This window comes from Fringilla coelebs (genome assembly GCF_963513975.1).
Source record: "Fringilla coelebs genome assembly, chromosome: 3".
In the NCBI taxonomy this organism is placed as follows: Eukaryota; Metazoa; Chordata; class Aves; order Passeriformes; family Fringillidae; genus Fringilla; species Fringilla coelebs.
Window position 1 is genome coordinate 105090912 of NC_140030.1, and position 142240 is coordinate 105233151.

The 142240-nt window shown below is 45.7% G+C and overlaps 5 protein-coding genes across 5 annotated transcripts in view; all 5 read left to right on the forward strand.

Moving 5' to 3' along the window:
• Positions 1-632: 632 nt before the first annotated feature.
• Positions 633-81451, forward strand: TTBK1 (tau tubulin kinase 1; the record flags this gene model as incomplete). Its single annotated transcript, XM_084201931.1, has 14 exons — positions 633-740; positions 7685-7832; positions 20374-20447; positions 23267-23407; positions 24675-24779; positions 38402-38467; positions 39920-40012; positions 40705-40830; positions 46760-46914; positions 47624-47843; positions 51476-51651; positions 52249-52807; positions 78672-80275; positions 81025-81451. The coding sequence occupies 14 exons, from the start codon at positions 633-635 to the stop codon at positions 81449-81451; spliced, it is 4002 nt and encodes a 1333-aa protein (XP_084058057.1).
• Positions 81452-94485: 13034 nt separating this feature from the next.
• SLC22A7 (solute carrier family 22 member 7) lies at positions 94486-108721 on the forward strand (the record flags this gene model as incomplete). Its single annotated transcript, XM_084201750.1, has 10 exons — positions 94486-94863; positions 96905-97008; positions 100899-101053; positions 102420-102588; positions 104971-105088; positions 105928-106037; positions 106133-106347; positions 106822-106930; positions 108256-108462; positions 108658-108721. 10 exons carry the CDS (start codon positions 94486-94488, stop codon positions 108719-108721), a joined length of 1629 nt encoding a protein of 542 aa, XP_084057876.1.
• A 2040-nt stretch (positions 108722-110761) lies between these two features.
• TTL (tubulin tyrosine ligase) lies at positions 110762-126531 on the forward strand. The gene is made up of 7 exons (XM_084201573.1): positions 110762-111104; positions 114691-114769; positions 116465-116697; positions 119737-119872; positions 119970-120239; positions 121119-121262; positions 123496-126531. The coding sequence occupies exons 1-7, from the start codon at positions 110948-110950 to the stop codon at positions 123611-123613; spliced, it is 1137 nt and encodes a 378-aa protein (XP_084057699.1). The 5' UTR covers positions 110762-110947; the 3' UTR covers positions 123614-126531.
• A 491-nt stretch (positions 126532-127022) lies between these two features.
• On the forward strand, positions 127023-141042 carry POLR1B (RNA polymerase I subunit B; the record flags this gene model as incomplete). Its single annotated transcript, XM_084202141.1, has 15 exons — positions 127023-127166; positions 127244-127411; positions 129201-129347; positions 130195-130327; positions 131330-131466; positions 131930-132153; positions 132860-133031; positions 133913-134084; positions 134887-135168; positions 135727-135860; positions 136293-136463; positions 137052-137208; positions 138014-138210; positions 138609-138862; positions 139681-141042. The coding sequence occupies 15 exons, from the start codon at positions 127023-127025 to the stop codon at positions 140558-140560; spliced, it is 3372 nt and encodes a 1123-aa protein (XP_084058267.1). The 3' UTR covers positions 140561-141042.
• An 896-nt stretch (positions 141043-141938) lies between these two features.
• PTCRA (pre T cell antigen receptor alpha) overlaps positions 141939-142240 on the forward strand; it is a gene marked incomplete at both ends in the record, with an annotated part of 976 nt that continues 674 nt past the window's right edge. The window contains one exon of the mRNA XM_084202665.1: positions 141939-142203. Within this exon, the coding sequence (XP_084058791.1) occupies positions 141939-142203 (265 nt within the window). The remainder of the gene's footprint in view (positions 142204-142240) is intronic.

The following is a 142240-nucleotide window of genomic DNA, read 5'->3' on the forward strand; positions in this document are numbered from 1 at the left end:
GATCATCTTTAGCACTGTGTGTAGGGTATGAGGAGGACTAACTCATGCCTGGCTGAAGCCTTTTCTAACGTTCCCCATCTGCTCTGCTTGGCTGTTGATTACAGTGATGTGTCTGTAACCCTGGCCCTGTACAGTCCTTTACCCTCTTCAGCCTTTTTAGGCTTATTGAATGCAATACCTGGCAAACCTTTCTGATTTGCCTTGGATGTCATCCAATGCAAGCCATAAAAGCTGCTGAGGTAGCAGCTGCTCTGCTAAAGCAAGACTTCTTCACCTGGTAACAATGAGAACCTTTGCAACATTTTGGTGTTGGATTCTCATTGCATTGTCAAGCCCAAGAGCCCTGGGCTGCTGCAGGGTGTAGCTGCTGGTTGTCACCCTTTAGTTTGTGCTGCTGTCTTGGAGCAGGGTCGTGTCTATCAGATTATGCTCAGGTGTTTGCAGGCTGAGTTTGCCTTCTTTCCTAAGAGGTGCTTCTGATTTAGTCACAAGCAAGACCTGTGAGAATGCAGCACGTACTTGTACTGTGACCTGTAATAATTTTGTCATTCATTCCCCCTGCCCCTTTTTTTTCCCTCCAGATAAATGGCTCATTTAAACTGGGAGCTACTGAAATACTCTCTGGCTGGCAAATGCAGTGCCTAGCAGCAGTCATCAAGGACGAACCAAACATGAGTGGTGGAGGGGAACAGGTCGACATTCTCCCGACCAACTACGTGGTCAAAGATCGCTGGAAAGTGGTGAGTAGCTCTGGCTTTGATGGCCCAAAAAAACCTCCTCCTCCTCCTGCAGTGGCACAGCAACTTCCCTACTTAATCCTGGCCTCTGGCAAGCAACACTGGAGTGGTAGGGTTTGACATGTCAGCAAGATACTGCGGGGAGAAGGGTTTTTGAGTGGTATTTTCAAATCTGCTAAGGATTTTTATGTAGGATTGAAGTGTTGCAGCAGACTGAATAGTGTTCTAGTAGAAACTTAGATTTCGAATTACTGTGGCTAAGAATACTACAGACATGACTATAAATAAACTGCATTACAATAAAATAATGTAAAACCAAATGTTTTGGGTTGGAATGTCAGCTGCTTCAAGAGTCAGAAAGTCCATGATTAACTAGCTGGTTATTTTAGCTGGTTGTTAGCTGGTGTAAATTTATTGGGATACTTCTTCAAATTACATCATCATATGGTAAGAGTTTTAGTTCTTATCTCACCTGTTGTCCAAGCTGGATAGGCTTTGCTTTTAAAATCCCATGTATACCATTTAAAATCCCATGTATACCATTTAAAATCCCATGTATACCATTGTCTCAATTTTTGACTGGGATTACTAGCACTCTGAATCATTAAACTCCCAGCAGAAGCCTCACTAGTTTGAACTACAAGTGATTTGCAGTAATAGCACTGAGAGGCTTTTTATGTTGTCTGGCTGTGGTACAGTGACCCTGTGAGTTTTGCAGTGGAGGGTGGAGTGCAAAGGACTAAAGAAGCTTGGGACTCTGAATTCACTTCAGTTTCAGGCTGTGGATAGGTTATTTTTCAATAGCTCACTTCAGACAAAATAATACCCTTTCACTGGAAGCAGCCCTGTTCTTGTTGCTCCCCATTGCTTCTCTTCACTTTGTTCCAGCATTCTCCTCAGCCTTCACTTTTCTGTCTGGCCATTTGCTGAGCAGCCTATTTATATTTAAGCAATTCAAACTGTTCTTCATTCTCCTGGCTTCTTGAGAGCAGATGGAGAAGCTCAGTTTTCTCTGTGATTAGACACTAAAATGGAGACAACCCCTTTGCCCCTCCCAAAGCTTTCTGTCACAGCTGAAGGAAAGCTTTGCTGTGCTCCTGCAGCTCTGGACTGGAGCACATGTACTTGTTTGGGAGGGATGATCCATGGGCAGGTTAAATGACATATGGGACTTGAAACGTGCCCTGTGCTTACCAGTGTCTCAGAAAATAATGATTGCAGCTTTTATCTGTCTCTCCCTGCACAAACAGAAATTTCCCCAGAGCCTAAATTTGGTCAGATGGGTGCATGTTCTTTGCCAAGCTGAATTTCAGCACTCTCCTGATGCCTTTGCTTCAGGTGCATGATTGCTAATATTCATTCCTCCTTAACATGAGGAAGAACTCCTTTACATTGAGGGTGGCAGAGGATTGGAACAGGCTGCTCAGGGAGACTGTGGAGTCTGCATCTCTGGAGACATTCCAAACCCACCTGGATGGGCTCTTTTGTCACCAGCTCTAGGTGATCCTGTCGAGGCAGAGGGGTTGGACTGGGTGATCTCCAGAGGTCTCTTCCAGCCCCAACAGTTCTGTGATTCTGGGATTCTCTGTTCTCCTTTACCTTGGCTAACTTTAGCTTGTACCATTCCCTATTCATCAAACCTGGAGTTTCTCCTTCATAGAGAGTGCTAAAACTTCTGTAAATGATGGGAATATTTTTGTAACAGTCTAAACAAAGTAACTTCGTTCTTGGCAACAGCAGAACTCTTACAAGCACCAAAAATTCCAAATAAAGTCTAAAATAAGCTCAGTGATGCTTACAGGGAACATTTCAAACCAATTTTTAAGTTGGTAGAGGCACTAAGTGTTGGATTCAGTGCTTCATTGTTGCATGAATCTGTGACTGGGGCCCACGAGAAGCTCTGCCCACTAACTCTGCCTTGGAAAAGATAGAAATGTGCAGCTGTATTGTTAACAACAACTACCTCTAATTAGAGGAATAACCTTTTATGTTTTATAATGTCTCACAGTAGCCTTAAATACTGCAATGAGGTCATTGCCCCACTTGAAGGCTCTGAGAAATGACATGACTTGCTAAAGGCTGTAAATAGCAATGAGAAATCCTTTTCCCAGCTCTGAGTAGAGCTGGGAATTTGACCATGTGCTAGCTAACTTGTGCATTGTGAACCTTCATTGAACAGTCATTTCCCTCATCCCCAAAAAAAAGTGTGAAGTGCAGACCCTTTCCTTTTAGGCAGCCCTTCTGTGCCTTTCCCTTTCCTTAAGCTGGTGTGGGACCAGTCAGAACCCAGAGCTGTGGGGGGCTTGAAGAATCTGGAAAAACTCTGAAAATACTTCTGGTGGCCCAAGGAAATGGAGAGCACAGGATCAAGTAATCAAGGAAAAAGGGACTGTACCTTAAAGTGAGCATACCATGTAATATCAGTAGTAGCATTTTTTCCTTTTGTCACAGATCTTTCTGAATCTAGCCCAGAATGTGCCAGCTGTATGGTCCAATATTTGCTGTGGGTGATGGATCCTGCTCAAGCAGGTGTGTGGCATATTTATGTGGTGCTGGGGTGCAACTGCCAGAAGGTCTTTTGTGTAATTTGTCCTCCCAGTGTCTCTGACTGTCTCTGGCTGGGCATCTGCTTGAACCTTGTAGCTCTTAGTGCTGGCATACTTCCATTATTGAGCCGATTTCTAATTTTAGATTGGTGTAATGTATTCCTTGAATTCCTTTCCTTCTTTCCTCCTTTCTGCTGGCTGACAAAGCTTTGACAAATGAAGATGCTAGTTCTCTGCAGTTAGCCTGTTGGTCGTTCATTTTCCTGTCACTTGAAGTCAGTAAAGTTTGGCTGTCTGACAGCAGTAACATTTTTGTTCTTATTTATGAAAAAAGACATGGACAGGGTGTGCTTATGGTTTTTATCAAAACTTGTAGATTTAGAAGTATTCTTTATAGTCATCATTCTTTACTTGCAGATACTTTTGATGCTTTGATGAAATTTAGGCAGTACTGGAAGCACATGACTTTTGCTGAGTCCCCAGAGGGTCTTGATCCACATGTGCTCTGAATGATGTGAACAGTTTTGTTCAGGGGAGGGAACAAAGTGAAATGTACTTGCTTTGAACTAGGTATGGATGTTAAAGCTGAATTTTGATGTATCTCTTTATTTCACATAAATGCCTTTTACTGGGGATTCACAACTGACACTTATTAGCAAGGTAGAGTTGGCAGCTCCTGCACTGAGCTTTGAACACAAGTGATGACTCCTGTACATGTGTGTGTTCTTTTCCTAGGTGCAATCCATGTTTTGTTTTCTTTCAGGTTTCTGAGCTTCTTGATCTGAAGCTCTCCAGTTTATTTTGGAAACCTTGCCAAAAACCTCACAAAACTTTAGCAGATTCTTTACCTTGTCTTGTTTGGAAAGGTAATTTATTATTCCAAGAGGGAACCTGGGACAAGGAAGGTTCTTTGTCAGACTTTGGGCCTGTTTTGGTCTCGCTCTGAATTGCTTTAAGTGGGCTTTGACAGGTCTCCAGATGATTTAGAATGTGGCTGGCTGAGTTCTTGATTGGCTTCTCAGTCTATACCTGTCATACATGAGTTCATTTCCCTTGAGATCAAATCCAGTCCTCTTAAGCAAGTGGAGTGGACTCTGGAGAGTTTGGTGAGCAAGGGTCAGCTCTTCCTCAGCTCTTCAGTCAGATGAGGCCTTTTCTGGATCAAGTAGCCCATTGATTTGGGCTGCAGGAGTTGCAGGCTTGGCTGTACAAGTGCTCCTAGGAGACAGCCACAGTGGTCACTGTTTGACCTTGTCAAACCTTTGAAGCCTGTGGATGACAGCCCTGACCCTGGCTGAGTTCACTAAAGGTCGCTGGCTTTCCATTTGCTCCTTTGCCCTGGATTTAGAGTGCACATTTCTTTACATTGCCACCAATCCTGACACCAAACCATTCCTGCCTTGCTCCTAGAATGTTACCCTGGGAAGGTCTAGGCTTTATATAATATCCTTGGAAGGCAGACTTTGTTGAGAGCAGTGGTGTCGTATGTGCTTCTGGAATAAAAGATGAAATGTGTATTCAAGCTTATTTTTGGCTGGGGTTGTGTGTTGCCTTGGTTTCTTGAACTGTGTCTGAAAGTACTGATTTTTGCTCAGTGAGAAGGCTGCGTGTTGCTGTTGTTGTTTGGGGTTTTTTTTTAGTAGGCTTTGGAAGATTGTGCTGCAAGAGTCTTTTTCAGGATGAATCAAAAATATTTCAGAATATTTAAAGGAGACTTCAAAGGGAGCCATCTATGTCCTGTGTAACTCCTGATTGTCTGTGTCCAAGTCCAAATACCTACCTGTTTGATCAGATGAAGTATTCACTTGATTCCACAGCCTGGAATCTGAAACAGCTGAGCACCCAGCTCCCACAGGGGCTGGTGCAGTTAGGTGGGATGAATCCTGCTGGTGTTGGCAGCCTGTATCCCAGTCATAACAGTAAGTGGGCTGTAGCAGGACCAGAAAAGAATATCTCCAAGGCAGTGAGGCTTAACATGGGTGGTGACTCATGATGACCACTTAGGTGATTCTAGTTAGATGCTTCATTCTCTTCCTTTACTTTGTGTTTGCAGTTTCATCACTGGTTTGTTTTTTTTTTTTTTTGGCTGGTATGTGCCCATCTCTCCTTTGTGTCCAACAGAAGGCTGTCCCAAGTTCACCTTAGAAAGTGAACTCCCATGGAGCACCCAGACAATGAGGCAATGGATGTGACATAATCTCCTGACCTCAGCCAAGACCTTGACTTACAACAGCTTGCTCTGGAGCAAAGCAAAGGAAATGGCTGCTGATGGCCTCTCCATGTTGCTGAAAAATCAAGAAGTATGGCAGTGCTAGTGGTGATGTTGAATAGATGGTACCATCTGGTGTGCTGGGAAAAGTATGCCAGAGAATAATTCCCATAAGAATGCAAGCAAGGATGCAAGGAAACAAAGGCAGCTCTGACAGCCTTCCATTGGCTGGAATGTGTGTATGAAATCAGTTTTCTGATTCAGCAGAAGCTTTGATCTTGATCTCGTGTGATCTCCCATTTGTTTCTCTCTAGACCTTTATGTGTCCTCCAGTTTGGTTGCTTTGCCAGGTGTGTAGTCTCAATATTGTCCCTCCAGTTCCCAATTTACCTTTTTGCCTTCTGTAGCTTTTACTGTCCCTTTCCCTTTCTCATTAATATATCAGACAACACAAGATCTTGTGTACTGAATCCTGAGATCTTAGCTGACGTGTTGTTGCTATGCTGAGTGTAGCATTGTTTTGAAAGAAAGATTTTTAATAGCCAGCTCACTTAGTGTGAATTTCCAAGTGGAAGTAGGGCTGCACTGTAATAATTTATGAATAATCTGTGGTGACCTAGTTATTGGCTGTTTACTGCATAAATGTGCCTGTTTAGCCCCATGGAAGGTCATGAGGAAAAATGACAAGAAGTTGCTCTGGACAGCAGCTTTCAAAGGGTTATCAAGTAATAGCTTCAGAGACAAGGCTGGGCTGCCTGTCAAGCTGTTAATATGGAAAACACTTCCTTCTTCATGTGAAACTGTTCTTCTTGACCTGGGAGCCAGAAAAGCAAATTATTTTCTTCACCTTTGGAGGAAAGAAGCCTGCTCTTGGTAGGCAGGGCCTTTGTTCAACAAACTGAACAGATGCACAGGACAGGCCTTTGGTGGTACAGAAGACACTAAAATATCATCTAAACCTGATTAAACATTGTGTAAGATCCATGTTTGACTATCTGTCTGACTAAAACTTATTTTCCTCTCTTGAGTGTTACTGCTGCTGTTGGGAAGAAGTGGCACTCAGGACTGGCAGAGCAGTTGTTCACAGAGGGAACACAAAATGCTGAAGGGCAGGGCTGCAGCTTGGCTCAATGAACAAGTGCTAAGCAGATCAAGGGAGCCCTGATCCATCTCTGCTGTAAACCTGAATTTCCTCCTGGGCAGAACAGTGGGCTTTAAATATATCTAAGAGAAACAAATATAAATTTTTTTTCCTGGCATAGACATTGACTCTTGCAACACATGAGGAATCTTTATTTTACATGATTATATATAACTATGTGCACATATGCTGTCAAGTCTCAGCAGAAGGAGGATCAAGGAATCACCTTCCAGGAAAGGCAGAGAATCCTGACTTGCTCTCTGAATGGGAGGCTACTCTAGAACAGGCAGACAATCTGTCTCTAGAAGGTGAATATCAAATATGCTGAAACTTAGACATCTTTAGCTTTGAGTTCATGTCAACTGAAGTAATGGATTCCTATTGTGGAACCAGTCTTTAATTTTGCTCAGAGACACAAAAAGCATAATTTGGTTGGGTTTCAAACTAAAGAGAAAAAGAGACTGAGAAAGAATGTAGTTGTACTGGTGGCTTGTACACAACTGTTTTGAGGTAATGCTGTTGGCAGTTCTTTCAAATGTGACACTGAAGTAACTTCACTACCAGAGCAGATAAAGCATCTTGTAAAAGATTCCAGTGGATGTTTTGTTCTGCTTTTAAATTCTTTGAATGAGATGTAAACTTCATTTAACTTATTTCTTGAAAGATTAGTTCCAACTACCATGGTTATGTTTTACTGAAGAGATGTATTTGTTGGGGGGGAATGACAGCGGTTCTGCTATCTCCTTGAAGGGTCTTTCCTTGAGTTTTGGCAAGAACATCATGGAGGCAATAGGCATTATCATTTGCTTTTAAAAAAGTATCACCTGTCATTGCTTGCTAGGCTTGTTCTTTGTTGTTAGAGCAAAGAATTTATACATAGCACTGTCAAGTAGCTGGACTTTTGCCAAGCTGTGCAGTGAAGGGATTCAGGCACAGCACAGATTGGGAGCTGAGCTTGTTCTCCCTACGCAGTGGAGGAGCTGGCTCTGTGAGAGGCAGCCTGCTGATCCCTCTTGTGTACATTGTACCAAACCCCTTTGTACTTTTGCAGCTGAAGAAGATCGGTGGAGGTGGCTTTGGGGAGATCTATGAGGCAATGGATTTGCTGACCCGTGAGAATGTGGCCTTGAAGGTGGAATCTGCTCAGCAGCCCAAGCAAGTTCTCAAGATGGAAGTGGCTGTCCTGAAAAAGCTGCAAGGTAAGGCAAAAAGCCCTTTGGAAGTACTACAAGTCACTGTGCATGTTAGCAATTAGAATCCAAAGCTGCAAATGGTTTTTATAGGTTTCTCTTCAGCTTCCATCTATATGTGATGTCATGTTAAGTCATCCAGCTCAGAAAGTTGGTACAGTTGTCTGCAACTCAAGTGAGATCCAACAGCAGGGACTATTTTGTCTGCCAGGATGTAAGGACAATGAGGAGACTTTGAACTGTTGGTCCACTGGTCTGTGCAATCTAGTGGTACTGGTTAGAAAATAAGGAATAGAGGGAGCAGCGTCTGACTAACAAATGAGGTTGCCTCCCAGGGGACATGGAACACTGAAGCCTGACAGAGTCTCCGAGTAAAATGGTTGACTAGTAGAGAAATGCAAAAAGTGGACAACAGGAGGTATAGGGAGGCTGACTATTGGCTAATTTTCCATGTACCTCACTGTCCTGAAGGCAAAGCGAGAAGTGATGTGCCTATTCTTAATGAGGTTGGAAAAGATCTGTCTTGATGCCGTTGTTCCTAGCTGAAGGAGGGGGGTTTCTACTAAAAAGATTGGTATGGAGGGATGTAAACAAGGAATTTCTAAATCTGCCTTTGAGGAACTGAGAACTGCTGTTGGCTGAAGGGCATTGTGCATGGATTTCCTTTTTAAGGCAAAGCCAGTTATTGCCAGGTACAGTTTATGTTTTATAGTATAATATACATTTTTAGGGATTTTCCTTTCTGCAGGTTTCCCACTTGGGCTGAAGAAACACCTGCTGAAGCAGGGTGTAGGATCCTTATCACCAGGGCTCATGCTTCAGAGATAATGTTGTGGCCCTATGAGTCTACACCTTTGCCTTTGTACAAAATCTCCAGAGATTGAATTGAATTCAAGGGTGAGACTGTTGCAGGCCTTGTGAAATGAGTTACTCAATGTTTGTGACAGATTGCCTCTAGGTAAAAGCCAGTGAATTATTTTTGAAGGTCAAATAGTTTTCCACATTTCAGCTCTCCCAAGAGGAGGACTGATAAGGCCTCTTTTGAGTACTCTGCATTGTAAAAGATGCAGCTGAGCTGTGTAAAGGAGAAATCAGCCCAGGTCATTGTGAGAACTCTTGTTGATCTCTGAAAGGCCTGGATACACAAGCTCCCAGAGAACAGCAGAGTGGGTGTCTGAGGTCTGGACACACTGCCATGAGGGCAAGTAAGGCTGTGATTGACATATTTTTGTTTGGTTGTACAATACACTTGAAACTGCTCTGAAATGAGTGAGGGTAGGACTGTGTGGAACGATGAAGAGTACCTCAAGGCAGTGCTGTCACACTGGTCAGTGCCAATAGGTGCTGCATCCAGGGCAGGGAATGCTTGAAAAGCATGACCTGAAATCACTAAAGCAGGGCTAGCATCAGAAAATGTGCAAGGTGTTGACTAATACTTGTGTTTATTTCTGGAAGATTGTTGAGAATACCAAATGCTTGAAAAAACACCCACATTTGTGTACAGGATGGTGCTGGTAACTGGGGAGAGGGAGTGGTGGTGTATGGAACTAGGAAAAGCCCCTTGGCAAAGCAGTGAGTAAATATTCAGGGAAGGGACAGAAAAGACAGAAGCAGCAGAATTGGCTGTGCATCAGCTATCCTGCACGTAAGAATGACACATCACTTCAGCCATGTTTTTACAAATCAAGCTGTTCTGTGAGGAATTTAGCTTTTTTTGGTTGAAGGTTAATCCCCAAATGCTTTGCTGAAATAAATGATAAAGTTAAAATAAGAAATTGGGTTGAGAGCATGGGGAATCACGTATTGTGTATGTTTTCACTGTGAGTGTTGCGAAGAGGTGAGAAACATTTCAGAAAGGGAGATACTGCCTTTTCCCAACATGTGGTGGGTAGAGTAAGTTTTTGGTATTACCATAGGTGATACAGTCAATTCATGGATTTCCAGATGAAAAGCAAGGGAACAATATTGTCTAAAATTCCTCTGTACTTTTCTGGTCGAATTGAAAATTGCAGTCCCTCTTCAATAGTGCAGCTTTATTGTTTTCTATTTAGGTGTGACACCAACCTTAAAGGACTGATGAGTGAGCTGCTGCTCTTTGCAGAGCTTGTGATCAGAACCTTGCAAGTTGCTGGAGTTCAGCAGAGTTTGGGATAGAGAAGGTTGGCCATTGGCCCATCCTGCAGGCCTGGTTTGGGTACAACCTGACCTTGGAGTGCAGTAGCTCCTGGTTGGTGTGGACTGCAGGCTGTTGCCAGCAGTTAGGCTTTCTGGGACAGTTTGTGGAATAGCCACGTAGGGAACACAGCTCCAGGTCCCTCACAATGTCCTTCCTGCACTAGCAATCCACACAGAGCAGCTGGGGAGCCACTCAGGGAATGACTCTTCTAAATGACTCTTCTAGAGAGTCTCTGAACTTTCAGATAAACACCATGGGTAGTTTTCTGCTCTGAGGGTGGTCATGTGCTGGAGCAGGTTACCCAGAGAGATGGGTGGAGATACTGAAAACCCAGCTGGCTGTGACCATGGACAACCTGTCAAGCTGTCTCTGCCTGAACAGGGGCATGGGCTGGATGATCTCAACAGGTCCCTTCCAACACAAATGGCTCTGAGATACCTGAGCTTGGCTGTGTGAGATCACTGCCATGGCAGTATCTCTCATCTGCTCTGTAGAGTCATTTTTTCTGCTCATACTTGATTTGAATTTTCTGGATGTATAGTGAGTTTTCTGCATCTGTTTAGATATTAATGTTTCCCAAAGGCAAAATTCTTTCTAACTTGCATTGCTACTTGCAAGGATCATAAGTTGTCTTCTGACCAAACTTCCAAATCTGTTCACTGTTTTGGGTCTGTGAAACACCAGCAATGGTGCCCTTTAATGCTTTGGGTGAAACACAATTGAGAAGTCAGCTTATGGAGTTTCTTGCTCCAGCAGGTGAGGAGCTGAAGCTCTTACTTGTCCTGTTGTTGCACCTTACCCAAGAAGTTTTTCACAACATTTGGGTCTTTTTCTTCCCTCCAGTCAAAATAAAAACCTGGTCCCACAAAGTTGCTGTAGAATATTTCCTTGTCCAGGCTGGACTTGCAGGGCTCAGGACATTCTGTCTGGTGCTACTCTATCTGGCCACTTCCAATCAGAGCACCCCAAGATAGCTTTTTATTTTAATCCTTGTGAAGCAGTGTTTGCTTTACATTGTCTTGTTGCTCCTAGAGAAGCTAGTAGAGAATTACACTACTAGGGTTGAAAATCTTACTAATAACAAATTCAGGAACTGTTTCAGGGACAGTTAGGGCACATCTGCACAGTGAATTTGTGCATGAATACAGCTTCTCTGTCAGAATACTATTTTTGTGCCAAGCCCTCATTTTATTACCTTAACCACTACTGTAAAACTATCTTTAAGTGAGGTCTGTGTCTGATTGTACCATTTGCACACAATTTTAACATACTGGGAGTTTCTACTTTGCAGTCAAGCATTTTGAAACCAAGCCTAAGCTGCAGTGACAAAACACTTCCTGCAGATTGTCTCCAGCAGAGGAAGTTGCTGGTGCAGTTAAACCTGCCAGTGTTTTGCTGTGTAGACAAGCCTTTGGATCACATACATTAAAAAGTAAATGGAAATAAGATCTGTATGGCTGAGTGAAGGAGTAACATGCATATCCAGAGAGCAAGAACAGCTTTGGCTGGGTTTTCTGTGCTTCAGCCTCTTAAGCAATGTCTGCATTAGTGAGCAGTGCAGTACCTGCAGCTCAGTGGGTAGCAGCAGTTGCTCATGCCTATACACCTCCAGCAGACATGGCTTGGGGATTTTGCACTCTACACTTCATGGATTTGGGGGATTTTGCTTTGGGTTGGTTCTAATCTGCCCTCCTGTCAGAGGGTGCATTTGTTGTTTAGGGTTTGGAGGCTACTGGGTATGTTCCTGAAATAGAACTTCATGTTCTGTTTGCTCAGAGAAAACCTTACATGACCCAAAGCCACTCTGGAACACTGGCACGTGGTGGCTGGGATGATTTAAGGTAGTATGGGGGCTTTCTTTAAAACCTCTTTGCTTTTGTAAACCAGAACTCTGAGGCTCCTGGTTTTTTGAATCATGAGGAGAAAAAATATGATGGTTTCCTATCATTGAACATATGGAAGGGAAAGTACTGTCACATCTGGATGAGCAGATGTTTTTCCATCTCTTCAATGTTTTTCTAACTCTCTGAAATATAAATGGACAGCAATCTGCCTGCTCCCTCTGTGATTTTTTTCCCAAGGCTGGATTTACTGTGGAGCAATATTCAGGTGACAAAGGAGCATCAGTACTACCCAGACTCAGGCTATCTATGAGATCTTTGAGGTTAATCAAAATGCCACATCTCTGTGAGAACAGCTCTGGCACAGCTTGAGCTTGGGCTGTCCCTGTCAGTCTGCCTTTCTAACAGCTACCTTAATTGCAGGAATTGTAAACCAGTATCCCTGATTAAATCCAGTGGGCTGCTGCAGAGAGGTTTGGAAAGTATCTTAGGTGCCAAACCAGGAATTGTGTTCTCTCTAGATGCTCAGCTGGGACTGTGTGAGGCTCAGAAGCAGATACTTTGAATTCAAAGGTGTTCTCCCTGTCCTTACCCACTTCTTGGTAGGTGTCTCTGGGAGCACCCCAGGGACCTGTGAGACCAGAGCACTGCACAAGGATCTGTCACAAGGAGTGCAGTTTGTGTGCCTTCTGCTCCATAGGCTCTCTAAATATGGATGTGGCCACAACATTCCGTGTCCTCTGCTGGGATTCTCTTTGGAGCAGCCTAGCAGGTTGTAATTTTAAATGGCCAGATTATTTTTGTGCTGAGCAATGTTTTCTGCTCATCTGCAGCGGCAATGTTGCCCTGGTGTGAGGTTACAGGGCCCTGAGCATTTGCTTTTGATCTCTTTTGGCTGCCAGATACTGCTAAGCTCTCTTCAGTGTGTTGTTTTCTTTGTAAATGCCTTCTTTTCAAAGTAACCAGTTTCATTGTGTAGGACTCTGATTAATATTACTCTGCAGTGCAGAGATCTTCTGCATATTGAGTAGTTGTGCAAGATGCAGCCTGGTCACAGGCAGTGTAGTTTTTGAGTACCTGAATTTGTTACAGCAGATCCTGTACTGCTTGTTCCCTCTTTATTGCTGGGGTTGGACAGATAAGAGTTTCCTAAAAAAATTATGGAAGAAGAGGAACCTTGCTTTTCTTACTTGCTAGTCCTAGGGGGTTTTGTCCTTATTACATGTGAATTACATTACTCTTATTACATGTGAGTTTTTTGTGTTAAAGTGGTGCCTTAATGCTCTGTGATTCAGTTTCTTTTACTTTTCTAGACACAGTTTACATGTTTCTACAGTATGTGGATGTAAGCAAGCTCTCTGCAAAGACTAGAAAGCAGAGTGAATTGCCCTTGTCAGGCTTTTAGGCCATCACAGGGTGGCAGATTCACAGCCTTGCTGTAACTTGAGCCTCTCTACCCATCACTGCATTTTTTCCATGTGGAAGTGTTTGAATGAACTAGCATTTGTTACACATGATTTTTGTGCTAACTATGGTGCCATTGGGTGGGGGAAGGTCATGGCAGGGCTGAAAAAGGATTTAAACCACATTTTTTGAGATTGTGTTGAATTTTTGTTCCAGTAGTATTGTGTGTGTCTTGACCTGTGTGGGATCTATTATCAGTACTCCTCTTCAAGTTGTTCGTTTTGGGAAACAACTAGAGGAAATTATGCCAGGCAAGGTCAGGCAGTTTTACCTTTAACTGATTAGGAGACAACGATCAATCTTTTGGGTTTTGGGTTTGTGTCCATTAGTTCATTGATTTATTACAGGAGCACTAGCAAGCTTAACCCAGTTGGTTAAATCCTAGCTGATTGCTGTTGAGTAATGTAGTTATTTAAACTTTACTTCCAGCAGAGAATTTGTCTTCTTTCATGTTCAAAACTCCTTTGTCCAGCTGAGTTGACAAGTCCCTGAAGTCTGGCTGGTTTGTCTGGCCAGAGATGAAACTTGGTAACTGCAGAGGAAAGAAGTCTGTGTGAGCCAGGTCTGCCAACTAAAGGCAGCATTTCCAAGTAAAATTAGAAGATGATGAAAATAACTCTCATTTCATTTGCTAGTCCTGATGAATCCTCTGTTTCTTTACAATATTTGTACAGAAGTAAATACAATATCCCCCCAATACAAAACCTGTGATGAGCTGATAAACCTGACACTGGCAGGCAAATAAAGAAGAGGATAGCTGTAAAATGTACACTATAATATAGAGCATTGAGAAACACCTGCAGCTTTCCAAATACCAGTGAGAACAATTGTACAACTACATGTCCATAGCTGTGCATGCCTATCGTAGAGACCCCAGCAGTGCCATGAGCTTAAACAAGTTATGTTATGGTTAGTGACCGTGACACCTGGGCTTTTCCCAGTGTGTGACACAGATCCAGAAGAAAATTCAGGCTCTCAGGAAGGACCTCTGGAGGTCTCTAGTACAACCCCATGCTCCAGGCAGAGAAGAAATAGATCTGGTTGCTCTGGGCTTTTGTCAGTGAAGTTTTGAATAATCTCCAGAGATGGAGATCCCACAGCTTCTTTGGGCCCCTGTCCCAGGGTTTCACCATCCTCATGGAGGAGTAAAGAAATAACATCAAATAGGAACTTCCCATATTGCAGCTCGTGCCCAGTGCCTCTCTGTGTGCCTCTGTCATGGGTTAACCCTGGCTGGCACTAAGTGCCACACAGCTGCTCCTCCCTGCCCCCATGGGATGGGGAGGAGGGCAAAAATATAAAACCCACGGGCTGAGGTGAGAACAGTTTATTGAGTGAAATAAGAACAATAACAGTAGTAATGAAAAGAGAGATAAGAAAATGAAAGGGGGGAATAAAACCCAAGAAGTACAAGTGATGTGTACCACCCTCTGAGCAATGCCCACCACATTCCCAAGCAGTGGTCTGTGGCTCCTGCTGAATCCCAGGATGGCATCCCATGGTAAGCAGTATTCCTTTGGCCCGTTCAGGTCAGCTGTTCAGCTGTGCTCCTGCAAGGCCCCAAAAAACTCTCTCAGTGAAGCTTTAAACAGGGCTTATGGTTGTTCATTTAGACACACAGGAGAAACACTGACAAGATCTTCTCAAGAGGTCCAAACAACAAAACGGCTTTACTGGTAGCTTTAGAAAATCAGAGAACTTTGGCAAAAGGCTAGGAGCAGCATTCAATCAACACAAAACACTTCTCAAAGCATTGACTTAGCCCTCTCAGCTTCACAAACTCAAAGCTCATTTGATTTTAAGTCACTCAAAAAGAGGAGATTAGAAGAAGAAGAAAGAGAAGGACAGAAATATACAGAGAAGGACACATACAGCAACCAACTCCTGGGTTCCACCAATGTTCAGCTGATGGAAACTCCAAGAGGAGTTAAGGTCAAGATGTGCTCACCACGTATTTGGCCTTAAACACCCTTGGCCTTCCTGGGCTCTTCCCCCAGGTGGGACTTCTGGTCCCTGGGCCACTCAGGAGCTGGGTTAGGGGCTCCAGGGATGGGGTGTGGGGCATTTTCTCCAGTATGACAATTGGCAGCTCTCTCAGGCTGGGATGCTGGCTCTAGGAGTGCACTGCCAGGGCAACCTGCCCTGCCCCACACACATGCACCCTAAAATAACTTGACACATCAACATTTTCAGTCTCTCACTGCTCCCTCCTGGCTTCTTGTGCAGCTCCTGACTGGCAGAGCAGGGGAGCACTGAAAAGTCCTTGACTTAGGGTAGGGACTACTAAGCAACAGCCTAAATTAAACACTCATGTGTTATCAACACTATTCTCATCCTAAATACAACACACAGCTCTGTAACAGCTACTAGGAGGAAAATGAACTCCAGCCCACACAAAACCAGGACAAGCTCTGAGGAAAGTCAGGCTCCATCTTGGCATTCTCATGTGAGGTGGCTTGGACCAGCAGATAGTTTCCCTTCTCTTGCCTTCCTAAAGGCTGAACAAACTCAGTTCTCTGGCACTTTTTGTTAATGTTACATTTTCCTTTCCTTGCCACCATCCTGGCGACAATGCTGAAGTTGTGATGTTGTACCTGTTTTGGTCTTGTGCAGGAGAAAATGCAAGAAGTGCTAAGGTAACACAATTGCTATGAGATTTATGATAATTCATGCAGCAGAAGTTACTTCAGTGTTTTGGGTGAGCTGATAGGAATGAGACAGCTACTCTATGGAGATGAATCACAGAATTTTAGCATAAAATTAAAAGATTAAATTTTTTAACTTCTTTGGGGAGAAGAGTGGTTACTGGTTTTCTGGTGAAAACACAGGAAATATGGAGTCTCTTACAAAAAGCCAACTTCAAGTTGCAACAATAATGTCACATATTTCCTTCTTAGTATTTATTTGATTCGTTTCATTGCTGCATTGAAAATACATTAGGGATATTTAAGAACTTAAATGAGTAGAAGATTGGAAAGAATATTGGTGTCCACCAGTTTGAAATTGATCCTTGTGAAAAAATAGACTCAAAAAAGGATCATAATTTAGGTTCTTTTGGGGCTGTGTAATGAAAGCTTTTCATGTAATGAAAGTTTTAAAGTATTCAAATGGGGACTTTAATCATATCTCTACGAGGTGATGAATATCTCTCCAAGGCTTGAAGGGGTTCTTATACATGAGAACATAATTATTGACTGTAATTTTTAAGTTTCTTCAGAAAAAGGATGGTGAAGACCATTTCAGTGACTGAAATATTTCTTACCCCATATTATATGGGACATTATTATATTCATTGTAGTTAAAAGACTGCAGTAGAAAGAATATTTTTCTATGGCTGAACATTAAAATTTCGCCTTAACTAAATGCTTGTGAACAAAATAAAACACTCTGAAACTTTTCTCAAGTCAGTGCTTATGAACCTTGGGCCGATGTATTCCTCCAGTGTTAGTTAATTCACTGGCCAAGACTCTTTATAATCTATTGCCCTGTTTTTTGCTTTGTTTTAGTAATAAACAAATGCAGACACAGAGCATCTTTTCTATGGTATAACTTGTGACTCTCTGGAATATCTGGGTGGCTGTTGAGCAGAGCAGTCTAGCAAAGGAGCAAGTGTCATCTGACAGTCAGTGCAGTAAAATGATTGTGAGGCTTCCCATACCAAGCATACCTTGGAAAAAAAACCAAACATTTATCCCACTCCCTTCTTTCTTTTCTGGGTTCAAATATGCTTTGCTGCTCTCTGCTATGATCTCCATGCTTGAGGAGGGCATGTGTGAGAAGAGAGGCTATTTCCTGCTGCCTTAAAGGGAATTCATGGATGGAATGACAGTTCCAGCATCCTGTCTGCACAGGAGGTTATTAACATGATTGTTCTTGTGCGCTTCATCATTCTGATCAGCCTCAGGACTGAGCTGCGGGAATCCCAAAATCACACCTGACTGTCAGCCTCCATCTGCTACTTCAGCATGGCATGAGCTGCTCCAGGAGAGCAAACAGTTGTCATCTGGTGCCTCCTTTAGATGGCAAATGAGTGAAAGGCTCTGGAACCCAGAGGGCTTGGTGCTGCAGGCATTCATCCCACCTGTAGGACTGGCTGGCTGGACATGCAGCACTTCTACATGTGGCCTGCCTTTCCTACCCTCTGTTATATTCTTTTTGTTTCATGCAGAAATGGGCACAGTTTTCCTTCACCTCCTTTCTTCTGTTTTCCTGCTGTTTTTGTGTTGCAAAGCAGTGCATGGCAGAGCTGTTCCGGGAAGAGCCTAAATTCCCAAGCCCAACTGGTCGGGTTTGAGCCTGGTTTAGACTGGAAAGGAGGATTCAGTATAAAATCATGTCAGTTTGGGGATGCAGGTAATCAAGAACTGTCAGTCCATCATTTTCAAAAATTATAGTAAGCAGAAACACGTTGTCATCCTAAACAAGCAAAAAATTTTCAAAAATAATAAAAACTAAAATGCTTTTGCTTTCTGTAAAATTTTGTGATCCAGAAAATAATGGTGTTATGGAGGAACCTGATTTTAAAAAATTTTTTAGAAATTAGCAAGGATGTGTCTTAAGTCATACCCCTGGACACTACCCCTCTGGTTTCACTGAAATTAGTGATTTAGGGGGGCAGGTTCTCCCTGTCAGAGGGTTGCTGTTTAATGCCCATCTGTAGTTTTGCAGCAACAAAAAGCATGTGGTGTCCATGCTTTGCAATTATTTAAAAAAATAAAAGCAAGTGAAAAAAAACCATGAGTAATTTACCCTTTTCACCACACAATAGCTCTCATTGTCACTAGAAACAGTCACTGTGTTTTGGCTTTTGCCTCAATATCCATCTCCTGGTGCTCTGAAAGGCAAACAAAGCAAAGTGGGACTCAGTGTGTGTGTGTGTAAATCTCTGAATCATGGCTGGGATGAGTGTGGGCTTGCTCCTGTCCATCCTCTCTGCCACCTGTGTGGGTGGCCAGTGTGCTGAAGCACAGAGTGTCACGAGATCCTGAAGAAACAGAACTGATTCTTTCTGAGGTTATCCAGATGTGTTGACTTTGTAGGGACAACTCTGGCTCCAAGGGTCCCTTCACAGTGGCAGGAGGCACTGCCACCCCTACTGGGACAGATGGCACAAAGGTGGGTGGGACAGCTGAGGCTTCCTGGTCATTCCTTCATGGTAATACCCACACCAGGGTGTGTTCTGTATCCACACAGGCTCTCGAGGGGTTTCCTCAGAAAACCAAAAACCTGTCAGAATCAACACTGAATTTGCAATGAGCTTGTCCACAGCAGGAAACCAGTGGCACTCAGTATCTGTAGCTACCCTCAGGCTGAGGACCTGGGATGTGAGAAACAGGGTCAAGGAAGAGCATGTGCCCAGTGGGATGGCCAGGTGACATGGGGAAAACACAGACATGCTGCTTGCCACTGCAGGGAGAAGATTCATGCAGCCAAAGCTCCGCTGGAGTTGAAGGTGGCCAGAACTGCAGGAGCCAATGAAAAGGAGTTTTTTCAAATATCTTAATGGAAATAGGCAGTGTAAAAATAACATCAGCCCCTTGCAGGATGGGGATGCTCACGAGACAGGGACAAGGTAGAGGTGTTTAACACATTCTTTGCCTCTGTCTTCAGCATGGCTGATGGACCAAGGGGGTCCTTGTGGGTCTCTTCCAACGCAGAAGATTGTGTGATATACTGAAGAGAGTACTTTCCTAATCTCTGAATATCTTTTCCTGAAATATGGTGGTTTGTGACATTCCTTGATGGTTTCAGCATGATCTTGCACATTCAGTCCTGAGACTGGATAATACCCATGCCAGAGTCATGAAGGATCTGCAGATACATACATTCTTGTTCATCTGACCAGATATAGGATACTAGGACTTGTGTGTGTTTGTTTGTCTTAAATCTGTTCTTCCAAAGGTATTAAGGAGCAGTCAGGGTGTCTATTCCTCCTGTTCTGGCTGCCAGCAGCTCTGTTGGCTCCTTATGGTAGGAGAGAGAATGTGGTTGTTCTGGTGGGATGCTGCTGGGCTCTAAAGGGCAAAGCTCTTGATGCTCTTACTGAGGGTCCTGGCATGGAGCTCCATATTCCACAGCTGTGTGCACTGCTCTGGTCAAAGCTCTGGTTCTCCAGTGAAAAAGCTGCTCCTTTGTCTCCTGCTGCCCTCCACGTCCCTATTCTGTCATGTCTTGCTGTCCCCAGTGGTTTCTGATGCCCCAGGCCTGTGGTGCACGTGGTGACAGCAGCAGCAGGGCCCTGAGTGTGCTACAGGCAGTGCAGTTACTCATTACTATGTGTTCATGTTCTTCCCTTTTTTCTTTAAAACTGGGAATTATCAAACAATAAGCTTTGGTTTAAAAACTAATTCAAATCACCATTGCTTAAGTGCTACAAAGAAACTTAGGGCAAAGTTATGCAATGATACTCCTGCCCTTCCTTGCTTAGAAACCCCACCAGGAGCCAAGAGTTCACCATTGTGGTGTGCATCAGCCTTTACTCTGCTATCAGCAGTCTGCTATTAGGGGAATTCATGCCTCATCCTTCCCCTTCCAAGAATCCTGGGAGCAAACCATCCCAAATCCATCACAGGTCAGGATCTGAAACCACAGCCTCCGCTCCCCACCAAGGATCAGCTGAGTATTGTGGGTGGCTGGGTTAGTTTGATTTTGCCTGAATAGGTGTAGTTTGTACTAACATCATGCCAGAACCTGATGCTGAATGGCCCTGACTTTTTTTCCTTCTGTTGTTATGAAATTGCTTTTATGTTTCAATTGAGTATTTCCATAAACATCTTTGTTTTCCAGGTGTCTCTGACTATAAAATCAGGGTTTGTTCATGTTGAGGCAGCATTAGATTAGCTGTTTCAGGGTAAGCAGTGCTAGTAGGTGAATGTGGTGGTGGTGTGTACGAGTCAGCTTGTACTGAGTAAAGTTGGTGTAATGAGCTGAGCTCAGCTTTTTATGCATAATTCCTTACCTGATACCATTTTATGGGTACCAGCCCTGAATCAGAAACCATTTCTCCAAACATCATGATCACAGGGTTGTTATCTTGTGTTCTATTCTGTTCATTTCTGTTTCTTTTCAGGGAAGGATCATGTTTGCAGATTTATTGGCTGTGGAAGAAATGAAAAGTTTAATTATGTGGTCATGCAGCTTCAGGTGAGTTCTGTCCTTCGCCTCTCCTGTCTGTCCAATAGAGGTGGCATCACTGGGAAGGATTTACACTGAGAGAATAAGGCCAAGCACTGGGGCAAAGACTTGGTTGTGCACAGAAAGAGGGTGGAATGGAAGACAGTGAGAAGGGTTGGTGTTGCCCTTGGTATCCCTTGGGATGGCTCCAGTCGCCAAGATGCGCTGAAATATTTCATGGCACTGCTTTTCTGTTTAAGATGGCTTTCTGTCAGTTTTCTGGGAAATGCACTCAATTCAGAATGCTCACAGGAGCAGCCCACAGCATTGTGCAGCAGCGGCAGCTCTTTGAGATACCTCCTGCTGAGCTGTGATGCAGCATTCCAAATATGCCTTGTGTCAGAGCTCAGAGTGAGCCACGGTGTCACAGCAGCAGCGCAGTTTCTCTGTGAAAGGCCGTGATCTCTGGCTCCCCCGTCTCTCCCAAGCTCAGCAGTAACTCAGCTTCTGCTGTGGGAGTGTTTACTCCTGTTTGAACACTGCTGATATCAAGTCAATAAGGGCAAATACTTAGGGAGCTACCACATGGTGACTGCACTGCTGGGCAGTAGGTGAAGTAAAGCAGGCACCAGCAGATCCCAGTACTTCTTTAAAATAAACTTCTGATTCTTTTGTAGTTTGGCTTTGCAAGACAGTTGTATAAAACCAGTAAACTCCTGGTGCTTGGGTTTGCCTTGTATGCACCATTGGCATTCCAGCCGCTGTTATGGATAGAAAAAATCCTTTAGCTTTCTAAACAACCCTGGCTACTGCTGCTGCTGCAGTGTGAGCATGAATATGATTCATGAGAGGGCTAGCCTGGAGCTCATGGAAGAACAAGGCTTCTACTCTCCCAATCCTGTCCTTACCAAGCCTGATAAAAGAGACTTCATCTTGGAAAGAAATTTCTCTGCATGGGTTCTCTTGCTCTCTAGTTTGTTCTTGACTATGTAACTGAGCTCGTAGAGTAGGCAGAGCTAAAAATAATTTCATTATTTGCAGATGAAGATGTTGATACATAAGGCATTAGCTAGTTCTACACCGTCACTATTCAGGCTAAAATTCTCCTTCAACTTCAAGACCTGCTGAGACATGGTTTATCACGTGTCCCTCTGACTGTTGTGTACTGCAATTCTCTCTTTCTCTTCAGTCACCAGGACTGAGCTTCCACTCTCAAGCTTTGCAACTCATTGCATCTGCACTGTTCCGTAACCAGCCTGACAGTGTTTATTTGGAAAATAAGGCTCATTTTATGTCTTTTCCTGGTAGCAATAGCAGCTGGGGCAACTTATAGCACATTTCAGCCTGCAGGCCTGATAAAAATGAGCCTTGCTTTCCATCTTACTATTGGATAAGAGAGCTGGTGTTCAAGGAGCAGCTTTACAGTGGAAAGCAAGATCTGCTGTCAGTTCAGTAACTTGGATGTTTCAGAACAGCACTGACAAAGCTGTGCTGCCTCTAGTAAAGTGTCACAGAAATTCAAGGAGATAAGCACTAGAGAGGTGGTTTAGTTTGATTTTGTTCATGATAAGGAGCAAACCTGGGTGAACTGCTATGGCTTGGCTGTATCTATGAACTGGCCTGTGTCAGGTGTGATTCTTCAAGGGTCCAGAAGTGAAACATGGCTCAAAACAATTTGAGAGACTTGTCATATGCTACACCTTAATGTCTGACACCTTTATGTCTGTACATAACTTCAGAACTGGAAATAAGTGGATGAAGAGATGGCATTTGGAGAGCAATCTCTGTTTTCTTCTCAACTGTTTGGAATTTTTTATACATTTGCTGTTGGGAATTTTGTTTGAATTCATGTGGACCTGTATCATAAGCATATGTCTTCTCTAGATGTTACATGTCTTCTGTATGTGTCTTTACAGAAGCAGAATCAAGAGATGCTAGAGCAGAGTAATGAACAGCATGTCCCTATAGCTTTTGTTCCTTGTGAATGTTCTCTGAAACAGCAGGCTCTTGTTCCTAATGCTTTTAATGAGTTGGTAAATGCATTAGTTCTGCGGGTTACAGAGCACTCTGCCATGGAATAGAATCATTTTAGTAGCTTCTCTTTACAAAGCTAAACAGGTATAGACAAAACTCAGATGACAGACATCAAATAGCACTGTGATTTTTTCTTGCATTTACTCTGTCCTTTTTTTTCTTTTTCTTTCCTAAATTGTCTTGATTTTCATGCATAGCTGGTAGCCCTTTTGTTTTTCCTCTGAAATTTAATTGACTGGAGATAAATTAGCAATTTGTTTTGATAACTATTAAGTCAGTGGAAAAATCCTCCTCTCCTGATTTTGGGTATGATTTTCTTGATAGACAACTTTCATCATTGTGGTGTTGCCACAACAATGCTGGCTTGAGCTGGAACCAGACAATGTGTGCTAGGAAGTTTCTGATGAAACTGCAGCATCATGACCTGCTGATCGAATTTGTCCTGCTTTAATCTTTAGAAGGCTCAGAAAGCAGTCAGAGGTTGTGCTAAAATCAGCTTCTGTATGGTCTGGGTTTAACAGTAAGGAGACGCTGGTCTCTCCAGTCTGAGGCACTGCTGTCCATGCCATGCCTAATGTACAAATAGTGATCAGCTGACTTCCCAAGATAACAATATGGTATCTTCTTATCAGCAAATGCATCACTTAAAAACTAAAATGAACTACTGGAAGATCTTGCACAAGAAATAAAGCAGACATGACGTGAGCTCCTCTCTGAGTAGCATGTCTGCTTTTTTGGGGTTGCATGTTAGAACTCACAGCTGTGAAAGGCTCTGCTTTCCTGTGGTGGTTTAAGTGTTCTATTGACTCTTCCAGGGCCGAAATCTTGCAGATCTCAGAAGGAGTCAGCCTCGAGGGACTTTCACACTGAGCACAACGCTGCGATTGGGCAAACAGATTCTGGAATCAATAGAAGCCATTCACTCTGTGGGATTCCTGCATCGGGACATCAAGCCTGTATGTTGTTTTGGAAATTTCCCTTTGGTTTTATGTCTGTCTGTTCTGCTTGAGTCAATAAAGACTGTGAGTATGGGCAGGTCTCAGCAGATACATTTAGGCCTCCTTGCACACTCCCACTGTCTGACATGTTTGGTACTTCCTTTAGGTACAGAATAGTAATATTGTATTGTCTTTTAGAGCAAACCAGCTTTTATTGGCAGAGGCTGCTCCATGGTGGGTTGGTAGCTGTCAGTCATACTTGTACCAGTCAAGATCCCATGATGATGCAGTCTAGTTCTGAATGGTCCTTTGGAGCCCAGCCAATTATCACTGTAAAAGTTGTTCAGAAAGGAAGTCTTGTTCTGTGACGCATCACTTGAATAAATGTTAATTCATGTATTTGACTTACCTAAATCATGCTCTTAATCCTGTACGAGTGATTGCCAAAAGAACTGGAGCACAGTTTCCAGTTCAGAAACACAATCACATTGTTGGTCATCTGCCTAGGCAAAGCACAGTAATTCCAAGTCTCATTGTAGAAGCCAGTCTTCTTGCTACAGCTCTTCACTACTTGACCTGAACACTTGTTGCTGTGCCATACCTGTGACCAACTTCTTTCTAGCAAACTCATCTGCTCCTTTTAAAATCAGCTGCTTTTGGCTGACTGGATTCAGCTGAAAACCAGTCCCTGATGTGGTTGGCTACAAATTCTTGAGCAGCCACCCCTTATGGTAAAGGATGGAACTTTAGGATTGAGGTTAAAAATAGGAGCTGCTCTATTTGCTTGTTATTGGTTTATTTACTAAGAAACAAGCCTGGTGGTTTCTATATGTCTCAATGTTCAGATAGATCTTGGCAGTGCAATGCAGTAAATGGAGATCCTGGGAGTCAGGGTAGAGTAATTCATGCTAGCAGCTGAACCATGAGCAGAAGCATTTGCCTACAAGAACTCCAGCCTGTTATGCAAATCATGGAGTTCTCACTGCAGAACTAGTGGTGTTAAATGTAGCTCTTTCTCAGAAGAGCAGGAATTTAGCTAACCTAATGTGAATTTAGCTAACCTTTATGCAATTTTGAGACTCCTCAGTCTCTCATCTGCAAAGCGAACTTCTTATCAAGGCAGCGATTCTCTAATCATGATGCTTAAGGTGCATCTTAAAATTAATCTCTTTGACTTGTTTCCACCAGAGGCATGTAGATCTACATGATGAAATTTTGCTAACAAATGGCCCCTCTTACCCAAGCTGCTGGTATCACTTTGTCTTTTCTTTCCTTCTTTGTCCAGTCCAACTTTGCCATGGGCCGATTACCTTCAACATACAGGAAGTGCTACATGTTAGACTTTGGTCTGGCCCGCCAGTACACCAACACTACTGGGGAAGTTCGACCAGTAAGTACATTTCAGGCAGCATTTTTTCCATTTCTGCAACTGATTAGGAATGGAAAGGTTTTGTGGTTCTGTTTGTTTTGTTGTTGTTGTTGTTGTTGTGCGTGGTCATTATATTGCACTGCATTTTCTGCAAGGTGAGAAGCAGCAAGTGGCTTCAGCTGAGTTGGTGATCTAAGAAGGGATGATAGATTTTGTCTTAAAAGATGTGTGGCTTTTTGGGTTTTTTTTTGCTTTTATTTCCTTTAGGATGATCATGTTTTCCACAGGCTTGCAATACTTACTGAGTACGATATGGACTAAAAAAGAGGGTGAGCCCAGTGCTGGCCATGTAACTTCTGTGGCCCCAAGGGACTGGTCTAGTTCAGTTCTCTGAGGTCTGGGGAAACAGCTTGGTGTATTCTTAAAGCTTTTGAAGAAAAAGTGTGCTAGAAGTTAAAACCTGACCTGATCTCTGGGGCTGAGCTTACTGTGAGCTGCAGTCTCTAATGCTGTTCTCACCCTTCCTGGCTTTGGTTTAATGTCTACTGCCCCTGTCCAGATTTCCTAGCAGGGATATTTCAGTGTGCCTGCCTGGGGGGAGGTAAGGGCAGGGGGCATGACTTGTGCTGTGTAATATGGGTTTTATCTTCAGTTCTTCTACCAGCATGGTGTTATCTGGGGTCATTCATAAGGATGTGTAAAGCTTCAGATATTCTAGGATCTGTCAGAGAATTCCTAGATTTATTTCAGAACACAGTGCAAGGAGAGAGTGCTCATACAATATCTCTGTTTATCATCCTAGGCTTGCAGCTTTGGATCTGCACACTTTTTCCACCTGCAAGATATTAGTTGTTCTGGAAAGTGTTGAGAGACTCAGTAGTGCAGGGTGTGGTTGGGGAGTGGGAAGGAAGCAAAGGCCAGTGAGCAGATTTTGTGTTTTTAGCAGATGAATATAGCTGGGGAGTTTTTCTCTTCTTTTTTTTTTTTTTCTTTTTCTCTGTAGTTGGGAGCAGCTCCAAAGGTTGTGCCTGCCTCTTATTCTTAGAAAGACACACATTACATACTACTGGACTTTGTGTCAATAGTTTTTAGTTTGGGGATAACCCTGCTCCATATTGCCCTTCACAAAATATAGTCCCATTCCTTTCCTCTTTCTGCAGTCAGAATTCAAGTCCATTACAGCTTGAAAGTGACATTTGATTTTCTAGAAAATTCCTTCATTTCTTAATGAAATAATTCTTTATGTCTGTATTTCAAGTCCCATTATTTGGACACTATTCTTTCTTTACAATTAAAGAAATTAATTTTTCCAAATGTCTCTTCTTTTGAATCCTCTGTTTTGTTCCTTTCTTGCCATCATTTAAAATTATTTCATTTTTAGTTTGCTCTGAGGCCCTGTTTTGGGGGCCTCAGTGCTTTTGGGTGCCATTTCTTGGGCACCCAAGTAATGCACTGAGGATTAGGAAGGAGATGGAGGGGAAGGGTGGTATGAAGGGAAGAGAAATGAGACATTTTGTGGTGTTTTTGCATTTGGGTTTTTTTAATAAGAACTATATCACTTGTTTCACTGAAGAGATTATTTCAACCCAGTAAGGTAAATTATTTTTTCTCCATTCTCTTTCCATTCATTTATCCATGGAGAATACATTTTTCAGATTTATCTGAAAAATCCTGAGCCTAGTATTTCTGTGGTTTGGTTCTGAGATACAATACACAAGATAGGTGAGGGAAGGGGCTCATTCCCTTTTTTTGGAACTGTGTCTGGATTTTGCTTTCAGTCATATTCATTTTTTAACAGAAATTTTCTGCTCACGTAGGTTTTCTGCAATTTCCTACAGTTTCAGAGGCATTGTCATACTTTATGAAAAATACCATAAAAGTATCAGCTGTTTTCATGTCCTGAAATTCAGAGCCCAAATCTTATTATCACCTTTTCAGAAAAACTCTGAATGACTTTCTAGTAATGCAGATAATGAGCCAGGTCTTTAGGATGCTGTGGATTTGTTGGGTTTTGGGTTTTATTTTTAACTTACCTCTTGCCTCTTACTTTCTAGAGACTGATTAAAACTTTGAAGTGGGATCATTTCAAGGGCTGTCCCAGCAGCTTCTACATAGGGAGCTGTGACTCTCCTGAGCCTTTGATGAGTGTTATGGATTTGATCTTTGTGTCCCTACAGAGGATGGATACTTGACACTTCAGCTTGAAAGATCAGCATTTGTGAAGTTATGGCCCACTTGACGTAACTAAATCCAGATTTATTCTGAATATGAATTTATCCTGTGCTTCTAGGAAAACAAAACTGATCTCCCTTGTGTGGGATGCTAATATTAGCACAAATGCTAGTCCTTGGAGAAGAGCTGTTGTGGCACAGATTTGCTTTCACAGGAATGGTCTCACCCCTCTATTGCTTGCCCGTTGCCACATGTTACAAAGTCTGCTGAGCAACATTCTGTAGGAACTTACACTGCTCTATAAAAGAGAAGATGTTTGAGACCAGAAGGTGTGTAAGGAAGCATCAGCAACCTTCCTTTCCTCTGCTGACAATCAGGGAAGCTCTGATTCCTCGACAGTCTCATTATTTGATATTTCTTTGTGGGCTGTAGAAGTCAGGCTCTGACAGTTGCTCCTTTGTGTAGGCAGAGCAGATGTGCCTTGGTCAGGTACCATGTGGTGTCCGTGGTGTGCTGGGTGCTGCTCAGGGCCTGGCTGAAGGCTCTTACTTTGGCTACCAGCAGCATTTCTGGCATTTGCAGCACAGCCAATATCCTGGCTAGCAAGGGGGACTCTGGCTATTAGGAAAAACAGAACAGACTGCTAGTGGACATAAAGAAATTAATATTTTCAATGTGTTTTGTTTTCAAACACTTGCAAGGACAAGTTTCTGAACACGGAACAGGCAGGCAGCTTGCCAGGACTGCTAGAGGAGTTGCTGATTTCTTACTGCTCCTCCCTGTCTATCTAAGCCACACTCTCTCCTGCTTTAAAAGGTGACAAATTCTGGTTAGGATCTGTCATCTGTATTTGGCAAGGTATGTTTGACCTGAAAATTTTAATGTCTCAAGGGTGTACTGTCAGTGATCAATTTGCAAAGTATTCCTGGTTCATTAAGCTTAGTAACATCTTTCGGTGCTCAAGACTTATGCTTTCTGACAAAAGCCAGAGAAAAAATTACTTAGACACAGTAAGGCTTTCCTCAGTTTTCTAAAGAATGTTTCATCTGTTTTTAAGTCAGTAGCAGGTGGTTATAACTAATTATGCTACCAGTACTGATCATTTACCCATCCATAGTGATTGTCCCATCCCCTGCTCCAAGGAAAGCTTCATACATTCAAGCCATTCCTGTGAAAATGCACCTCCTTGCCTTCCCAGTCCTTTTTTCCATTCATTGCAGCACTGAAGCCATGCAAGCAGTCCCACCAAGTCTCCATAATCCCGGTGAGATCATGGATTTGCAATGGCACATGGAGCACTAACTGCTCCTGTTTGTCACACACGTGTAGGAGGTTTTGGACAGGCACTTGAGGTGGGCCCTCTGTTCTGCTGCTTCCCCAAGAGAGACCTGGAAGGTTCTATCAGCCTCTCCTGGGGCACCTCCTCACAGCCTCTGTTCTTCTATTTCCCTTCAGATTACAGTAGCCCTGTCCTGCTGTACCTCCTCACTGATTAGGCACCTGCTTTAAGCCCTCCTCACTGATAAGCAGGATGAGACGCCAAGTCTTTGCAAAGATGCTCTTGCCGCTGTGTCAAACGTTCCCTTCTTCGACCAACAGTTCTTTTTCCTCAAAGAGGGATCTTTGGTCATAGAAGCCAAAGCCACATCTTTGACAGCTTGGTGTTGACTTGCACAATGCATCTGCTGCTGCCTAAGCTTCTCCCTGGCAGGATTTAGGAGAGCACCCAGACCCCCATGCCTCGAGGTCTGTAGTCACTCTTAGAATATTCAAGATGACTGCTTGAAAACCAGGCACTTTTGGTGTTCCCATGAATGAGCTGCAAGTGTTACTAGTCAGATGGCCACACAAACTTGGCAGTCTGTCCTTATTATCCCATATCCAGCTTCCCAAAAAGCCACAAAGCTACTGAGATACCAAGTAAGGTCAGTAGATGGGAACTTTTATTTCCTGCAGGAAGGAATCCTCAGTGACCATCGCTCACCTTTGCCTCCCTGTACAGACATTTGATTGAGGCTCAGGTAGCTCCCTGGCAAGGTTTTGTTCCTCCTCACCAGTTCCCAGGATATTTAATCTCTTCTGTACCTGCAGATCTCCATGTGGGGCAGCAGCCTCTCTTCTGCTGCCACCTTTACCTTGCCTTGGAATATCCATCTGTTACTCCTTTGGGCATTACAGCTAGCTGGCCCTTTTTTCCTTGCATTGCTGGGTTCTTGATTTTCCCTTCCAAAGGCTCTGTGAAGATTCTGCTGATCTTCATGTGGGGAACCAGGCCCTGTAGCCCATCACCACCATTACTGCAGACCCAGTGAGGCCCACAGTGTCTTGAGCAAAGTTCCTGGGCTCCCTCATACCCTTGCTTTAAGTGCTGTCACAGCTGCTACAGTTCTGTTAGTTATCAGCTTACTGTGCTGCTTATAAACGCCATAAAGAGAGGGGAAAATGAAATCAAAATTTTCACGCTTTTCATCCCAAAGTTTTTGTTAAACATTAAGAACCAGCCTCACAGTTAAACTTTGATATAAAGGAAATCGTGTTCTGAATTTGGCTGATTTCAAAACTCCTTGTTTATTGCCTCTTTAGAGGACAGCTATAGTTGACACCACTCAAATGAGAGAGAAATGTGTTTTCCAGTGCAATTTCTTGTAGTGTGGACCTTTTGAGAGGCTGGTGGTTTTGAAAACTCAGCTGTACTGTATGGACTAGCTTGCCCTTGCCTATATGCACAAATGCTGCAGAGAAAACTGTTGGTGATGTGCTACTTTCCCTTAGAAAAGCTGTGTAGACTTTTCCTAATTAGAAAGGTAGCCATCCCAGCTAGTTACATTTCTGCTGATTTTGTTCTTTGGGAGAGTGTCAAATTTTCATTCTGGTGTGTGGGGCCTGAACCATCATTATGCCTTTTAAAAATTAGTATTGCACATGCCAGATGGAACAGAATGCATCTGCCCAGTTCCCTGTGACCTTACCTGTAGGATATCCAGAAACATCTCCTTTAGGACTGGAGGCAGGCTTCCTGAAATGAATAGAGCCAGTGATGCAATTGTTATGGTCCATATGGAATAGGCTGATGGAAACTACACCACCTTTTTAGTGCCTTTGTACAAATCTAGATGAGGCACCAGTTGCTGATGCATAGGATACCACCTGTCCAGCTTCAAAGAAGGTGTTGCAGATCTAAGCTGTGTTCAGAAGACAGTAATGACAAATTGCATGAAGTGGGATCGAAAAGATAGTGATTGTAACATGCACAAGAAGATGAACGAAAGGAATTTTATTAAAGTCTGTAAAATACTAGTTAGTAAGTGCTTGCAGTTGCTGAGGATACTCTTCTGAGAAATGAGTCCAGTTTTTTCTTCCTGATTTTCTGTACTCCCTTCCCTTATTCCCTCCCACCCAAAAAGTCTATTTTGTGGAGAATCCCAAGACCTTTCATAACAAATTTGCTATTACAGGATGCAGTGATCTCTTTTAAGGATTTAACTGTTATTTCCCCTAGATGCAGCCTTCTGCTGTGGTTCAGATAGAGACAGGAGCAGTTTTATTCATCGTGTCATCCTGGTTGTACAACCCACCTTTGCCATGCAGCAGTATCAGTAGTCAATGCTAAGACAACAGAACTGAGCAGCTGGGGAATGAACTGAGAAAATTTTGGGTTCTTTAAATATGTAGAATTCTCTTCTTTAGAATGTGCACTAGTCCGATTTTTCATCTTGCATTAATTTTTATAGCAGAGAGCTGGACTAGCAGAATCTGATGTGGAGGCTGAGAAGAAAATGTGAACTTGAAGGGGGAAATGAACATAAACATTGTTATGCAGATGATGAACAACATATGCTTATGTAATGGAGGTGTTCTGAGTCATGAAGGTCTTCTCTGCTAATGTAGGTCAGGTTTTGGACAAGAACTCCTTGATCCCTGCTTGGCTCTGCCTGTTTTGTCACGTGCAGTACAGAAAGCATTGTGCCTTTGCTCTGTCTGTGGTACCCTGACTTCAGAAACACATCCCTGTGTCTCCACAAATATTAATTGCAAGCGTTCAAGGGTTTAGCAGCTTGATCTTAATTATTTATTTGAAAATAAAGGCTATGTTTTTCCTGAAGCCCTCTCTCCCATTGCAGGATATGACAGGGGACTGTTCTGCTCAGCAAGCATTTTATTTTAGCTTAGTCAGCTGCAGCCCATTGATTAGATCTCCAACTCCTTGTGGCTCAGACTGCACTGCAGTAGTTTGCAGTGCCTTGCTGGAGAGACTGCACATGCACGAGGGCGGCTCTGGGAGTCAGTGGGCACAGGGATGATGGTGTAGGCAGGACAGTGCACAGCCTGTGCAGAAGAGCGTGAGGAAGGCTGAAGAAATGTGTCAGCTAATTGAGAAAAAGGTATTTATTTTCCAAATGTCTGGGCATAGTGTTAAAAATAAACTTTGCTGCAGTGAGCAAGGTATTAGAAGAGGAGATGATGGCATGTTTTTCTACTAAGTAGTTTTCTCCCCACTGGAAAATGAGCTATAAAATAACACAGAGGACAGGAACTTCTACATCCTAATACCCCAAATATTCAGACAGAGAAGCCCAGTAGCTTTATACTTGCTTTGTACTTGAAATACATGTAAATCTGTAGTATTACGTAAGAAATGAACGTTTTGGAGTAGAATAACAGATTTGTGGAGCTGTATTACTATTTAGATTGGGTGGGAACATAATTTTTGTCTCAAATTTTGTATTGTAAAAAGGTAATTACAGGAAAGGCTGAAAACACAGCACAGTCACATTTTTTCAGAGATGAGGAAAAAGAAAAAGAATGGACCTAGGTCTTAAAAACACTGCACATTTAATATATAATAGAAAGGCAATTTCACTGGGAACAGGTTAGTTATAAAACAAATTGTCACAAAAATTATGTTATGGTTCTCATTGTTACTTTAATTGCTGGAGTAGCAAATTTGGGTTTGAGAAGTGAGATTATGTTCTGATTTAAAATGCCACAGTTACAGAAATCCAATGCTGTTGAAACTACATGTATGGAGAGCAGACTAGGTGATGGATTTGAAACTCTCTTAGCAAGCAGGGAATCTGGTATCTTGGTACATGTGGCTGTTTCTCTGCTTTCCTCACTGTAAAGCCCAGGGTCAGCCAGGGTGACCTCAGATCACCTACATCAGGTTGTTGTTGGTTTTATTTTACACAGCAGCTGCTAAAGGGGTGAGGGAAAAGGAAGGACTACTCAGGCTCAAATTTTATGTATACCTGCAGGGGACTGAGATCCCATTTTCCATCTCTGAGTGCTTTTACTACCAAGCTGCAGGGGGGTATACATTACATCTGAATGTGTCATTTCCTTCTGGCTGGTGCTATTCCACTTGAAGCTCTGATTTTTCTTCCCACTGGAAAATGGAGGGAGGAATATAAAACTCTTACTGTGGCCGGTGATGAGGGAGCAGAGGCTTTGCTCCCCAGGTGAGTGAATGTTGGATTTGAGTTGGATTGCAGGTCAGATCTCCCCTCAGTCAGGTAAGTGCATTTGCTGCCAGGCCATACACTTCCTCCCTCTTGGTAATAATTATTCATGTATTCCATGCAAAAGGTGTCATTTCCAACCTGTGTGTTTTTAAACTTGCATCTCAAAGCACCCTGTGGCTTAGGGATGAGAGTGTACTCTGGAAGGAGGGATATGGGGTTTACATGAGGGGAGGTTTGAACTTCAGTGTGCTGCATCTCAGTGATTGCCACAGCTGCCTTTTTGTCTTCTTCCTTTTGATAGAAAAGAATCATCATCTCCATCTGGTTCCAGGAAAGCGTTTTGAGCTCTAAACCCCAAAGGAGATGTGACTCCAAAACATTTCCATTTCAGTAGTTCCCTTGGTCTGTTTCAGTGGATGAAAAACTTATCTTTCTCCCTTAGCACTCTGTTCTTTCTATGGGGATATTCTCTGCTGCTTTTTGCCTTATGGAACCATGCATGTAAGAAATAAGTGCAGCTGTGGGGCCAAAGCTCTCTTGTTAAAAATCACGATAACTGAATAATACGATTACAACTGAAATAAGCTTTTGACTACAAAAATACTCATTCTTTGTTTTTACTGTGAGAAAGGCATTCTCATTTTCAGCACAAGTTCAAGTGCTGTAATCATGTGGTGCATGCTACTTGAAAAGACAAAATACCTCGGTCTTTAATGATGTTAAATTCATTGGAAGTTTTGAACTCTCCCAAAGTAAAGTGGCAATGATGGCATGTTAACTCAGCTGCTTTGTGTCTTTTGATTTGGAAAGAATAGCAGGAGACTTAAATAGCTTTCTCAAAACTAAATTTCATGCAAAATTTATGGAATTCTTAGGATTTGCACGTTTTTAGGAAGGAGGAATAGTGAGACTCAAATAAGAAACTCCATTGTGTCAATTGCTTTTGATTACTAGATTTCTATTGGAATAAGTATCTCTCAGTCAAGGTCTTTCCTCAGGTCACTGAATTGAGTTTTAAGGTTATATAATATATTATAATATTAATTTTTGCCTCTGATGAGGATGTCCCTCAGCTTTCTCTGCTGTGCCATTCACAGATACAATGACTGCTCATGTGATCTAACAGCAGCACTGACTTTCATCCTGCTCTCTCCCAAACCACCATTCTGCATCCCCCCACGGACAGTGGAGCATGGCAGCAGTCACCAGGGAAAGGGAACATGCCTGAAATTGGCAGCTGTGAAACCTGTAAAGTTGGCAAGCCACTGTTTGTGTGGAGATTGATTGTGAGAAAGCAAGGTAGTGGTTGCAGAAAAAAAAAACAAATATCTTGGGTGAAAAGCCGTAACAATTCAAACAGGAAAGGGGCCATTGCTGCTGATTTTTAGAAACTTGTGTGCTAATGTTAGAACTTGCTCTGGATGAAAAGGGCAGGAGATGAGGGAGCAAATCCCCTTGTGGGCTGTTAGATCAGTTTGGCTAGGGGAGGAAGGGAGGAGCACACATCAGATAATTGTAGGAAGGAAAAGCACAGTAGAAGCACTCAAGTGGCCTGTGGTAAGGCTGTCTGCATGGCTGCTCTCAGCTTGGTTTTTCCAGTTATTAGGTGTGATATGCAGGCAGGGGAAGGTGTTCCCTAGAGGGCCCCCTCTCACCACTTACAGAGAACTCACAAATCACACAGACTCACAAAAGGCTTGGTGTGTTTGGTGTCTGAATGAAACTCAGCACAGGACAGGCCAACAGCCCTGGGAAGGGTGATGGGAGATGGCAACAGCTAAACAATACACAGGTTTCTGTTGGGATACAATATCGAATGTTTTTTAATTCATTTCTGTTTAATTTTTTTCTCATTTTGTTGGTTTTTTTTATCATGTTTTTCTTTGGGTTTCTCTCTGTTTTACAGTTCTTTTGGGCTCTTCTTTTGAGGCTGTGTTTGATGCGTTGGCTTCCCATCCGCTGCTCGTAACCATCTCTGCTATGAGTTGTGAGTGAGCCATCACCATGCTTCTGGGTTTTCATTTTGGTTTGTGCTTTTGTTATATATGGAAGTCCAAATTACACCTGGTTTTCTTTTTTCCCTCATGATCTGTTTGTTTTTCAGCAGGATTGTGACACCTACCTAAATGTGATGCAAAGGCCCAGAACACTTGGGATTCTCTCTGAGGGGCTGGCAGATATTTGGGTGGTGCCAGGCTGATTTTGTCCATTCTGTGGTTTCAGAGACAAGGGGAGGGGAGTTTTCTCATCTTACTTTTCTGTCTCCAGCTTCTTCTAGTCATTTCTGACTCCCTGTGGACATAAAATATAATGCAGTCATTAATGATTCTACAAAATGCTGCTGTTTAAATTAAGAAGTCAAAATGCATATAAGAGGTGTGGATTTTCTCCCCACCAGAAGAGGTGGAGAGTCATCTCCTTCATGAACCTGCCTAAAGAAGCAGAAGGTTCCTAGAGGTCACAGGAATGCTTCCTTTTAGTTCAGTTAAAGCTTTCTTTCACTTTTCCTTCTTACCACAACCTTTCAACACAAGTCATTTCTATCCAAGATATATCTCCAAATGCTTTCCATGATCTGTGGCATCTCCTCTCCCATTACCACTTTCTCTTCAAACTGTGCTAACTTTTTTTTTTTTCACGTTCTTACTGCTGAAAGTCCTTTTCCTGATTCCAGGAGAAATGGGTTAATACCCTAGATGACAGCAGACCTGCCAGGGGCAGAGGTTGTGCATCTCATGAGGTGTCTGCACAGGCTCCCAGAAAGCTGGGGAGGAACCAGTGGTCATGGTCATGAGAGCACCACAGTCACAAGAAACAGCAGGAGGAAAGTATTGGCATCCAAATACAAGTGTTTAGGAAGGCAGCTGGAAACTGGGACATTCAAAATATCCAGTTTCCTCTTGCCAGTGAGGCAAAAGGAATAATTTTAATCCCAATGAATGAGCATGGTGTGAGGAGCAGGGATTCATATTAATGAGAAAATATGAGCACTCCTCAAATAAAAGGGGAGTGTGCAGGAAAGACAGACTTCATGTGAATCATGAGGGGGACACTGTTGGCACTTGAAATGCAAATGATCCTGAGTGTTTAACCTGGAGAATGATGGGTGTATAAGAGCACAGTTTGGAAAGTGCATCAGCTTCATACAGGATTTTGTTACCTACTTCTGTCTCTGTCTGTGAAGTGGTCTGCATTGCTAATGCAGTGAAAGGAATACAGAGTATAGGCTTTTCTCTGTGGTGGTGATCTAACACATTGTCCCAAGATGAAACTCATTTTAAACCAAGTTTCTTACACAATGCAGCACTGTGTAGTAAAGTCCTTCAGCTTTGTGGTACACACAATCTCAGTGAAAGAAGAGATATGCTTTATAACATTTTTTATAGTAACACTGATGTGTAAAAAAAGAATCACCTATGGTTTAAATTTGTATTTCAACTTGCTAGCTTATTATATATTCATCATTTTGGTGATTCAAATCACTTGGATTATATGTGACTCCATAGTCTGAAGCTCTTAAGTGTTGCAGTTTCAATTCTATCTCAACTGTGGGCTGGTCTGGACAAAAAGGATGCTGTATCCAGGCTCTTTCCCACTGCTGACCAGTGCAGTGGTGGGATGAAGTTTATTAACTGGAAGAAATGAAGTGTGTAAAGAAATCATCTGGGAAATTAATGTTTATGAATTCAGAAGAAAAGTCAATGATAGTTGAGTCTGCAGCATGTGCTACAACAAATGCTCAGGGAAGAGTTGTTTGTTTGAATGGAAAACAAGGTGTCTCTACAGCCTGGGAAATACTTGATTGCAGTGACAATTCCTTGTGACTGGCAGGACAGGCAGATAGGGTTAAAAGAGGTGCAACCTTTATGAGCAAAAGGCACTGTTACACTGTTAGCATCCGCCTGTTTTGTTCAAAGGACTCTAAAGGTCCTGCCAAAGCAACTGCAAAGTTTTGCTCAGTTGCAGTACTCTCCCTTCCCTGAGGTCCCACCTGAGAGAGGAGTGGAGGAAAAACCCTCTGGGTTCAGGTGTGGGACTGCTGGGGAGCAGCAGGTCTTGTTGGCTGTGGTTAAAGACCTGCCCCAAAAGCTGGGCTTGGCTTTGCTTCTGAGAGAGGAGAGCTTTGCTGCCAGTGCTCGCCAACTGCCTGGCGTTGGTTTCAGAGCAGATCTAAATAAAGGCTGCACAGATAGCCCTTCTGCCAGAAATAGTAAGTATTGATCTACAACAATTTTTAGAGACATTGCTGACATACTGAAGCCAGCACACATGGTACTTGGTTCAGTACTTGCGTGGACTGCAAAAATGGAATAATTTTTGTTCTGAAAACATTACAGGTTTCATGTCAGAATTGCTCACAATTCTAACAGCCTTATGGCTCCTGAAAAGTATCCCTACACACTATCTTCCATTCATAATGGAAAAGAGGAATAGCTTCTTTCTTTTGAATTTGTAGAACAAATTTATGGTGATAGCTATATTCCAGTGGCCAGTATTCTGCTTTTCAGGAACTCACATCAGTGAATCCTGTGGAATTCTGAAAAATATTTTGCAGGCATGTGTCAGTGGGAATCCTGATTTGCATAGTTCTGAGAGCAATGAGGTACATGATCACAAATACAATATCTCTGCTATTACCTGCTGCTAAATAAGTAACTTATATCTCAAGCTGGTGTACTGCAAGATTAAATGCTGGATTTAGTGCATGGGATATGCATATGGGGTCTCTTTGGGAAGTATTTGATTAGCATAAAAGTTGGCAGATAGACTTACAGTTTTTGGTTTTTTTTTGCTTAGAGTCATTATAACTTAAGAGCTGCATTGTACACTGTACAGGTGTGGGTATGTTACATGGTGTTGCTGAACTTGTTAAAAAAATATTTGAAGTTTTATTCTTTCTGAGAATATTGAAATTCAGAGCAACTTCCTGGACCCCAAAGGAAGCAACTAAATTTACATATTTAAAGTGACAGAAGGGTGCCCTGGAATAAAAGTGCAGAGTTTTAGGCCTAGTTCTGGAAGTACAGGCACAGCTGAAAGAACAAACCTGAATCCACTGACCTCTGTGGGACAAGTTACTCAATTAATTTGTTATTAATATGCTCAATTTGGAGTAGGAACTTCATTTTGAATATGTTTAGTTCTTTGCCCAGGCTTAGCCTTATGATGGAAGTAGCCTGAACCTGGTTTACCACAAGAATTTTGAAAGCACTGCTGTTAAGTCTCTTTAACTCTGGTGCTTCTAGTTCAACTAAGAGAATTTGGTGGATGTCATTATTTAAATGCAAGTTTTTTCAGAATGACATCTGCATTGAGTGAACTCACATGGTCTAATGTTCTTGTGGAGGCAGCAGTAGAAAGAGTTGGAACAGTTGCTCAGCCCCCAAAGCAGAGAAAGCCTCCAGATGGGACAAATAAGTCACAGGAGGACTGCCTTTCCACACCCACTGTATCAAGCCTTTAATTCCCAAGGACATGAAAAAGAAAATCAGGGAAAGAGAAAATAAAAATAGGATATACTGGGGAGAATCTGGAAAAAAGCAAGAACTCTGAAAGTCAGAGGTTCATAATTTGTTGAAGTCGTACAGAAGATGCTTACAGCAGTGGTCATCTCTCAGAGTAGGTGATCCCCATTTCCATGCTGACCTTCAGGCTCTGCTTAGCTCATGTTACTCACGACTCAGTTTTGCACTTCTTTACTTGCTTTTCCCTTGACCTGGACTTTAAAAAGGAAAACCTGACCCTGGTTAATGTTCTTCTCTCTATGCCTGGACTGTTACTGTTCTGACATAGCACTGTAACCACCTTGCCTTCTCTGCAGAGCGAGCTTTCCTCCATATGCAGAATGGGAGAAGGCGCTCTGTGTAGAGCACAAGAGGGCATTAAGAGCCTCCTACTCCTTGGGTGCACACAGAGTAGCAATTTAGACAAGAAGTCCTCAGCAGCTGGCTGCACAGGGGATTCAGTCATCCACTCTGTCTCTGAGATATTTCTCTTGCCTCCCTCCAGCCCCGCAACGTTGCTGGTTTCCGAGGAACCGTCCGCTATGCCTCTGTGAATGCACACAAAAACAGGGTGAGTGTTTTGGAGCTGTGAGGAGTTACCAGTTAGGTAATTCCCCCTCAGAAACCTCTTTTCAGGAGCAAAGGAGCAAGAGGTGAGAAGTTCTGGCTTGTTATCTGTGGAAGTTAGTACATCAGGGGATTTCCATTAGGTAGTCAACAGCCTTAACTGTAAAATCAAAATTATGCTTCACTTATTGGGTCCTCTATAGTTGGCAGACTTTAAATTTTTAATTATTGCATCACCAGAGACTTTTTGAGGGTAAAAGTAAACCACACTGAAGGGGGAATCTGGTTAAGTTCCAGGCTGCTTGCTGCTAGTTTCTAGCAGAACTTGGCCAGGAATTGCCAGCTCCCCAAATCCATTCTGTAATTTTTAATATTAACATTATACCATCAGGAGAAGACCCACCTGGTGAAAGCTAGGGGTTTTTTTCCTGAAAAGAACCATTATTTAGATAGTGTCTGGCCTGTTTCATTATAAATGCTTCTAGAAGGCTCATCTAACATTCTTCTCAAAGCACTCCTATTTCAGTAGTGCTCCTTTGCAGACAATAAACAGTAAGTTTGGACAATACTCTCAGGCACAGGGTGTGATTCTTGGGGTGTCCTGCACAGGGCCAGGATTTGGGCTGGATGGTCCTGATGGGTCACTTCCAACTCAGCACCTTCTGTGATTCTAAGTTCTGCATTTCTGCTGCTAAGTGCCTGCCAGATGGAAACCGTCAGCCCTCCTGCATTACCTCCAGGTTTCTGGCCTTACTTGGAATGAGACTGTAGGATTTTCCGTGACATACAAAGAAATGCCAGGTTTTTTTAGGGAAGGAGCAAGTTGTTGTCTATAAAAGGTGATGTGGGGAGGGCAGCTGAATGCCATCGTGAATTCTTTCTGTTTCTTGAGAGGCACAGAGAAACCTGAGGTATAATTTTTGCAAGAGCTGAGTAGGCCCAGCTGTAGCTGGCATCAGCTGAATGTATATTTAGACCAAAAAATTGCTGTATAATGCAGGCTATTTTGAGAAATCATATTCTAGACATTGGAAATTGAGCACCAAAAATGAGTTCATGTGCTTTGAACAATTTCAGCCTTTATCCCCGTGTTTCCATTTCCCATTCACTATCCCAAAAGGAGAGCTGTATGTAGAAATGTTATAAATTGTTGTTGTACATGATGGTGAGTCTTTTACAAAAACCCTTGAGCAGATTCCAATTATATTTATGCTTAAAAATAATAATAAAAAATGAGTTGTATATACAGTTTGGGGTTTTCTTAATCTAAGTTATTCAATGTCCCATTAGTAAATATGTATCTTTAGCCTTCAATTTGGCTTTTTTAATCATTGACTGGGAAGTATGACTTCTCTTCCTGCCCTTTAAAGTGAGGTAGCTCATCTGGAAAGTACACTTGGACCCCTCAGCCATGAGGAACTTTGCTCCTCAGTCTTTTCTTTTCTCTTTTCTCCAGGAGATGGGCAGACACGATGATCTGTGGTCCCTCTTTTACATGTTGGTGGAGTTTGCTGTTGGTCAGCTTCCGTGGAGAAAGATCAAAGATAAGGTAGGAAAACTGATGTCTGTGCTTAGGAGAGGGTGCTACATTTTAATTATTATGACTCTTTATTATTCCTGCTGCAGCTCAGTGCAGCTTTTTTTCTGGAGTCAAGCCAGAATCTCCTTTTCATCAGGTCTTGCTGCAAGATGTTAACCTGCTTTTGTGTGTTCTGATACACAGGGTGGGCTTCTCCTACTTGGAGTAATCAGACATTTTTTTTATGCATATTGTTAATCATATTTGATCACATGGATTTTACTTTTTCCTTGCAAAGTAAACAACACAAGTGCAAAGACTGAGCTGTCCTTTTGACAAATAAAAAGAGCCCTTAGAAAGACAGGAGGGTAACGCCTTGCTGTGCCAAACAAGCCAAATGGGATTTGAAATTAGAAGGTTAAACAGAATAAAGCTAAGTGTTCATGTTGTCTTGGAAATGCTTTGTGCTAAAGAATAAAATCCCTGGAAAGAAGTAGGTCACCTGTGCAGCACGCTCCTGACTCAAGATTCCCCTTTGACCTCTGCCTGCAGTGCTCAACCTCCTTGAACAGCAAACAGGAGGAGTGTGTAGATACTGTGCTGGGTGTAGGAAGAGTCTGTGTTCCAGGAATGCTGAGTCTTTATAAATGTGAAGCCATGGAAGAGATTCTTGGCTCTGACATTTTTTTTTTGTTGTTTGTTTGTGTTGGTTTTTTTTCCAGGAGCAGGTTGGCATGATAAAAGAAAAGTATGAACACCGAATGCTGCTAAAACACATGCCTTCAGAGTTCCACCTTTTCCTGGATCACATTGCAAGCCTAGACTACTTCACCAAGCCAGACTATCAGGTGGGAGCCTGCCTTTGTTACCCAGTGTGATACACAGCACTCTAGATTGGCATTTAGATTTTTTAAGATGTCCATGAATGTGTTTATATGTCTGAGTATTGGTGAGGGATAGAGATGGGGAAGACTGACTGGTGATCAGAATCCAAATTTATTGTGAACTACTTATGCTTATATACTGTTCTAGGAAGGCTAGTAATTTTTTACTACAATGATTGGGTTAATCATCACAGAACACACTTATACTTTTTGCAGCATCTCTTGCTTGTAGAAGTTGATTCAATCTTCTTTCCTGTCTGCCAGTCTTGATTCAATCTTCAAAGCTCTCTTTGTTCTTGACAAGGCATCCTGATTATCTGATCTCTTGTGTTAATCAGGGCTAAAGTATTCTCTGTCTTGTGTGCCCAATAGCTGAGGAAAACCTTTCCTAGAACCAGGAAAAGGAGGCTGGACTGTACAGTTCTTCAAAACCTCAAAAGTTCCTTCATCTCCTTCCACCACCATGTCCAAAATAATCCTGAACTCCACACCAGATAGTTCCTCCCAAACAACACAGTACTTTTGGCTTTCATTAAGCCACAAACATTTTGAGGCACTCCAAATGTGGCAGAATTTTGGCACAGCATGCCGAGGTCTAAGAGCCTACACTGAGCTCAATGGTGTACACAAACCCCTTTGATTTCTTGCAGACTTACATGAGCCTTGGCCATTATTATCTCTTTCTTTAATATTCATCTAAGTAGGGTTTTTCCTCCCATTCAGTGTTTGCTGTCAGCCTATATGTGAGTAACTCAGACTAACACAACAGAACTGAAGTAACTTGATTGTGTTATTTTTTTTTTTTATCACAGTGGTTTTCTTTGTACATTAAAGACAGTGATGGAAACAACATTTTATAAGCAGATCTGTGCAGTCCTATCTGAGTGCCTGGTCCTGTTGATAGTGCATCAAATGAGTGGGAAAGTGGTAGGAGGGTGTTCCAACAAACTCTCTCCAGCAGTGCCTTTGTGGTTTAGCCATGTACATGTTGTAACATAGCAACCACACATTTTTTAAAAATTAAAAGGAAAAGGCAAATACTTTTGGATAGTGCAGTGGAAAAATAACATTTGCCACGAAGAGGGAGAGTTACAGAGGGATGGAAGTGGACTGATGAGATGCAGAGGAAGCTGGATTTGTTTGTCCTGGAGTAGAGAAGTCAAAGAGGGGATGTGATTGCTGTCTTTCACTGTCTCAAGAACAGCTGGGGGGGAATAGAGGCAGCAAGGGAAATTGTGACTAAATCCAGCAGGGGGGTGGAAAATTCAGAGTGTGGGTTCATATATAAAAAACAGGTACTTAGAAAAGCTGTGGAATTTCCAACCTTGGGGATTTCCAAAGATTGGCTGAATGGCAAATATGATCTGCCTTTTAATTTGCTCTGCTTTGAGCAGATGACTGGATTAGAGATTTCCAAAGCTGCTTTTGACCCTAGATGCTCCTATATTGTATTCCAGCTTAAAATAATTGTGTCCTCATGGTACCAAAAAGCCATCCTTGAGTCTGAAATGGAAGGAGATGTTTCCGAGAGAATTCAGGCAGTACTAATCACAAACAGCTCTTTCACAGTAGGGCATTTAACTGAAGCTGTGAATTGCCTTTTTGCCTTCAGTTTCTTGCAGGTGCAGTTTGGGCTAGATCCTCCAAAAGGGAACTCCCCACAAAAGTCTGGCATCTGAAGCTTGCCACTTCTAGCTTGACTTGGAGACCAGTTCCAGACAGCAAATTGTCAGCTTCAGAGATTTCTTTATGTTGATTTATCTGGATGAATTACTCTGAATTATTAAAAACTATACCAAAGGCCATTTGAATTTGTCACCAGTATCAGACCCACAGAGAAATAAAGGCAATTGGGAAAGCGTGTTCACAAATATACAAAGTCATGGCTTATTTAAAACTCTGAATTGAATTGGAAGTTTTAGATTCTCCTAAGGACATGCCATGCTGAGTGGCAATTTTTATTATAGCAGTGAGCCCCTGAGATGATGTCTCCAAGAGACACGTATCAGGCTGTAACAGGACACTAAGTATGACCAGAGATCACTACTCTCTGATGGATAGATAACACAATTTTGCCTAAGCAGGGGAGAGGAAATTGATGGTAGAATAAAATAGACTTGAGCTGTCAGGTGGTGGATCTTACACTCTGTGTTTTTGTACTTCTTGGGCTCATGTCCTCAGATGTCAGGTCTGTCCCTTTAATGGATTGCTGTCAGCGTTGGTTCATGGTTAGGATCAAACTTTCAGCACTTTCACAGCAGGAGGATGTGGGTGTTAGAGCAGCATTTTGGGGTTTTCTGACTCATTTGACAGCAAGAGGTATGCCTCTTCCCTGGAAAAGTGCAGATAGGGTGTAGTAGAAAATATTTTGTACTACACTTGCATACAGTCCAGCTGGTAGAAGAGTAGTTTCAGGTGTGGCTGGGGAGGTGGCTGGCTTCTGTCCCCAAAGATCTTTTTGCAATGAGTATCAGAAAAGTAATAGTGACCTTTTCTCCTGGATGATTATAGGAATTTAAAGTGCAAAGGCAAGTACCTTTGCCTGGGAATCCATCCTATTCCCTCAGCTAGGGCATTGTGAATTGCATTTCAGTCAAGGAAAAATGATCACATCAGCTATTGTCTGAGAGAATGGCTGTCCTGTACACATCCTGAGCAGGTGTGGGAAGGTGAGTTTCATATATGGACATCTTCCTTTAGATTCAGTCAATACCAGATATTGTCAGAGCAATTGGGAGAGACTCCCTGTGAACAACCAGTGCTGGTTTGAGTTCTCTCATGCTGACCCAGTGTGGTGGTTTAGCTCCAGCTGGCAGCTGTGTACCAGGCAGCTGCTCACTCACTGTGCCCCCTGCACAGTGGGATGGGGAGGAGAATCAGAAAAAAGGAAAAAAAAAAAAAGAAAAAAAAAAAGAAAAAAAACCACAGGTCCAGACAAGGACCATGCAATAGTTGAAACGAGTAGAATTTAATAATCATAATTGTAATTAAGAAAAAAGAAGATGATAAAAATAAAAGAAAATCAAGTGATGCAAAATACAATTGCCTGATGCCCAACCAGTCCCCAGGCAGCAATTGGTCCCTTCCAGCCAACTTCCCCAATTTATACACTGGGCATGACACTCTGGTATGGAATATCCCTTTGGGTCAGCTGTCCCAGCTGTGGTCCCTCACAGCTTCTTGTGCAGCTGTCCACCAGCAGAGCATGGGACACTGAAAAGTCCTTGAGTGAGGGTAGGCACAGCTCAGCAACAGCCGAAACATCAGTGTGTTATCAGCACAGGTCTCGTCCTAGATGCAAAACACAGCACTGCACCAGCTATTGGGAATAAAAGGAACTCTATTCCAGTTGAAAACAGGACAGCAAGTTACTAGGTGTCTACCATCATAGTCCCAGTGTTTTCCCCCTAGAAATTCTTGTAGGACTTATAAACACAAATCACTTATCAAAAGGGACCTCTGCCACTAAAGAGGTGTGCCTGATATTTATTCTTAAATACTGTGTTGTAGATTGCAGTGCAGATTAGAAACTTGATCAAGAGCAATTTGCTATGCCCAAAGTTTCTGCTGAAAGATTCCATCTTCCTAGATAAACCCCAAAGAAGTCAAGGCTTGAGCGCCTGGACAATCCATAACTGGTTGGGTACATTTTATATGTGATATTTCAGAATTGATTGTGATTCCTTTCCTGAGCCTTGGCCAGGGGAAGCCATTTGACAAGATGTATGATGACAGCTTAGTGGGTAATTTATGCCCCATTGGCTGCTTCTCTCTCATTCTCTGGGCCATCAGCCCAAAACATGGCATGCTACTACATAATGTGCAATTAAGCTTTATGTCCTCATGGACAGTAGCATCTTTAATAGAGAAACTTACTGGACTTCTTCTTTATCCCACTAGTGGTTTTGATACTCAGAGTTGGAATTGCACATTGTCTTGTCCAGCAGAAGGAAGCTCAACATGGGAGGCTTGCAGTGACTATGGAAACTCTTCTGATTCTTAATATTCTGTCTGCAGGCAGAGGATCCCTGGACAGGATCCAGTGACTTTTTGCATGGCTTTCCAGGAGCAGTGGCTGTTGCTGGGACTGTTCTGTGCAGTTTTCCACTCCATTTCTCTCCTTGTGAAGCTTTGACCTTTCATCAGAAGTATAAAGGTTTCAGCGAAAGCTGAGAAGGCTCAGTAAGTCCATTAAATAGCTTTAGAATGATGGCAGCTGAAGATACCTGTATCCTTCAGCCATGGAAGAAGATCCTACAGGGAGTACAGTAAAGGGCTGTAAAATCCCTAATAGCCTGCAAAGTCAAGTGCAAGAGTTACAGAATAAGTTATAGCAGAAAGTAACAAAAGTTGTTTCAGCTGAGTGAGTCCTTGAAGGGATGCTAAGAATAAGGCAGCTGAACATCTAATTTTATCATGTGGTTTCTTACTTCAGACTGCTTCAGTGTCAAAGGAATGGAAGGTGGCAGAAGCAGTACCAATTTTTAAATAGCTTCACAAGATACCACTCCCTGATACTGACATGTCCATCACAAAGAATCAAAAGCTGTGATAAGACTGGCATTAGTGGACAGATGGGTGAGGGTGATCTGATGAACAGAAGCCAGTATGGCTTTTATAGAGGCATCTGTCTACAAATGTGTGGAGCTCTTGCAGGGCATCTTTGAGTTTGTGAGGATATTAATTTCTAAAAGATACTTGAGAGTAATCATTTCCAAAGTAGCAGTCAGAAAACAAATACAATGCTATGGATTTCCTGTGCCTCAATCTGACTGACAGCCAGCTCTGGAAATTCTGTTAATCAAATGTAGTGTTACCACAGGAGTGTGCACCTGATTCCAGGGTTCTGGGTCACAGAAAGGAGGAAAAAGTAGGCTCATCTGAAAGCTGCAAATAGGCATTTTTCTGCAGTTTGGTGAAAGGTAGTGGGAAATGGCAGGCTTTCCTGTCCTTCTGATCATGCTGATAAACAGAACTGGATCATAGTTGCAAATAGGATGTTTGCCTATGCTAAATTTTATTCATAACTTAGTGTTGATTCTACACCATAAGCTGAGTGTTTTTGCCATCACATTGTCTCTCCCTGTAGAAGGAAACTGACAGGCTGAATCCTGTCAGTTCTGCATTATTTAGCTAAATAATTTTATTAGAAATGTAGGACCCCACAGCTATGTTAGCCTACAGCATCCAGTTTCCTTTTGACAGCAGAACATCAGATTTCTCTGCTAATGCATTGGTGCATGGAGAACTATTGACAGTAGTTTCATTCTCTCCTAGAGGATACCAGTTCTTAGAAAAGGAACAAGCATAGAGCACATCAGCCATGAGCATTTGTACCTGCCATCTTATAAAGAAAATGTTATCACCCTTTTTAGAGTTTTGTTTTCTTAGGCAGCCAAGTGTGTCAGGCCACATCATGCACATTAAACATAAGGTAGGGCTCCTGACTAAGCCATATTTCAGCCAGACACTGCAATGAGTCTGCATCCTAGGGCTGCCTTTTCCTCTTCTGTTTATGTCTTCTGGCAGCCCTTGAACTCTGCATATCAAATGTACTGTTCTGCATAATGTACTGTCTAATCTAGAGGAAAGCTGAATTGAAGTTCTGGATTTAGAGTTGGAGTAACAAGCTAACTGCAAGATTTCATTGAATCGGTGTCAAGATGTTGCATGCATTTCTTTTGTAGGTTTGAAGAAATTTTGCTTATGAAGCCAAAACCAACCTGAGAAACAACTGTTGCAATTTCATACATTTTCCTTTCATTTTTTAGTACTTTTCATGGGCAAACTGGAGATCATAAGATGCACTTGGTCCTCGTGCACATACTTCAGCTTTTTGGTGAGAGCCACTCTCACCTACTTACCAGAAATTGTTCTTGTAAATCTATTCCAGCTAATCATGTCGGTTTTCGAGAACAGCATGAAGGAAAGGGGCATCACTGAAAATGAAGCCTTTGACTGGGAGAAGGCTGGTACAGATATCTTGTTGTCCACTAGCACCTCAACTCCACCGCAGCAGAACACCAGGCAAACAGCAGCCATGTTTGGGTGAGTGTTGTAGTTGTACCAGTCAGACAGTGGATAACAAGCTCGGTTCTTTTTTTAAAGATTTCAAGGCCATGATGATTCTGGGAAGTTGGAACAGCACGGGAGGCACCACTTGATCTGACTTTTTTAATGTTAATTTATGTCTGTGGTGGTGGACAGTGAGCTGAGCACTGCTGAGTGCATGCACTGCTCACACCTCCAACACAGCTCTTCAGCCTTTTTACAGTGTGTTTCATGTGCTGCTGCAAAGGGACACAGAGACTGATGCTCAGATGAGTCCAAACAGAAAAGGTTTGATAAGGCCTGGTTCACTGGTCTGTCTTGGGGCTTTTGGGGGGCTGATGTTAGGGGTAACAGTAATCTCTAGTTATGTTATGGAAGGTAAAAACTGTAGGGCCTAGTAAGCCTCATTTGCTCATGCAGAAGGAGAGGTTTCTTCACAGATCAATATGGTGTGAGGGGCACTTGTGAAGAAGTTTTCAGCCTGTGTATCAAGGGTCCCAAGATGCTTTCACTGATCTGCCTGCTGTCTCTGTAATTTTCATTACACGGAATCCTCCTGTTCTGATTCAGGATGTCACATCTGGCACTGCCTGTTTTTCAACTAAGTAATACCCTAAAATCTGCTGAGGAATTCCCGTGGGCTGGTGTAATAAGCTGCCTTCTTTATATACTGATAATTTTACCTTCCTTTTTGTCTCTTTTGCAGGGTGGTCAATGTCACTCCGGTACCCGGGGACCTGCTCCGTGAGAACACCGAGGATGTCCTGCAGGGTGAACATCTGAGTGATCAAGAGAATGCTCCTCCCATCCTGTCAGGTCGGCCAGTGGAAGGCCTTGGGCAGGCTCCAAACACGGCTTTCAATGAGGGTGAAGTTTGGGAAGAGACAGATGTGAATCGCAACAAACTCAGGATCAGCATCAGCAAAGTAAAGAACATTTCCTGGTCTCCTCTGAGTGTTGGATGTAGGGAATGGGTTCAGAGACTGCTAGAAGCCACTCAGATCCACTGATGTAGCATGCTATGTAGTAAGCCCAAAAAGCATTGAAGAATTCTCCTGTGGCAAGGGGAAATTACAAGGAATTTCTTCACAGAGTAAAAGCCATTGGGATTAATTTAGATCTTTATGCAAGTGACATTTTGGGGGCCAGTAATGCTCAAGTGAATCTTTTTTACCATCATATCATTATCTAGGATTTTGGTATGTCAAGGAAGGAAATTCTAGTCCTTGCATAGCTGATACAATATCAGAAATGTCCCAGGCATGGAAATTAAACCCCAAAAATTTATTGTGTCCCAAGCTCTTGTGACATGAAACAACTCAATGCACACATACTGCTGTTCTTAAGGTGAAAAAAGGGAAGTTTATTTTCTGACTCTAACATTTATAGATTTTGAAAAGTGACAGTGGATTGGAGGGTGAAAGTGCTACTTTTCTAATAACACTGGACAAACCAACAGTCTATCAAATTTCTCTTCTTCTATAAAAGAATGCAAAACAATACATTATTTACAGAAAGTGTGTGAAAAAGTTTGTTACAAGAATGTAAACATTGGAAGGCTTAGAAAATCTTAAAAAAACAGGGTGACACTCTTGGGTAAATAAATATAATCAGATATGTCTTCATAAACTGTATTTTTCTGTACCTTGAATCATCACTCATTTTTCTCTTCCTTTTTTTAACTTTTCTTTGTAAGGGTAGGAAAATCTATAGGGACCATCTAACAATGGTTTCCCCCCTATGAAACCATTCCTTAATATTCTTATATTTCTGCATTCCAAGATCATATTAAGCTTTTTTACCTTACATAAAATGTATACTTCAATTGATTTTACTCAAAATCTCTAAGGTGTTTCTCAGTCCTTTCTTGTAAATGTTATCTCATTTCTTGAAGGCACCCCCAGTGAAGGCTGATTCCATGATAAATGTTAAGTATAAGAATCTGTTTATTAATAGTTAGTTTATTAATAATCTTAATTTACATATTGCAAGTAAATTAGCATTAGTGGCAGGTCATCAGATACATACAGAATCTGTTGGCAGAGAAACATTCATCAGACTTAAAATGTTGTCAGGGCCTATCAGATCCACATCACAAACCCGTCTTTAATGGACATTTGTAGACTTGCATGTTAAGTCTGTGAGTGTTCTGGGGCTGACCAGAATTCATTTCAGTCTCTACTAGTACAAAGTTAGTCTTTATTTCAGCAAGATAGGTATGTCCATTATCCTTAGTCTTCTTAGAAAACATTATGCATGGATAAGAAATAATCTAATTTACTTAAAATTTTCCAGTGCAAATAATTCAGATCAATGTGTTATCTGTGTGAAACATTAGCAGGGGCGTTCCTCAACACTGAGGAATTATGAATGAAGTTCAAATCACTTCATCTCTCACTGGTAACTCTGCATTCCCAGAAGTTTTCATTTGAAGGTAGATGAAATAAGAAAAGCCTGATAGAGAGGGATGGTTCTGTTCACACAACATATATTTAAAAAAAAAAAAAAAGAATATTACAGAAAAACCCTAGCAACTTATGTGTGTTTTTCTTTGCATTTCTACACCAGGTGCTTTGATGCTCTTCAGTCAGACTTTTCACAGGGGAGCCCTTTCTGTGTGCCAGTTGTGTGTCATGTCTTAGGTGCCTCATTCACAAGCAGCTAAAGGCAGGAGAGGTTTCTAGAAGCTCCACAGCACAGGCAGGTGACTCTTGTGCCAGGCACTGTGCTGTTTGTTGTCAGGCTGCTGCCACAGGAGCTTAGGGAGTTTCTCAGCATGGCAGTGAGCACTTCAGCTCTGACAGGTTCTGTAGCTACACAGCAGCCTGTGCAGCAAAGCCCAGGGCAGCAAGCTCTCCAGAGCTGAAGTCCTTTCTTTGAGGGGTGTTATCTCTAGTTTGACTATTGCCTGTCCTTTTGCTTTGCTAGACTTACTATCATTAGTCTGACTGTTCTCTGAGAGAGGATTGGTTTTTATTTAAGTAACAGTCACTACATGGAGAAAAGAAGGATACTTCCAATTTGATACCTAAGGGCACAGCTCTACCTCTGCTTGCAATCTGAGGCATCAGAACCACAAGGGCACTGGCATGTTTAAACACCCTTCTGCTATTCACAGCATCACATCCTTCATCTTCCAGTCTTGTAGCACTAGAATTAACTGGCTTTCCCTGTCTTGCTCTTTGTATTTAGGAGATGAGTGGAGCTTGCCATGTTTTTTCTCCCTGATAGCTGTCTAAGGTGATCCTTACTTCTCTCTGTAGACAATTCAGATCTCTTTCTGTCCCATTTCTCCCATTTCTGTGTTAAGGACAGAACTACTGTCACTGTTCTCCCACACCATCCCCCAGTTCTCCACTCTTGAATCTTACCAAGTTGATGCTACCCAACAGTTACATCAGCACTTTGCTCCCTTCACAAACACATTTAATCTTTCTTTGTTGCTAACCTTCTCCTGGCCATGACTGGATTACAGATTAAATCATTATCATCTATTCTGCTTTTCCTCTAATGCTTGAAAGTTCTCCTCCACTCTCCTTAGCTGCAAAAGCTCTTTAGTTATGCATTCCAACTCCAGCATGGGTGGTTTAGGTCTGCTGATTCATGGGCACTGACTGACTTGCCATGTGCACATTGCATGACAAGGCAGCAGTCTGGATCAGCAGCATTTTGCTGAGATGCTGCTTGTGTTCAGGCCCTCTGGCATTAATGGAGGACAAGGGAAAGTAGGGCAGGGAAGGGTAAGCATTCTCCATACAGATCCCCACACACAGGCCCTGTGTAGCAGCTGATGCTGCATGGCTGGCAACACAGCAGTGTTGAATGCAAATCCTGTGCCGCTGCTGTGCTTTTGCCCCTCTCTTCCAAGGAAAATCAGCGCTGTGGAAGGCAGAGGGCAGCTGTGTTGGTCACCTACTTTAGCTCCTTTTTCTGCTGCTAAATTTAAAAAATCAAATTTAATAAGGCAATATGAAAGAGGAAATATGGAAATATGGAATGTCCATGAGTGTGTTCAGCTCCCTGCATGACCTTGGCTCTGTAGAAAGCTCTTAGAGATGTTGTGGTTGAATGGATATCGTAGAAGACTTTGTTTAAAGGACCGAGATTAAAACAAACAAACAAACAAAAAACCCAAACCAACCTAGTAATTAGGAGATGCCTTAGTCGGACCAGATGTAAAAGTTTGTACATTGCAATGTAATGCATGGCCCCTGCTGAAATGAATGTTGACAAACAAGGTTCTTAGACATCTTGGGTAAGCAGTTAGGGTTTGTGTATGTAGTAGGTTAACCCATGAAAACTCCTTTGGATCAACACTCAGGGTAATTGAAATACATAGGCCACCTTGTAAAGATGTTTAAGTATTTGAATTGATTTTAAATCCATACCTTATTTTAACACCAGCTGATTGCCAGGGCAGAGGGACCCTGCCTCCCTTCAGACATTGCTCATGTAGATTGTGAAAGTGTATGCTGGGAGAAAGCCCAGAGCAACAGTCAAGGATGGACATCAATGTCTTTGGCCAGATCTTGAAGTTCTTTGTGTTTACCCCCCCCAGACTCAGTGCATGGTGGAAGAGGAGCAGAGAAACGGGGTGTGCCCCAGTTCCCCTGTCCGAGTGCCTCCGGAGTCCCCGACCGCACAAGTGCGCTCCCTCCGCTACCGCCGCGTCAACAGCCCCGAGTCAGAGCGGCTCTCCACAGCTGATGGAAAAGCAGATCCACATGAAAGAAGGTTTGTTCACCCTCTGTAGCCTCCTACTGCTTTTAGCAGAGTCTTGAGGATTGACTGTTGAGACCAGCCTAATCATTAGATCAGCAGCCAATGCTTGCAGCTTTATCTACGTTGACTTTCAGTTCACCTCCTTCTCTACTTCCCCTTTCTTCTTTGTCAAAAATTTTCATGTCTCACACATGGAAGGCTTTCCCCGGAAGAGTCTGCAAGGCTTCTGGATGATCCTTGTTGAAAAAAAGCTGGGCAGCAGATGCTCTGGCTTTGTGCAAAGCAAGCAGCAGATGCAGGCCAAATGAGAAACATTGATCAGAACATGGTTTGAGGGTTTTTTTCACAAGCCAGTAGAACATAAAAGGGGGAAAGGTGTTGTTGGGAGGAAATGGTTATCATCCTGTCTACAGGGGAAAGAGATGCTGAATTGGCTCTCATACTGAAGCACTTCTTCACACCATTTCTAAAGAAATATTTTTGTTTAAGCCTGTCTTTCTGAAGTGTACCAAGAACTGAGTGAGAAGAGCCCATACAGACATTCTCTTACGGTCCTGTCGTTGCCCACAAACCCCATGTGTTTTGAGTGGCTTCTTGTTGTGTCCCTAGGTCTCGAATGGACATCCCTGGCTCTCCCTCGCGGCTCGTGTGCTCCTCGCAGCCGGCCCAGATGCTGTCCATCGATACGGGCCAGGCTGACCGCCAGGCCAGCGGCAGGATGGACGTGTCCGCCTCCGTGGAGCACGAGGCCCTCAGCAACGCCTTCCGCTCGGTGCCGCTGGCGGAGGAGGAGGACTTTGACAGCAAGGAGTGGGTTATCATCGACAAGGAGACAGAGCTGAAGGACTTCCACCCCGGTGCTGAGCCAAGCACCTCTGGAACCACGGACGAGGAGCCCGAGGAACTGAGACCTATCGAAGATGGGGAAGAGAGAAGGCGCCTGGGGGCAGATGCTGCAGTGAGGCCGAAGACTCATGATGGGCGAAGTCGGGGTATGCTGCCTGTGACTGAGGAGGACAGTTCCCATAGACATGAAGGACCTTCTCAAACAGTGTCTGACAGTAGACACGAACAGCAGACAGGAAGTCCAGCCCACTCCCCCTTACATTCAGCACCAGCCCTCCGACAAAGGAGACGAGAATCTGAACCCACTGGTCCTCAGAGACAGGTAAGATCCCTGGGTCTGTACCTTGTTGCCTATCATAGTATCATCTTAGGAAACCTCAACTGTGCTGGAGAAGTCTTTGATTCCAAGCATGGATGCTCTTGTAAAACTCTTCTGACAGTGCTGGCAAATGTTGTGAACACCTTAGAAGTGCTCCCAAAAGCCAGTGATGTCCTTCTGAGGACACACTGTTATGAAGATCTTTCAGCCATTTTGGTACAGGGACAAGAGGAGAGTGCAGCTGTGATTTTGGGTGTCTCTTGTCACTCCTCTTATGCTCTCCCACAGAGTTTTGTTAGTAACTCTCCGTGGAGTTTTGTTAGTAACTGCTTAGCTGTATGGACTGCTTAGTGTTGCTAGCAAATCTCCACATAGTTTCTCAGCAACAATAGGAGTGTATTGCAAGAGAATGACCTCTAATCTAATCACACATCAGCACTGCACAGCCCCATAGCAATGCAAATCCTAAAATAACTCCCTAAAATTAATCTTTCTTCTAAATACCTAGCAAAAAGCTCAGAGTAGCCAGCACATACATCTCATCAACCTTACTTCAGTGAGAGGCATTGCTGTTACCATGCATTTACTCACAGAAGTGTTCTTTACCTAGTGTGTTTTTTCCATGTAGTTGTAGAGGGCTTTTTTTCCTTTCAGTTTTGCTTTTTTCCTGTGGTCTTCTGATGCTATAAAGTAGTTCAGTTTTTAGTAGGAGGTGATTTATTAGATTAGCTGGAAAAATATGATACACTAGGCACAGAGTTCCTGTCATACCTAATCTTCTTGTTTAAGAACATGGCTGTCCCAGAGTGTTCAGTGCAAGAGGCAATCAGATTGTTCCCCTAAGAGCTTTTTGTATTTATATGTTGATGAAGAGCTCTCATGCACGTGGGATCCATAAGCAAAGCAAAGAGCAGGCAAGTTTTGAGTCATGTACACAGGGATACCCTCCCATGACAGTGCAGTCTGCCTGTTCCTGTCTGGAAGATGATAATTTCGTTTTTGCTTCCCTCTTGAGCTTATTCTCCAAGGAAGTGTTCACTGGACTGGAGCATGTTAAAAGAACATCCTTCTATTCAGGTCTTGCCCAGAATCTTCTCTTCTCTAGATCCCCAAGAGATGCAAGAAGAAAACCATGAATGAGACCAGAATCTATGTAAAAGGAATCAAAGCAAATCTTTGCAAATCACCAGGCAAGGTGTTCCCTGTTAAGGTGTATTTACAGGATGGATAGAAATGCTGTCAGTAAGCACAAGGGCTGTCCTGCTGAGCGTGGAACAGAAGCAGCACATGCTTCTCATAGAGACTGCATTCCAGTTGAAGGATTCCTAGGTAGAGGTGTTTGCTGTAGAAAGCCAATATGCTGAATGCCCCAGGTATCTAGAAATTACATAAGGCAAGCTTGGCAGAGTTGGAAGGGTCTGTGTCTGAATTTGCTGTGGTCTGTACACTTCGGGGGTTGGTCAGTGCAAGATCTGCAAGATGCAATGAACATGGTAAGAACCAGCTGGTAAGAACCAGCTGTAAACAACAGCAGGGGCACTTCATTAAAATGTTTAGTGTGGCTAAAGAAGCCTGGAGAGGCCTTCTTGGCCACAGCACATACACCCCTATGTGGAATGACTGGGGGAGTCGGATATGATGCAACACAAAGACTTCTTATCACTGCACAGAGATATTTAAAAAGCAGGCAAAAAAGGTAAAATAATGGGATTGGGGGTGATTACTGCTAAGATATTAGGCAGCCTTTGTTCTCCAGCAAACTGCCTTTTTTTTTTTTTGTTGTTCCTATGTTCTGAAATACCCTCTATTAACTCCGTGGCCTAGCTTTGTACACACAGACCAACACTGGACTTCTTTAGCTGACTGGGATTTAGTGATTCTTCCTTTGATGTCTGAACCCTTCAGTTACCACTGCAGCTGTGCAGTGATACTCATATTTTTCCACTTGCTGTCACAAACCAGCTATTAACTCTCCAAGGGACTTGGTGCCTAAAGGGAAGTAGAAACCTGTTTTCCTTAGGTGCAGCAAATATGGAGGGATGGATGGCTGGGACACCAATAAGAAGTTGACCAAGGACTTAACTAGTGAAAATACTGAAGGCCTCATTAGCAATGACAGATGTTTCCTGTAGCTCATGCTTGTGCTTCTCTGGGTTTGATTAAAACTGTGATTAAGTTTTTGTGTGTGTATGTGTGTGTGTGTGTGTGTAGGTGAGTAAATCTTCCTTATCTTTAAATATGAACTGAGCCTGTAAGATAGGTAAACATTTCACTAAATGCTGAACTACCATGACTGAAGTCATAGGGTTTGTTGTACCCATTTGTGACCTCATCCTGGTGTCCCAAAAGCTGGTGATCATCCCTTGGTGTCAGTAGCATACTCAGTGAAAGCAAATGGGGAATCCCTGCTCTGATGCTTCCTTCTGTTTCTCCATCCTCTGGCTCCAGTCTGTGAGCCATCACTTGTAACTGGCAGAGAGACAGTGATTTCTGGATTGTCATAGAATCACAGCATGCCTGAGGTTGGAAGGGACCTCTAGAGGTCCCCTCTAGTTCTACCCTCTGCTCCAAGATGGATCATCTAGAGCAGGTTACTAAGGACAGTGTCCAGTCAAAGTATCTCTGAGGATGGAGACTTCACAACCTCTTTGGGCAACCTGTTCCAGTGTACAATCACTGATATGGTAAAAAACTTTTTAAAATGTTTACATGGAATTTCCTGTATTTCAATTTCTGTTCCTTTCTTCTTTTACTTTCACTGGACATCACTAAGAAGAGTCTGGATCCATCTTCCCATCAGGTATTTATAAATGTTGTTAAGGATTCCCCTGAGCCTTCTCTTCTCCAGTCTCAACAGTCCCAGCTCTCTCAGCCTCTCCTCAAATGAAAGGTCTTCCAGTCCCCTCATCATTTTTGTGACCCTTCTCTGGACTATCTCCAGCATGTCCACATGTCTCTTGTGCTGGGCAGCTCAGAACTGGAGCACAGCACTGCAGGTGTGACTCACCAGAGCTGAGCAGAGGGCAAGGACCATTTCCTTCAGCCTGCTGGCTGCACTCCTGGCACATCCTGAGGGGCTGTTGGCCCTTTTTGCCACAAAGGCTTGTGTTCAGCTTAGAGTCCACCAGGACCTCCAGGTACTTTTGTGTCAAACTGCTTCCAAAACAGGTGGCCCACAGTGTGTTCTGTTCCTCCCCACTTGCCTTTGTTGAACTTAGTGAAACTCCTTTTTCCCATTTCACCAGCCTATCCAGGCACCTCTGAATGTGAGCAAAGCTTCTGGTGTGTCAGCTGCTCCTCCCAGTATTATGTCATCTGTGAATCTGCAGAAGGAACACTCTGTCCCATCATCCAGGTCACTGATTCAGTTGTTAAACAGCAGTGGCTGCACTATCAGCCCCTGGCTGCACCATTAATGACTGGACATTTTTTCTCCAAACCCAGTATTTTATGACCAGGACCCCGCAGATTTCAGTCTAATTCACTATCTACTTATCTAGCCCGTCTTTCATTGTTTTGTCTAAGAAGATTTTATGGGAGACAGCATCAGAAACCTTACTAAAGTCAAGACCAACAACCTCCCAGCCAGTCCTCTCAGCAGAGAAAGCTCTCGGGCACATCAGACATGATTTCCCCTTCATTTATCCACGTTGACTGCACCTTCTTCATATATTTGGAAATGCCTTCTTCCAGGAGGATTTGCTGCATGTCGTTTCCAGGCTGGCCAACCTTTAGTTCCCTGAGTTATCCTCATTTAGAACTCAGATGTTTCTTCAAATATGTCAGTCTTTTGGAAGGCAGATACTGTAGCTCAGATGTGAGAGATGGTGCTGTCCTGGTTAAAACTCTGTGGGTGTAGGAGGGAGCACAGAATGATCAGATGCTGCTGTGAGGAAAGTCAAGTACAGAGGAAGCTCTGAATAGCCTGGGGGAGTTTTTGACCCAAATATTCTCACATATTAGGAATCTCCCAGTTTCAGATGACAAGAAAATGGCTGCAGCGGAGCACAGATCTCATGGGAAGACCTGGTATAAAGGGAGAACAGAAACTGTGTCCTGTTCAAGCCCTTCTCTCTGTGCATCACTCAGTACATCTGTTTAACAGAGCTCTAAGGGTTTACTTTAATGTATGCATTTCAGGGACGACCTAATAAGACTCAGGGGTTTTTTTAGGCACTAGTGTGCAGATAAAGCTGTAGAAATAGATAAAGAATGACTGGAAGAAAAGATTGAAGCTACACTTCTGTTTACCTATTAATCCTGACACAGGGTTGCTGTTACTGCTGGAAATAATTTAAACCCATACCTCACAATATAATTTTAAAATCTGTCAAGTTCTTAAGTGTGCTGAATAAATTCAGTGATATTTGACAGGGACGGCAACTTACTGCTGCCTTCTGCAGTGAAAAGAATTACAAGTGTTCATACATGTGTGAATTTTAGAAACTATTTCTGACTGTGCTCAGGTCTGTGCTCATAGGTATTTCTTGGCTCTCAGTCTCCCCTGCTGCCAGTGGAGTTGGCATTGTACAAAATGTTTGGGGATTCACCTGCCTGAGACATGCCTGTCCAAATGGTGTCACATCTAAAAAAACCACATGAGAAGTGAAAAATTAAAGTGGGAGATGATATTTACTTTGCTTTACCTATCCTTGAATATATTCTACAGGGTTCAGAGAGCATTTTGCTTAGGCTGATTCTTACATCCTGGAGTCCATCTGAAAAGGTCCCAATGTGAAGAGGCACTAGTATATTTTTCCTTACCAACTCAGCTGTTAGTTAAAATCATTCTTTAAAATCATCTTGATGCTATCTTTGGCCTCTTTTCTCACACAGCCAGGAGAGTGCCACAAGTGGACTTGCTTAAAATTGTCCATGTCTCGAGGGTGTGAGGTCAGCAGGGGAAAAGGAGCTGTGTGTCTTGGTTTCCTTTGCCTTCTACAGCATCCTCTGTGGGCTGCTCTGAGGGACCATTTCTCAGTGGGCATTGGCAGAGGGGAAAACTCATTGCTCCTCCCCCAGTGTAATTCCCACTGCTCTGTGTTTGATGCCTGTTGTAGATGATGTGATTCTTTGACAGTCAGCTCCTCTGTCTTCCCTCCACAGGAGAAAAGAAGCTTGTCAGCTGATGGAGAAGGATGAGTGTAGGGTTGGCCTCTTTAGATTCAGGGTCGCTGTCCATCCATGTGTTAGGAATAAAGGATCAGCAAAAGGGTGGTAGTGGAAGTAATACTCACATATGTTCTTTATATATAAATATATATCTATCAGGTAATAGCAATCAAAACCTTAAGCTGAGTAGACATTCCTAATTACATTTTGTATCTGTAAAATATATTGAGTTCTATTCACATCACATTCTCCTGGGACCTCCCATACAAAGTGTCCAACTGACCCTGTCCAAACAATAGGGCTGATGGAAGGTGGTCCAGCCTGATTGCTGCAAAGGGATAAAGGGGGGCAGCACCCTCAGCATTGATTGAGTAATTTCAGCATTAGAGCATCAGTGAGAAAAGGTGGCATGTCTGTAAGCTCAGCTTCATCCTGGAGGCAGCAATACCAAAATGCACTTGCTGTTGGGGTGTTGTAATTGCTTCTTCATGGCCTGGGCAAGTTCCTTGCTCCTGTGCTGTAGAGGAGGTCTCTCTGGGTAGCTGGAGTGATCCTTTGAGATCTGAGAAGTCTTTACCATTTTGAAATTATATATATACCTTGGAAGGTATACAATATGCTGAACCCAAACATGGAACAAAAATTAGGAATAAAAATTCCAGTAATGCTTAGTTGTGCAACTTGCAAATAGCACACCCAGGGCTGAATTTCTACACTGTCTATGCAAAGAGAAGATGGTTGTCTTTTTGAGAAATTAGAGCTGCTGTCTAGATTTTATTTGTCTCTCTCAAGTACTCTGTATGACAGCATTACATTATTATTATCTGAGACTCAGATCTATGCAGTGACATGCAGTACATTTAGGACTGTGAATAATTGCTTTTCACATTTAATGCCAACCACGAACTGAGTAGCTCTCAGGCACTTCTGAAGATAAGATATCTGCCTCAAAGCACTGCAAAGATATTGAAGGTGACAGGAAAGAGATGACACTGGATGACATTGAGCTCTTTTTCTAGTGCAAGGGCAACATCTCCAGTAAGGTAAGGAGAGTAGGTTTGTCTTAAAGCAAATCTAATATTGCCTTTCCACATTTCACCTGCAGAGACTTCCTGAAAAGAAATGCAGCACAAGGAAGTGAATGCATTTCCATTTTCCCTTCCTTCCCTTGAAGGAAAAAAAGTGATTCCAGGAAAAAAAGTCTGGTTCTGGAGATTGAGACTGCTGACCCTTGTGAAAGTCCTAGTTTCATTGAAGAGGTAGGAAGGGAATGCAGGCTTAGCACTTGCAGGGTGAAGGATCCGAAGTCATTCCCTAATGCCTCTCTCTTCCATGCAGAGCAGAAAGGGAAGGTAGGGACTGCAATCTCATCCTGACACAAACTGTCCTCAGTGGGTGTACTTCCTCCCTCTCCTGGCAATCCCAGGATCACAGAAGCAGAAAAGGAACCTAAGAGTGCATCTTCTCCTCATGTCCTCCTATGGTCCTGTGTTTTGAATTTCTCACTGAAAGGAGAATTACACTCTGCCTGCCTGTCCAGCTGCTGTCTATCCACTGCTTACCAAAACTGGAAGCATTAACACTCCCCCTGCAGGTACTCAGTAGAAAAACGTATCAGGAGGCCAGCAATGTAAGTGTGAGAAGAGAAAAGTCTACTAACAGCCCCCAAACCTGCTTTTTCAAATCCCTGGGGTGAGTTTTAATAAGAGTCATTGAAAGAGCCCCTGAGCATCCCTCACTTTCAAATACACTTAATCATTTTAGCACTGTTTCACCTTTTATCATCCATGTGGTTTCCAAATGTGTTCTGAGTTTGCCTCTTACCCACATGCAAGATGTATGAATAGCCTAGTGGCATGCCAAGATGAGCGCTGCCAGTGGAACAGAGAGGTGGCCTGAAGAGCCAGAGGAGGGGACAGAGTAGCAGAGCCTGGCACTGCTGGTGTCACTCTGGTCCACCTGTGGCTGGGGAGAGCGTGGCAGGCTTCCACGGTGCCCGTAGCATCCCTGGGAACTGATAGCCATAGGGAGCAGTAAGTAAGGCCCTGTGTAGAGCAAAAGCATTTTTCATCCGCCGGCGAAGATGTCCGCAGCATGCGCATCACAAACCAGGGGCGAGTCAAGTCTTTGCCTGACACCTTTTCCTCCACTCTTCTTGGTCTTTTTCAGTTGGAGGAGGACAGGCCTTCTCAGCACTCCCTCCCGAGGTACAGCCCCCTGAGAAGACTGGCGTCCTCCGTTTTCTCCTCCTCAACCCTGGAGACAGAACACTACCCTCACGTTGGTGGCACTTTCATACAGCGCAGCCGTTCGGCGGAGAGCAGCCCCGTGCGCATGCCCCACCGCAGGCACATGCCCCTCACGGCAGGAAACCACAGACTCATGCCTTCCGTCCTCCGCATTTCCAGGTCCCAGCTCCAGCAGGTGTGGGCCCGCTTCACACACAAAACATAGCCCGTTCAGGGAAGCGGCGGCCTCCATAATGCAATAATAGATCCCACCCACCCACAATGTGTCACCACTTAATGCAATATTGAACCCCAGACAACACTGGCCTAAGGTACTGTAACTTCCAAAGCCCCTGCAACCAGACCCCACAGAGACTGAGAACATCTGCCTTTCCCAACCTGCCGGCAGCCCGCGCCAGGGGCGGCGGCGAGGCCGAAGATGAGAACGCAGATGGCGAAGGTGTGGCGCGTGGCGGGTGCCAGGGCTCCTCTGGAAAACCCGCTCGGGCTAGGAAGCGCAGGGCTGCCTCGCTGAACACGCGCGATCGATCGAGCGGCAAACGCTGTCCAGTTGTGACTGGGATGGAGAGACTGTGGAGGTACCAGCCAGCGTTACCTTCCTCAGCAAAGGGGTTCCAGCGTCTCTGCTGGCGTCTTACACTGGGCCGAATCCGTAGGCGGTTTTACTCCAGCTAGATACAGGCAGACTCCCACTCAAAGCTCACCTGAGGCAGGACCTCAGGTTTGTCCCTCTTGTGGAGTTACAATCATGTATCTCTTTGTTGCTTTGGCTTTGGAAATCCCCTCGCTTTTGTTGCAGTTTGGTTTCCGTACGGTGACCACGCATTTCTGTCTCTCTGGCTGTGCCTCTGTTACATGACAGTGGGACTGTTTGTCTGCTCTCCACTCCTAAGCTGCTCCAAATTTTCCTACCTGCCCCCAAGAGGCACTGGCTGTCAAGTTGGATAGCAAAGATTTTCTTACTGATCCAGCTGTAAATTATGCTGGTTTTAAATTCCAGAAATTTTAGGCAACCGCAGCTTTTCAATGGCAGAGCAGTCCTGCTTCTTGGCCTTGCTTGGAAATGCCTGTGATAACAGATCTCATTTGAGAAATAAAGTGGCCTCAGCTCCTGGTATACTGAGCCCATGAAGCCCTTTGCTAAAACTGTGAATCTCAAAAGAAAAGGGAGATCAAAGTTAATTCAAATTGTCATAAGTACCCTTATTTCCTGCGTTTGCACAAATATATTGCCCTCCTCAGCAGTGTAAAACACCAGACTGTATGAAGACTTTCTGTAGTCAAGCGAATGTGGTAACTGTCTTCTATTGCCATGAGCCTTTGGTCTCATCTTCTGGGAGAACAGGCAGTATGGACATTAAGGTGAAGGAAGAAGGGGTCATTGCTGGTGCTCAGGGCTTTAGGGAAGTGCGAGTCCAAAGTAAAATACTGGGCAGTAAATATACAAGCATAGGATACAGGCAGGAAAACGTGCAGAAAGCTCAGGCAGATGTGAAAATGGGTTGGAGTAAGTGTGGGTGTTGGAAGGAAGTTGTGGCATGGAGGTATCACTGCATAGGTAGGGTGTTTCCAGTGGGCTTTGAAGGAACAATTCCTCCCAAGCAGTGCTTTCTCTAGGTATATCTGCCCTACCTGAAGCTCCCTTAATATTAGATTCACCTTCCCGTGAGCAAGAGCAGATAGTGCAGCCCCAGGCAGGGTGGGTGGTGCTTTCTGAAGTTCCTAGCACCTGGCCCCGTGTGTCTGCATGGACGTGGTCTGACAGGCTGACATGGTGACAGAGCATCCTGGGGGGTGCAGGGATGGAGATGGTGGGGGGGCAATACTCTCTCCTTGAGAAGATTCGGCACAGGTATGAGCAGCCTCTTCCCACAGTCAGTCATTCTTGAATCAGTGGCATCAGTTTCTTTTGATTTGCCCCAAGAACACGTGTGAACAGGACAGTTTGCTGATCAGACAAATTTTTTATCTGCAATTTTTTCATGAGCTTTATTTTTGAAAAAGGTACTGGCATTGCCAAAAATACTTGGGTTGAATTAACCACTAGCCTAATGACATTTGGCAGTTCCCTTGTTGAGGGCAGATACCAGAAAGAGCAAGGATTTGCTCTTCTCAAAGTGACATGAGAAGGGATGATTTCCTTAAGTAGACTCTGCTCTGATGTTATTTTTTTTTTCCATCTTCACTAGAGACTTTGATGGAAGAACAGATTCCAGAAAAAATAGAATTTGTGAAAGCGCTAGACTTAAATCAGTAACTCTCAATATTTGTTCATAGCGCCCAAAACACTGATGTTTGCTTTTCAAGGTTAATTTTAGGAATTAAAATTACTCTTGTTCTATTTTTAAAGAAAAATCCAACAATTTTTAGTTTTGCCAGTCAAAAAAGGGAACAAACTGGATAACTGGGTATTTATAAACTCTAAGTCTTTTGTTCAGACAAAAACAATGACTAGCCAATAAGTGGCTCCACACATAAATTTCAAAGGTCAGTAATCTTCCAATGCTGCTCATCATAATGCTACTTATATAAACTTGATACTGCTTTTCTAAGTTCAAAAATCTGGTTTATAAAGTGATTGATTTATACAGACTTCAGTAAGACTTTCTTCCAGTTAAAATTATTAATAAATTGAAAGCCAACTAAGCAAACAAAATATATTTATATGTTGCTATCTCTTACAAGAGGGGCTGTTTCTCATTAGGACTCCTGACCTCCTACCCTTAACTCAGCACTATACCATGCCTTTAGTGACTGTCAAGAAGAACAAAGAAATCACTGAGGAGAAGGTTTGCAGTGACAGAAGGTGGGTGGTTTGATAAAACACTACTGACAGATCAGCTCTGCAGAAAGATCTGAATTGCTTGATAAATTGCTTGTGTTCAAAGTGATGATTGCATCCACACAGGGACAAGGTCATGTTTGGAGTATGAAAGATGTAAGTCACATGTACAGAATGAGAGAAACTGTGCCCTGGGAGGTGCTGTCTCCCAAAATGAGGTGGCAGTTAGGTGAAGTAATTAGCTGCATCTAAGTCCTCACTATGCTGCTGCAGGAAAAAAAAAAAAGAAGAAGAAATAAATTCTTCTTTGATGTATCAGCAGGAAAATAGAAGATATGAACAGAGGGAGATCTTTTGTGGTGGTGAGATCACTACCAGACATATCCAAGTCTAGTATGGAAATTTTTGTAGAAGATTTTCAAAACCTGAAAGAGAAGGTGATACAAGAATGCTTCTGTAAAACCTGCCTTGTAGAATAAGCTGGAAGAAATGCAGTCTGTCATTAAATACAAAACTAAAAAGTGACATGATTACTGTGAGGTGTCTCTGCCTGAATAGAGCAAGAGGGGTTTTAACCTGCCAGGCAAAGATGTGAGTCTAAGTGCTGGAAGATAAAATAGCAAAGGTAAACCTAGAAGCAAGATGCTCATTTTAAAGACACTGAAATACATTATTTAAAGACACTGAATTCTTTGCTGTTCAGTCTCTGTAATTGGTTTCTAAATACTGGTTTCTAAACCAATCCTGTTAAACCATCAAATTTGGGCTCTATACCAGAATAATTGGACATGTTGCTGTCACCTGGGCTTTATGGGAAGTCTTATTTCATGATCAATATGTCTTTTACAATTTAATTCTGAACAAATTAATTGGTGCTAATGGCTGGAATCCTGATGTTAAAGTATTATGCAAAAAGAATTAAAAATAGTCAATTTAAAGAGGTTTTTTAACATCTTCATCTAATGCTGTATTAATTACTATGGAATCTACATATTGTTGAGGAGCAGTTGGCAAATTAAAGAAATGTGAAAAGAGGTCTTTTTTATATATATGGAAATGTAATAAATTAATATTGAAACTTAGTTGCAGTGCAATTCTAAAAAAAACTTATGTAGATTACATTTATATTGCATTTATTTATTGTGTTTGCTTTATAATGACTGCAATTATAAATGTAAATATATCCAAAATCAGTTGGCAAAAAGCCCAACTGATGGAAGGCTGTTGACATGAAAACTGATCATGGGGCAGTGGGCTGAAAAGTTAGTTGCCCCAGTTATTTGTCTTTTTCTGTTTGGCAGGGGTTTTTAGGTTCTTCAGATGGAATAAGCCAGCAGGAATCAACACTAGTGAAATAAAATTCCCTTTCAGCATGAGACTCTTAGGCAAATTGGGTTCATCAGAAGGGTCCAAGAACAGGATTTGCATCCTGAGGGAGATACTCTTCTTTTACTTCCTATTGTACATAGCACTTGTTCTCCTCAGAGTCCAAATTGGAAATGAGCATTTGCCACTCCCTCACAGAGATCATTGGCATCAGGACAGGAAGCTGTTGCTGGGATCTCATGATCTACTTCAGTGAGCAAATGCTCATCACTTGTATATACATATAAAAGCCATCTTTTTATATCTTGGCCTCTTGGCTCCTTTCACTTTCTTTCTATGCAGAACGGGAGATGTTTCCAATTTATTGCTCTCTCCTCAGCCTCCTTCCCTCAGGAAGGAGCTAATGAGGTATGATTTCTGTGAAAATGTTACTGTAAATGCTTGGGTTAAGTTAGCTTGGGTAAATGTGGTTATGCCAGCACGCATTCACTTTCAGGGGAGACTGTTCTGGTGGGAGGGGGTTGACTGAAAATAAGTTGCACTGGCACAGGTGCAGTTCTGCAGGTGCCAGCTTTCATTAGGAGTATCCTCTTGGTACCCCCATGATGATGAAGTCCCTGGTGTGAGCCTGACCTTGTCTACCATTCCCATTATTTTTTACTACTGTTGGGGGGCAGGCATGTGAAAGAGTTACAGTGCATCACCTCTTTGCCTCTTTCACTATTTAAAGTCTCTTTGGTTGCAGTGATGACAGAAAGTAAGAGAGAAATGCCCTGTAAAACAGCCATATGGGTGATATAACCCCATCCTTACACTACCTCTTCATGGTGAAGTCACTCCTGTCCTACCACTCCTTCTCTTTGTTGTGTGTCTGAACCTGGGCATTGTGGTGGTCAAGGCTGCTGCAGAGCTGTTGCTATGAAAGGGACAAGCTTGTTCAGAAGTTGTGCTTGTTGGGCTGAATGGCAGCTGACACTCCTCACCCAGGATGGAGAAGCTGTCCTTGGACAGTGGCCTCCAGGCTGGCTTGAGATGAGGCAGCAGATGTTCTCCTCTGGGATCTTGTCATTGCTCTGTAAGCAGAGACTTTGCTCAGCAGCTGCCCCCCAGCCTCTGTTCAAATCTGAGTCTGGATGCAAGAGCAGCAGCAGTTGGCTATAGCCCCAAGCTGCTGGTAGACTTCACATGCAGAACCCCCTCACCTTCCCCTACTGAAAAGAGATCTGTTTGCCTCTTTGTTCCAATTTGCCTCTCCCATCTTTCCCCCAAACAACAAAGTCTTTTTGCACTGCCTTGGTTTCCTGTGTGTGTCCCACTCCACGCATTGGTAAACCCCTGGTTTGCCTCCATTCCATTCATGGAATCTCATCCCCTGCATCCTTATTGCATCCCTGGATACCTGCACTCCCTCCTGCCTTTGCCATTCCCAAAAACCTGCAGAGCATGTCTCCTGCACTGGTTTCTTCTGCACTGCATAGCTCATGGTGCCCCTTACAATCCCTACAGCACTTTGAGCAGCCAAGAGGCCGTCCCTCCCTCTGACTTCCTTGGAGGAAATTGCAAAGAAATGGCACGTTTTGGCAACGGGGGCAGTCTCAGCTCTGCATGGAATCTGTGTGAAGATCAAGCTGTTTAAAGGCAGCTTGATTTCAAAAATGAGTATGGAGGATACATTCCATTTTCAGGGCAGTTGCATGAGTTTCAAGTCCTTAGGACTTAGCAGGCTCCCCCCAGTTACTGTCTGCCTCAGCAGCTAAATTTAGACATTTTGACAATTGCCAGAAATTTAGCTGGCAATGGTCTTTCCCTTAAGATACAGGTTCCATCTGCATTTGCAAACCATGTAAATAGCTGGCCTAACACCACTTCTGGTGTTGGGAGCATGTCTCCAACTTCCATTTACATCAGTGCCTGGCCTCTGTGAGTGAGAAAATGTTGCAACTCCAGTTGCAAACTCTTCAAGTTCTTCCAAATGGAAATTTTTCTGGGCTGGCAAATGGACTGTCCCCATTCTCCAACCTAGGAGCTGGGACAGTGAGGAGGTTTCAAATCAAATAGAATATTTCAAGTTGCCAGGAGAGGGCAATGATAAGTGCAACAGAGCTGACACTCTTCATTAAATATAAACTTTAACACACCAGTGTTTCCTCCTGCTCCTGCTCCTGTCTTAAACTGGAGATATTACAGACTGGTGGATTCTTTCTTGGGGATTGGTGTTCTTTACTTTGCCACATATAATGACTGTTCTTCCCTTATCAAGCCTGTGCCACTGCCATTAGGCCACCAAAGTATCTTGTTGTTTTAAACAAGCTCTTTGTTTCTTCTGCTATTCCATTTGACACCCAGCTCTCCCCAGCTGTGTAACACCAGACCCAGGTGTTACACGAGAAGGCAGCATGCCTTTGAGAACCAGTCAACAATCTTTTTTCCTTTTTGCTACATTTTTTACATACAGGACCTCTGGAAAGGGGCCTGTTGCTTGAACTGATCAGCCATAATAAGCAAAGGTGTTTTGAGCACCTTCCCCAGCCCATTCACGGGCACAGAGGTTGAGTGGCTCTCCAGTAGCTGGGCTGTTTCTTTTCCAAAAGTGGCTCTAAAGCCAGTGAACACACAGTTCTTCTAACTCACTTAGGCTGTGAGCACTTGAGATTAGAAACAAAACAAGTGTCATTTGGGGCACTTCTCTGCTCTGTGCTTCAAACATTTCTTCCAAAGATTTCACTTTGGAGTGGTTATCTACCTCATTTGTCTTTTGTTTCAGTAGCATTGCCAGGCTTTGGTACCATCTTTGCCACTGACTACTTTGCCCCAACGTGTGCAGCCTCTTTTGAGAGTCTTGGTGATTTGTTTTGTAGTAGAAGCCTTCTGCAGTCAGAAAGACCCTTCTGCAGTCTGGGAAACCAGAGCAAACACCTCAGTTTAGCCTTTCCCGAGTTTATTCTGAAACAACACTTGTGGTATTCATACCTTCCTGTGGGCTCTTAAACTCTAAGGATCCCCAAGTGCTTTATTTTTCCCATGAGTCACTTCCCTGCTGTTTTACATGGGGGAGTCAGCAACACAAAAGCCTTTTCAGAACATGTCAGGATGAAGCCAGATGTTTGGTTGCACAAAGGGAACTTCAGGAGGCTGAATATTTTTTCATAATCTGTAAATTGTCAGGACAGTGGGTGGGACCTATATACCAAATACAATAAATATCACTGAGGCATTTCTTTGACTGCAAATCACCAGGAGCTTCCCTTGCTCTCTCGTGGAAAAAAAATGCACTATTTGAATCTGGTGCTGTGATTCTTTGTAAATAAATTAAGGCAAGAAAATACAACCATTGCTAGTTCACTCCTCTCTTGTAAAATAGCTCAACAATAGGATGCACTGTGAGACTGAAGGTCAGAAAGCATGGAAAGATGTGTTCAGTCCTTTTCCTGTTTTCTAGTGTCCTTCCCTCTCACACCACCATCAATCTTCCATGAGATGTATATGTGGAACTTTTAAGAGCTTGACAGCAGCACAAGATTATTCTTGAAAAGAGAAGATTTTCTACTGCTTATCTGGGGGGATTGGTGACAGATACCAACCATGTTTGTCCAGTGGGTCTGGCATCTCTTCCTTAGGCTACATGGAGTCTCTGTGGTGTCCAGTTACATTTGTATTACAGCCACATAGTAACTGACGCAGTTCTGCGTCAATGACTGAATTTATTTGTATTGTCAACTGCTGGGTTACATGAATGACACATTTTATTAATGGTTGTCATTAGAGATTTATTCATGACACTCTCAGAACTTTACCTGAAGCTGAGACCATTTTGCTACTTTCACATTGAATAAGAAAGGGCTCTTTTATCCCAATCTATTCAAAAGAGAAGCTTTTATTTTTATTTTTGCTTTTCTTGTTTCCCTTTGGTAAAAATGGGAAAGAACAATTCAGAGATAGCTATCGTATATTTGTCTAGCTCTGCTTGGCAGTAACAGATGGGCTGCAAGAGGCTAGTTGAAAAAAACAAAAATTGCATTTCCTAGCAGACAAGGTCTGAAGCCTTTAAAATTATGGATAATTTGCAAACCCCTAAAATCCTGTTAGTGTTTATTGTGAAAAAAATTGCCTCAGCTATTTCTCAGCAGAGAACATGGAATACCTTTTTCTTGACCTGCTTCCCTGTTGAGAGTTGCCCGCTCTCGGCAGAGTGACTGGAAGAGCAAATAATTTCTGGAGAGGCTGACCAAAGTAAGCCAGATGTGCTTCCTGAGTTCACTGTTGTCCCCAGGATGGTGTTGGGATGCTTTGTGCTGGAGCTTCCATTTCTGCCTGTCTGTGTGTTTGTGTGTGTGCGTGACCCACGCGTGGCGTGCACACGGTCGCACGTGGTCCTGCCTTACAGAAGAGCTTCTGTGCCAGTAGTGGGCCACTTTGCACACCCCCAAAGGCTGAAAAGGATGGTGCAAAGAACAAATCTCAGCCACTCACAGAAAGTACCTTTATGGCATCTGGTTCAGGTGGTTCACCCAGCCTCCTCTGGATGCTGCAGGTCTGATTTCAGCACCCTGGCCCAGCCCAGGTCTCTTCTTTCAGCGTGTTGTGCATAAATACACATCTCTCCTTTTGCTGTCAGCCAGTGGCAGAGTATTCTGGTGATGGGAACAGTGCTGGCACTTGGGATATAACTTATAGTATGCAAACACCTATTTTGGGTAATATTAAAACATGAAATAAAACACATAAAGGCTGATCATTGTGACACGACCTTCCTTGCTTTTTGTTGCATTTTTATGCCACGTGTTTTGTGTTTGGGTCGCTATAACACAAACCTGCATTGGCAGTTCCAGGGGACAGCGCAAAGATTAATTTCTGGGAAATGTTTCTAAGTGTTATTTGCTGTATTGCAACTTCTTTATATCACACCTGCCATTGAAAAAAAATGATGTTACGATGAATGTACATTTTGAACAAGCTGCTAACCATGTAACCTGGGGGTTGGAAGCAATCCCCATTTTACATCCACTTGCATGTCTTCTAGTGTTCAAAAAGAAAATTGCTTTATGTTTGGAGGTTTTATTTTTTCATATGCAAAGTGGTTCAATGAGTTACCTCATCTAGTGCACTTGCCTCCTAAAAATCCCCAGGGTTTCCTCCTACAACAAGTTTCTCAGTTCATTATGAGTGCAATTAATTATCTGGCAACATGAAACACAGTAATGGCAAATTTCCTCTGAACAAGTCAGATAAGGAGGATTTCCATGGGACTCTTGCCCCTTCAGCTTGGTCCTTCCTAGAAAACCCCTACCAGATCAGGTTTTTATTCAGCACTGCTGACTTCTGGTTATTTTTATGACGTAGGAAGATGTTTAGCTTTCAGAATATTCTTCTTCTTCTTTCTTGCTGCTATTAAGTTGCCTTTACAGTTAGGGACTAGAGGAATTTTTGGATTATCATTTCCTTCCACTTTGCTCACTATTTCCTGAGTCTCCAGTGAGTGACACAAATGAAGCGTTCCCCGTGTCTGCTCAGACAGGGAGCTCTGCATTGGCTCTCACTGCAGACACTGGTGGGTACAGAGTTGGGAAGCTGAGTGGCAGGCATCCCACCTTTACAGAGCTTTTGCTTCCATCCAAGACGCTAGGAAAACTGGCACAAACCTAACACGAGAAAGCACAAACAGGGAGGAGCAGAGCACTTATCCAGCACAGGACTGGATTGTCCTATTCACCTTGGTAAAAAGAAAGAAGAAAAAGGCTGTGGAGTGTTGATGGTAAGATGCTGGATAGAAGAACATCTCTAACATTCATGGTGCTGATTCTTGGAACGTGGAGATCCTGCAAGTAAGCATGGCAGCTCTAAGACCCCTGCTACTTTTACCTCATCTGATGGTGGTTGAAGAAAGAGCTGCTTCAGAAACTCAGATTCTAGGTTTTTCCACACACTTGTCAATCCTGCCAGATCTCCCAGTCCCGATCAAGCTTAGTCTATGTTGGCAGAGGATAATGTCACTTCCAGGATATGCTAAGGTCCTGATAGTATCCAAATAAAAGCTATTACAGGGAAGACTGGACCACAGCTCTTGCTGTCTGTGTGCCATCTGCATCTCTCAGGACTAAGGCCTCTTCCCATTCCGAGTGGAACAATTAACGTTGCGTTGAGAACTTGATTTCTGCTTCTCAGACCTTTCAGCTCCCATAAAGAATCTCAGGGACCAGCATATCCTTCCTTTGCATTACCTTGTGTCACCTGTTAGACTTCTGTTGCTGCTAAGCAGGAGAGTCCAAACCATATTTAACCAACTGCTATTTGAGTAGGAGGTGAATGTGGGTTTCTGTGGCTGTTGCTACTGAGAGGAGACAAAAGCTGTAGGGAACCTGTTGTGCTTCCTGGTTTGCTTGGGAAACTCCATCTGCTGGGACTTGAGTTTGCTTGAGGCAGTGGATCTCAGTGCAGTGCCCTTCAAGCAGGTCTCCAGGATTAAGAGGTCCAGCAGAAGGGATTCCTCAAGCTGCCAGGAGTCCTCACGGACTGCTAGGGACAGAAGGTTTGCAGAAGCTGTGGAAGTTTGTCTCAGGGGGAAGGCAGCAGGGAGAGGGAGGGGACGCAGCCTGCTGTAGCTTTAAAGGCAGTACTGTGTAGGGATCCATTTGGAAGGACATAGTTGACTAAAGGGATCCAAAGCTTGTTTTCCTCGAGTCTTTTTATTCTTCCTTATCTAATCCCTTTAGAGCCTAAGGTCAACCCCTTTTTGTACTGCAATAACACTGTAATATATGCTTGCACTAATTCTTCTGGTATACCAAGCATGCAAGACCAATTTAAAGCTTTTTTTTCAGAAGAAAAAGACTGTATTATTGTGTATATAGAAATACTGAGAGAGAATTTGAATTCTGTCTCCTGTATAAAAGCATGCATTGATTACCTGTATGTAGATCATGCTGTAAATGCTGCAGAGTACTGTAAAATCCTACACTTGAAACCACAATGAACAGGCAATGTCATCAAAAACAAATGAAACAGAAGCTGTGCAATGGATTTTGTGCCTTTTTTAAATCCATGTATGTTAATCCAGACAATCGGGAAAAAAAAAAGAAAAAAAAAAGAAAAAATGAACAAACAAAAAAAAAGCTTGTATACTACCAAAACCTTATTAAAGAATCAAAGGCAGCATCTTGTTGATGGCTGGGTTTTTTATTTGCTTTCTTTCTTCGTTTTTCTACTTCATTTGCTCTGGGAAGGTGTCCCCTGCTCATCCTTGGGTAGGTAGGAGCACTGCACAGGCAGCTGAAGGAGATCTGCTAGAACAGTGAGAGTTCCATGATTGCTTACACATGTGATCACTAAAAACTTGCAGTTCAGACACATCTGGGAATAGAAACAAAGTCATGTGACTGTTAGAGATGCGTTTTATGTATTTTGGGAAGGCCACAGCGTGGTTTCAATTCAAGGCATGTGAAGGCTCTGGTACCTGTGGAAAGGGTGGTGGAAATCTCCCTCATGCAGAAGAATCCAAAGACTCCAGCTGCTCAAAGGCAGAGAGCAGTTTGTGCAGGCAGGTGACGGTCTGGAAGAAAGAGCCTGGATAAGGCTGTGGGCTCAGACTGGGAGGGTTGTACAGCGTGTGAGTCCCTGTCCTCCTGGGAATTATTCTGTGGAGGGTCAGGCAGGATTCTTCTGAGTCTGCCTTCAGCAAGGTCCAAAGCTTATCTTCTCCATGCTTCAAAGTGTGTTTTAGTTTGCCCCTGAGGGGCTGCTGGTGTGTGGCAGATGTGTACATCTGTCAGGCTGGGTAGAAGAAGTGCATCATTTCCTGAACTTAGGTGAGATAAATATTGTGAGGGGTTTTTTTTCCTGTACCTGCTTACAAGAGGTGGGAGAGAAAAAAATCCCAGATTTTAAATTGAAAGGGAAAATGTATGAGGCTTATATGGGAAATTGTTTTCTTTGCCCACATCAGTGCAGAGCTGCTTAGGAGAGCAGGCTTTTCTGGAGGACACTGAGCCCACTCTGTAGCATGTGCTGCATTAAGGGTGTAGAAATTTTGACAGAAAATAAACCCACTTGTTCTCAAGTCCAGCAGGTCCTCAGAGATCAGGGGGCCTGGGTGTAGCTGGGCTTAATTTCTAATTATTCCCAGTTCAGCACTGTATATTCAGCTGAGTTCAAGAAGAACTTTCACAGGCACAGATTCACAGAGAATGTGGTCTTGACACTGGGTCTGATTGTGTTCAGAATGATCACAAATTCAGAGATCACAGATTCACCAATAATGCAATTTATCAATGCTATCAATCTGGCCAAGTTAAGAACTTCCACCATTCAGACTCATGGATGGTGTTTTTTCTTTGCCCCAGTGGCCCCCTTCTTTTATACAATAATTTTTTGTGCTTTCCAGAGGGGGGGAACAATCACATGTCATAGGTGGGATTTTGGTGACTGCCATCATGTATGTAAGGCAGGCCCTTTTTCTCTTCATTTGCATTCTAAGGTGTGTGAAAGTTAATATGCAAATCAGGCTTAATGAGGGTCTTGGTTACTTTTGGTCAGAATTTGAAGTTAATACAAAGGGTGAAATAATCACTTTAGTCCTCCTCCACCCGCTGAGGCAGCAGTCAGCAGTGCTCCAGGGAGTCTTTGCACACATCCTAATCTCCTTAATGGACCAGAGTTATAACACAGCTTGTTGTGGAGGGTGAAGGGAGAGGCTGATGGCTGGTGCTGAAACAACACTGGGCTGTGAGGCTCCACTTCACCCTGGACAACATCCAGTGGTTTGGCTCGAGCCATGTGCAGGGCCAGTGAGGGGCCCAGCATGGTCAGTTTGTCACCACCATAAACCAACATTTAGCTCTCATCACATTGTTCACCCCATGGCTGCAGCCACACAAACTACAGCCAGAACACCCTTGCACACCCAGGGACATCATGGCCTGCATATTTATTTTTCTTGCCCACAGGGGATATCATAAGGGTCATTTAACTTCATATAATTGATTTTTGGGGTGTCTCTCTAGGGTGATTGCTTTTCCTCCTCTTTCACATCTTTCATTTCCATCCATACATATCTTATGCATATCTGAGAGATCATTACCTGGCTTATCATTCATAATAATCCACAAAATCTAATAATTACAATAAAAACTAATAACAAAGATTGTGATAAGCTCTGTAGCCAACCAGCAAGTGAAAAACTTAACCCATGCAGGAGCTTGTTTAATGTCCATTTTCCATACTACATCCAAGATCTCTATTTGCTCTTGCTGTATACTTCATATTATCTCGTTGTTCATAAAGATCCTTAGTTACATTTGATATGTGAAGGGAGCAGGTATCATCAGACAGGCTCACACATCCACACACTGCATTTTCAGGCCATAATAAAAGTCTAATTTTAGTCTGTTTTGCAAAGCCATTTTTGATGTTGCCTGCAATTGTTCCTTTACTTCCTCCAGTGCCACAGGAGCTGCATTAGTCAGTGCTTTGATTTGTTCAGCAAGGTTATATAGCATCATTTGATCTTGGAATGCCATCAGTTGGGGTGTGCAAATAGCTTCCAGAGCCCACCCTGCCACAGGTCCACTTGTCACAAATACCCTGTTGGTAAAGACAAGCTGGTGGAGAAGCCCCTTCTGCTGATACATGGCCAAGAGAGAGGACAAAGAAAAGAAAAAACACAACACAGCAACTGAGCCTTCGCAATTACAGAGTTCCCTCTCCCCCTAAAAAGCAACCAATGGGGAACAGGGACAAAACCAAAAAACAGGGAAGTACCATTTCTTATTGTCCAAAACCAAAAGTCAGTGCTGCTGGGTCATCTGCTCTACACCACCCACCAGGGGCTCTCCTGGCAGTGGCAGTTCCATCAGCAGTGGTGGCTGGAACTGGGGCAGCGGCTGGAACTTGTGGAGGGAGAAGGGGGTCTCACTTTCTGAGACGTGCTGGGCAGCAGCAGTGAAAAGGTCCAAGGAAAATGTCCTCCCCAACTCCAGAAACAGGGATGGCTTCCAGCAAGAGCAGCCAAAATGCTGTCAGGAAATTCTCTGAAACCCAGAAAGAAAGGGACAGTGATAATCTTGGGAAGGTTGGCATAGGAAAGATACAGAGTACAGTGCACGTTTTTTGGATTACCCAGGACACACATATTGCTGTTGGTCTTGTGACTCCCTTTGATTCATCCACACACACACCACTGTTGTAAGAGGCTGCTTCCTCCAAAGGTGACAAAGTGTCAATTGTCCCAGTGTGTGTTGGCATCACCATCCCTCTGCAGACCATGTTCCATCACTGCTGAGCCACCTGGTGTGCCCCAGAAGTGTGTGCTTGGCTCTGAACAAATAAAGTCAGGCCTGGTGTCATTGTTAGTCAAAAAAGACCAGACACTGCATTGTGACACACCCCATACCCTTGGGGATGTCACATATCACAATACCATGCATTCCTCATGGTATATTAGTACACATGTCCTGTGGATGATGATAAATCATAGAAAGCCTTTCCCTCTTAGTCACAAATATTAATAGTGGCTCAGGGATGTTGCATTTTCATGTGGTTGTATTGTTCTTGTGCCACTTCAAACCATTTTCCTTAGTGCCTTGAGTCAGATTTGTGTGTTTTTTCCATGTGATCTCTCAGGTTTTGGTCAAATCCATAGTTATTATTTCCCAAGAACTGGTGAGCTGGGAGACTGAGGGAGATGACCACATAGGGCTTTGAGTAATATTGTGTGTCCATCCAAAAGCTTGGATTAACTGCAGCATAAGGCTTGAAGTAACACCTGAACTTCCATCTAGTAACGCAACCCCTTGAAGCATCTGACAGGACCATTAGCTTGGGGATATTATGGAATGTGAAATATCCATCAGATTTCTTCCTCTTTGGACCAGTCTTGAGCCATCACGGCTGTAAAACATGAGCCATTGCCACTCTGCATTTCCAATGGGAAGGGGAATGTGCTGAACCATTCTTTCATAATTCCACTGATACCTCCCAGATGGACAGACCACTATAGGTTCCTGAGCAGTGCCTGCAGGTGACACTGTACCCTGATGAACTCCATCTGGGAGGTGGGAAGGTCCCCTCATGATCACACTCTATCCTCTCTTTATCTGTTCTGCCTGTTTCACAGAGAGACCAGCCCTTCTCAAGATCAGAGCACCACATTTTGGTGGCGCTGAAAGAGTGGGAGCCCAACTCCAGTGGTGTCTCCACACCTCCTGGTCCCTTTTGCCATAGATTGCAATGAGACCCATGCCCACTGAATCCCCATTCTATTTGAATAAGGTCAGCTGGGTGTATGGGACAGAGTTGTTGGAACAATCTCAGTTCACTTACTAACAATTCTAATACATTCATGTGCACTTACATCATTCCCATGATTTTCCTTTCCTCAGTGGTTCATAAAGAGAAGCAATAATGAAAAGAAAACATGGTCAAGGAGGGGAGTTATGAAAAGCATGTCCTTCAGTTCTAGGGCAGTCATCCAAGTATGAGCAGACCCCGTGGCAGTGTCACCATCTTGGCAACGTTTGGAACTGCAGCAGTTGAAGTTGCAGTATTCACAAAAAACTGTTGACAATCCATGATGAAACACCACTGTTGGTCTGTTTACTGGCCACACTGGTGAATTATAAGGCAAGTGATGCCTCTTTTTTCCAAATCTGTCACCACCCGGTCCTCATGAGTGCTACTGTTTGAAGATACAGGCTAAGCCTCTCCACTTCTGATCTTCTGACACCTTCCCTCAGTTCCTCCCCATTAGTACAGCAGAGCAGAAAAGTTCTTCTCTGTCCTTTGGGGAACAGCCCTAGAGCAGTTGAGTGTGATGTAGTACAAAAGGCTGTCAAGACAGGACCCAAGTTTCTCTAGTGAGGGGTTCAAACTGGGAACACCTTGTTCAGCAGAGTTTCTTGTCGCTGGATATTTGTGTTCTTTGGACTTTCTCCATGGTGCATTCCCAAGTGGCAAAGCAGCAACTGTCTCAGACTGCTTTAAGGAATTTGTTCTGCAGTTTTGGGGTACTGCATGCAGCAGGTGAAACAGTCCAAGTCTCCCAAAGGTGGGTACAAGCAAAGCAGTCACTGTTGTGCTCAGGGTGCAGTGTCCATACAGGGAAGTAGAACATATATGGAGAAATGGAAAAGACAGACAGAAACACAGTCCATTTCCTAAATACTGCAAGGAATTTGTAGAGGTGGAAGTACATGGGGGTTAGAAAGTTATCTACAGCATGACTCGGTGGTAGCAGAGGAACACAAGAAATAAAGAACTACTATATTTCTTACAGCAACATCCTGCTGCCCAGCTCCATGTCATACATTATTGCTTAGTGCAACCTCATCTCAGAAAAACTTTCAGTGTCTTGCAAGGGAAAAGCTATTGAGGAAAGAGTGCTGGAGACAGGGCTGCTGCTGGGGCAGACTGCAGGGCACAGAAACCATATCTCTGGCCTGTATAGGATGTGTTCTGCGGGGCTGGATTCAGCTCACCTTGACCACAAAGCAGAAGGGATGATACAAGCCAAGGGCTGGGAATACATTTAAGATCTACACAGGTGCATATTTCACTATGCAAAGAAAAACAACAATTGTCCATCTGCATAATCTAACACAGCATACAAAAAATGGCATGAGGTGGAGCAGCAAAGGCACTGTTGTTGGGGTTGTGGAACTATTTCCAGTGGGAGGCTCAGCACAAGGCAAGATGTTGGTCAGGTCCCATTCCCACTGGGGAAGTGCATCCTGATTCTAGGAATAGCACTGTGGATATATTTCTTGGGAAAAACAAACCCAGCCAATGTGCATCATCCAATCCTAGGCTGTTGAACGAACTAATTTCCAAGAAATGCCTGAGGGAAGAAGCCACGTGGGTAATTTCCTTTGCAAAGTGCCTCTTACCAATCCAAGTTCCATGTCTGCCATCCTGATACAAAAGGTAGAGTGGGTCAATGAAGGCCCAAACCAGGCTAATACAGACTTCAGCTTTAATCAAAGAAAGTGGCTTTGGATTCCAGAGGTATTGCCAAAACCAGCCAGTATTTTAATTTATAAGATATAAAAAGAAATATTAACTGGATAACAACTTATCACCACACAGAACAGCTTGATGCTGCCCACCAACCTTTTTGAAATGTCTCAGTTGTACAGGAGCATAAACATAGTACATTTTTCCGGCTCAGCACATGCAGATTTCCAGCTCCATTTTTAATTGTGCCATTGGACTGAAAAGCCACTAAGGGCTTTTTCTCCCCAGTAGAGACATAAAGATCCATTCCCATGGCCAGGTGAACATGGTAGCTGTGAGCAGCTCTGGAGCTCACATGGTTAAGTGGGCACATGTTTAGTTGTGTAGCCTAAATATCCTCTGGCGGTGTCGAACGCAGCTGGAAAACGCAGATGTTTGGAGCCCTGCTGTCCATGGTCAGGACTTTTCAAGGGTAACATGTGATGCATTATTGACCAGTTGATTTTGTGGAGAGGTTACAATTTGCAAGCCCTAACAGAATTGTGCTGGAAATTATTTGGTTTAAAATCCATTCCAGCAGAGTGGTGCTGATGGGATTTTCATTTGCAACTGATTGTTAATTAGGCCACGCTTGACAGGCATTTCCTATTTGTTTTGGCCTTGTTTGGTCAAGTGTGTGCATGTGTGTGTGAGCTACTGTTTCTCTGCAGGATCATTTGCAATCATTTCACAGCTTGCTACTGCCACAGGCTGCTGCTGGAGAAACAGTGCCCCCACCACCTGTCCTGTCTGCCCTTCACTTCTCCTGGCTGGACACCCCAGGGCCTGATGATGACACTTTATGTGCCAGCTTTCATGACTTGCTGATGATTTCAGGGGAAGCAGAAGCCTGTAGGAGACAGAATGAGGAGTTGCTACAGGGTTGTGGGAGCAAAAGGGGGGATGGATAAGTGCACCAGGGGAGCACAGTAGCACTACAAGTGTTACTGCCCATGGTGCAATGGTGGACGCTAATGGAAAGTGATCAGGAAATTTATCTAGCCCAGAGGTGTCCCTTCAGTTCACTGAGCATAAAAGTGAGTTGCTAAGTGGTTCCAGTAAGGAAGGACTGATATAAATACTGAAATAAATACATAAAGAAGATTGGGAAATGTGAAAAAATCCTGAGGAGTTGCTTGAAAATGGTTCTTTTAGGTCCAGGTTAAAGACTGCTAACAAAGGAACTTCTTTGGCATGTTTTGTTGCCTTCATTGATAAGTATCTGTGAATCTCTCCAAGGTTTGTATGAATCAAATGATGGAGTGATGACTGCTCAGGCATGTATTTTGGAAGCATGATGGATTAGATGCTTTCCATGGATTGGTCCTGCTGCTGTTGGTCCTGATGTGTTCTGTGTCAATGCTGTTGTCTGAATGCTAACTCACCCTCTTCCTTTGTCACACTTGTCTTCCTGCAGGCATACATGCTGAAGTCATTTGAAATAAATGGCCTGCCCAAGGCGGTCCCTTTAAGTTTGCCTTACCAAGACTTCAGAAAAGACATGTGCAACTACTGGGAAAAGCCTAAGTTATCCCAGCGGATAAAGAAAGTCGATTTTTCAAATATTGTCTTGACTGCTCCTTGCAAACCTCTGGAACCTTATCTGGAAATGAATGGAAAAGAGGAGGAGGAGGAGGAAGAAGAGGAGGAAGACTATGAGGAGGAGGAAGATGAGCAGGATGAGGGCGAGGAGGAGGAGGAGGGCAACGAGATCGACATGCACAGTGATTCCAGCAGCGACCTGAGTCAGAAGAGCACGGAGCACAGCCAGGAGTGCGCACCGTCCACGCTCCTGGCTGATGACCAGAAGGGCTCCAAGGGTCGGGCGTCCACTGCCGATGGGGACCTGGAGCTGGAGGAAGGCTCAAAAACATTAGTGCTGTTTTCACCAGGTGATCTGAAGAAGTCTCCAGTGGCTGCGGACTTACCTCCGGAAGTCGATCTGGGCACTCTTGCTGCCCTGACGCCTCAGAGCGAGCGGCCGCAGCCCATGGGGAGCCAGCTGGATGTGTCTGAGCCAGGGACCCTGTCCTCAGTCCTCAAATCAGAACCAAAGCCTCCCGTGGCAGTGGCTACAGCCTCCTCCCCGTTCACCAAAGTGGAGCGCACCTTTGTTCACATCGCTGAGAAGACGCACCTCAACGTGATGTCTTCCAGCGGGCAGCTGATGCGGCACGAGGAGTACTGCCCTCCGGGGCAGTTCGAGGAGGCCATCGTCGAGGAGGAGCTGGAGGACAACCTGGTGCTGGTGGAGAATGGCAGCATTCATTCCGGGCTGGAAGGGGCGGAGACGGAGAGCTGCGCGCTTTCGGCCAACCACGTGGAAACCACCTCCGAGACTGCGGGGGAGCAGCCGGCCCTTCCCAACGGCATGCCGAAGCTTCCCGAGGACAAGGCGCAGCTCTCCGGCAAAGCGGCGCTCTCGCTGGACTTGGAGGAGCCTGACAAGGTGGCTACAAGGGAGCCTGGCCTGGAGAAGGCAACATCAGCGACAGAGCCCCCGAAGCGAGCAGAGACCCTCCTCGAGACGCCGCAGCCGGGCCCCAGGAGGCCGCCGGGCTCCCGGTATAGAAGTCGGATACCCATTCTGTTCTCTGAGGAGGACACTGGCTCAGACCTTTCAACTTCACTCTCAGCCAAAGAAAGGCTTTATAAGAGGGCAAAGCAACCCGACCTGGCTCGCCTGGTGATGGAGAAGAGGCAGAGCCGCCTCCTCCGGCTTGCCTCAGGCGCCTCCTCCTCGGCCTCCTCCAGCGACGAGCGGCGGCGAGCCTCCGAAACCCTGTCAGCCACCGGTTCTGAGGAGGACACCCACGACTCTGATGATTCCATCCCACGGAAGGGAGAGAAGAAGGCTGCGCTGCTGGGGAGGGAAGAGAGAGCCATAAGCACAAGGAGCAGAATTCCTCGTCCCATCGTGCCGGTGAAAACGCCGCTGGAGGCGGCGAGGTTGGAGAGCTCCGTGGCCGCTGCGGTGGCAGGGCTGGGCAGCTCCCCACAGGATGCAGCTGCTGCCTGCAGGTAAGACCAAAATGGTGAGAAATGCAAAGAGCTGGGCTTGTTGGCGAGACACAGCCAGGGCTTTGCTCTCCTCCCATGACTTCATCCTTTACTCAGCTTGAATGCATAGTCCATCCTTGTTTCCTACAGTCATTTCAGCCCACAGGTGTGTGAAATACTCACCTCTCTGTCTTCTTTTTTTGAAGCCTCTCTTTGCTTGCCATGGCCTTGAGACCATTTTTCTACGAGCCCTTTCACTTGGTCTGATAATAGCAGATGCCCCTGGTGTTGAGCTCTCCGTTTTGCAGAACGGCCATGACTCTGCTGGGAGACCTGGCTCCTGGCCTGACTATTGCAATTAGAGCTGCAAGGGCAGCAAGGCTGCCAGCTGGGATTGCCTCAGTTGGTTTATCTTCCATCACAGTTACCATCAGAGGCCAACTGGTGCAATCCAACTCACGCCCACGTTGCCAAATCGCATCTCCTGCCCTGGAAGAGGTTGCTGCATCCATTCTGCATGTTAAGAAAAGTCCCAGATACCATGCCTGCTGGAGCATCAAGGCCAACACTTAGCAGTTAACTGCATTGAGTTACAGCATGGTGTTCAAACTGGTGCCCCATCTGGTTCACAGCGTAGGTTCTGCCATCCCGGTGCTGGAGACTCCTTGTAATTGCCTGGCAACATTCATGCCAATCCTGCCAGGAGCCCAAGAGTCCCTTGCAAAACTCCCCTTCATCCTCCCTCTTCTCGCTCTTTTCTTCCTCTGCAGGCTTCAGACACAGAGACCAGCTGGAGGTGCCCCGTCCGAGGGCCGAACAACGCAGGTACAAAGTCGGCTTCCTTCGTCACCGAGCTCCACTTCTCTTCCTCTGCGGAGCAGCTCGCAGAGGTCCAGTGGTGCATCCCCTCGGAGCCCTGTCCTTCCTTCCAGGAACCCCAGTACTTCCCCCAGAAGCCAGCTGCTGCCTCGGAGGGAAAGTCCTTCTCCCTGCCGGCAGCACAAACCAGGGACTGCTCCTCAGCGAGTTCCTCCTTCCCCCCGACCTCAGCCCTCAGCTCAGGCCCCGGGGCCTACAGGAGATTCCCTGCCATCTCCTGGCGTGGCCAAAAAACGACAAAGAGGAAAAACCCAGACTCAAAGTCCAGCAACCAAAGGAAAGCAGGTGTCCCTGGAAAGTAAGGCAGCTGCCAGATAATGACCTTCCTCTGCGAGCCCAGCAGACTGGGTAACCTCTGCATATAGTATACACTTGAGATGCTGCAGCACAGCCTCCCATGCTGGACCCACGAGTGTATAGCGGTAGCTGTACTTGAATGCTTCACTCACTCTCACCCCACGCCGCAATCAGCTCCCCCGGGCCTGGCAGCCTCTGAGCCACGGAGCCTTTCCAAGGGAGACACACCCAGCCCGCAGCTGACGCTTGCTCACGCACAGCACCCAGCCCAGACACAGGCAGCCTGCCCAGTGCCTGACCTGCCTCCCTCCCCCGGGGCTCTCCTCCCTGTCAGCAATACCAGTCCTCAACACCCACTCCAGCTGTGGAAGGAGGAGCAGAGGTGACAAGAGCAAGGCCTGCTAAAGAGGAAGGCTCCTGTCCTTCAGGCAGCTCCTTCCTTTCTTCATGCTGGGAAACGCCAGCCTTGGTCTCTGCCATCTCCCTGAGTGTTGGCTCACCTCCCACCACCTGTGTTAGCAAGGGATTGCCACTAGCTTATTCAAGAAGGATGGAAGCATCCTTGTGTGCTAAGAGAAGGGGTAAGGAGGAGAGGGCTCTTCTCTCTTCTCTCCTTTCCAGAGATGCCTCTACAGGTGGGAATTGGGACCCAGGCAGGTCTTGCTGGATGCTCCTACCTGCTCCACTATGTCCCACAGAGGAGGCTGTCTGGCATTGCTTCTCAGACACTGCTGCTGTTCCAGCAGATGCCTGTGTGGTGGGTACTTAGGTGGAAGTAGGGATGTGTTGGCAGCTTGCTGGGAAATCAAGAGCTCTTGCTAATTAATGTAGAAGGGAGCACACTGCAGCCACATCTGTCACAAATACCAAACTGTGATCTGTGGGCATCACATCCCCCAGCAAGGGTGGTTCCTCTCAGCCTGGGTGTGGTTGGTGCCACAGACCTGCCCTCCACCAAACACAGCTCCATTGTGAGGATGTGAATAGTCACTGGATGCCTTTAGCCTGGGTGCCCCTTGCACCTGAATTCCTTGTCTTTTATTGTCACCCTCTTGGTGTTTGTGAATTTTGGCACTGTGGTTGAAAGTTCCCCTACACGGCAGGGTTGGAAATTATTATCCTGTAGTACACCCAAAACCTGCTGCTTTGCAATGAGAGGTTTGCTGGCATGCCATGGCCATGTGCATTTCTATCTGAGGGGACAGTGGGCTCAGTGGCAGAGGTGGGGTTTATGTCTTTTCCTCAGTGCTCACCTCTGCCCCACGTTGAGGATGAACAATGTGAACGTAAAAGCAAGGGCTGTGCTCTTTAAGTAATATTATCTGAGCATAAGCTAACACTCAGCTAGAGCTAAATCAACCAATTGTTTAGCACCCAGACTAATTAGGAAGGCTTGGAAGTGAAAGCAAGGACTGGTACCTGTCTGAGCTTGATGAGATCTTGAAGAAGACAAAATTCTCCCCACGCCTCACAGGAGAAAACACTCCAGACCCAAATACTTTGAGCTTCACACCATTGTCATGCCAAAAAGAGGCATTGCATGAGGCAGAACAAAAATACAGCTGCTCTGTACACCTATTCCTGCAGTTGCACCTACCGGCAAATTTACTGTTTGCAGACAACAAAGCTTGACAGAGGAATCTGAACAGCAATAGCCTTGATTGATTTGAATGCAAACAGTCACACACTGATGGCCATCAAGTTCAAGGGATCCTGAAGCTGCTCAGATCTACAACAGTCCTGGAAAGGAGTATGAGAGCTGTGACAGGGTGTCTGGGAGAAACTCCTTGCACACCTGAACAGGGAAATGTGTAGAAACAGGAGACAGGAATTACCCCTTCATATTGACAGTCTCTGTGTTGCCAACACTAAGAATTCACTTCACCCAGCTCAAAGTGTTTTCCATTGATGTGGGTCACCCTGGTGGAGCAAGCAGCACAACTTAGTCTGAAAACATGCCCTCATCTTTGCACAGCAGCACTGGGAACTCAGAGGGAGCTCAGGCTGTGGTCTGAGGGACTGAGCTGATGTTGCCATCAAAAGCAGCATCCCTCCAAGTTCCAGCTGTTTTGTTGCACAGTTCCACCACATTTACAGTGCAGCAGCCAGTTGATAAAGTGGCTGGAAATGCTGATCCAGCACAACACGAACTGCTCTGATTCACCAGTTTATTTTTCATCTGATTCATTTCATCACTCTGGTTCACCATTTGGTCCCACAACAGAAGAAGGACACACAGAGACTGTCACCACTTCTTCTGGTGGCACTGTAACTTTGAGGTGTGGGTCAGACTAGAACCTAAGTATGCGCTGCAGGTTTAGAAACTAGAAAACAGAATAAACTCAAAGACAGATTCTTTCCAGAAATACAAATCATAATGGGACTCCTATTAATTTATGGAAGGTCTATTAATTTTAGAGTGCTCAGATGGTAAAACTTGGTTGGGAAGCCTTTACCAGCTGGTCCCTCCAGGTCTTAATGCACATGCCAAAAATGACATTGAAAGAGCTTTGAAAGAGGACTACAGGACTATTAACAGGGTTAGCAAACCTGCCTCATCATGGGAAGCCAATAAAGCACAATCAGTGTATTTGTTCAGGAAAAAGTTTAAGGGACACTTTTCTGTGGCCCAGTGTCAGAAAGGAAGCTCCAGGGCAGCCACAAGGCTGGGCTGGACAGGGCCCTGAGCATCCTGGTCTAGTGGAAGGTGTCCTTGCCCATAGCAGAGGGCTGAAACTGGATGATCTTTCAGGTCCCTTCCAACCCAAGCCATTCTATGGTTCTGTGGTTTTCCTCTGGCACCTGAAAGCAGGGAAGTCAGAACAGCCAAGAGCAGCAGATGAAGAAATCGGGCAGGCTTTTAATTGTGAAGCAACCATCCAGTGAAGTCTTTCACAGGACTATGGGGACTTTCTTATTAAAAGGTTTCTGTGAAACTGAGCTGTCTTCTAAGAGGTCTATCTACCAGGACCCAATCACAAGAAGCAGGCAGGATTCTGGTGACACCAAGGTGCCATCTCTCTCTGTGGTGCAGCAGACTCCTGGTCCCACCAGGATACATGCCAAAGCTGGTATGTACTGGAGAGCCACCTGGCAGGTCCCACAGGTTTCAGAAAGCAAAGGAAAGATGGCCAGCACAGCTGGACATCAGGCACAGGTCTATGCTGAACTGAGCAGGAGTAATAGATCTGAACAGCTCCAAACCCACTGGTTTATTATGCTTTTTGCCCCTGAAATTTTTGCTTCAGACAATTTTTTTAATAAGTTTTTCTTTTGTTCTAATCTGGTTGCAAGGAAATTAGAAATATAAGTAAATAGATATGTTGTATTCCATGTTACAGAAATTACAGAAAAGTTTACATTGAAAGGAACCCTTGGAAATCACCTTGGCCAATTTTCTATTGAAAATGAGACCCTGGATTAGATTATGTAGGGCTGTGTCAGGATGAGTCTTCAGTGTCTCCAGCAAGGAAGATTCCACCACTTCCATGATTTAGTGAATCAAAGAATGGTTGAGGCAAGATGGGACTTGTGGAGGTCATCAACACAGCTGTTCACAGTGTTGTTTGACAGGGCTGGGCTGAAGGTGCAGCTGGGTCTGTAGAGATGTGAGACCAGCATGAGTCTTCTCTCCTTGTGGTTGTGCTACCAGACTCCCTGCTCCTGCACAGCCCTGCTTCCCAGCTGTTCCTGGCATGAAGGGCAGCAGGAGAGTGCATCAGCAGCATGGTGTGCCCCAGGTCATGTCCTCCTGGATGGAGGTGCTCCCACCCAGGGGAACAGCACACACAGAATTTCCTCTGGGTCCTCTCTTCTTCTGCTGCCCCGCAGGAAAGTTGAAAGGGCGCCTGCCATAGCTGGAGCAAACAGAGGAGAACATGTCTGGGGACAAGAGGGGATGAGGCCTGTGATGCTGGGGAGAAGTTAGGTGGTTGAGGAATGCCAAAGGATCTAGTCTGGCATCACAGGCATGGTGGGCTGTCACATCCCAGAAAGGTGGGAGAGGCAAGACCCTGTTGCTCTCTGCTGTGAGTCCCATGCAAGCTCTGCCGAGCTCGAGGGCACACGGGGCTGCTCAAGCCCTCTGCGGGTGTGTGGCTGTGTCCTTGCAGGTGATTTTGCCCTTGTGTGTTTTGAGGGAACTCCTGGGACAGGCCACCACTGTTCCTTCATCTGTGTGCTCATCTGCATGGGTAGGGAGAGACACATCTTGTTTATCTGTGCTGGCACTACAAGAGTCCTTGGGACTTGCCCACCAGCTGAGATGCCACCCTGGCTGGTGAGAAGGAGCCAGTGGCTGCTGGCTGGCCAGGAGCTGTCTGCAAAGAAGGATGGATACAGGGAGTGTGCCACGTGGGGAATCCGAAAGGCAGCTCTCAGCACTAAGCCAGTGTGGCAATGGATTGTGTGAGCAGAGGGAGAAAAAGGACAGATGGCACCAGACAGACTGATATTGTGGAGAGGCTCATGCACATGGATGGATGGAGCTGCTTAACTGATTTGTCTGGTTGGCAGCACAGGCACTTCTGTTTGCCTTGGTGCAAAAGATGTTTTGGTAGCAAATATCTCTGGGCCAGTTGTGCTTGGAATCAGTGAGAGGCAGGAGACTGCTTGCCCTTTTTAAAGTAAAGTATATTATAATATATATATATATATTATTACAACAATATAAGTAGTGACCATTATATATAGTGACTAAAGGTTGAAAAGGATCCTGCTACCTTCAGAGAAGTCTCATCTGTGACTTCAGATGTGTGCAGGGCTGACTGCTGTGTGCAGTGAATGTGCATGGGGGAACAGGATGCCCCTCTACCAAAGTGCATGTCAGCTGTGAGGCTGCACCTGCCTGAGCACAGGCCAGGGCTGAAACACGCCAGCATGGGTGGCTGACAGCTGTCCTGCTTGCCACCAGACCTGCAACAGCTGCTGGACTGACTCACAGCTCTGTGGGGCACGGATCAGGATCTGGAGCATCACTGTTCACATGGCTGCTCCTGGCTTACACAAGCACTGAGAGTTTGGTGGTGAAACGTTTTGATCCAAAGCAGGTTGTGTTGGGGCAAGAAAATCTTTCACATTTCTCCCTTCCCACACAGAGGTGTTTTCTCACTGTAGATCCTATGTAGGAAGAGGATCACTGATAGCCTGGGCAGCTCCAGTAGCGTCTCAGTGATCCCTCAGCACACTGCTTTCTTCTCTGTACAGTTTATTGACCCACAACTATTCCACGTGCACTGACACCAAGGCTTTGCCCCACACATCAGTCACCTTATTTAATCCTGTGAACACAGTGAAAGTCCCATGGTGGACATAATGAGTTTGGTATCAAATGAGTTTCTTCTGGCTGAACTGAATCATGGCCACGCTCCAGCAGTGCTAGGCTGGTTTGACAAAGTCCACGGGGACCACCTGAGAGTTTGCAAACCCCTTTGGTTCCATCTGTTTGCCAGCTACTCCTGCACCTCCACATGAGGGAGAGAGCTGGGGCTGCTGCTCAGGCCCTTTCCCTGTGTGGCATGTGCCTGTCACTGGGCTGCAGGGTGGGAGCCCGTGGGCTCGGTGTGTGCTGGCTCCCAAGGGCTCTGCAGAACCCGCAGTGGCTGTGCAGGTGCTGCATTCCAAGGGGCTGGGACCGTGCTGGCAGTGGCAGCAGAGCCAGCTGATGTACAGACCTCCATGAGCATCGGGGTTGGTAGCTTTGCAAGGCCAGGGAATAGCTCTGCCTGCAGGCTGGGGTGAGCTGTGATCCCAAGTACAGCCAGAATCCCAGGAAATGACAGTGATTTATGCGCCATCACTCTCCTGTCACTTCATTCCTAATGTAGCTCCTCCAGCAAATCTTGACTTCAAAGTAACTGTATGTTCCCTCCAGGTCAGTCCCTTTTTGCCTGGGGGGCTGAAGCCCTCTTGGATTCTGCAGAGCCTGAGGCAGACTTGGCCATCAACCTGTGCAGCACGCCCTGCCCATAGAGGCCAAATGCTGGGTCACAAGGAGGAACATTATCCCTTTTATTTCTGGAGCTGCAAATGGCTGGAAAGCAGGTTTAAGGTAAACGCTGATGCCCTCTGTGCTGAAAGGAGGAAGGGAGCTACCAAAGCAAATCCAGAGCTGGGTTCCTTGTAGGGGCCAAGATAATAATTTCTCCTGCTCTCAGCTCCTGAACCAGAGGGGCCTCAGGGGTGAGAGCTCTGCTTTGGTGAAGACACTGCAGGACTGGTGCCAGCATGTGCTCCTCAGTGGCTGCTCTGCCTCTGGTTTGGCCCATGTTGCCCTGCCCGGAGCTCAGGGAGCTGTGGCACAGGTTCCCTGGAGGAGGCTGGGGCTGATGTTTCCTCGGGAATGCACGGCACAGGCTCGGGGCCGTCCCTGCAGAGGGTGGGATGAGCTCTGCAGGACGTGGGGGTACCCCCTGTGTGAAACCAGTGTCAGCAGGACTGCTGTGCTGTGGGACCTGCTGCTTCTTCTCCAGACAGGAATCGGAGCTGGGAACACAGATGATTTTATAGATCTCCTTTTAACACGATAGCATGTGACTCTGCACTCAGACGTTGTACCTGGCGCACCGACGTTTTCCTTCGCCTCCGGCACACTCTGGAGACAGGACTTCTGCTCCCTGGTACTGCCTGCCTGGAAACGTGACTGAATCCCAAGGCTAAATCTCTCTCTACATATCTTCTTTGCATTCTTTAGGAAAGCAGCTGGAGAATGTTTACACACTGCAAACAGAATGTAGGACTCCGACTGAGGAACCACAATCTGGTTCAACTGCATGGCAAATTTCTTGGCCATAAAATCTGGCATGCATCACAGAAGCCCTGTCTGTGTACAGACCCACCTGGCATTTGTCTTAATTTCAGATCACATCTTAAAAAAAATAAACTATTATGCCATTTCTTGTTCATATCAGACACAGTTGTCATTAGATTTGTTATTAAAAGGGGATTCTGGATCATGCCATTAAAAGCCTGTCTACCTTTTCATTGGTGTCTTCTCCCATTTATTGGTGTTGCAAGACATGTTCCTTCACCATGAACCTTGTTTACACCCCCACTGCAGGCAGCAGGCTCAGCCATCCACTCCCAAAACAGCACTTGTCAGAGAGAAAAGCCTGCTTTTTAAACAACAATAAAATCAAAAAAATATGCTTTGCAAAGTCTAGATGCCACAGTTAAGATGCCACATTTGTAGACATATTGGACCAGCACATTAATATGTGCAAAGAGGAGCAAAAGCAAACCAGTAACTTGGCATGGTTTGACTTTTAGTACTCTCTGACCATCTAAGGACAGCTTTTACAACATTCCTTTCCCCATGCTCAAGTTACCTCATGCCTGTGGTGTGCAGACCTCATCCAGGGGTGTATGGCAAGAGTTTAGTACCCAGCTTTAAGAAAGGGTGGTGGAAGAGGGAACAGAAAAGAATAAAAAAACCCTACTCCCTTGGAAAGTTATTCCTGTGCTGACAGATTTTATTCTTTCTCCTACAGCCAAAAGAAATCACATTTGACTTCAGTGTAGAATCCAAAATGATAAAAATAAACACTGGGACATAAAAGCTCCTAAAAGTCTATGTCAGGAAGAGGCAGATGAAAGTTAAAGCTGAGCCCCATAAGCTGGGAAATTGAGAGGTATTTCAGAACTGCAGCAGGGGGTTTTCCAGATGGGCTTCATCACCACCCCTGGATGGCAAAATGAGAGTTTCTCTGGAAGGCAGCTTTGTCAGGAACGACGTGCTGGATTCAGCCTCTGCCTTTGTCAAGTGAAACGACAAGTAGAGGAAGAAACTAAGCCAGGCTGCTCAGGTTGGAACAGCCTCACAAAATAGGAAAAGGCAGGTTTGCAGGAGGAGGCAGAATCTTTACTCAGAGCAGCTTTTGTTATATCTGGGAAAGGAGTGCCTTAACGCTGCAGTGGAAGCCTGCACTGCAAGGAAATGCTTGGTATTCCCAACCTTGCATCCATCTTGTCTCCAATGCCAGAGGGAGGCTGCCATGGAGCAGCCATGGGGCTCTGGAGTCAGCTGGACACGAGGACCCTTCCTCATGTCAGTGAGAAAAAGTCCTTCAAGCCTGTAGCTTCAAGGAAGTTGGCAAAACTTCTTGAAGTTGCAGAGAGTACCTGGAGACCATGAGAAACTTACAGCATCCACACGGGTTTCATCATGTACAGAAAATGTCAAAAGAAAATAACACAACTGAGTCCAGCTGTTTAAATTCACTAATTCATGTCTGAAACAGAGGTAAAGCCTCAGATTTAAAATAAGAGGTTTAACAAGCCCAAAACTTTGTGGTGTAATGTCCATAGGCTCATAGGATAATCCAGGCTGGAAGAGACCTCTAATATTACATTGGAATTTTAACCTCAAAGCATAAATGTAAATTGAAAATTGTCAATAAGCAACCAGTTTGGGACAGTGCATCTCATAGGAGTAGTCACAAAAGCTGCATCCTCAAACAAGGAACAGGTTGGAGGCACCATCTGGAAAGTAATACCAGATGCCCTACTCTCTTTGTCTTGTGTCTTGTTAATGTTGGAGATGGAATATTGAGTTTCTTATTGATTCAGGGGAAGCCTGAGTCAGTTCCTGTACTGCTGAAACTGCAAAACTCAAAGGATCCCCATTCAAACACAGGGCAGAAAAGTCAAAACTGAAGTCTTGGTGACCCAAGATAGGAGCTAGGAGATGCTTAGATTAAATGAGAAACATGGTGTTACAAGATAATTAGTAGAGGAAGGTGATCAGTGAAGGGAGACAGAGAAGTTCTAACACTGAAGATGTGGTGCTGTATGGAGGAGGCAGCTTCCCTGGACACTCTGCAGCTTTTCTTTACTCCTTTTGGGGAAGAACCCATTGGGAAGGGGAGGAAATGCAGGACAGAGCTGTGGAGCTGTTGGGACCTGACAAGCACATGGCCACATTGGCAGGGAAACACTGCCAGGGTGAGCACTGGACCTTGCTTCCCCCACTCAGTAATTCCCTACAAATCACTCTCACCATCTCCCCATCTGTACTTTGAGTGCAAGTGTGTGTATTTCCACTCCCACACCTTTACTGTCTGCACAGGCTTTCCAAAAATACTCTTGCAGCCAGTGCTACAGCCTGCTCCAAGCTTCCCATGCAGCATTCCCTGAGTTTTTGATGTAAAGCCCTGGCCCTCCAGGGAATCAGGGCACTAATGGCTGGTACTGCCCTGCACCTGCCACCAAGCACCTTCTGCTTATGGCCCAGGACTTCATTTCTGCTCAGGACTGTGTCTCCCATCCATCTGAGCTGTGTCCTGCCTCCTGCCCTGGGTGCTGCATGGATTTTGCTTTGTGTTCAGCCCTTCTCCCGCTCCACACCAGGCTCTCTGGAGGGACTCTGATTCTGGTTCATCCTCTCGCTGTCTCTGGGGCTGTTGATCAGCTCTGTCCCACCCCTGGCTCTGCCAGCCATGCTGACACTCTGGGTCTGTGCCCATCTGAGGAGGGCATGGCCAGTCCTGTAGTCTTCCCAGCTCCTGGGTCATCATTCCCTGCTCATGCTGCTCCCTGAACCAGTGGGTTTGTTTTGAGTTCCCTGGCAATGTTTTACTTCACTCAGGATTATCCTGTCTAAGTGAGAGTGATTTAATCAGATGGAATCTCATCCCTGAAAACATGTGATCTGTCTGGACTTCCTATTCTTGCTGTGTCTTTCTTTCCCTGACTGAAGGAGGAGTTTGGATTTGCCCTTTCCTCTGTAAAATGCAGCCAAATAAATTGGGCTGAATCTCTGCCCTGCTATAGTTTCCCAACAGCAGCAGTTAGAGGAAAATGACACAAAATTAGTTCCATGAGATAGGGGAAGGGGTAAGAAGGGGCATGAGACAGGTCTGGGGGAATCTGTTTGGGAAGCAGGGAGCATATAAGTGCTGGCTGTGGATCCATGATCACACACAGAAGAAGACGTGGAAGTGGCTCGTGTCCTTTCACACTAAGGTGGAATCAATGTTGTGTTTTTGACAGGTAAGAAAAGAGCCTTTGGCCAGACCCAGTCTACCTGCAAAGCAGTTGTCATTTGTGCAGTTGAGTAAAACAGCTGCACACAAGACAACTGCGAGAATGGAAAGCAGAGTCTTGTTAATGTGGCACCAAGTCAGAATGGCATAAAGTCCCTTTCTTCTATGACCAAACAAAGACCCTCAGGAGCCCCAGGACATCTTTGTTGGCTGCACCTTCTCTTTCTCCAACAAAATCTGGTGTGCACACGTCCTGCCAAGAGCGTTTGGACACGCTGCTGCAGCACAGTGCGGCTCAGACTGACACTGCAGGAATCCTCAGCTGACACTGCCAGCTCTGTGGATCTCCCTGCCTAAACTGCCTTTACAAATCAGAGAAAAAATGGAACCTCCCTCTGTGTGTCACACCTCCCTTCTGCAGACATCAGAGCCTGCACTGAGCTGCCGTCAGAAGGGGACTCTTCTGCCCTCTAACAGCAGGTCCAGCTCAGCAGCTCTGATGGACACAGATTTTCATGGCACTGAGACATAACTTGGAGAGAACAGAGAAAATTATCGTTGAAGCACCATTCTGCAAGCACTGATCAGATCTCCAGCTACTCTGCAGCAGTTGGGACACCTGAGGGGTGGCTCCAGTTGCTAAAGGAGCAAATCAGCTCCTTCACTCCTTGCACCATCCAGGCTATTGCAGCTCCATAGGTGTTAGGAAATCACTGCTGGAAACAGAAAAGCTAAGACCTTAGTGACCAAGTAATTTAATAATTCAACCCTCTCAACAAGTAGATGGCATCCTGAAAAGGAGCAGAAAGAAAGATTGCAGAAGAAAGTGCTACATGAGTGAAATAAAAAGTGAACTCTTCCTTTCAGCATTATCTGGCTGCTCTCACCAGCCATGTTCAAGCCGTTTGAGCCAGGTCTAATTAACCAAGTTGTTAATTCAGTCAAGTCAGTCACAGACCTTGCACATGTGTTGGCCATTAACTAAAGCTGGTGACTGGTTAAAGGAGCACCTTCGGGTTCAAGAAATAGAGCAATGTACATATCAAGGAATGCAGTAGGAGCAGCAGAGTCCCGGGAGTTGCAGAACAGCGATCCATAATCTAATTTCTGATTGAGAAGGCTGGATCTGTTTGTAGTTTAAATATTCAGCAGCACATCTATTAGAGTTTCTCTCCCTTGCTCTTGAAGACTGGTGATGAAAAAAATAATTTGTCCTTTAGTTCAACTTCAGCTTAAACTGTAACCCTGGAGGCACAGCGTTGTCAGGTGTCCCAGCTTCACTCCTGTGTGCTTCCTTGTGCCTGTCCTGGGATGAGCACTGGAATGGCTCATACCATGGCACTGGGGCAGCACATTAGTGAAACATGGGTGGCCAGGCATGCTGCTGAAAAAGGGAAAAGGTCTCTTAAGGTCACAGATTGTGGTGTTATTCTGCTCTGTGCCCTCGCAGCACTTAATGTCTGGGCGACACAGAGTCTGGGCCATCAGCCACAGCAGGAGCCCTTTTGGAAAAGCTCTTTTGGATCTCCTCATCCCTACCTGCTGCTCTACAGCCCCTTGTCTCCAGCCCTTGGCTGCAGTGCAGACATGCAGCACCTGGCAGTCGGCACCACTTCCAACATTCCCTGAGCCCAGAGCCTTGCTGTGCCTGCATCCCAACACCAAACAACCCTGTTTTCATGGTGGATGGCCAAACTGGAGCTGCTTTAAAGCAGAGCATGTCCCGGGGCAACAGCTTGGAGAAAGGTTGGAGATGATGCATCAGCACCTACCAACACTCAAGAGTGCAGGGCTGGTGGAGGAGGGAGGGCACAGACAGCGAGGAGAGAGGTGCAGAGGGTGAAAATGCAGGGGGAGGTAACTCAGAGTGAGCTCTCAGCAGCTCCACTGCTCTGCTTCTTCAGCTGTGGCCCTTGCAGGGTGTTTCCCCTGCTTGCTGTGTGATGCTCTGCCCCCTGAGCTTAGGACACAGCCTTCTGGGATGTGTTATCCCCACGGGCTCAGTCTGCCTGGAACACCTGCTGCAAGGGAAGCAGGCTTGTGTCCTGTCCCCAGGTGAGAGAAGACTTGCAGGAGAGGGTCCTGCAGGGACCCCAGGCAGAGTCAGCCCCTTCTCCCACTGCTCTGAATTTAACTGCCCCAATCTCATCCCCAGTCTGTGCAGCAGGGGCAGCAGCACCTGTGGCCCTGTCAGGTGTTGCACATTCACTCCTTTGGCTGTCACATCAGTCCCCAGAGCACACCAGCACGGGGCTGGACCCTGCAGAGTGTGCTATGGCCATGACATGAGAGGTGCAGCCTCTCTGCCTGCCAGCACTGCAGCTCTCATCATCTCCTTGCCCTTGTCCTGGGAAAACACCTTTCCAGGTGCAGAAAAGCACTTTGTGGGGAAACATTTCACTTTTTCCATTCTTTGCAGGGCACAGGTGGGCAGGTGGCCCTCACCCACCTTTTCACCCCAAAGGGCACACCTCCCTTCTTGCATCTACCCCGAGACACATCTCCCTTCCAGGCAGCTTCTGTACACTCCCTGCTCCCAGGGCATGGCATGACACAAACCACACCAAAACACACTTGGCTGGCGCTCAGCAGCCAAGCTTGGTGTCCTTGGATGCCCTGACACAGTGGGACACCCCTGCTCCTCCCGAGGCCTCTGTCACAGTCCCGTGGGTCTGGCTGGTGACCAGCTCACACCAGGCAGAGTTTGCTGCAGGACCTTCACGTGAGAAATGAGAATGCTCTCACAGCCCTGTCCCCACAGCCTCCCTTCCTAATGTAGATGTCCCTCTCCAAAACCACAGCAGGAGGAAAGGACTCCAAAAAGATCAGGTGCCCTGTGCTGGGTGAGTTTGCAAAGGATGTGTTGTGGGCACACAGGATCATTTCTTTGGCTACACCCTAAATGGAGAGTTCCACTGTGACTTTTGGCACCTTTCAGCAAGGTCTCAAAGTCCAAAGAGGTGCTGTATGAAAAGCCATGGGAAGTTGAGCTCCAAGAGCAGAGGCTGCTTTTCAAGCTCATGTTGCTGCTCCTTGGTACCTAGCTGCTCTGAATGAGCAAACTCCACAGGAAAGATGAAATTTGAGGATCTCTTGCTGGAAATTGGGGGCTTTGGCAGATTCCAGATTTTGATTTTGACTATCCTCTGCCTCACAAGAATCAACCTTCCCATGCATTTCCTGCTGCACAATTTTCTTGCTGCCACCCCCTCTCATCACTGTGCCATTCCACACCAAGAGGCATTTGTGAATCTCACCGTGGAGGAAGTTCTGCTCATCAGCATCCCTCAGAAGCCCGATGGCACTTTCAGCTCCTGTGAGATGTTCTCACAGCCTCAGTTCCACCTGCTGCTCAACTCCTCCCTGCAACCAGAGAACAAATCCATCATCCAGCACTGCCAGCACGGATGGGTCTATGACCACTCACAGTTCACCTCCACCATCTCCACCCAGGTAACTCCTGGCCTGGGATCCAGCCAAAATTGAAATTAGCTCTGTGCTTTGGGGAGAAGATGGAGAGGTGTTTGCTGAGTGCACAGAATGAGAGGGGAATCTGTGCATTGTAGCCAGTGGACATGACCTGTTCAGAGAAGATGTCCTGGGAGGGGGAAGCTCTCTGAAGCTCAGCATAGGAGCTAATATTTATTAATATTATTTTTGTGAGCATCTCATCTTGCTTAGATTGATGCCAACATTTCTCATTATAATCATCCTAATTTCTCCAGATGATTGAGAGATTTGGGAGTGGTCAGACGGCAGTGGAAAGACACAAATATAGGATTTTCTCTGTGCGGCATTTGCACAAGATTGCATCTGTCAGGCTTTCACATGGGCTCTTGATTTCTTTTCTTGGTTTTCCAAACACTTTATAACTTCTATTCCCTTGGCCACCCCTCCTCACTGATCTTCACCTTCCTTCTCTTCTCCCCAAGGATGTGCTGCCTCTCTTCTCTTACCACCAATATCTCTCTTCCAAATCAAATGTTCTCTCTGAGGGTCCTCCACCGAGCTCATAACCAGCCATAACCTTGAGCCTGCAAAAGGTCCCTGCCCATCAAATATTAACCACCCACCTTCTGAAACACTTTTCCAGGGCTAGCAGTGATACCTCTGGGTGTTAATGCTTTACTTTCCTTGGGAAACAGTCCAAATCACACAAGGTCTCAGGGAAGGTGAAATTTGGTCAGGCAAAAGGGGCGCAGTTGGGCTAGAAGGATAGTGCTGGTTGTCTCAGTGGAGGCAGGGACAAGTCTTAGCCTGGAGCTGGTGCTTCCTCCCCACCACTCAACCCCTCCTGCTCCTCACAGGGGTGAGGGTGCTGTGTGCCCTGGGTCTGTACCTCATTTCTGCACTGGAGAAAGATGTGAAGCAGTGCTGAGGGAGAGGCTAGAAGGAGGCACTCTGCAGCACAAAGCCTCGTGATGCTGCTCCCATGGCCAGCAGCCTTGGGACCCATGAAGGCACCAGGGCTTTCTCTGGAATTCTGCTCTTGTAGCAAGAAAGGTTGCTTGAGGTCTAGCTGGCCTCATCAGAGAGGCTGCAAGTCTGGGTTGATGATTAAATTTTGCCACGTTTGCACACAGAGAAAATTAACTCTGCAGTTCGCCACAGCATTCTGTAGAGATTTGTGATATTTGTGCTTCCAAGAAAGTAAAATTATGTTCATTAACTTAATTAAGGATGAATGTCCAAACCAACTCCTCAGCTGCACTGGGACAGCCTCACCTCAAGTCCTGGGGGCAGTTTTGGGCACCACAATACAAAAGAGACTTTCAGCTACTGGAGAGCATTCAAAGGAGAGCCATGAGCATGGTGAAGGGTCTGGAGAGGAAGCCATATGAGGAGTGGCTGAGGGCACTTGGTCTGTCCAGCCTGGAGGAGACAGAGGGGAGACTTCATTGGGGTCTTCAATATCCCCACAAGGGGAAGTGGAGGGTCAGACACTGATCTTTTCTCTGTGGTGACCAGTGACAGGACCCATGGGAATGGCCTGGAGTTGAGTCAGGGGAGGTTTAGGTTGGATATCAGAGAAAAGTTTTTCACCCAGAGGGTGGTTGGGCACTGGAACAGGCTCGCCAGGGCAGTGGTCACAGCACCAAGCCTGACAGAGCTCCAGAAGCATTTGGAAACGATCTCAGGCACTTGGGGTGACTTTTGGAGTGTCCTGTGCAGGGCCAGGAGTTGGACTCGATCACCCTGATGGGTCCCTTCCAACTCAGCATCTTCTACGGTTCTGTGATTCTATGAAGTGTTCACAGAGAGGCTGTCACAGTGGGGATGGATAACTGGGACTTTTGTAAGATGCAGCTTTCCATTTTCCAGGACCCTGGCACTGTCTGATGTGCAGTTCAGTGCAGGATCCCAGCCGTCCACCAGACTCAGCAGATACAAACTGGAAGACACAATGGAATGAAGGAGCACTGGAATGAAGGAGTGTGAGAAGGCAGCAGGGACTGGGCTGGGCACTAAGTGTCATTTTGGCCTTGTGTTTCAGTGGGACCTCGTGTGTGAGCAGCGTGGGCTGAACCAGGCTACAGCAACCTTCTTCTTCATCGGCGTCACCGTGGGGGCCATGGTGTTCGGGGACCTTTCCGACAGGTTTGAGCCCTCCCAGGCTGCTCCTCCTGGCCTCGGCTTCACAGAAAGAATGCCACAAACATGTGACCTCCACCAGGCAGGCAGAGGGGTGGGGGAAGAGAAAAGGCAACTGCAAAGGGAGATCCAGCCTGTCACTGGGAAATTGGATTCAAGGGAGTAAACGCTTCCCGGATCAGTCAGCCACTGAATGCTTCCCGGAGCAGAGACACAGCTCTGGCCTTGGTTAGGAGTCAGATGCACTGCTGACTGTGGGCAGAAGTGCTGCAGGAACCAAAAAAAAAACTAAACAAAAAATCCAGTCTGCCAGACCAGCTTTAGTCTAAAAATGGAGTAAGCTGGTTGATACAAAGCTGGACGAAAAGGCTAAAAGAGTTAACTCCTTGCAAACTGTACACAAATTAACTCCTTGCAAATTATACACAAATTAGCTAATGACACCCAAGTGAGGGGCTCAGAGCAATTTCTTGCCATAGCTTAAAAGAGTTTCCAGCGAGCAAAATCTGAATCTGTCATTCCTAGAGAATCAGAGTAAAAGAGATTCTTTACAAGAAGGGAGGTATTTATTCCTTAAGGAAGAGGTGAAGCAATGAAGCAAACAGAAACAAATCTGCTCTCTCTGGTTAAATGTTGGGATGTGACAATATAAACCTGAAAAATAAATACAATTAATAATCTAGAAAGGGTATCAGATAAGAAACTAAATATTTTTGCAAACAGCAAAACCAGGAAACCCATCAGAGGACAGAGTCCAGGCACGCGGTTGGGATGTGCTGTTCCCTGTTCATTATTCATTATTGGGAAACTGCTTCCTGATTTCCTTCCTCTGGGAGGAATTAGAACCCAGCAAGCTGCAAAATCCCTGCAGAGGGGACCCTGAAGTGTGAAGGACCCAGAGACTTTAGTGCTACAGATGGGAATTTTGACATCCTTATCTTTACCCATGGGTACGTGGCTATGCTTGTACAAGGACCCAAGCCACCTGCATGATTTTCAAACTGTGTGCTTTGGTTTTGTATCTACAATAGTTTTATAGCACAGCTGGAGGGAGAGAAATTCAGAACTGAGAAAAGGAGCAGGACAAAATATGGCAGAAAATAAGACAACACAAGGTAGCACAAAATGAAAAGTAATTTGTTTCCCAAATGGATTGTGAGGGGGAAGTGCCAGCAGAGGATCAAGGCATAAAAGGAGCATCTGGAAATAAAAATACTGTAGTGTGAGACATAAATGAGTCCATGCTCCCAGTGGGAGAATGTGTAGGGGCAGGTGTTGGAGCTGGAGCTTTGAAATGAGCTGACAGAAGAGGGCAGAGAGAAATACACCAGAGGAATGCCAGTTAAATGCCAGGAGTAAGGAGACATTGTCCTGGAGCCCTACAGCATCTTGGGGATAGAAAAACTTTTAACTGGTCTCCAAATAAGATCTCAGGAGTGCCAGGCAGCCTGACTTCTGTCTGCACCAGGCAAATTGGCAGAAACTCCTCAGAAAGGTGGAGCCAGAGCCCCAGGGCAAGGCAGGACACACCAGTGAAGGATCAGCTGGGTTTTCCAAAATATCCAACTCTCACAAATGTACAGGATTTCTTTGCATCAATCAGCAGACTTTTCAGCAGAGGAGACACCATCATCTCAGCCTCCTTATCCAACACTCCTTCAGAAACTGATCTGCCCCAGGGTGAGAAGGAAGGTCTCAGCATGACTAAATAAGTAAAAGCCAGGAAGAAGAGAGAAGATGCAGGTGCTCCATTAGGACAGGGGAGCAGCCTGTGCTTGGATTTTTGTGCTTTTCAGTGCATTCATAAAAAATCTGGAGGGAGTGGAGGGAATGCTGGGTCTGGCAGAGATGAGGTCGGAGGGTGGAGACTTTGCAGAAGGAGCTAAAGGACTCTGTGACTGGATGAGACAATCAGAAGACAGAATTTCAGGGCAGATTAATCTAAAAGAGAGAAACAATTTAAACCTCTCATTTAAAATGGAGGCTCTGAGCTGACCACAGCTACTCAGTGGGAAGATTTTGGCATTATACAACTAAACACAATTTTGCTGTAGGCAAACATCCACACAGCAATGAGTAGTGGCTAGGGAAGCAAGAGGAAAATTAAGGATCATTAGGTTAAACCTCAGATGTCACCCCCCACATCTCCCCTATCATCTCTTTAAAGTCAACCTCCCATTAGCAACCTTCCTTTTCTCTGGCAGAGATGAGATCCCATTTCTTTGTGCTAACAGTGAGGCAGAGATTTCATCTCTGGTGCTCCAGGGGGAAAAACATCTGGCATTTTGCTGCTGTTCAGATTCAGGTTTTTTCTAAGTCATTACAGATATTTGGATTTGAGAACTGCTCTACTGACAAATTTTACCCAGGTAAACCTTCCAAAAACCTTCACTGTAAACAAATGTATGCAAAAATACATATATATTGTTTCTGTTATTGGCTGCTCTTCTCCAAAAACTCCTTTTGTACCTTGTCCTTGTACTGAATTGGTTCAATAATGCTTTGGCAGACTTCCAGATTGGGTCCTTTTATTGTATTTTCTACAATCTTTCAGAAGTTATGCTTTTGTACCACTCTCTTTGAAGACAATTTTAATGGCATTATTTCTAGCAGCCTCCCTACATCCTGCAGTTCAATCCTGCCAGCTCCCTCCTGGTTTTCCTAGCAAGTAGTGTGCATTTGCTGAGAGTCTAGTAATGGCTCCTTAAATAGCTGCCTGGACTCCTGCAGGGAATATCATGGCTTTATACCCTTCTTACTGTGTTTTCAAGGAAAATCTTACAAAATGTATCTTCTTTCTTGGGCAGTTACCCATTGCAAACTGGATCCAGCTCTGGGGGGTTTCTGGGTGCTCCCTGTTCTGACCCAGGGGCATCAAGGTGTCTTTTACAAACTGTCCCAGCTTAAATTTCAAAGCAGATCCAGCAAACTCCCTGTACTCAAGCCACAAGTCGGTTCATTTATCACCTGCTGAATGAAGTAATTTTTAATTATTTTTGGGAATGTTACTGTGACATTATGTCCTGGCATGCCGCTTTTACCCCTGGAACAATCATTCCTTCTGCCATCCTTCTCAGGAGGCCACTGGAGAGCCCCTAATGCCAGGATCAGAGCAGGATTTCAGTCCTTGTGGACTGAACATCACCTGCAGCCAGGCTTAATCCACTTCTGCTGCTTGAGCCTAAGCTTTCCTAACAGGCAGTGCTGATGTTCATCAGGAGACCCACACCTTGTGCTCCATTTTGATTTTTAGATTTTCACAGGTTGTGCAGAAATCCGTGCAGACATATTTCTCTGTCTGTGGGAGAGTGTGTGTGTGTTTATATACATTTCTATTGCATTTGTGTGCATTTAATGTTTTGTATTTCTCCACACTCTCCACACAGGACTCTGGACAACTGGGTAAGGGGGACAACATCCTGGCAGATTCCTCAGAAACCCCCTAGGATTTCAGGGCTATTTGCACATGTGGGCAGACCATTGGATTCCTTCCTTTTCCTTCCAAGGAGCAGGGTGAAAGTGTCACAGCTCTGTCTCCTCCATGAGAGTGGTGGCAGTGGCCAGTCCTGAGTAAGCCATGGGAGAAGGACATTGACACTGGAGCAGGGTGGGACAGCAACCCAGGATTTCAAGCTGGCATCACAGCTTTTGGTGGTGCTGTTTGCCAGGAGAGCCAGATTTGTTGTTCTGAGCAGTGCTGGTCTTTCCGCTGGAGACTCCCAAAGTTTGTAGGGTGGGCTGTGCATGGGATTGCACCGGCTTGATCCAGAGCCATTTCCTCCTCTCCAGCATGCTGCATCCTTTAATTTGCCTCTAAAATCTCTGCTTTGCCCATTTCAAACCCCGCTCCCATGACAGGTTTCCAGCCAGTGTAACGCAGCCTGTGCTCGTGGCAGGTTCGGAAGGAAGACCATGCTGCAGGTGTCCCTGGCGTGCTCCCTGGTTTTTGGGATGCTGAGCGCTGCCTCCGTGTCCTACACAATGCTGGCTGTCACTCGGACCCTCACCGGGGTGGCCCTGAGTGGCCTGTCCCTGATTGTCCTGCCCTTGGGTGAGTGTGGGGGGCTGGGGCTGGCAGGGGGGCTGCTGGCAGACGGTGGGAAGGGAATTCTCTACCAGGCAGGGCAGGCTTGGTAGGAACAGGGGCATGGAATGCAATTTCCCTCCTGCGAGGATCCCAGAATTACAATTTGCTGTTGGTCTAATTAATATTTAACAGTCTACTCAAAATACAACAACCACTTGTTAGCGCTTCTGTTGCGACAAGCCACGCAATTCCTGTCAAGTATCATCAGCGACACAATCAGAGCCACACTCCAAGGTCTCTGCCCCTTTTCCTCTCCTACAAAGTTCTCACCTTTCAAGCACACACTTAGGACAGACAATTCAGCAGCATTGCCCTGTCCTCAGCACGATGTGTCATTTACAGGGTGTTTCTACTTCCCCAGTTTCGAGTTTTCCTCGAAAAAAACTGCTCAGTTTTCCTAAGCTGCCAATCTGTATTTTACTATGAGAAGAACTACCAAAACATTTTTTAAAATCACACAGGGCTAGGCAAAACTGAAGCTGAAGAATTTAGGTAATTACATCATAAAAACAAGCTCCAGATTTCAGGATATCCAGTAAACCACTGGATAATTTTGTAGATACAGTTGGGACATACTGGGCAAAAAGTGTTGTACCCAAGAACAATTAACAGTTGCAGCAGAAATTTCCAGGATTTTTGCAGATCTAGTCAATGCTATAATGGCTTCAGTACTGGAAAAGCCCACACAAGACCTGACAAATCCCAAGGCCTGCTGTGTTTGTTTATTGCTATAAAGGCTGATTCCTGAAGTCATAGTAGAGCTTTTCTGGTTGTTAGAGGTTGTAGCACGATGTCCACTTCGGAGGAAAACTGGCTTTTAGTTCACACACACAAACAAAGAGACCCCCAGCTGGCTTTACACTTTTGCTGCTGTCTGCTCTGGGTGGGCTCCATGGGAACAACAATTCCTCCCAATCTATTTCTGTCATCTGAAATAATGAGTGGGAATGGGAATAATGAGAGCGAAATGTGAAACTGTGCGGGCAAGATGGTTAGGGGAAAAAAAAAATCTGGTTGATGAAGACCAAGTGGATGCTATTGAATGGGATAAAAAAAGATATCACCAAGATTGGTTTTACCACTGTTCCTTAACACATGTCCAGTATTTCTTTTCCTGAAGTTTTATTTTAGTGGCTGACAGCTTTGCAACAGCCTAAGTACTGTGGCTGAATATTTTAATATTCCAAATATCAGCCAAAGAGTAGAACTTTGTGAAGGAGCAGACCAAGGATGTTCCCTTGCTTTGCCCTTGTTAAAAAGCCCTGAAGACCCTCCCTTCCTGGAGAAATCCTGCATGTCCCCCCAGCTGGATACTGCCTCCCTCTTGCAGGGATGGAGTGGGTGGATGTCCAGCACCGCACCTTCACCGGGATCCTGAGCAGCATCTTCTGGAGCCTTGGGAACATGCTGCTGGCCCTGGCAGCCTACTTGGTGAGGGAATGGCACTGGCTGCTGGTGGCTGTGACAGCTCCTTGCCTCCTGAGCATCGTCTGCCTGTGGTGAGTGGAGCCACCAGAAAGGAAGCACACTGGGATTTGCCTCCTCTGTGGATCCTAGGATTCATTCAGCAGCCTCAGGATGAGCAGGACTCATCTGTGTCCTGTACCTGGATTGCCCAAGTGTGGCAGCTCTGGAAAACTGGAGTGGTGTAAGAGCTTAAATGAGAGGTGTGGGACTCAGGGGCTCTCCAAAACACAGTTTATTCCATCCAAGATGTTACAGCAGCCCAGGGTGGTGGGTGACAGAGCTGTGCCTACAGCTGTCAGCTCCAGCTGCAGGCAGGCCTGGAGACCCTGAGTTTAGGTTACAATGCATTATAGACTTTCCTTTGCTGAGCATCTTCATACATGAGAACCAATCTGTACCTTTACTTTTATCTATAGCCTATCATAACTACTGTAATTACCATAATTCATGTTACTGTTCTCCAGTCACTAAAAGTCAGTACATTACAGTTTAAGCTAGAAGTTGTTTTTCAGTTTTCTTGCAGTAGAAAATTCTGAGACCTTTTTTCTGCTTGCCACATTTGCTGACTTGTTTGCCTGTGCTATCTTTCTGCTTGGTAAAAACATCTTGTTTGAGGTGGGTTTATCCTTTGCTCTAAATCATAAAAACCCCTTCTAACTAACAGACCCTTTGCCTCCTTGGTTATCCAGTCAGACTGGCTCAGCAATTCTTTTCTTCTGTATCAAAACTTGCTTCCATCTCCGTTCCTTCATCAGACTCCACATTCAAAAGTCTTTCTGCTAGACATACATATCTGTGAGACTTTCTTGTCAAACTTTCATCCTTACCAACAGACTGGCCTGGGTTTCGTCTCTCCCAAGGTTACATCACAGTTTTGGGGACAAGGAGGAGGTGGGAATGAGGCTGAGGCATTAGGATGACAGGTGAAAGCAGGATTTGGGGCTGCCAGCTCTGTCAGACGTGGCTCAGAGTAAAGAAAAGAGATTCCAATAAAGGAACACTCAACCAGATCCAGGCTTTAATCCTTAGTAAACTCAAGATAAAACATTTATCCATTCTCTGTCCCCACCTCACTGGGAAGGATACTAAATTTTCCATGAAAGCCACACCTTCAGGCTAGGTCAAGTTCATTTATCTCTGCACTTCCCAAGGCTTTTCTCAGGTGTGCAACCATCCTGATGGGCCAAATACACCTGCTTTCTATGGGCAATTTCCCCCCTGTAGCCTTATTTAAGAATACCTGACATCTCCTAAGCCTTAAAATGGGAGATGGTTCATTTAATCAGAGAAACTTTAATTTTTCATCTTTTTTTTTTTTTAATTTCCCCATGTAGTAATACAAATTAGAATACAGAGTTGATTCATTAACAGTCTAAGGAGTAACTTCTGGTATTTCACTGATCAAGTCCAACACAACTAAAATATGTGTCCTGCTGACTTTTTTAGTTCAGGTTGTTTTGCTCTCTTTCTAGGGCAACCAGCCATAAACAACTGAGTCCTTGGAAATGCTGAAATTCACAGATGCATTTGGACCCCCTCCCTTTTCATCATAACTGTTTGATATTTCTTCTTATGTTGCTATCTTTCATGGAGATTAGTTCTCCAATAAATTATACTTTAGTCTTCAAGCACCCATAAGGTCAGTGATTGCAGAAAATTGAAAGCCTCTGAAGTATGGAATTAAAATCTAATTTAGCAGTCTGTAGATATTACTGACACAATGTCAGAACTCAGTGGAGACATTAGACAACCAAAAGACATGGCATTACTCTCCAGAGACAGTGGCAATGAGTGCAAAATGCCATCTTTCCTTCTTTAAATTTCCCAAGGTTGCAAGCCTGTTGGAAGGAGATGAAAACTTTCAACAAGATCAATTCTCCAAACATTTTTGCTCTATACATCATTTTCAATTCCTGCTTGAATAGTGACAACAGTTGCTCATTAGTTTTACTGTAATCTGATTTAGGGCACATGAATCACAAACATTGGATTGTAGGGATCTGGTCTTGGACCATTCTAGTGGGAGACTCCAGTGTGAAGAAGGCTTTGATTATTGTGAAAACCAAATCATTTTACCAACTAACAAAGTATGTATAGAGCTCACTGAATCCTTTCTACATTGTGGTTTTTAATTGCTGACAATTTCAAAGCTTAAAGCGTCCCAGAAAGCACAAATATGTACATAAAAGCTCCCTGGGACCAGTTTTGATTGGTAAGAGTTTGAAACTTCAGCCAGCTCAGCCTTTAAGAGTAGAAGAGCCTGTACCTGTCAAAAGGGTGCCCCACTACTCCTCCCATGCACCACAGTTGTTATATTCAGGTGGAAGTCTCATGGAGAAGATGCCAGAACCATGGCTATGGGGTGGAAAACAGGCAGCTCCAAGAGGAACAGTCTCCTCTCCTTGTGCCTGCAGGTGGGTCCCAGAGTCGGCCAGGTGGCTCATAGCCAAGGGCAAAGTGAAGCAAGCCCACAGGCACCTGCTCAGATGTGCAAGAATAAATGGAAGGAAAGACTTTGCTGTTTCACCAGAGGTAAGGAACTGGAGATCCAGACACACTTTCTTGTTTTCCCACTTTGTCTCTCGATGTTTTACCTCTGTTTGCTACCTGGAGCAATGCTTAGCCTGCAGTGTGGTCTGTGGGGCACTGTGGGAATTTTCCTCTAGAAAGCAGAAATTCACTCCTAAAGATAAAGCACCAGCTCAGGTCCCATAAGGCCAGAAATCCCATCCATTAGGTGAAGTGTCTTTCCACTCGTTTTTTCCACTCCAGGCCTCAGTGGACTGAGCACTGGAGTAAATAGACAGTGAGTAGAACTTATTAACTCTGCTGGTACTCACTCCTCAATCAATTGCAAAAAAGCTTTTTGGACAAGCAGTCTCTTCTTCTTCACAGGCAGTGAACTTCTTTTCAGTGCCTGACTTTTTAGGTATTCTGTATTTATATAAGTAGATGGATAAATAATTACTCTTTAAATGAATGTGCTCCTAAGAACAAAGCATGAAGCTCGCTGCTAGCTTTTCATACAACAGCAGGCAGCTACATGGGGAAAAGGGTGGAACTGGCCAACACTGACTTTTCCATCTGCCATTTCTCTACAGACCTCTCTGCTACATGGGGCACGTAGGTGAGAGGGAAGAAGAAACCATGAGAAGAAAAAAGAGGTCTAAAATAGCAGGCAATCTGTAAAATTGTAGGAAGATATGACTCTGAAAATGTATGCTCAGAGAATGGTTCTGCAAAGGGAATGTATGGAAAATCCAAGGTGGATCTGAAGCTGGGAAGGGCAAAGCCTCCAGCCTGTTGGGGTTTCATGTCTGCATGCTAACAGTACAGCAGCTGTGCTATTTCCTTCTTTCCATCTCTGCCAGGCCCTCACAAGGATGGCAACAGACAAAAGCATGGGAGGGAGTTACTCCTACATCAGCTTGTTCAGGACCCCAGTCCTGAGGAAGATCTCTCTGTGTTCTGGTGTGGTGTGGTAAGCGGTGTCACTTCACGAGGGGCGGGGGAGGAATTCATCCTGCAGCTCCCAGAGGGATTTCCCTCGGTCCCAACTCCACCCGCTCCTTGCAGGTTCGGTGTTGCCTTCTCTTATTACGGCTTGAGCATGAACCTGACCGGCTTTGGGCTCAGCATCTACCTCTCCCAGTTTGTCTTTGGTGTCATTGAGATTCCAGCCAAGATGGCCATGTACGTGCTGGTGAACCGAATCGGCCGGCGGCAGAGCCAGGCGTGGACGCTCATCCTGGCTGGGGTCTGCATAGGAGCCAACATCATCATTCCCAAGTGTGAGAGGCTCTTCTGCTCTACACAGTGCTTGCTAAAGGGGGAGGGAGTCCATGTGGTGCAGTGCTGGAGAAGGAGAGACGTGGATCTGTCCACAGGCAATTCTTTGTAGAGAAGTCCTCCACCTGAAGGGTGTCCACGAGACAAGGTCACTGATGTGGGCTCACCCCAATATCTGGTCACAGCAGATGGTTTCCAGTCACTGTCAAAGGGACTGCTAAAAGGTCCAGCAATGGCAAGGCACAGTGCCTATCTTAATTATAGACTTTGCCCTGTGGGAACTGTCAGGAGCTATCCTGTCATCGGTTCAGCTCCCACCTGGGCTAATACTTACTAAACCTGCAGACCCAGCCTTTGGAGACAGCAGCTCTAGGGCTATGAAGCTGTGTGGGAGCACTGAACCTTCTCCCTTCTTCTGCCTGGAAGTTCCCTCCCAGAGGCAGCTCACTGCCATAAATGCCTTTCCTTTCCCCCAGCCTTTGCCTCCCTGCGTTCAGTAGTGGCCATTCTGGGCAAGGGTTGCTCAGAAGCTGCCTTCACCACCGTCTATCTGTACACCTCAGAGCTCTACCCCACCATTCTGAGGTAAGAGATGCCACCCACCTGAGCACACCCCCAGGGCCTGCCTGCGGTGCTCAGGCCATCAGCACAGCTGGATGTGCTGGTGCACTGCAGCACTGGCCCCCTTGCCTCTGGAACTAGCAGGTTCTGGGATTTCATATACTCACAAGAGAGAGGCAGAAAGCCACCCTTTTGTTCACCTGGGTTGTGGGTGGTTAGGTTGTGCTGACAGGAAGATGAATGGAAAGGTGAGGAGTGTTCTGTGTGGGGAGATCTTTGCACTCCATAAAGCACCTGTGCTTACTAAAGGCTTTGTTCCCTGTTGTAATCTGTCAGGGACTGTTAAAAGAACCTGAAAATAATGACTTGAAATACCAAGTTTTACAAGGGACACGTACTACCACATGTTTGAGAGTCTTTTGGGCATTGGATGATATTAAAGCAGGCATTAACCAGCCTTTCAGGAGGAAAAACAGAGCTTATTTGACATACCTGGGGAATGGTACCAGAACACCAGATTTAGCATTTGCATAGGCTGGGATATAGCTAAGTCTGGTGGAGAGCATCACCTCACTGATTTTTTGTGGAAGACTGAAAAAAACCTCACAAATTACAGCAGGCCTTGTGGGCTACTTCACTTCTGTCCCCTCCTGCCATTTAGTCCTTCAGCTTTCAAAGGTCTGTTGCATGCGGGGAAAGATTCACATTTAAACCAAAGCGGTCACACTGATCTGCTCCTTCTTATCCCAGATCACTTTGCATCTTTCGTGCTCAAAGACATTGGCAAAGACAAAATTGTTGGTTCCTTCTGAAGGACTTGTTCTGTATATGCACAAGCAGGTCCTGGGATCCTTGTCATGAGTGTGAAATGCCACCCATACCCTCAAAATTAGGTCTTATTTCTGGTCTCCTCTCCAAGGACTCCTTCCTTGGACCAAAAATGCTCACAGGTATCTCCAGTGTATACCACCTGCCTAGAAGTACCTGGGAGAAGGAGGAACTTGGATTTGCTCTGAGCAGGTTGGAAGACTCACCAGTCTTACTATTAGAAAATGCTCTCAGGGTTTTAGACATTTAAAGTGGAAACAGCTTTAGAGCAGGTATTCTTGGTGTGGAACTGCAGCATCTTTCTCACAATAGACATAAATCTATTTCTCACAGCAGCTAGAGTTGATCTCTGGGATAGATGATGATTTTAGGAAGACATGAAGAAAGAAAATTAAAAAATGGTAGTGGGAAAAGCCAGAGGGGAAAAGCCTCAGCACTCAGAGAAAATTGCAGGGAAAAGTGCAGAGGTCTGACAGAACACAAGTATCCCTCTGTTTCCCGTGTGGTCTGCCCCTTTCCAGGCAGAACGGGATGGGGTACACCTCCTTCCTGGCGCGCCTGGGAGGGGCCCTGGCCCCGCTGGTGTTCCTGCTGGACGAGGTGTGGCGGTCCCTGCCCGAGGTGACGTACTGCGGCGTGGCGGTGTGCAGCGGCGCCGCGGCATTCCTGCTGCCGGAGACGCTCAACGCACGCCTTCCCGAGGGCATCGAGGACGTCGAGAAGCCACAGTGAGTCACCTCCCTCCTGCCCTGCACGTGGGTTCTGACGAGGAGAGGGGACATCTCTCTCTGCTGCCTGCGATTCCCAATTCCCTGTGGGCAGCAGGGGAAGAAGGGACGACCCAGTTGGATTGTTGGCCGGTGGGCCTGTTGACCTTCCCGCTTTTCTGCCGATCAGCCTAAATGTGATTTTTTTTCTTCCAGAGTAAAAGTGCCACCAGAAGCCAGCACTCCCGAGGGCGTGCCACTGCAGGCTCTCCTGAAGTGAGAAACCCCGTGGGACAGCCACCATGGAGGACTACACAAACTGAGCCGTGCTCTGATCTGCCAGGGAAAGAGCCTTTGCTGCCCACCGATCTCAATCCCAAGGGAAGTGGAACTGAGGACGCTGGAGGAAGGAGGCAGATCAGGACAGCAGCTGGCAGGAGCTAACCCACTCTGCGGTGTGGCCAGCAGCAAGGATGCTCAGGTCCAACTGGGTGTGGAAATAAAGGCACCTTGTGCTAAGCTCTCCCAGTCTTTGGCCTTGTTGGACTTGGACCTTCCAGATCCGTGCACAGCCTTCCAGAAACTACAGTCCATTGGTTCCTACACCTGGAGAAACAATGCAGCAAGAAAAATACCAAGTGTGAATCACACAAACCAAATAAGCTCTAATAAATCCAGCTGGGTGGTAATTTATGGTTCATTTCAAACCATAAACTGTAGCTACACATATTTCTTGTATTTAGAAGAGGTCTGGACGGTTTTCACACTGAGGCTCAAAGCCAGAAAAAAGCACATGCAGGAGTCCCACTGAGAGTGGGTTAACTGAAAGCATTTTTCCTACATACATGAAGAAGAAAAAAGGTTTTGCATTTAAATCTAGTGTGTATGCAAGATTTACACTTTAAGCTATAGGGGGAAAAAAACCACAAATAAAAAAAACAAACCAACCCAAACCAAAAAATAAACAAACAAAAAAAACCCCCACAAACCCAAAATCCACCTTGCTACAGGGAAATTTGCATGGAATATTGAGTAGTCCATTATTGGATTTCATTCTGCTTATTGGTCTAACACATTGATCTTAACTCTATGGAATATCTTTGCTTCTTGTGCTTCATTATGCAACCAACAGAGATAAGCCACCAAATTATCTATCAGTTGGAATTACCTGTCATTTTGGAATCCTGATAAAGAGCACGTACACAAACTGGGAAGAGGGAATGGCTTCAGGATCTGAGTCCCAGGTGCTCTGTGATTCCCTGGGCTGTGAGGTATTTTAAGCTAAACCACACACAACACTGTGAAGAGAACACACACTGAGGATGCATCTGAAAACAGATGCAGAGGCACATCCAATCCCAGGTCCAAGAGCACCTCCTAGTAGAAATAAGCTGCCTGGAAAATTTTTTTTAGCTTCTATGACAGCAGCTATTTTTTAATGTAATTTTTTCCATCCATGAATCACCTAACACCTTACCTTGTGCTGTCAAAAAAAGAAAAGGCAATGTGCAGGTCATGACCTATCTGTGTTTCCTTCAGCAAAATGCTCTTTATTTCTTGGAAATATATCATGATTTATAGAGTATGCCAGCTGATGTATGCAATGCTGATGTCAATACTCATACAGTGTCTGCAGGAAAACCAGGACATTAACCAACTCAAAACCTCAGAATTTTCATTATTGATAGGTTTGTTAAGACAAACCTGATTTGTTCTGGAGAGGACATCGAACTTCCAGGTTTTGAATTTGTGAGATACCTTTGGTCTGCTGCAGGTTTGTTTGTGAGGAAGACAGAAGTCTTACAAACAAGAAGACCTTTCCATAACCAGAAAGATCAAATTAAGTAGTAACGTAGGAGAAGATAAGAAGTGATTGGAAGAGTCAAATGGGTTAGGAAGGAGGAGATATACTGGCTCAGAGCTGAGCACCGACACTCACGGCTCGGGGTGAGCATCCCCCAGGGGCTCTGAGCACCGGCGGGGAGCAGAGCCTGCAGGCACCAAGCCTGGGTGACAGGGGACACCCCGGCCGGTGTCACACCGGGGAGCGGCGGGGCCGGTGACAGATCCCGGCCGGTGACAGATCCCGGGCAGTGTCAGATCCCGGGCAGTGTCAGATCCCGGCCGGTGACAGATCCCGGGCAGTGTCAGATCCCGGCCGGTGACAGATCCCGGCCGGTGACAGATCCCGGGCAGTGTCACGCCGCGGAGACGCTGGCCCGCCCCCAGCGGGCGCACGGCCCCGCCCCGGGCGGCTGCACGGCGTAACGGGGCGGGGAGGAGCAGGAGTCGGATCGGGCTCGGGATCAGGATCGGGAGGGCGGTTCTGGTTCCGGGTCAGTCCCCGCCTGGGCAGGCTCTCGGGCGGTGCGTGGGGGCGGCGGCCCCGGCCATGCGGAGCCGGGCCGGGCGGCGGCGGCCGCGCAGGGCCCTGCCTGGGCTGCGGCGGGGCCCCATGAGCCGCCGGGGGTAGGGCTGGGAGCCCCTTCCCCCCCGCCCCGCCGCCATGTACACCTTCGTGGTGCGGGACGAGGGCAGCAGCGTGTACACCGAGGTGAGCCGGCTGCTGCTGGCCAGCGGGCAGTGGCGGCGCCTCCGCAGGGACAACCCCCGCTTCAACCTGATGCTGGGCGAGAGGAACCGGCTCCCCTTCGGCAGGCTGGGTAAGGCTGCTCCCCGCGCCCGCCCCGCCGGCAGCGGGGCCCGGCGCTCCCTGCTCCCCCTCGGTCCGTGGCGGCGGCTGTGCCCTCCCGTCCCCCGTGTCCCCCGCCGCAGGGCAGCGTTCCCGCGGGTCGCCGCAGCCTCACGGCGCTCCCGCGGTTCGGGAGGCGGCTTCCGCCGGCCCCGCTCCCCGCCCCGTCCCTGTCGCTGTCCCCGCGGCTCGGCGGCCGCCCCGGCCTCCGACGCCCAAACAAAGCTCAGGCCCCGCGGGGTCTCCGTGCAGCCGGCCCTCTGCGGGCCCTGCTGCCGCCAGCCAGGGCTCGAAGGATCCTCTTCCCAAGCTCCCGGAGAGAGGTTTCACCGGGACCCCCAAACAACCCGCCCGGCTTCAGGCCTGTGGTGTGGTGAAGCAGTGGGAGGGGCGGGGGGGTGACACGAGGGTCACCCGGGGACCCCCCCTATGACATGCGGCAGAGCTCAGGATCCCGGCCCCCGCTCTGAGTGCCTTCCTTGCCCTGCAGCAGTGCCCTTGGGGCCCTTGGCACCGCTGCGGGGGGATTCAGACAAGCGGCGTGCCTTTGTGGGGTCGCGGTGGCTCCGGTGTCATCCCCTGCCTGCTGCTGGGCAGGGACACTGCGGTGCTGAGCTGACGTGGTATGGGGCTGAGACCTGTTCTGCCTCCTATCTCAAGCCGCAGAAACACCTCTAAGCCAGGCACGTTCAAACCTTCACTCCAGAGCCGAGGCTGGTGGGGATGTGCCTCTGCAGGGCTCGGTGAGGGTGACAGCACTATCCCTGCTGGAGCGGGGTGTGGGTAATTCCAGAGGCTCTGGTGTAGGGCACCTTACAACCCCTTCCCCACCACCTTTTCCCCTGCTGCCTGACCCCCTCTGTCGCCCTGCCACCGCACAGGGCTCTGGGAGCTGCCCTTTGTAGGTTTGTCCCCTGCCTGCCATGCTCGCTGCTGCCCCATGGCACAGCCAGCCTGGCCCTCTGCCCCGCTGGATGGTGCAGAGCCCAGGAGCAGGGAGGGAGAGTGCCCACAAGCAGGAGAGCCAAGCCAGGCACTGGCAGTGTTGCAGGGCGTGGCAGGGAGCGGGGCTGCGCTGTCATCTTGGCCCTGGCTTCTTTCTTTCTGGGGTGGTTTTGCAGCACTGCTTCTGCCTGCAGAAACATCAGAAGAGGCAGAGCCCCCTCACTCCAGCAGCTCTGGTGCAAGATGGTTTTGCAGCCCCTTTCTTGCAGCAGAGACCCATCTCTGACTGCTCTTCACAATTTGCAAGTCACCAGTTCCAGCATCTCTCCCTTGTCTCCTCCACATTTGTGAGTGGAAAGTCCCCATCACATGGCAGTGCCATCTGGTCACCTCCCGCTGTCTGCAGCGGGCAGGGAAGCACCAGAGAGGCTCAGGCAGTGAGGATGCTCAGATGTGCTTGCAGCAGGCACAGCAGGCAGACCTGTGCTTTAACTCACCCAGCCTGGAGGACCTGTGAGCATCAGGCCTCATTGCAGAACAAGTGCAGTTCCTTGAGGGTGGGCATGCACAGCACATCTGGCTATGGTGGGCTTGTGACCATCTCAGACTAACCCCTTCCATCCTCTAAAAGTGTCCTGGGGTGATGGAAGGGCTTCCCTGAGCCCTTCAGCATATGTTGCCATGGGATGCCCAAAAACCCAAACCATTTCTCACGGCCAAGCTATGTCTATAACCCACGGAGAGGGGCCCTGCTTTGGCACTGGCATCTTTAAACCATCCTCCTCTAGCAGAAACTGGTTGCCTGAAATCAGTAGAGTCAGACCAAAAATAACATGGTTATTTTGGTGCATTTTCCAAAAAGCTCTATCTTCTTTGGTTCATCTTCCTGAGCAACTGTTGCATCAAAGCTGGCTTGATTTTCCTAAGGGTTCTACTCAGTGGAAGCAGACATTAATTCAGGGAACTGTAGGGATTTGCATTACTCGGGGCCTAAGCTGGATCATGGAGAGAAGTGGGGACTCTCAGCATGCACCACTGCTTCTGCCCAGCTTCAGGGACCTCTGCAGCTCTCACTGATAACCTAATTCCTGGGGGATTGTACCCTTAAGCTGTATCCTCATCTTGAAGAAAAGCAGTTTGTGCTGAGGGGATGGAAAGGAGGAAGAGGCTGCAGAGGCCTCTTTTAGCAGGGGATGCTGGGCTCTATGCTCTGCTGGCCAGGAGAGGATTGCCACTTTGGTCAGTGCCTTAGCATCTTTTTAATCCCACTAAATGCATGCTACAGACCTCACAACATGCTCCAGAAGTTTCCCTTCCTGCCTTGTGGTCCCTCTTTGCTGGCCACACGACTCTATGTTGCAGCCCACTGCTCCATGGCAATGCTCAGGAGCCCAGTGAGGATGCATCTCCCCGGGATAAACTGGAAACAGAAGGAAATTTGAGGGGTTTTATTATTTTCTTTTCAGTAAAAAAAGCTGCCTGTGCTGAGTGCATCTTGAAGTGCCTGAAGTTACAGATCTTTTCTGCAGGATGGTTTTCAGCTATCTTGCATTTAAAGATTTGTGAATAAAAGTGACCCAGGTCAGGGAAGTGACTTTCAGGCTGAAAATAGATATTCACTCTCTGTGATCTTGCAGCTGCCTGGTGTTTAAGGTAATGTTTGCTCCAGGCCTTTTTTTCCCCAGGCAGACGCCAAGGAGGATAAGTAAAACCCTTAATCCTTTTTCAGGATTCTGGTCCCTCTCAGAGAGCTTCCAGCTGAGCACAAGTGTTTCTGTTGTGTGAAAAGGAGAAGACAGGCAGGCTGTGGAGTGGAGTGCAGCATTGGTAAGGAGGTGCCCCTCTGCTTAGCATTCTGTCAATGCTGGGGCCACATCTGGATACTGGGGCCAGTTTGGGACTTTCCAGTGCAAGAAAGGCTTAAACATCTGGAGTTAGTATAGGAAGGGCCGCCAGTTTAGTCAAGGTGCCACCAGTTTACTCAGGTTGGCAGCCAAGCACTGGGACAAGGACTAAGAGAAGTCAGTATCTATCTTTAGAGATACTCAGACTTTGGAGAAGAGGTTGGAGCAGAGACTCCCAGAGGTTCCTTCTCACCTCAGGTATCCCACAGGTCTTGTTGCAAACTGCTAGAAAGAAGCAAGACTCCAAGTCTTTCAGTGTTTCCCAGTGTTTTGTGGTATCAGGCCCAAGAGGGAGTCGTGCTGTACGTGACAAAGAAAAAAGGCCCTTTGCTAAGCTGTGATCTTTGTGTCAGGGTGTGTTTCCCTGCATTCTCCACCTGTATTTAAGAGTAACTGAAATCTTGGTTCTTAAAAGCTTACACCAGCAGATGGAGAACACCTGCCAGTTCCCAGTGTGAATTAGGAAAAAATTATTTTCCTTTGCAAGATGGCTGTGTCAGATTAAAAACAAGTGGGTAACTGCATGGTTTTTTGTAACTAAATGAAAGAAACCACAGGGGCCAGTACCAGTTTACAACCTGTTTCTGTAATGCAGGGCAAGGAAACAGCCTCCTTTTCTTTCCCCTACTGCACAGGTCCTTTGCACCAAGCAGCTGTTTTGCCTTTGTTCATTGAGCAGTTTGTCTGACCTCTGTTTCCCCTTCTTAGGCCATGAACCTGGACTTGTGCAGCTGGTGAATTACTACAGGGGAGCAGACAAGCTGTGCCGCAAAGCATCTCTGGTGAAGTAAGAAACTCACTGAAATGTTAGATGGGCTTGGCAGAAGCTTCTCTTGTAACCCTTGTTGAGTGTTGAACCTGTTTGGAGGGTACTTCACACAACAGCTGCCCTGGGAGTGTCCAAGCATGTGCTGTCTTCAGACTCCTGGGCTGGTCTCTAGAGCTGCTTGTGTGCACAAAGGCCTCTCTGTAACCTCAGGGGAAATGCCATTTCCACTGAGTTGTGTCTACTTGAAACCATAGAGGGTATTGAATCAGATTAGAGCTAAATCAAAAGGGAAAAGAAACCCAAACGAATCTGCTCTTTTTCCTTGTAGACATTTAATTAAAACCTTTTCCTTTTATTCTCTGTTTCATACAGAGAAGAGACACTAATGTGCCTTTAGCTAATCAGATTTGTTGGTCAAACAAATGCTTGGAGACATCTCCAGGAAGAGCTCTGGGAGTTATTTCTACATGACCTGCCATGCCAGGGTTTCCTGGGGAAATGTGGATGAACTTTCATGGTAAATAACCCTGTCCCTGTGCAAACTCTGCTCCCACTAGAGTATCTTTATGTCAGAGCTCTTGGTCTCCTTCAGCAATTTGTTTGCCCATTACAGTCTGTGCTGCCTCTCACTAATGCAGTCCTGCAGACTGTGTGTGCTGATCCAAGACCTCTCCTTCCTCTGCAGAGAGCCTCTTCCCAGTTGTTTCCTGGCAGTGGTGATGGTGTTTGTCAGAAAATGGCAGAGTATTTTTAAACAAGCACTTAGAGCACTCCTCAGATGAATTCCTCTTTAGCCTGTTACCTGGAGTGCTGAAAACACACCTGTTTTTATATCCTGCAGCTTGGCTGACCTTTTTAACTGTAGGGTCAAGCATGGATCAAGCTACTTAGGAACCCACAGGACAACAAATGACATTCCTCAGGGCTCCCAAAGTGCCACTGACTCACTGCCATGTCAACAGAGAGGCACAAATGCACAGAGAGTCAGCACCTCATGAACTCTACTTTTGGCTTTAAGCAAAGCACAGGCATTTGGAGAGGCGGGCAGCTCCCTTAACTTTGAAAGAAAACAGGCCTGAGCTCTGCTAACAGGAATTTGCTGCTGTCTCCAGACATTACTGGTAGGAGAGATGTGCCCCAGGGATTCCAGACACCTTGGGATGTGAAACATGTAACGGTGCCCTTGCTTTCTGTGGCTTCCCAGTGGCTTTCATACGCAGCTGGGACATCTGGCCCTATCTCAGTGGGAATGGGATCAAGGGCTAAGCACCAGCACAGAGAGCGTTACTGCTCTGGCTTTCCTTTTTCCAGCTGTGATCACAGCATCCCTCCTGCCCTGAGCCATGTCAGCAAAAAAACCTCCTCAGTTCCTTTGTGCAGAGATGATGCAGGGAATGCACCTGTTTAGTTATGTGGGAGCTTCTCAGCTGTTAGTTTCAGATATCCATGGTGTCAGCAGAATGTTTAATGAAAGCATGCAGGTTCTGGTTCAAAGAGTAGTGCTTTGCTGTGGGTTGGGGTTGCCATGATATCTTTAGGAAAACCCTAATTCCAAGGGTCTGAGGAAAACAGGATAATTTAGCACAGACTATGTGTAAGCTGCCATTCATCATCAAGCAAAAGAGCCCAGTTAATGATGATTTTTCTTTATTGAATAAGCCCCATGCAGGTGGGGACACTCTGGAGATTAACAGCCTGTCTCTCTTCACCCAGGCTAATCAAGACAAGCCCTGAGCTATCAGAGTCCTGCACGTGGTTCCCTGAGTCATATGTGATTTACCCAACAAATTTGAAGACCCCGGTGGCTCCAGCCCAGAATGGAATTCGCCATCTCATCAACAACTCGAGGACAGATGAGCGGGAAGTGTTCCTGGCAGCTTACAACAGGCGGCAGGAAGGCAAAGAGGGCAACGTGTGGATAGCCAAGTCCTCAGCTGGTGCCAAAGGTTCGCTCTCCAGCACCAGGAGCTGTTTCTCATTATTCCTCACTCTTTTTATGTGATCTGTAGGGTCACAGGGTTTGGCTGAGCCAAGCTTATATGTCTGTGAAGGGCTTCACTGACCATGCCAGACAAGCAATGTGCTGTGCACGTGCTACCTAGGACATGCACAGCAGTGAAAGGGCCTCCACTTCTCTACACGTGCACCTCAAAATGTGGGAACGTGCTGTGGGGAGAAGGCAGCAGTGACCAGCAAGTGGGAGGAATGTGGAGAGCAGGTTAGAGGGAGCAGAGCAGGATACAGGGAGGCAGTCAGCAGGCAGCGCAGTAGCCTTCAAGGAGAAGGAGCCCAGCTCCCCATGCTGCAGCTTAACTTGCCTTCTCCTGGGTGGAAATCCTGCTTATCTTTCAGCCAGACTCATGTGCCTGGTGCCAGCGGCCTGCCTCTGGTCACGCTGAGCAGCCACGAGCTCAGTACGTCACAATTGCATCCAAGCCTCTGGGGAAGGTACCAAAGACAATCAATGCAGTGTCTGTCTGTCCATTCCATCTGAATAGGACAACAGATACCCAAGTGATAATGTGTCCTTCCTTGTTCCAGGGTCATGCCATCACTCACTCTGCAGAAATAAGGAGCTGTGAGGTAGCTGGACACAGCTATAAATGCAGTGCTTTGGTAACTGTGTGCTCTCTGTCAGTTAAGGTGTTATCATGGGCACATTGTTAGAATGGCTGTGTTTAAAAACTTACCTTGCCATGTGTGCAGCAGAGCCCAGCCTGAGGAAGGACCTGGTCTTTTCGGAGAAAGCAAGCCCAGATATATTACTCATGTTTGCAGTCACTTTGCATGCAGCCTTGCAAAAAAGAGAATGTGAAAGCCAGAGCTGGCTGCAGGGAGGCTGCACGACAAAACTGTCCTGTACACCAGCGTCCCTCTCTGTTCTGCTCTCTTGGCTGTGTCACCAAGAAGAATTGGAAGAGTATCCTTGTTTTCATCAGGAACTAAGGAGAGATGAGTCCTTTTGTTATGCCAATGCAAGAATGTGTTTCTATGGATAAACTGGCAAAAGAATCCATCTGGGCATTTGGAAAGGCAGTTGCTGTGGTCTGCTGCAGGCTGAGCAGGTTCAGACTCTTCAGATACTTCATGCACATGTGATCCCATCTTTTCTGCACTAAAGCAGAGTAGCCTTTTGTATTCATCGCTGTGCTGCTGCAAATTAAAGTGGAAAGCAGAGTCTCAGGGTAATCTTCTAGGGGGAAGTTTTATGCATCTGGGGATTACTTCTGATGAAGAAGAAAGCTTGTTCATGCTAATTACCAAGATAGATAAAGCTCAGGCACAGCCCCTGTTTTGGGACAGGTCTAACAGAAGCTTTGTCATCCATCAGTAACAGGAAAATTCAAAGTTTAGGGTGCCCTGGCTCAAACATTTTAAGGGTTTGCAACTGTGGCTGGAGGTTTTGGTGTTTTCTTTGGCAGCTGCCCCACATAAGCTGCTTTGCTGCCTCACTGGGTTGCTGCCTGGGTGCACAGTCAAGCTGACCCTCCCCTTGGTTTGCCATCTGTCCAGTGTGGAACAGGTGCCTGCTGATCTCCCCACTGCGCAGCTTTGCTAGCTTAGGGATGTTGTTTGCCTCCTTTCCCCAGTGCACAGCCTGAAGTTGTGCCAGTGCAAGGTTCTGCCTTGCTCTGCTGTGAGCAGGAGACTAAAAAAATCTTGCCCTCTGCATAAATCATGGGTGAGAAAGATGCTTTGATTTCAGACTTCCTTTCAGTGGAGGGTGCTGGGATGAATGGGAGGACAGTAGCGCTGGAAAGCTGGGCAGAGGATGGAGCAGTGGGACTGCCTGCAGGGCTGTGCTGACAGCAACCTTCAGAAATCACAGCTAGGAGCATTTTTCATTGGATGATCCTGTCAAACCCTGCCTGTGCTTCAAACCTCTATTACCCCTTTGATACCCCCTTGAAGAGTAGTTTTTTTTGCACAGTGTTTCCTCAAAAACACTCGGCATAAAATTAAGACTAAGTAATCAGGTTTAGTTCAGAAAACTAATACCTCAAGAATGGGCATAGTGCCAGAGGAGGGTTTGATAACTTTACCTGAGCTGGCTTATCCCACCTGGTGCCATGCCATTCCTTTATGAACTCCCAGAAGGAAAATGGTCCTCCTTCAGTGCTCTGCAACAGAAGCTTGCTATTTGGACTCTTGCAAGAGATGAACAGTGACAGCTTCAGCCAAAATGTGGGAGTGTTTAAATGGCACAGTTCATTTTTTTAATGAAGAGCTTCCACAGCGGGAACACTGAGTACATGGATGAGCAATTTAAAATAGTACTTTTCCTTATTCAGCAATGATTTTAATAATAACTTAAATGAATTCAGTGAGCAGGGCAACACTGCACAAGTGTGCATGTGTGACTGCCTCTGGCAGCCAGAGAAACCGGACAGGGAAAGAAAGTCTTGAGTCTGGGATAAAAAATCCCACAAGCCTCCCCCCCCCCAAATAAAAAAGAAAGGCAAAAGTCTTTACAGAAAATGTACCAAACTCCCTGTTCTCTCTAAGCTGCTGAAAACCAGGGGAAAACAAAACCAAATTTGTCAAGTGCCAAATACAAGCACCATCACATCTTCCTACCCCTGCCAAGCCTAGATAGGAAGAAAGAAAAAATGACATAAAAGAAACCAGAATGCCCCCAAGCCAAGCAGCTGCCTCTCTGCTTGTCCAGGTCCCTGTCTGCTGTGCATCTCCTCACACCTCAACGGCGACCCCCCTGCAGACATGCCCCAGGCAGGCTGTGCCCTGTCCGATCCCCTTGATTCCCATTTGCAGCAGGCCTGGTTTCTGGGGATGGCAAGGAAGAGATCCCTCCACAGATTCATTCCCATGGAGTGACTGTGGCACTGCTTGGGCGCTGGCTGACCCTGGGGCCACAGCTTCTTGCACGTTGCTTTTTGGGCTAATGAGCCACTTGGGGCCTGAAAAAGCTCCAACAAAGGTAGAAGGATCCTCTACCTAATTTTGTCTTCAACTTTCTGTGCCAGGGGAAGGGATCCTGATTTCTTCAGAGGCTTCAGAGCTCCTGGACTTCATCGATGAGCAGGGACAAGTGCATGTGATTCAGAAATACCTGGAAAATCCTCTGCTTTTAGAGCCAGGGCATCGCAAGTTTGACATCAGGTAACATTTTCTGCCTTTGTAATACCAGTTTTCTTGTTCATGCTGTTTCTTTGGGAGCCACTGAGACTAGAGTTGGTTCTCCTGTTTGTTCCCCCAGGAGCTGGGTTCTTGTGGATCATCAATATAATATCTACCTCTACAGAGAGGGTGTCCTGCGGACCTCTTCAGAACCATATAACAGTGCTAACTTCCAGGACAAAACCTGCCACTTGACCAATCACTGCATTCAGAAGGAATATTCCAAAAACTACGGGCGGTATGAGGAAGGGAATGAAATGTTCTTCGAGGAGTTCAACCAGTATCTGATGGATGCCCTGAACACAACGCTTGAGAATAGCATCTTGTTGCAAATCAAACACATAATAAGGTAGCCAGCTGCCTGCTGCTCAGGAGAGCAAAACCCTTCAGGGACAGGGAGTGTGTGTGGACACAGCTGGGGAAGCAGAGCAAGAAGGAAAGGGTTTCAATTGCAGAAATTTAGGATAAGGCCATAAATACCCCCATGTCACTGCTCAATGAGAAGGCACCTCCATAAGTGCTGTTGCCTCAATGGTGTGTGTCCACATCTCTGCGATTTGCCAGCTGTGGCTGGAGAGGGATAGAGTGGAAAGGGAAGAGTGAAGGTCAAAATACAGGGTTGGGAGAGGCTGAGATTAAGAAAGGCATGAAGGTGATAGAGGGGAAGTGAAAGTGAACTCAAGTGTACAGACTCTGGATGCTTCCCCCTCCATCAGCCAGCAGCAGCACATGGCTGTTGCCTAGGTCATCTTACTCAGTCCACAAGAGCCAATTCCTTCCTGGGAAGTGCCTGGAGAGAGATCTCAGTGCTGCAGAGAATCCAGGTCTTGACAAAGCAGTCCTTCATGAAGGAATTTGCTTTGCCAGTACCCCGTTGCTGTTAATTGCTCTAAAAAGATGTGGCATAATCTTTGAGGGACTTGAAACAAATGAGCATCCAGTGGCAGTTCCCTGGGGACCTGCTGCAGCCCTTTATGGCATTGCACATCATGTTTTTCAGCTTGCCTGACCCAGTGGTGAGGGAGGATGCTGGATGCTCTCCACCTCTTTGTGAGTTAACTCAGGGGTTAACCCCACATGGATTTTCACAGGTTCTCACTTGCCTGGACCAGGTTACCATGGCATGTGTTGGACATAAATTGTAATCTGGGAGAGTTCCAGGACAACCCCTCTTATTTAACGTGTCCACAGAAGCCTTAACCCTGAGTTTCTGTTTCTCCCTTCACAGAAGCTGCCTTATGTGTATAGAGCCTGCAATCAGCACAAAGCATCTTCACTACCAGAGCTTCCAGCTCTTTGGCTTTGATTTCATGGTGGATGAGGAGCTGAAGGTCTGGCTAATAGAAGTCAATGGGGCCCCAGCTTGTGCCCAGTGAGTAAATCAGTTTCTGGAACACCCATGTGATGCCACCATTCACATGCCTCACCCAAAACATGGCTGTGTCCCAGCTCCAAGTGAAAAAGGTGAAAGAAAGTGAATGGCAAGGGAGTTTTCCAGGCTAACAATGGACTCTGCTCCAAGTGCCAGTTTGGGTTCATTACTCTTGTCTCTGTGTTTGGTATCCCCCAGCTTCTTTCCCAGATGGGATGAGGCACTAACCTGGGTTTTTGAACAAATGGGTTTGAATATAACTTGGGTCATTGTTATTACTCTTGGGTTGAAGTTGTGTTTGCAGATTTAATGTTTTGGGAGTCAGATTGTTTCTCAGTCTGTTGTGGGGCCACTGGTGGCTGCTGTTTATATGAGCACGTGTTAAATGAGTAGCATTAAGAGCAGCAGCTGGAAGTGAGTGACTAAATTTGCAGGCAGCAGGACCACAGAGCACAATGTGGATGCTGCAGATGTTACCAAATCTCTGAAAACTTAAGGAATAAAGACAACACCAATTTAGTGTTAAGAAGAGCATCCTTTATTCAAATCACATGGGGGATAACTCCTGACCTTATGTGTCCATGGGATTTTACAAGTATCTTGCTTATATACAGTCACTACATCCATGTAAAATTTGCCCATTACCAAAAAAACCCTCCCCAGGTTCCCAGATGAAATCCTTGTTTTGGCTGTGCCTGCATTCCTGAGCCAGATGTCTTCTTACCTTCCAGCCATCCTTTCTGGGAAAGCAGATTTTGCACACCTTGTTTCTCTGCTAAGAGTTCACAGACACAGTAAAAATGGAATTAACCCTTTTGGTAGGACAGAGATCAGGTTACAGCTTCTTCCAGCAGCCACAGGGAGGCTTGAACAGCCAAACAGCCCTGGCCATGAACATCTCTGTGTAGGCACAGCAGGAGGTGCTCAGTATTGCATGACTGAGACAGCTGCAGGAGACCAGAAATTTTTGTTAAGTGAGGATCTGTATCATATTAAAAAAAAAAAACCCAGCAAAACAGAACAGGCTGCACATGACTGCATTAGAATTTGATCAGATTAGATGTTGATTAAATTAGCTTAGATCATCACTAACAGTAGACAAAAAATGCAGGTCAAACCTACCAGACAGCCTGTTGAGGAGCTTTTTCAGGGCTAGAGCTTGGGGAGCTTTCTGTGTCCAGGATGCCCTGTTCACAATATGCACCATGGTGCAATGACTGCCTTGCACCTCCTTGTCTGGCTGTATGGGTAGAATTTGGCTGTTGCTGGGTGGATTTGGATTGCAGCAGTGCCCTGTTTGTTTTGTGCCTCTTGGAAGAGCAAGGGCTTTGCTGGGTGCTTGGAAGATTGAAAGCAGCTGAGGTAGGTTTTGGCCACTTGTGACTTCTCCTGTTCAGGGTATTTTTTATTTGTAGCACTTGTATCACATAGCTCCCATTTAAAGAGGAAAAAAAAATGGCTGCTGTAAGTAATAACATTCCCAGGAGCTGAAAAAACATCTCACTGTCACATAGCCCCAGTGACATGGGGTAAAAGACATTGTTAATTCTGGGAAAAACAGGTTTGGTACTAAATATGTGCCAGATGCCAGCACATTCAGGGAGGTTACACATGCATTTCCTCCAGCAGAAAATGAAGCTGTTGCTAACTAAACACCTTGTCCCTCTTCTCCCTAATCCTGCTGGGCATGAGCTGTGCCATGGTGAAACACATCCCACGTGTCTGAGGGTCCTGTGGGGCCCTTGAGCTGCACCCCAGCACAGCATATCATCAAACCAGGAATGCATCAGAGCAGCCCCTCTGGGCCACATTCCTGTGTGAACAGCATCTGGTGCAGTAAATCCCAACTCCCTGAGCTGGAAGGCTGGTACAGGGAACCCTGAGATGTTTTCTGCCCCTTTGCATATTGTGGAGACTCCAGTCTAGAGCCTCAGGGTCCAGAGCCTCTGACTGTAAACATAGATAACGGGTTTTGTGGTTCTTTGTGAAAGGGAGCAATATTGGGAATTATCACCATGGAAGAAGAAGATATTTGTTGGTGTAAGCAGGGAGGAGGTGGAAGAGATACTGTTCTTCCCCTGTTTGCCACCCTGAAACTCCTTTTGATGGGAGTAGGATCCTGTAGATCTTGCTGGGAAAACGCATTTCTATATAAAAACATAAAAATTGGCCAGGCATCTGCTGGTTTGTCCTGCCTGGGTATCTGATTCTGTCTCTCTCTCTCATCTCTTAGGAAGCTGTATGCAGAGCTCTGCCAAGGAATTGTGGATGTAGCCATCTCCAGCGTTTTCCCCCTCAGTGACACTGGGCAGAAGATGAACCAGTCATCCTCAATCTTCATCAAGCTGTGATGATGACACAACTGCCACCGCTGTGAACAGGGAGAGACTGCACCCCTCGGGTCAGCACACTTTGGTGGCTTATCTCAGTAACATGCCAAAAAGTGATAGAGACAGGCTTCATATTTTCTGGGAGACCACAGGGAAAAACAACAAAACAGGCATCCTCACAGAGCTGTGATGAGCCAGAGCTGCTCAGATAACTCTGCCTGCATTCACCAAAATCCACTTTAGAAACAGCTCCTGTGACTTTGATACCTGAAACGAATCTCTCTGGGAGTACAACAGAACAACCTTAAAATGAAACCCCAGCAGGGATACTGTAATGCTGTATTAGCTCCTCCTTTTCTATAGAGATAACATTGGGTTTTTTAAGGGAATTGAGTGGAGAGAACGATGGAGGTGTCCTCCTCCCGCTGTGTTTATCCTTTCCTCACCTACTGCATCATTAGTGCCTTAGCTCAGCTCCAAATAGGTGACTCCTTTCCTTTGTTCCTGCTCTGTTACATAGAAAGGAGCAAGCTCTCCTGGTGCCTAAAACCAGGAACACCGAGAAGTCAGTTTCCTTAGGTCATTTTCCAAGCTGGTTGGCTGAACACCCAGGCAATGGCTGGTAAAGGGTGCTGAACTGCAGGTGGTGAATTAACCCAAGCAAGGAAGGTGATTTTCTTTATTTATAGCTATCCCTTTTCCTATTGAGATTTGGATCAGTGATTGTCCCAGTCTGAGACAGTTGGATTCTGCTTAAAAGAGGCAGAGAGACCCCCTCGGAGCTCACCAGCAGGCTGTAGGATTTCTAGCATCACTTCTGTGCTGAGTGTTTCAAGTAGCAGAAACGTGATCCCAGTTTCTTCTGAGGCACTTCAATGAATTTAGGCTCTTCTCTCAGATTTCCCCTTCATTATTTACTTGAGGCTTGGACCTGAAATCTTTCTACCCAAATCCCATTTGTTCCAGCCAGTTTTATTTTCATCTGTTTGACAAATACTGTAATCCTCTGCCCTGAACACAGTCCACAACTTGATCTTAGCTAGGGGCAAGGTGGGTGAGGTTTTGTAGACCAGGAGAGACATTCCTATTTGCCACACATCTGGGAAATCAGGTGCTTTGGGGGGAAGGACAGGTTAGATTCCTTGAGGTCTCTGTATTTCAGAGCTAACATCTGCTTCAAGTCAAACCCCTGTCATGTGTCCCACCTTGTGAAGTGTATCTGAATTTGTGAGCCCAGCACATCCCTCTGGCAGGGAGAGGTGGTCATGGACAGAAACCAGTTCCTGCTCCCCATAACAAACAAACAGGAAGACATTGTGGAGATTACAAACTGCCTGTGTGTAATGGGAAGTGAACCAGCAGTGGAATTTCTGCCCTCCTCAGAAGAACCTAGCATTTTGGTGTACTCATCTCTGTTTGTGATGGAGATTTCAGAATTCTTCATGCAGCAGACAATCCTGATGGGAAGGGGCAGGGTGATAAGGAGGGAGGAAGGTATGGGGGAAGGATTGGTTGGATTTTCTAACCTTATGATAGCACAGAGGTGTCAGAACTTCACTGCAGTCCAGGTGAAGTGTGGTGGTAGCTCACCAAAGTAAAATGTAGGCCATTAAGGGTTCTTATTCAAATTGCAAAGTTCACCACATCTCTGTTGGCATTTTCATGTTAGCTTAGCTGAGCTTAAAAAATGCATGTTTTTTGCCCAGCAGTGGGAAGATTTCACAGCAATTGCTCTCATCCAGGATGTGTCTGAGCTCTCATAAGCGCTAGGGCAGACAAGAACAGAAAATTTTCCCCATCACAATGAACCAAGAAATGTTCAAATTCTAGGGGCTAGACCCATCCTTCCCCTCAAAAGGGAAGTTTAGATAATGCTTGGTGGTAGAGCCACAACTACAGACGATGCAGCTATTCATACCCTGCCTTTCCAGCTGGGCTTGGGGGAGGTAGTGTTTCAGGGACACTTGAATCCTCTGTTTGCTGAATTTTTCAGGAATAAGCAACATCCTCTGGAGTAAAATGTGTATTTTCTACCTTCTCGCAAAGCGTCCCCCAAAGTAAAGCACAGAAGGTAAATGATAAAGGACAGAGAGCACAGTGCCTAAAGTTTTTGCCCAAAATACTAGCTACAAGGTGGAGTAGAGGATGTGTGTGTGGCTGAGGCCTGGGCATTGCAGCCATGGGTGCACCTTGCAAGTGATGCTCACAAGCCCCTGTGAGACTTCTGTTTGTTTCTTTTTTTAGGAATATACAACAATAAATGTTTTCTAGTTTATTTCAGCTAAAAGGTCAATAGAAAAGGTCTTACTCTCTTTCCTGAGCTTTCACCCAGGATACTGCTGGGTTTCCAGAAGACACCTGCCATACAACAGAATGTCTCTAGTCTTAGTTGTATCCCTTCATGTCATCCATGAAGAATTTCTGGCCCAGGTGTTCCAGCCGCGTTGTCCAGCAGGGTCTGGTCCCGCTGGACTCTGGGTTTCAGGTATCTCCCACGTGGCTTGTTCCATACCAGTTAGTCATGTTGTGCTTCTGCTGAAATCTGGTGGCCGCCCACAGTCCATGGAGAACTCCGGAGAAGTCTAAGAAAGGCTCAAACGCCGATTTCATCCAGGTGACTGTGACCAGTGCCCTTCAGGACTGCTTGCATGTCCCTGCTCCCAGCATTTCTTGTTCTCCACGCGCAGCTCTCTGCCGGGAGAGCAACGCTGTGCCGTTCATGTTCATGCTCCATGACCGTGTCTGCTGTGGCAGCCCTTGGGAAACCCTGGTGTTGAGAGGATGCGGGGTACACGGGGCGCTGCCGAGCGTCAGCCTCGGGATCGTGTGCCCAGCTGCTCTCACGCCAGCATGTGCATGTGGGGCTGGGAATGCCTGAGCTCCCGGCTCTGCGGTGAGCTCACATCTATCCACATCTCTCCTAAACCATCATTAAAACATGCAAACCCCACGGCCTGCGGTGTTTCCTTGGGGCAGCGCGTCCCTGGGCTGCCAAGTCCCCAGGAGCTGGCCTCACGCCCGGGGCTGTCCCGGCAGCTGTGGGAGCTGGGGAGCAGCGGGGCTGTTCGGGATTCCCGGCATGCGGAAGTGGCGGAGAGTGGCGGGGATGGGTGGATATCCCGGCTCCTGTTCCGGGGGCGCACGTGGCTGGGCGGGAGAAGGGACACGGGTGACACGGATGCGCGGGGTGGCCGGGAGCTGGGAGTGCGTGTCGGGAGGAGCGCAGCTCGGCGGGCCGGAGCTGCGGGGCAGGCTCTGGGGACAGGAGCGGCCGCAGCGACGGACCCGCCCCGCGCCCCTGGAGCGGCCGGGAAGCGGCGGGGGCGGGGCCGGGTGCGGGGCGCACGCGCGGGGCGCGGCGGGAGGCGGTGCGAGCCCCGCACGCGGCGGTCCCGGCGCGCGCCGCTTCCCGTGAGGAGGAGCGCGCGGCATGGCGGGCACCGGGACGGAGCCGCGCCCGGACCCGCACCGGCTGCGGATGCCGCGGCGCGGCACGACCCAGCGCGACCTCACCAGCGCCCACATCGAGTCCTTCAACTACGCCGTCAGCGAGGGCGTCTATCGCGCCGTGCAGGTGCGGGGGGCGCGGGGCTGGGGGCGCGGCGCCGGACCTTCCCCCGGCCCCGCTGCGCTGACCCGGTTCTGTTGCAGGATGTGCCCTCGGTGGAGTTCGCGCTGAAGGACACCCGGCTGGCGCTGACGCTGGTGGGGGTGTCCATCTCCCCTCCCGCCGTGCCGGCCGGGACGGTGTGCCAGGAGAGGAGGGTGTTCCCGGCTGAGTGCCGTGGGCTCCGCAGCACCTACCGCGGCAGGATCACCGTAAGTGCCCGCGCCCCGCCGCCCGCCCGCCCCGCACACGCGTGTCCCTGTCCCGGCCGAGCCCCGCACACGCGTGTCCCTGTCCCGGCCGAGCCCCGCACACGCGAGTCCCTGTCCCGTTCCTGTGCTGTAGTTTTAAAGGCCCCTTCCCGGCTCAGCGATCTCACGGGGGGTTCAGGGAGCGCTGCCCCCGCGGGCTCTGGGGTGTTGATGATGTGCGGCCTCGCTGTTTTTCTCCGCACATCAAGCTTGTCGTGGTCCCGGCCCCGCTACCCTTGTTTCCCGTTTCTCCCTGCAAGCAGCCAGGCAGCTTGGGAGACTTTGGCTGGAGACCCGTGTCATCCCAGAGAGCAGTGTAATCCAAATCTTGTTTCTGCAGGAATCCAGGTTTCCAAAATAGCGTTGTTCCCATACACAAGTCCAGAGCTATAAATCTCTCCTGTTCACAGGTTCTTGGTTTTTGTGAGGTGCTTTGAAATTTGCCTGGAGAGGAAGCATCCCCAGCAAATATTTTCCTTTGCAGTGTGAAAGGATTGCCCTGTTTTCTATTAAAATGATGTAGTTGTATCTGAGGTGATTGTTATGTGAGGCACCTGGTGCAAGGGAGCGCTTGCATGGAATCTCAGGTGTTTTGCTTGTTTTCTTTTTTGTTGTTGTTTTGTTTTGGTTTTTAATTTCTCTGAAGCTGTATACCTTGCCATGATAAAAGCCACTCTAAGTGTACTACCTTATCTGAAAATCAAAGTGGGGCAATGCAGATTGTTCATAGCTGTATTCCCAGTGGATCTTAAATTTTCCTGAGCTACACCTGATTTTGTTTTTCTTACCTTGTCTTGTGCTGGGACAAGTTAACCTCTGCCCTTCCCTACCCATGCACAGCAGAAAACAGTCAGTAATCACTCCCTGTTTCCACCATACAGCTTTAGCTCCATATCCCTCCCTCCTGTCCCCGTGCCCCAGGGTAGGATGTGAGCCTCTGCTGAGTCTGCTGAGCAGCTGTAGACCCTTAGTTATCACTTCAGGTGTAGACCAGGCTGCAGCAGTCCATGTGTAAGGCTGCTCTGTGGATTTAAAGGGGCATAGTGGCATTTCTCTTCCCTTTTCCAGTAATTTCTGAGACTCAGTTTACTCATTTTTGTTGCTGCCAGATGTTGAACCCATGTTCTTGTATTGCAGTGCCAGTGTTTCTCTCCTGCAGGTCAGCAGCTCTTTCAAAACCCATCATTCTGCATATAAAGTTAGGATTCTTTGCTCCCACAGTCTTCCTTCACCCACACTGCCAGAACTTGTTAATAAATTTTTTCTCCTGCATGCGTTTCTTTCTTGGTTTTCAGATCACTCGCAAATGTGCTAGGTGAAGAAAGGAAAGATTTTGTCAGGCCTGTAGTGTGGATATCTTTTCAGTGGACACTTGCTGTCTTCTTCTGCTTTTAACTGTTACCTTCTGAAGTTTCCTTTCCTGTCCTGTGGCTGCCTTTTTTTATTTAGGGTGCTCTGTTGAAGGGTCTGGAAGGCAAAGGAAGCCAGACCAACCTTGTTTGCTCAGCCAGCAGCCTCCTTACCTGACTCCAGACTTGTATGATTTTCTTCTGAGAACCCACACTGACTGTTCCCCAGAGTGTTATCTTTATGCATGTATCTGCTGGCTCTTTTTCTTATTATTGCTGCCATTTTACAGTGATACAAGTCTGTCCAACTGCTTGTGGTTGTATGAGAGGTACAGTTGATATAGCAGGAAACATTAAAAGGGCATCTTAACTTGCTTACTGTTGGTGTTGTGTTGTTTTAGGCCGACATCAGCTGGTCAGTGAATGACATGCCACAAGGGACTATCAAACAGCCCTTAGGGTATATTCCAATCATGGTGAAGTCCAAACTGTGCAACCTCTGTGGTTTTTCTCCACAAGACCTTCTGCAGCACCATGAGGAGGAAGAGGTAAAGGAGATTTTGAGAGTCAGGAAGGTCTGTGTTTTACCTGAGCCATCTTTCAGGTCACCTTCTCTTTGCAGGGCTTGAACATTGATATTTTGTTTGAAGTTTGACTTCCCATTTTCTCTTGAAAGCAGATTGTTTATGGGGGCTCAGGGAAGCAGCTTGAGAAGTTTGCGGCCGTGACTGTTCTTGAACACAGGGATCTGTTTGGTGTCAATACCTACAGTTTTGGTATAGAACCTCTCAGCTGCTACACAGCAACTGAGAATGCAGTGAAGGGGACTCTGCAGAGAGAAAGATTTGAAGAACAGGCGTTAAAAGAGACGTTTTCATTCCCAATTATCTTCTGCAGCTTTTTCCCTGTCTCCCCAGTAGCATGTTAGCTGTTTATAACTGAATACAAACTTACTTAGCTCTGCATTTTGAACTCACAAAAAAAGACAGAGAAAACTACAAAAGAAAACCAGAAGAGTAAGCTTGTATGTGACCAGACAGAGATCTTTTTGCTCTGAAAATCCTTCTGGTTTTTAAACTCAAAGTGAGAACTTCAGAGCTTTTTTAATTACTTTAAAAAGTTAATGTCAGCTATTCAGATAAGTTCCATTGATCACAAAGGTTTTTTCTTCCTCTAAATTGTGAAACATGCATCCGTTTCCTTGCACTCTGCTACATTTAGACTTCATAAGTCCCTGCTAAGGAGTAGCCTTTCCAAAAGCAGTGCTGAATCATGTCTTGCTATTTCCCATTAAATGTTTGGTTTTTGTTTATAGTGCAGGCATTTTTTTCTTTTACTCACAATGCCGATTCTGAGTTTCTAAGTGTATTAAAATGATTTTTATTTTCCTTCCAGGAAATGGGAGGCTACTTTATAATCAATGGCTTAGAAAAAGTAATCAGGATGCTGATTATGCCCAGGCGAAACTTCCCTCTTGCAATGACAAGACACAAGTGGAAAAACAGAGGCCCTGGTTTCACAGAGTATGGTAAGCTCAGCAGTTTCCTGCAGCATCCTAGTAACAACTGCTTGAGGACAAGTAGGAGCATCTGTAGCTGAATTTTGGTAGTTTGTTTTGTTGCAGTTCTTGTGTAATGTCAATATTTTTTGCTGCACATAAGAATAAAGGGTAGACACACCACCATGAAGGTACAAGCAAGAAGCAGGGGCTTGCCTTGTAGGAGCTGTCTGAGCTACCCATGGGGAGCAAGGAGATTTTATTCCAGGCCACCTTTAGTTGTGTGGAAGGTGTAACTAAAACCTCACCTTCAGTACAAGTCAGTGTTCCACTGAACTAATTTCACTGATTTTGGCCATACTTCATGATGGCAGATTTAATATCCATGAAGGAGAGTAAACTAGGTTCATGGCTGCACCTTGCCTTTGTCATGTATACTCAGCAAAACCAGTTTAAAATTTAATTAAGCCAGCAAATGTTAAATAGCATTTTAAACTCAGGTGTTGCCAGTTGCTGATTTGACTGGACCATGGTGCTTGAGCACACACTGTAGTTCCATGCTAGTTTATTTCAAGGCAGTGCCAGATTAGATGGTCCTTTTTTTGTTTTATTTTTCTTTGTCCTGCAGATGATAGTGTAGAGCTGGACCAGGAAACACTGCTGCTGCACTGCCACCCAAACACAGAGATAAGAGTGCCATTAGGAACAGTGCTTGTATCTTACTCTGTCCTACAATCAAAGGTTACAAACACTATAGTTGAGGCCTGGGTTTTTCTTTAAAAACTTTGTGCATCTTCCAAGCCTCCTAGCAAATGTGCTGACTGTTTTTAAAGAAAGACACTGCCCTCTTTAGCTAAGAGCTGAGTTGTTTATTTGAAGTGGCACACTGGCAGTGGAGTGTGATCTGCCTCACGTTCTCAGCCATCAAGTACCAAAGTTTCTCTCATGAATTGTCTCGCACTCCTTGGACATGATGCAGCCATGCAGCCACTTGGTTTTGTGCAGCTTGTACTGATGTTGTGATATTTGCAGGGGTGGTGATGCACTGTGTCAAGGATGAGCATACTGCAATAAATATGAACCTTCACTACTTGGAAAATGGCTGTGTCATGTTGAATTTCATTTTTCGCAAAGAGTTGTTCTTCCTCCCCTTGGGATTTGCTCTGAAGGTAAGTAATGAATGCTTGTCATTTCTATATTGAATAAACACAGAAGCTTTGCAAAGCATTTTTATTTTAAGTAATGAGAAGAAGCTAATTCCACTTGGAGTATTTTCAGTGATTGAAGAAAGGTCATCCAAACTGTGCAACACTAATCAAACACTCAGTCTGCAGCAGAGGAAGTGTCTATAGGGACAAGAGATGAGGGGAGAGTCACACACTCATGGTTTTGTGGGGCTTTTCTAATGAATGCTCTGGATGGAGATCATAATCAGTGTTTGAATATCCCCTGCATTGCTCTCTAAGCATCTCAGCCCCACAGCATTTTGGAGTTTTTGTTGTAGAAGGGCATTTCATCACAAATGAAAACCTAAATCATGGGTTAGTATACAGCCTTAGTTCTTTACCTGTATTTTGTAGACAAAAGTTGTTATGACCTTATTTTTCTGATCTGATAAACTTTGTCTCTCAGGCATTAGTTAATTTCCCAGACTACCAGATTTTTGAAGAGTTGGTGAAAGGAAGGGAAGATGACACCTTTTTTGCGAACTGTGTTACTGAGATGTTAAGAGCAGTGGTGGATGCCGGCTGTTTGACGCAGCAAAACGTCCTGGATTACCTGGGAAAGAGCTTCAGAGTGAAACTCAACCTGCCTGAGTGGTACAGCAATGAACAGGCTGCAGATTTCATTCTGAGGTCTGTATGTGGCTGGGATCCAGTGTCATTGTGTTGAATTTATAGGCATATGTGAGAGTATTATGATGATATGTGTTTTAATGGATTGACACAAGTATTCCCAAAACAGTTTCATGAGAGGGTGACTGCATTTTTGTGATGTCATTGAAAGACACAAAAGTTGAGGAAGAGAAGGTTAAAGCTAGCTCTCTGACTGAGGATCCATTTGGTGAACAGAAATACTGCAGTTTATTATCAGTTTCACACAATCTCTGTCAACTCTGAATAATCTTTATCTTTTAAAATGGCAGAAAATAAATGCTTTAAAATCTTCTTATGTGAAATAAATTAGAAAGCAGTGGAAGAATTGGCTTTGAGACTGTCAGTGTGGCAGGCATTCAACTAAAAAATTCATTTTTCCAGAAAAGTAGGTGTTTGCTCTTCCTCCAGCTTTAGGAATTAGGTGTGATTTTCCTTTTTTGTTCATGCTAGACTGTTGCTCAGCCCACAGTTTTCCATGCATGGCCTGATAGCAGTGGAGATTTGGAGTTTCTGTGACAGTACACTGATAGTGCTAACAGAAATATTTTGTAGTTTACATCTACTTGCCTTGTTAGGCTTTTATTTTTAAAAAAATTGGTTTACAGTTATTTAAGAGAGACTTGAAGAGCATGAAGCTAGCATGAAGAGATCATGGTAGTTGTCCTTCTTCTTTCTCTTCCTTCAGCAATTGTATCTGTATTCACCTGACCAATAGAACTGAAAAGTTCTACCTGCTCTGTATGATGACCCAGAAGCTCTATGCTTTTGCCAAAGGGGAATGCATGGAAGATAATCCAGACAGTCTTATGAATCATGAGGTGCTTACCCCAGGACAGCTTTTCCTTATGTTCTTAAAGGTAAGGGCATGGCTCCCCCATCTTTACATTTCTTTATTGATCAGAAGGTTGGTAACATGCCTCTGACTTAAACAGGTAACTTACTACTAATCTATTCCAATTCAGTTTATAGGGATATTTCCTTTTAGGATGCTGGGAGAAGAGAAGTTATGTTCAGAAGCTTGACTGTCCAATGAAGTTCACTGTGGGATAGTGGTTCTCATCCCCAAATAAGATACTTCCCTGTGTTAATACATATTCCTATAATCTTTCTTTTCCCCTTTAGCCAGAATTTTCTTTAGCATTGTTTTGTTGAAAGCTGGTAAAAAAATTCTCTACTATTTGAGTGGTTTGAAAGTGAACCTGAAAGCATTTTAGTGCCATGAAAAACAGCTACCAGGAGCCAGAAAAAGTTGTTTTCCTGCCTAGCCATTGCTGTCAGATCAGCAGGGGAGTGAGTTAACAGTCCCTTTTTCTTGAATCTAAGATCCTAAATAGTCTAAAGCATATAGTAGATACGGTGTACACTGTATACAGAGTTAACCTTGTGGTCAGATTGTAGGTACAGTTTCTGCTTTGGGTTGTCTGTGCTTTATGAAATTCTCTTATTGTGCTTCATTTGCCAGACTCATCACCATTCTGGGTGGAAGTGATTGCCAAGCTGTTGGGTGGGTGTTTTCCTTTTAGCTCTGTGTTGACATATACTATCAGCATCTTGATAGAATGAAGTCAGTGTTGGAAATAAGTCTGGAAAACTGTCAGTTCCTTAAAAGTTGTCCATCTTGCTAATTTCAGAGGAGTTCTGTGGCATGTGCAGCTGATGTGCTAGATTAGAACTGATGTTCTAATTTGAGTCTTTCCTGTCCTGTTTTAATTTTAAATCTCTCACTTTTAAACCGTAGGAGAGGCTTGAAACCTGGCTGCAATCTGTTAGGTTTGTTTTGGAGAAAAGAGCAGAAAAGGCAGATATCAGCCTAAATACAGACAGCCTGGTGAAGGCATTCAGCCTGGCACCGGACTTCACCAAGCCATTTGAGTATCTGCTTGCAACTGGAAACCTGAGGTCTAAAACAGGTAAATCTGCAGGCTTAAGGTGACCTTTTTTTTTCCTTTTTTCCTGTAAAACAAAATGAGGAATAATATAAAATTGATCTCTTAACTGGAAACAATTGCTTGTAGGCAGACATTGTACATTGTAACTGAATTGGTAAAAGGGGTTTGAAGAAAGGGATAGTTGAGGAAAAAGGCAAGATTTATGCACAAGCAAAGGCAGTGTGCATGGTATAGAACAGGTTAGTTATGAAAGCAAAGCCTCTACCCACATGAATTGTTGAAATGAAATTTAGCGTTTTTCAAAACAGCAACCATAATTAGATTTGCTTTCCCAAAGATTATTTCTTCTTAGAAGGTGCAGTGTAAGACAGAGAGGCATTTTTTTGATCACAACTGCCCTATTAATCATGTGAGCTTAAATGGAGAGAAACAGGTTTGCTGATGTAGGTTCAGATTTATCTGATGCTTCCCTGAAGTGCCCGGTATGACAGTGTTGTAATGGAGTGCCCGCTAGAAAATGAAATTAGATAAAAAACCTGCAGAATTTTGGTAAAAGATAATAGCTGCAAATTCCTATTTGCTTCACTGGCAATTACTTCCACATGTTTGTAAAAGGAACTAGATTTTAAAGAATAGCTTGGCATTTAAAGTCTCTAGGTCTCTTACAGGTCACTGACTTGCCTGTGCATGTGCACCTGCCTTGTTGGGATCCAGTGTGAGCATCTTTAGGGGTTGTGAAAAATAAGGAACTGTCTTGTAACATCACCCCGTGTTTCTTAAAGCTGGATGAGCTCCTGACATAAATCTCCCCTTTGTTCCCTAGGGCTGGGCATGTTGCAGGCCAGTGGTCTCTGTGTGGTGGGGGACAAGCTGAATTTCATCCGCTACCTCTCCCACTTCCGCTGCATACACAGAGGGGCGGCGTTTTCCCAGATGAGAACCACGACTGTGCGCAAGCTGCTGCCCGAATCCTGGGGCTTCCTGTGCCCTGTGGACACCCCAGACGGAGAGCCCTGTGGGCTGATGAACCACATGACAGCTCTGTGTGAAATTGTCACTGAGATGGTGCCCGTGACAGACATCCCACCTTTGTTATGTTCCCTGGGTACGTTTCACTGGCCTGATGGTTTAGTGAAGTGCCCCATGCCTGGGAAGGTTTCTTCATACAGCACCACAGCACACTGCTCAGTTGAGAAGTGAAATCAAGTTTGACCTGTACTTACTGGGCTTCTGCTTAGTGGTAAATAACACATTGCTTGTACAGGCACATCAGCCTGTAAAATTCAATGCCAGTGTCTCTCAGCTGTGTGCTGTAGTGTGAGGATGTTCACTGAAGCACAAAGAATTGCATAAGGAATTTCTCACATCCCTGAAACTGGACTAAAAAAAAGCAGTAACTTTGTAATGACCTGAATTGGGCTGCAGCTCACTTGTGATTGCCACAATAATGCGAATCCTTATTTCAGTCAGAAAAATAGGGAGGAGAGTGACATTCTAAGTTGTAAATGTTTTTCAATTTCCATTTAACCTGCCCATGACTTTGCCAAGAATGTTTTGATGTCTCAGAAAGTTTCTAGGTGTGAACTGAGAAGTGTAGAAATGACTCCTGTGTTTTGTTTGCTTTTTTTTGGCTGTTCTGTCCATCAACCCCCTCTTGCCACAGGTGTCACCCCCATTGATGCAGCTCCAAGCCAGCCTTACTCAGAGTGCTACAGGGTTGTGCTGGATGGCTCCATGGTGGGCTGGGTAGAGCAGGAGCTGGCTCCTGAGATTGCACAAACTCTCCGCCGTTTCAAGGTTTGTTGTCTTGTTTGAAACGTTTCTTAGCTAAACATCTTCAACATGCAGTGGTCAAAAATAGCAATGTTTGGAACTTCTTAGACTTCCCTTTTTTTTTTTTTTTCAGTCTGACCCAGTAGTTTATCTTTGGCTGTGTATTAGTATTGGAGTGTGCTTTTGTGTTACCTTTTTTATTAATTCATATGTTTCATCTGTTGGTTTACAAAGTTACAGTTTTTGAAAGAACGTTTTCTTGGAAAAGGCAAGATAAGACATATTCTGTCTTCTTTTTTGGTGGAGGTTTTTCTAAAAGTATTTCTAAGAACTCTTCACCATAGCTTTTTATTAGTGGCTACACCTATAGTTGATCTTATCATTGTGTGACCAGGTGGATGCAGTTTAGTTAAACTTGGTTTGTGTTTCTAGATTGTTATTTCTTTGCACCAACAGATAACACAAGAGAAGAGATTTCCTGCACGGGCAGAAGTGGTCCTTATCCCGATGACAGGAAAACCCAGCCTGTATCCTGGGCTCTTCATTTTCACTAACCCTTGCCGGATGGTGCGGCCTGTCAGAAACCTGGCCTATGGAAGGAATGAATGGATTGGGACTCTGGAACAGGTGGGGTTTGCATGTTCCCATGTTACAGAGGTGCCTGGCACCAAAAATGGGTTTGGTAAATATTTATGAAAGGAGCTGAGGATGAGGCTTGTGTTGAAGAGCTAGAATAGGTGACAGAAGGGGGTTTTTCACTCCTGCAAATTGATTTCTGGTAAATGTCATAGCTGGAATGTAGAGCTCTTTTTGAGATCTTCAGATCTGCTCTCGGTATTAACTCAGTGAAGATTTGAGGTGAAGGATTGCTGTGTTGTGTGTACCTTGTCATCTTGTGTTACGTGGTGTTTGCCAAATGGCTCCTGGACAGCCCAGTGGATTGCTGGGGAGCTCATCCACTTGGAACTATTAAAGTGGGAGAAAGAAAGGAGGACCCACTACTGCAGTTCTGTATTTCAGGCTTCCTTCCCATGCAGCTAATCTGTGATAGGTGGTTTACCAGCTCTCTGATTTGTCTTGCTAATACACTACAGTGCAGTCAAGAACCACAGGTAAAACTGAAATGGACAGAAAGCCATCGGAGACAGCTTTGTTTTGTTTCCTTCCCTTTAAAAGAAGGAAGTGTACAAGCATTATCCAATTTGATGCTTGCAGATCTTTATGAACGTGGCCACACTGGAGTCAGAGGTGGTGCCTGGAGTGACCACTCACCAGGAACTCTTCCCTCACAGCATTTTGAGCGTGGTGGCCAATCTCATTCCCTTCTCCGACCACAACCAAAGTCCACGGAACATGTACCAGTGCCAGATGGGTAAGTGCTGAAGTACCCAGTGCTGCAAGACCCTGGGCAGAGGGATTACCACCTCATTAACACCTCTAGTATATTTTTTTTTTTTTAATATATATGTGTGTGTGTGTGTATATGTGTATATATATGTATATCTATATGTGTGTACATGTATGTATATTTATAGATGTAGATATATTTGTCTTTTTATATATAGGATTACATATTTCATATATATTACATATTAAATATGTATATAATATATATATTTTAAATATATATAGGATTAACACCTTATATACGTCTAGTCTGACAATATTTTCAGAAAGATGAAAATACTTCAGAAGGATGAAAAGACTTCTTCTTTCTCATACTTTTCTCCAAGTAGCAATAGGACTGTTCAAAACTCAGTTCCCTTGCCAGGATATTGATGCTGCAGAAGCAAATGTTTTTTGGCCTGGGAAGTACATAACACAGGCCTCACTCTGGGAAACACTGGGGAGAAGAGACACATACATCCCCAAAAAATGACAAAACAAGAAAACACACAAAAAAATCTCCAAGTAAGCAAAACCAGAAACACCGCACCAACTTTAGTGGGGATTTTGAAATTGTAGGAAAAAAACCAAAATTAGATATAGTCCTTATGAAATGTTGTGAGAGGCATTGAGTATTGTGGTTCATAGAAAAATTATAGCTGGGCTTAGGGCAATTATTAAATTCCAAGGAGGTTAAGATTGATAATCCCTCTAAATTTGTAAGTATTTCCAGCTTTTTTCTTAACAAGATACATGGAGGAATAAATCCAGGTTTCCCTCCTTCCCTGCAGGAAAGCAGACCATGGGATTTCCTGTGTACAACTACAAGGATCGCTCGGATAACAAGCTGTACCACCTGCACACCCCCCAGAGCCCTCTGGTGAGGCCCAGCATGTATGACTATTATGGGATGGACAGCTATCCCGTTGGCACCAATTCCATCGTGGCTGTCATCTCCTACAGTGGCTATGACATGGAAGATGCAATGGTAAGCCACCAGAAGGAAAAAAATCCTGCTATCCTGTGAAGGAATTTGATGTGGGGCTCTGGGAGTAGGGGTGATACTCAGCTGAGAAGACCCTGCTTTCTGTCTGTGCTGGTGCTCACACCTTTTGGGCAGATTCAGCAGCACAGGGGTTGTATTGTTGCAGCAGGCAGTGCTGGAAGTGCTGGAAGTAGAGCAGAGTTTTGTTTATCCAAGACCATGGCCTTCCAGCTCTGAAAAATGCTGGGGTTATACAAGGCTTGAGCTTTTTGGAATGGTGACTTACTGGGAGACTTTAAAAAGGCAATGTTCCCATTTTGGTCTGATGCTTACCTTTGTAAATGTTTTCTTCTTTGAAATTATCAGCAAGTCTTTAACAGGCTTTTGTTTCTCCTTTTTAGATCGTAAATAAATCTTCCTGGCAGAGAGGATTTGCTTATGGAAGTGTTATCAAGGCAGAGAGCATTGACCTTTCCCTTAAAGCCAGCAGGGCAGGAGATAATTTAGTATTTGGCATCAGGCCTGGTGATCCAAACATTGGGGAGAAGCTGGATGCTGATGGACTGCCTTTTGTAGGGTCTATCCTGCAGCCTGGGGACCCCTTCTACAGCTTCATGAACCTCAACACAGGGGAGACCTTCACTGTGTACTATCCGTAAGTACAGCTCGTTGCTCCTGGCTCTGCTCACCCCGTGAGGAGGGCAGTTGGCCCTTTCCCTGCAGATGTTCCCTTTTTCCTCACATAGTAGTGTCCATGGCATGACAGAGAGCATGAAGTTCATGCTGTAGGTGACTCCCATGTATCCCATATTTTCTCTAAGCTAGTGTGTGCTGCAGAGCCGGCTTATCCCAGGAGGATATTTTTTTGGTGATTTGCCTGTGCTGGTTGTATGTTGACATGGTAACAGTTAAGCCTGCAGCAGACCCCTGGCACATGGAATATCAGGCTGAGGGCTCATCTATAGAAGGAGCACAACCCTGAACAAGGCACTTGTCAAAGCTCACACTTTGCCTTCCCTTTCTGCTCTGAACTTCCCTCTCTACTGAAGAACTGAATGGGGTTCTTTATTTTGGGATCCCATCAGTCTGGTGTGAATTTATTGGTGGTAGGGAGAGGGGCTGCTACCTTAACACAATGGAACTGGCCGTAGGATGTATTTTATCTGACACAAAGTGTGATCCAGATGAACAAGGTTGAAGTGATCCTTATTTTAAATCATGGGTGGCACATTACCCGATCAGCTGAAAGCAGTACCTGAATTGCACTTGGAAGATGCCTTTGCATTGTTTCCTTGCCCTAATTCCAAAATAGTCTGAGTTCCCTTACTATTGAGTAGTACTTTGAAGAAGGGTGTTGTTTCTCAGCAGTCCAAGGACATTTTATAAGTGGTTTTTTGCTTCATTTTCCTTTTGAAACTAAAAATTATTATCAAACCTGACACCTTTGCTGTGATTGTTCTTCCACCTACACAGGAGTAAGGAAGTGGGCATTGTGGACAACGTTAGGTTGTGCAGCAATGACCGTGGCACTGGGAAGTTCAAGAAGGCTTGTATCACTGTGAGGGTTCCCCGAAATCCCACTATTGGAGACAAATTTGCCAGCCGTCACGGACAGAAAGGTATCCTGAGCCAGCTGTGGCCTGTCGAGGACATGCCCTTCACGGAGAACGGGATGGTTCCAGACATCCTCTTCAACCCTCATGGCTTCCCCTCCCGCATGACCATTGGGATGTTAATTGAGAGCATGGCAGGGAAGTCAGCAGCCCTGCACGGGGTGTCCTATGATGCCACTCCCTTCACCTTCACGGAGAAGAAATCTGCTCTGAAGTACTTTGGTGAGACTTTAGCGAGAGCGGGTTACAATTTCTTTGGCACTGAGAAGATGTACAGTGGCATCAGCGGGGTGGAGCTGGAGGCAGAGATCTTTGTGGGGGTGGTGTACTACCAGCGCCTGCGCCACATGGTCTCCGACAAGTTCCAGGTGAGGACCACGGGGCCCCGAGACGCTGTCACCAACCAGCCTGTCAAGGGCAGGAACGTGGAAGGGGGGATCCGCTTCGGCGAGATGGAGCGGGATGCTCTGCTGGCCCACGGCACGTCCTTCCTGCTGCAGGACCGCCTGTTCAACTGCTCCGACGGCTCCATAGCCTACGTGTGCACGAGCTGCGGCAGCATGACGTCCCCTGTGCTGGAGAAACTGTCCCAGTCCTCTGTGACCAGCAGCAGGAGGTACTCCTGCTCCGTCTGCAGCGAGGTGGATGCCATCGAGGTTGTCCCTGTGCCCCATGTCTTCCGCTATTTTGTGGCTGAGCTGGCGGCCATGAACATAAAAACAAAGCTCAATGTGGAGTAGCTTGGTCCTTGGCATGGTGATGGTTGGAGGGAGGAGGCACATATCAAGTCTTGTCCTTGTCCTTGAGTTTCAGGTATTAAGTCAGTTCTCAGGTTCTTCAAAAGAATTGAAGATTAATTTGATGTTTGTATTGCGACAGGGTGCTTGCCAAGCTGTAGGTGGGGCAAGGAAAGATGGCTCTGTTGGTTTTTTTTGGACTTCTAAAGGATCACCAGCTATTGAGATGCGTATGAAAATCAGGAAACATTGCTGCTCCACCCAACCTCCTGGTTGAGAGTTGATGGGGTTCTTAGAATTCAGGCTGAAACTGTAGGTATGAAGAGGTCATAAAACAGCATGAAGTGAATGCTGGAAATTACAAAAAAAAATTTTTCTGTTGTTTTTTTTCAAGAAAAATCTTCGAAAAATGTATGCCTTAATGATGGGGTTGTGTTGAAGTTACTGTACATGTTCTTTCTTTATTTCAATACATGTGCCTTGAGTCATAAAGAAGGTGGCACAAAGTTCTGCTGCGTGAAGCCACAGCCTTGACTGCAGGTAACCAAGGCTGCCCTGCCAGGTGTATCCTAGAAGTGTTTGGTGTCACCAAGCCGAGCAGTGCTGGGGTTTGGGGTTTGTTTTGGGGCATTTGGCTGAAGAAGAATAAAGCCAGAGGCATTTCCAGCCTGGCTCGTGCATGTGCAGCGTGGATCTTGTAGGACTGGAGCTCGTCCTCCCCTTAAGTCCACAGCAGCTGCCACTCAGCCCGCCCTGTCCCAGGTGTCGTCCGTTCCCCCCTGCCCGCTCTGGCCCCCGTGGGGCCGAACGTGTGCCCCGGGCGCAGCCAGAGTTCTTGTGTAGTTCCTTCTTCATCTGCCGGCAGCGTCCTGCTGGGCCGGGGGGTGCTCCCGGCGCTCGGCAGGCAGTGGGGGTGTCCCGGGGGGCGAGGCGCGGATGTGCGGTTCCCGCAGCACCCCGGGGGCCGGGACTCGCTCTGTGGTGCGACCGGGAAGGAGCGGCGGCCCCGGCGGGGCGGAGCGGGGCTGTACCACCGGCGAGGGGGCGCCGCGCCGGCCCCGCAGCCCCGGCGGTGGGCGGTGCAGCTGGAGCTGCGGGTGGGGGCTGAGCCCCGGCGGCCCCATGCGCGGCAGCTGCCATGGAGCTGCTCCGGGTGCTGCTGGCTGCCGCTCTGCTCCCGCTCCTGCCCCGTGAGTACCCCCAGGACAAACCCAGGAGGTGGAAAGGCCGGGTGCCACCCAGCCTGGATGCAAAGGCTGAGCTCTGCCGAGCTGGCAGCCGTGCTGGGTGGGATGTGCGAGGGAAGCAGTGCCCCTAAACCTTGTCTCCCTCAGTTGGCAGGGCAGCTGTGCCACAGCCTACGCTGACCCGGCCATTGAGCATGGTGCTGGCTGGGCAGCGCCGGCAGCTGGTGGTGTGCGTGGTGAGCGACCTGGCCCCCAGCTCTGGCCATGCCGTCTGGATCTCCGGTGGGAACGGTAGCATCCTGCAGTCCTTTGCCTATGGGGCCTCCCAGGAGGATGGTGGCACCGTCTGCTCCGTCTCCCTCCTTTCCAGTGACCCCCCGCGCGAGAGGGAACTTGCTTGCCATGTGGGGGCCAACAGGACCTCCCCGTCCCACAGCTCCCGCCCTATCCGCATCACAGGTATGGCCCTGCTGCCACCCCCTCTGCCTGCCTTGGC

Excerpts from the sequence above, each read along its gene's own strand:
- TTL (XM_084201573.1), top strand. The coding sequence starts at position 110,948 with ATGTACACCTTCGTGGTGCGGGACGAGGGCAGCAGCGTGTACACCGAG. Across the intron at positions 114,770-116,464 it reads CGCAAAGCATCTCTGGTGAA|GCTAATCAAGACAAGCCCTG; the intron begins GTAAGAAACTCA and ends CTCTTCACCCAG. Across the intron at positions 120,240-121,118 it reads CAAATCAAACACATAATAAG|AAGCTGCCTTATGTGTATAG; the intron begins GTAGCCAGCTGC and ends CTCCCTTCACAG.